This window comes from Enhydra lutris, unplaced genomic scaffold (assembly GCF_002288905.1).
Source record: "Enhydra lutris kenyoni isolate GAN:26980312 unplaced genomic scaffold, ASM228890v2 scaffoldscaffold12, whole genome shotgun sequence".
Classification (NCBI taxonomy): domain Eukaryota; kingdom Metazoa; phylum Chordata; class Mammalia; order Carnivora; family Mustelidae; genus Enhydra; species Enhydra lutris.
Genome location: NW_019154096.1, coordinates 45501332 through 45645510, shown reverse-complemented (window position 1 = coordinate 45645510; position 144179 = coordinate 45501332). Strand labels below are relative to the sequence as shown.

Sequence of the window (144179 nt, the reverse complement as noted above, 5' to 3'; positions counted from 1 at the left end):
TATAACACATCACAAATCATCCTCAATCTAGTCCATCTGGGAGCCACAGTTTCAACTGCCTGGTGAGCTTAACTCCAAGGTAACATGATCTTATTGCCAGATTTCTTCCTAAAGCATCTTTTGATCAAATTATTACCTTACTCTAAAACTGTCAATGGCTCATCATTGCCTATCAGATAGTAATCAAAAACAAATAAGTACCTCCCTAACATGGATCTTTATGATTTTCACAATTTCTTCTATACCATTTTCCACTTGGAATGTCTTTTCTTGGCTCAATTCTTCAACTAGCTCCCATCCATCAAGATTTAAAGTCCTTTACCCTCTTGAAACTATCTCAGGTTGCTGTATCATAGAGATTAATTCCTCTTCTGAAATCTACACGAATTCTCATCTTGAATAACCCTTTTGGTATTTGTTATGCTCTTTTGGGGCATCTCTTACACTAATTCATCCCATGATGTCTTATGCTCATGAGGCTTCACTTCCCCCAATGATTCTTTTTCTCTGCCACAATACTTTGCATAGTGCCTCTGCAATGTCTTTGCTCAGTATTAAAACAATTCTTTAGTTGGTATTAAAGTGCAAGTTTTGGGGCGCCTGGGTGGCTCAGTGGGTTAAGCCGCTGCCTTCAGCTCGGGTCATGATCCCAGGTCCTGGGTTCAAGCCCCACGTCGGGCTTTCTGCTCGGCAGGGAGCCTGCTTCCTCCTCTCTCTCTGCCTGCCTCTCTGCCTACTTGTGATTTCTCTCTGTCAAATAAATAAATAAAATCTTTAAAAAAAAAAAAAAGTGCAAGTTTCTTAGGGCCACGTTTATACATCATTTTTAAGTAAAGAAAGTGTGTGCTAAAAAAAAAAAAGTGAGCTATATTAGAATTTTTTTTGCTTCCTTTGAGAAACACCCTTAATTTGTAATAGCTATATTATGTAAAAACAAGTTGTAAAAATAACAGAACTGGGGTACCTGGGTGGTTCAGTCAGTTAGCATCCAGCTCAGGTCATGATCTCAGGATCATGAGATCAGGCTCTGCCCTGGGCTCCACACTTAGCAGGGAGTCTACTTGTGATTCTCTCTCCCCCTCTGCACCCACCCCTGCTCACATGAGCTCTGTCTCTCTCTCATAAATAAATCTTAAAAAAAGAAAAACAAAAAATAAACAGAACTGATGCTAAGGTAATGTTCCAGTAAATGATAAGATCAGCCCAGCAGTATTCCAGCATTCAGAACATCAAGGCAGTTATACCTGCTCCAAAGAGCAAGATGAGAAAGAGACCATGAAGTAGGCACTGTATTCCTTCAAAAATCTCCACCCTTCCTAAACTTTCCTTTAGTCCCCTGCTACCCAGCTTCATTAGAGCCACACTCCTGGCCTTTTGACTCCTCTCTAACATAATGCTGATCCTGTCTCATAACAACGCAGTTCCTCGTCTCTCCTTTATACAAAGCCTTTTATTCCAATGTCGTGTCATGTAACCTCTGCTCCTCCAGCAGCCAACTGTCATGGGGTAACAGATCAGTCCACTCTCTCACCTAATCCAGGCCTATTTATCCTCACATCTTCCACATTGGTGGTAACCAAACTTGCCTCCTTAAATAGAGGAATGGGGATATAAGAATACATCTTTGGTTTTTTGAAGATCTCCCATCCTCTATCCAGAATAGCAGAATAAACACCACATAAAAGGAAGAACAAAGGGATGAGCAAACCAGGATCTGACAAGAGGGCAATCTGACCTGTTACCCCAAGGTAGCCAGCTATAAGGCAAGCATCACGGCCAGGACACAATACCAGGAAAGGGCTGGTATGGCAAACTGGTGGGGGGGAAGGGCAAGGGCATGAGACAGGGTCAGAATTATGTTGGAGGGCAGGTAGGGCCCTTGGTGAAGGAGAGTGTGACAGAAGTTAGGTGATCAGAAGAGAAAGGAAGTTGAAAGAAGGGCTAACTGAGGAAACAGTACTTACCACAATACTTCTTTTGGCTAAAACTTCTCTTGCATAACAGCTAGTAGGAAAAAAATGCCATTCTTCATTCTTTGAAGGATAGATAGATGGAGGAGAAAGAGGGAATAGATGTCAAGCTGTATGAAAGGTACCAAAGACTGGAAGAATAATTTAAATAGAATATAAGGCAATTATATTTGACAATATCTACTGGTTACGAATTTACTAAGAAATCTGGCCCATTTTCAATCTGGACTTTAATTCAGAGAGAATTATACAAGACATGATTCACATTTTGTTTACCAAACTATGACTTCAGGCAATTGCTCTAAAGACTGACTAGAAAAAGGAAAGAGAACATGAAAGTTTGCAGAGGTTATGCTGGCAGCTGCAATCTAACCCTTCTTCTCTTCAGCTGTTTGCATTATGATAATTCATGAAATAAACATATAAAAAGATACGAAAAGAAATCATAGGCATTTTGAACTATGTCCTAGGTTACTACTTCATCATTAACAAACAAGTACATGCTGCATTTCCATTCCTAAGCCATTTGAAAATTAAAAAAAAAAGTATAGGGGTGCCTGGCTGGCTCAGTCACTAGAACATGCAACTCATGATCTCAGCGTCATGAGTTTAAGCCCACATTGGGGAGCAGAGATTTTTTTAAAAAGTATAAGTATAATTTCTTTGATCTACTTCTGACCTCCATATTCTTAGAATAAATTTAAACTTAATCTCTTTGAAAAACAGTGTAAGGTCAACTAGTAGAACACTTCACAAGGAAAGCTATGTAACCTTAACTAAGAATTATCAGTCAAGTTTGTCCATTTTATAATGCCTTTTTTTTTTACATTTAACAAAAGTACAGTAAAATTTAAAACAAACTATTTGAATTTTTTTACTTTTCTGTGTGACTTAGGGAATAAGAAAGTAAATATCTAATATAAACACTGTAGTAAGTTCCACATATTATCATTAAGTAAGAAAGTTATGGTCAAAATAAACGACTTCAAAGAAATTCTCTAGACTGATATTTTTAAATGTATACCTTCTCATTTATATTGTGGGTAATTTGAAACTATGCTAATGTTATATTCTTTCAACAAGGAAGAGAAAGACCCCACACAGTACACTGAGAATCAATATGAAGATGCGAAACCACATGAAAGCCAGGTGCAAAGCCAGGTGCATGCCAGACTAAACTGTATTCCCTCACTTCCACACTAGAACGTTAATTCCTTAAAATAGGGACTCTAGGGGCACCTGGGTGGCTCAGTCAGTTAAGTGTCTGCCTCCAGCTGAGGTCATGATCCCAGGACCTTGTTATCAATGCCAGCACTGGGCTCCCTGGTCAGCAGGAAGTCTGCTTCTCCCTCCTCCCATCACGCTTGCACTCACACTCTCTGAAACAAATAAAATCTTTAATTTTTTTTTTTTTTAAATGGGGACTCTGTCTTTGTTCTCTGCTGTATCTCTAGTACCTAGAACATAGAAAGCATTCTATAACTAGTCATTAAATCAATGCTGAAATAGTACAACCGAACAGTTATTTCTTTTAGGACATTTTTTTCTAACCTCTACTCTTGATCCACCCATCAAGCTACAGCCTTTTGCATGACTTTATCTTAAAGATAAAATCTAGGTTCTTCAGAAGAAATATCTGTTATTTTAAAAGTTCATACAAAACTGCGCACTTTAAAACGGTTAAAATGGGGGGCGCCTGGGTGGCTCAGTGGGTTAAAGCCTCTGCCTTCGGCTCGGGTCGTGGTTCCAGGATCCTGGGATCAAGCCCCGCATCGGGCTCTCTGCTCGGCAGGGAGCCTGCTTCCTCCTCTCTCTCTCTCTCTCTCTCTCTCTCTCTCTGCTTCTCTGCCTATTTGTGATCTCTGTCTGTCAAAATAAATCAATAAAAAAAATCTTTAAAAAAAAAAAAAAGGTTAAAATGGTGAATTTTATGTTCTGTGTATTTTACCGTAATTTAAAAACCAAGCAACAAAATGCTTTATGTAAGTACCCTGAGGAATAAAGCAAAGAAACAGGGAGGCATTTGCCATACAGACTGAAATGTAAAAGCTTCCATATACCTCTTCTACCTTTCCTGGCTTTTAATTATAAAATATTTGACATATTAATATTTGTAACAGTTCTGTCAATCCTGTAATTGATTGAAATTAGCAGTAATGGAGGAAGAGGCCTAACAAACACAAGAAACCTGAGCTGTCCTAGAGATCATCAAGATCATTTGATCGTTTCGCCGTCAGCAGGAAGGATCCACTGGAACCTCCCCAGCAAGAAACTTCCTTGTGTTTGGAAGAACAGGACTACTGAAACAATGTTTCTCTAAAGTATCAGCAATACAAAAAGAATTAACAAAACTGAGCAAAGTTCTGATCAAATGTAGCAATTTGTTTCTTCCATAAGAGGGTGTGCTCCCTTTTTTCCAGAAAAGTTTCTGAACATTGCATTATTTTCAAATGCAAAAACGTCACAGACCTGAGAAACAGTTTCTAATAATGCATAACTACTGTCTAGACATTTTAGACATGGCCTCTATAGCTTAGATCACTGAGGAAGAATATTTTTAAATTTGTATGATCAAAGGAAAACTATGTTCCTATTAGCTAATCAATGTACAAAAGTCACCTTAACTAGTTATGGCATAATCTGGCAAAGGTATGAAAAACAATCTTAAACACACACACACAAACAAACGTGTAGTAAGTCATGGTACTCAACACTGTCACAAATTCACCATCTTCTGTAATAAACATATCTTAACAGTTCCTCTAAGGCTGTCTTTATTGTTGATGGCCCAACCCCAACTGGAGAAAGGCTCACAAAGCAAAACAGCATTATTCAAAGATTTAACAGTGGGGCACCTGGGTGGCTCAGTTGATTAAGCATCTGCCTTCAGTTCAGGTCATGATCCCAGGGTCCTAGGATCAAGCCCCAACTCAGGCTCTCTGGTCAGCGGGAACCTGCTTCTCCCTTTCTCTGCCATTCCCCCTGCTTATGCTTTCTCTCTTAATCTCTGACAAATAAAATCTTAAAAAAAAAGAAAGAAAAAGCTAACGATGTACTATATGTTCGCTAACCATAGTAAAAAAACCAAAAAAATTTAAAAGATATTTAACAATTACTATTTCAATTATTTGCAAGCAACACTGAAAACTGTAATATATATTAATTTATCTTTTTGCTGAGGTTGGTTTTGTGGGAGTAAGTAGCTAGTAAATGAGCTCAGCTGACCTTCCAACATTCATATCTCAAGGGCAACATTGTTCTCTACTCCTACATTTGTATATTTGTCTCTTACTAAGGGTCTAAGGGAGTCATACATTTTTCAGTAGTACTTCACTGCATTTTGCAGAACTTCAAATGCTATAACTATATTTGCAATTTTAAAGAGTTTCAAAGTTTATTTGTTTGCAAGATTTAACTCTCCCAGAAATCAAGAGTTGACCCGTGTATTTGATAATTTTGCCACATTCTTACAATTCAAAGTATGATAAAACTAGACCGTTATAAAACTATAAGCAGGGTCTAAAAAATCTGATCAGGGTCTAAAAAATTTGAGTGCAAAGTTGTATTATATCTAATTTGGATTATAAAAGGCCACACTATCACAGAATTCAATATGCTATAGACTTTTTAAAAATAGTTCTGATAAAATTGTGTTTTTTAAAATTATAATCCTGGCTAATATTCAAAGGTATAGCAAAAGTTTGTCTTCCTAAGGAAAAACTATAGCTGACTATTAAGGACTCACTGAAAAAACACTGGGAATATTCTACTACATTCATAAACTATGGTAAAATTAAGACAGCTACTAAAACAAGAAACAAAATCACTCATTCGTTTAAAAAAGTGTGTAGAGCACCTACTAGGACCCAAGCACTCTCCTGGGAAGAGAAAGATCAGACATACTCCCTTCTCTCCAGAGTGTACCTAAATCCAAGCAGGGAGAACAATTACGCAATTATGAAATATATAAGGACTGACAGAAGTACATATTGGTGCAAGTAACTCAGTTGAAGTAAAACCAGAGAAAGCTTCCCAAAGTGACATATAAACTCATACTCCAAAACTAAGGTTACCCAGACTTGGGGTGAAAGGTGGGAGGGCAAAAAAGGAATGTTCCAGACGTAAAGAATGGAAGGTGAGAACAGATTCAAAATGAAAGGGAGAAAGATGGAGAGAACCTGACACAAGGTGAAGCTAAAAAGGTGAAGCAGAAACCAGATCACAAAGAACCTAGTAAGATAAGTCTGTTACGGAATTTGGACTATATGCTAAGGCAAAAGAAAACATCTAAAGGTTTTAAGCAAAAAAAAAAAGAAAAAAAAAAGACATTAACATTTGCATATTAGCAAAATATGGCTGAAGTGAGGAAAAATTAGAGATGCCATGCGAGGCAGAAGAACAAGTGGCTGCTGTTGCAGGTGTCTTGGATCAGAGATGATGGGGGTACAGAGCAAGACTGTGGTAACTGGTATGGAAAGAAAGACAACTGGCCAGAGAAAGATTAGAAAAATAGACTAACAGGATTGGGTTTGGTAACTGGCTGGATTGGCGAGAAGAGGAGAGAGGGAAAAATCATTTATTATTCCCAGATTCCTGAACCTGGCAATTAAGGGAATGATGGTACCAACTAACCATTTCCCTTCTGTTGGAAATATTTACAAGGTCCTAAAAATATTACAGTGCAAAAAAATATTTTAGATTTGGACGCCTGGGTGGCTCAGTTGGTTGAGCAGCTGCCTTCGGCTCAGGTCATGATCCCAGTGTCCTGGGATCGAGTCCCACATCGGGCTCCTTGTTCTGTGGGGAGCCTGCTTCTCCCTCTGCCTCTGCCTGCCACTCTGTCTGCCTGTGCTCGCTCTCTCTCTCTCTGACAAATAAATAAATAAAATCTTAAAAAATATATATATATATATATATATTTTAGATTTGATTCTGGCAAATATAATTTTTATCTCTTGAGCTATCTTCTACCTATTCTGCATAAAATATTCAAATGAGTCTGTATTCTACAAGCATACACCAATAAGAAAGGAAATTCAGTTAGTAAAGAAATGCTTAGTGTATGGAAAAGAGCAGCTTGAAATTAAAGTTTGCTATTTGAGGGCGCCTGGGTGGCTCAGTGGGTTAAGCCTCTGCCTTCGGCTCAGGTCATGATCTCAGGGTCCTGGGATCGAGTCCCGCATTGGCTCTCTGCTCTGCGGGGAGCCTGCTTCCTCCTCCCTCTCTCTCTCTCTCTCTCCCTCTCTCTGCCTACTTGTGATCTCTGTCAAATAAATAAATAAAATATTAAAAAAAAAAGTTTGCTATTTGAAGTGAATCTTCTAATAAAAAAAAAATAAGAGCTAGGGCGTGTGGGTGGCTCAGTCGTTAAGCAGCTGCCTTCAGCTCAGGTCATGATCTCTGGGTCTTGGGACTGACCCCTACATCATGGTGCCTACTCAGCGGGAAGCCTGCTTCTTCCTCTCCCACTCCCCCTGCTTGTGTTCCCTCTCTTGTTGTGTCTCTCTCTGTCAAATAAAAAAAAAAAAACTTAAAAAAAAAAAAAAAAAAAAAAAAAAAGGCAACTGACAGTATCCCCAAAACACAGAAGGTGTCTCAAAAGTGTCTTTCTTGGACCATGATATTACTAAATATACACAGGAGTAGCTTTTACCTAAAACCATGACAGATTACAGATTTTGTTTTGTTTTTTCTTAGGATTTAACAGAATTTTGGCAAAAAGAATCTACATAAAAAAGAGTACTACCCTTTGAAATCCAATGTCAAGAACAAAAGGCAGTAGCTTTCAAAACCCACTCATTCATTGAGAAATTTACATGCCTTAAACTTCTGTAAATAGATTAGCATAGGCCAAGCAGATTAGTTTCTCTTTAAATACTTTCACTTTGTCTCTATAAAACCATATCCAATACTGTGAAAACAGTCTGCTCTAAGAGGAACTTCAAGAGCTAATCTTGATTTTTAATATTTTTATTAAGTAAACTCTCCACCCAACATGGGGCTTGAACTGCCACCCCTAGATCAAGAGCCGCATGCTCCACCAAATGGAGTCCAGGAGCTACTCATTCTCTTAAACACTGTATCACCTAATAAACAAATCTCTTATTAAGTTGCTGTATCAATGTATTTATAACATATATATTCATATAGAAGGTAACAAATTAGAGAAGATACACTTTTCAGTATTTACAAAAAGTTAAACCACCACTCCCAAGGTAATTTTATATATCACAAAATAAGACTTTCCTCACAATGACTGGATTCAATTAACGTATGAAATAAAAATTAGATGCTCTCTCCTACAGGTATCTAGCAACCCCCTTAAACCAACTCCCATGGACTTCTCCCACACACTATTTCATCAGTTATCTAGTGAATCTGTGAGGAATGGGTTATCCTTTTGGCTTGCAAAACAGACAGCTTGCTTGAGCACCTACTGTGTCAAGAGAATGAATTTCAACTTACTGTGAAAAATGAATGAAAACTATTTGTATTCTTAACTGTCATTGCTTCCTTTAGTCTATTTGACAGAAAAACCCAGTTCTCATGAAAACTTACCTCATCAACTCTAGCGAACTTGGGGATTCCTGACTGGTAACATCAGAAGGACCATCCCCTACTGACATTTCCAAAATCAAACAAAATCAATCAAAACAAAGTTTTCCCACGATTCTTGTCATATTGGAGGAAAGGACTTTCCTCCCATAGCTACACGTCTTATTGACTTTTCTACAGTTTTCCCAGACGTTTCTGTTGATCGGCAACATTTTTTTAAAATAACAAGATTTATGATATCTTTCACGCCTTAGTTAAGAAAGACGGTGCTAATACAATAAATTGCTAAAAATTACAATGCTGACGACTGAATGTTTACTGCTAAACAAAAGAATTATACTCTAAGAAAAAAGTCCTCAGGAAAGAACATATCCTTAAAGCCATAAGTAATTTCTAAATATAATTAGAAGTTCACTTGGATAATAGTAATTCAAATCTCCCAGACCTCGACAGTTTCTACCAAGTTTTCCCATGAAATGGAGGTTAGGGATCAGCCTTAGAAGCACTAAGAGAGGTAACAGGCTCTAGAACTGAAAGGGGGAAGAGAAACCAGAGAAGAGAAGCATGGTGAGGAAAGAGAAAAACTAGTTCTAACGTGGCACAGAGCACAAGAAAAAGACGTTTTCTGAAGCCCAAACCCTCAGAGACCGAGAAGCGAACTCCGAAGTCTGTGGAAGAAGGCGCCCAAGCCCAGTGACAATGGGAACCGCTTCTTTCTGGGAGTGAGGGCACCAAGAGGAGACCGTGCCTCGCCTGGGCCACCTTCCTGTCTTCTCTTAAGGAGCGAGACCCACCTGGAGACCGCCATGGCCGGGCGCCGGCGGTTCGGATCTCCCCGCGAGCTACGCGCCGCACCGCTGAGGCGCTAGTTTCCAGAGAGCAGAGCGACGAAGGCCCAGGCCCCGGTCAGAGGGGAGGGCCGGTGCGGCGCGGGGCGTCCCGCCGTGAGTCCCTGAACATCTGCCCCGCCGCCTGCCCGAATTCGTCCCCGCCGCGGCCGGGCAGCAAGGGTCTGAGGCGGCGGCGGAGGCGGCAGTCCTCCGACCCGCACGACTTCAAACCGGGGGCCCCCAGCCCCGCTCTTTGCTGACGCAGGCGTCGGCACGCTGGACTGAGCGTCAGCGCGCCGGAAGTGACGTCAGCTCCCCTCCACGGCCTCCGCTGTGCGAGTGAGGCGAAGGCGTGACGGTAGTTTCTGTTTGGCTGCGTGCACCCGAAAGAAAAAGTTTGTGGCTATCTGTCGTTAACGAGACAGGAAGGATAAATAAGGGTACCCTTATTTCCTAGAGAAGGAAAAAAAAGCGATTTAGCCAAGGCTCTGGAAATTCAAAAACTTGGTATCTAATTCCTTACTGCCCTGGTCCTTATCCAACCAGACTGCTAGAGAAAACACGATCCCGAAGACCTTAGGTGCTCTATTCGAGGGGGGCGATGCCAGTGGGAGGGGTGAAAGCAGGGAAGATCTGCTGGGGCACTTAGGACACGGTTCCGATGTTAGCCATATTCGCCAGAAGTTCTGCATAGCTATCGTAGGGAAGGTCTTATGCCAGCTATTTTGCCAAACCCAGTTTGTTTTCTCAGCTGTCGATGTTGTAGATAAAAAACGGTGATTTTCTCAGTCCTGTGTAAAAATTCCCAGCCCCCAACCACCTGTGTGTGTGTGTGTGTGTGTGTGTGTGTGTGTGTGTGTGTGTGTGGCTTATCTAGCTATTGAGTTGCTTAACTCATTAGTCTTTTAATTAAACATTCTTCTGTCACTTAGTGCAAGTCCTTACCATCTTAAACTTGATTTTTATGATAGTAGCTAAGGTATTGTTTCTCCAGCTTCTAAAGTCAAGTCCATCTTGAGGCCGCTAACAGATCCGTATAAAAAAAGAAAAACCTGCTTTGGGGGCGCCTGGTTAAGCGGCTGCCTTCTGCTGGGGTCATGACCCCAGCGTCCTGGGATTGAGCCCCACCTCGGGCTCCTATTCAGCTGAGAGCCTGCTTCTCTCCCTGTCTGCCGCTCTCTCTGCTTGTGCTCTCTGTCTAACAAATAAATAAATAAAATCTTTAAAACACACACACAAAACCACTGCTTTTATCATGTCACTCTGCGTATAAAATTTGCCCACTGGCTTCTTATTACCTGAAGAGTCTATGCCTCAACACCTGAGTCTGCTTTTCATCTATAAAATGAAGCTAGTGAGAAGTACTATAGAAGGTTATGGGAATAAAATGATGTCATGTATCTAGGAAAGCTTACAAGAGCTTTGTAAACCATAAAGTAGTATATAAATGTAAGGGAAAAGAAACAAACAAGCTCCTGCTATGTGGTAAGCATTTGGCACAATTTATCTCCTATAATTCCTAGGCTGACCGGTAAAGTAAGTTTTAACCTTCAATTTTTTTTTTTTTGAGATTTTATATTTAAGTAATCTCTACACCCAACATGGGGCTCAAACTCACAACCCCAAGATCAAGAGTCACATGCCCTACCAACAGAGCAATCCAGGCACCATATTAATCTTTAATTTAGAGGTAAGGAAACTAAGCTCAGAAAGTTTTTCTTTTTTTTCAGAATGTTTAATTTGCCCACAATCCAAGTTAGTAATATTTACTGTTGTTCATTCATTCAGTAAATATTTATTTGGCACCCGCTCTGTGTCCAGCACTTCACTAGGCACTGTTTGTACTGTTAAACAAAATCCAATTAAGCTGATATTCAAGTATCTTCACATTTCACAGTCTTCTCACACCCACCTTCTCAATATATTTCCCACCAATGAAACGAAAAAGCAGGTACTACTTAACTGATTGTGTACTACATTCATTTATTCAACCAAAATTAATACCTACCATTTGCTGAACTCTACTAGAGATTGGAACTTTGGGGTACTCATTTGGTTGAACTTACATCCTAATGGAAGGAAAAAGAGTAAACAGGTAAACAAGAAAATGTCATGTTTATATTTCATGTAAAGCAGAATCATGGGGTAAATAGGATGATTAGAGACTCTAGACTGGGTAATTAGGAAAAAACCAAGGAGGCACTTAACCTGAGGCCTGAAAGACAGGGGGGAGCCAGCTGTGTGAAGATCTGGGGAGAATTCCAGGTAGAGGAAGTGTAAAAGCCTAAGGGAAGTCTGCTGTGTGGAGAGATGAACTAGAAGATAGAGGCCATTGTAAGGAATTTGGATTTTACTCTAGATGCAGTAGGAAGTCATAGGAGAGCTTTAACATGTGAATAAGATAATCTGATTAAAAATCTTTCTCTTTAATATTCAGAGGTAAGTAGATATATAGTTCAAAATGACATTTAGAAGACAGGAAATGGTTAGTATCATAGGTTTGCAAGGGATAGTGTAATAATCAAATATATTGATGTCAGTCTATCTTGTTTTTAAATCCTTCCTCACCACATTTAACACAGCTGTTAAGGGAGTTGTACCCTTCTAAGCTGCAGTTCCTTCATCTGTGAAATGGGGATAATAATAGCACCTCCTGGGGCACCTGGGTGGCTCAGTGGGTTAAGCCTCTGCCTTCGGCTCGGGTCATGATCTCAAGGTCCTGGGATGGAGTCCCGAATCAGGCTCTCTGCTTGGTGGGAAGCCTGCTTCCCCTCTCTCTCTGCCTGCCTCTCTGCCTGCTTGTGATCTCTCTCTCTCTCTGTGTCAAATAAATAAATAAAATCTTAAAAAATAAAATAATAGGACCTCCTATTGTGGTAATGAGTATTAAATGAGATAATGAATTAAAGGCATTTAACCAAGTGACTGTCACAATAAGCATGCAAAAATACTATTAACTACATTGATTTTTCTTTTGGTTCACTATATGATCTTGAGTTAGTGACTTAACTTCTGTGTCTCATCTGTAAAATGGTGATGATCATCAGTTGGTCCACAATGCATATTTGAAATGCCTGCCAGGTGGTTTTCTGAATTTAGAATTCTTTTAGATTTCAATTTCAATTTTAGGTTTTGATTGGATTTAGTAATCCAGTTCATATACCTTGTATTACATCATACCCCAACAGCTTCTAGGGTAGCATCCTATAATCAAATACATTTATAGCTCTGCAGCAAAAGGTATGAATAGTCAGCCATACTAAGAGGAATAAATCAAAGACTGTAAATAGTTGCAAGCCAGTTCAGGTCAGGTTTGCTTCCAAATGAATTTTTTTTAAAATATGGTTTTTAGACCCTTTCCAGTTTCAGAATTGTCAATAATGGATTATGAACCTGTACTCTGTAAAGTGATGGTAAGGATTAAATGAGCAAGATATGATACACTTAAAAAACACTAACAGCTAAATAAATATTAGCTATTATACTTTATCACCAGAAAAGTGGTTTCAAAAAATCAATGGCAGGCCTTCCTGGTCCTGTGTCTGAGTGTCCACCGCTGCAGCCCTGCTCAGATACTGAAGATCTAACTGCAGCCATGAGCAGTAATGAGTGTTTCCAGTGTGGACGATCTGACTATGAGGCCCAGGAATGCCCTACTGGTGGAGCCTGTGGTCTTGGAATAAGAAGCCATGGCAGAGGTGGAAACCTTGGTAGAGGTTTCCAGTTTGGTTTCTTATCTCTTCCAGACACCTGTTATCACTGTGGTGAGTCTGGTTATCTTGCAGATGATTGTGGTCTTCAAGAGGACACCTGGCTATAATAGCAGTAGACGTGGCCACATAAACAAGGACTGCCAGGATCCTCAGAGAGAGAGAGCAATTCTGCTACAGCTGTAGCAGACCAGGCCATCTGGCTCATGACCCTGACCATAAGGATGAGCAGAAGTGCTATTCTTGTGGACAGTTTGGACACATTCAAAAAGACTGTCCCAAAGTGAGTGCGATAGGTGTGGTGAGACTGGTTACATAGCCATCAACTGCAGGAGAACAAGTGAAGTTGACTGTGACCACTGTGGTGAGTGAGGAGACCTTGCATGGGAATGCATGGCTGTAACCACAGCTTAATTATTTTTCTTTGTTGCTTCTCCTTTTTCTGATTGATGGTCATACTATTTTCTCTGAATCCTCTTCACTGGCCAAAGGTTGGCAGAGTCTACTCCCAGGCCAGTGAGTTTTACTTGCCATGTAAAAGGAGAGAAAGGATGGCGAAAAAACCAACTTCTGCATTTAACTACCAAAGACAAAAAAAAAAAAAAAAAAAAAAAAAAAAAAGTTTATGTTTAGTTTGCTAGAGGTGTTATGTATAATTCTTTGTTAAAGAACCCCTCTCCGCCCCACTGGTGAATAGGGATTGATGAATGGGAAGAGTTGAGTCAGACCAGTAAGCCTGTTTTTGGTTTCTTGGATATGTTCCCATGTAGGAAGTAAAACCAATTCTGGAGTACCTATGAGTTTTCATAAATAACTTGAACTTCAGCATAACAATGGCCTTGGATTGTCTGACCTCGGTAGTTATTAAATAATATCAAGTAACATCTGTATCAGGCCCTACATAGAACATACAGTTGAGTGGGAGTAAACAAAATAAAAAGACAAATGTGTGTTAATGGCTGTGTGAGAAAAATCGGGGTAAAGGCTTAAACAGGAACAACTTCATCACAGTATTAGACTGGATAGACATAAAGTGATGGCAAAGGTTTAGAACACATTTTTTCAAAGACTATATCTAAAACCCAGAGTAAACATTTATGCTCAGAGTTAGCATAAGTTGGAGTTATTCAGGAATTGCAGAGAAATGAATCTTCACGGAAATCAAGCTGTTATTTTTGTATACTATATCACTTAGACAACTGTGTTTCAGTTTTTAAAAGTCAGATGGAAAAAAGCAACTGAAGTCCTAGAAAATAGAAATGTAATTTTAAACTATCCAATAAAGCTGGAGGAGGAAGAGAGTTTGACTAAAGTTCTTTTTGTTTCAAAATTTCCTTAATGTATATGGTGCAAAATGCCATAATACCATTCTCCTCCCTACCTTCCCAGATACAACTTACAAAGTTTGTGTATATGCTTCCTGTCCCATGTTTTTATCATTTTGCTAACATATGTGTATCCGTAAAGAACAAAAAGTTGGGTTGCCTGAGTGGCTCAGTGGGTTAAAGCCTCTGCCTTTGGCTCAGGTCAGGCTCCCAGGGTCCTGGGATTGAGCCCCACATCGGGCTCTCTGCTCAGTGGGAAGCCTGCTTCCCTCCCTCTCTCTCTCTGCCTGCCTCTCTCTGCCTACTTGTGATCTCTGCCTGTCAAATGAATAAGTAAAATCTTTTTTTTTTTTTAAAGATTTTTTATTTATTTATTTGTCAGAGAGAGAGAGAGGGAGAGAGAGCAAGCACAGGCAGACAGAATGGCAGGTAGAGGCAGAGGGAGAAGCAGGCTCCCTGCTGAGCAAGGAGCCCGATGTGGGACTCGATCCCAGGACACTGGGATCATGACCTGAGCCGAAGGCAGCTGCTTAACCAACTGAGCCACCCAGGCGTCCCTGAATAAGTAAAATCTTTAAAAAAGAACAAAAAGTGTCATTTATAAGCTCATAGTTAATTAACATTATGTTTCCAAGATCTAGTCCATTATATGAAAATCCATAATTTATTCATTCTTTACTGACTGATACTTAGGTTTTTCCAATTTTACATTATTATAAATGAAGTTAAATGAGTATACTTTTTTTAAAGATTTTATTTTTAAGCAATCTCCACACCCAATGTGGGGCTTGAACTTACAACCCACCCCAAGATCAAGAGTTTGCACACTCTACAGACTGAACCCAGCCAAGTGCCCCTGCAATGAGTATGTTTGACATGAGCTTTACATATATGTGCATAAACCAATCTAAAAATACAAGTGTATTGAAAGAATAAGCCCCAAACTTATGATAAAATGCAGGTTATCCTGGCTGGGAGTGGGGCAGGAGGAAAATGGGATTTGATAGGGGTAATGAAAATGAAAAAGTTACGTGACATTTTTTTCCTTAAAAAAATGTGGAACACAAATATAACAAGATTTTAATATATGTTAATTCTTAATTGTAGGAATATAATTTTTAAAATTGTTTCTGTTATTTTCTATTTTTTACATTTATTGTAAAATATTTCAAAAATACAAAAGAGTTGAAAAAATTATGCAGTGAACACCCATATGCCAATGACCTAGATTCTAGAATTAATATTTTACTCTATTAGCTTTATAACATAACTACTACTTATTTCCCTCTATTCATATTGTCCAGATTTTTTATACATTTAAAAACAAGTTGCAAGCATCAATACACTTCAGCCCTAAACACTCAACACTGATATCATTAACTTGGGTTGAATAATTATTTATTTGACTTCTTTTTTAGGTAAAATTGACATACAATAAAATGTATAAATCTTAGGTGTAACCTAAACCTCTATCAAAATAAAATATACAGAAAATTTAGAATATAGATATATAATATATAGACATATATAACCCCTAGAAAGTTCCTTTATATCCCTTCCTGGGTAACACAAGGCAGCACTCATCCCTCAGGGGCACCTCTATTCTAATTTTTTTCCACCGTTCATTAGTTTCATTTGCTCTAGAACTTCATATAAATTCAGTCATACAATATGGGCTCTTTTGTGCCTGGCTTCATTTGAGCAACACTGTGGTTTTGAAATTAATTCACACTCTTACCTGCTGCAGCAGTTCATTCCTTTTTATTGCTAAGTAAAAAACATATTTTTATTATAATTTGTTTATCCACCCACTTGTTGATGGATAATTAAGTTGTTTCCACTTTGGGGCTATTACAATAAATAAAGTGCTATAAATCCTTTTACCTGTCTGGCTGTTGTCATAAGTTTTCATTTGCATTGGGTAAATACCTAGAAGAAGGATGGTTGGATCACAGTTGTACGTAACTCCGTAAGAGAATGTCAAACAGTTTCCTAAAGTGATTGCACCACTTTACGCTCCTACCAGCAGTGTGCGAGAGTTTCAGCAACCAGCTTTTTGCCTTGAGCATTGTATTAGGTACCGAAGAACTAAAAAAGAACTAAAAGAGTTCTTTTAGTTACAAAAGAACTAAAAAAGTTATCTTTGCCTAAAAAACTTACATTATAATTTGCACGATTAGGCAAATACTGATGAAACAAGGAAAATTTGACTCTTGAACTATGCAAAGCTGATTTTACATGCAGAAAGAATTATGTAGTCTTAAGAAACCTGGGGCACCTGGGTGGCTCAGTCAGTAGAGCACGCAACTCTCGATCTCAGAGTGAGTTCAAACTCCACACTGGGTGCAGAGATAGAGATAGAAAGAAAGGAAAGAAAGGAAGGAAGAAAGAAAGGGAAAGAAAGAAAGACCAAGAGGCAGGAGGCCTATTCACCATAGAAGTTTGTGGGTCGGGACGCCTGGGTGGTTCAGTTAGTTAAGCAGCTGCCTTCGGCTCAGGTCATGATCCCAGCGTCCTGGGATCGAGTCCTGCATCAGGCTCCTTGCTCGTCAGGGAGCCTGCTTCTCCCTCTGCCTCTGCCTGCCATTCTGTCTGCCTGTGCTCACTCTCTCTCCCTCTCTCTCTGACAAATAAATAAATAAAAAATCTTAAAAAAAAAAAAGAAGTTTGTGGGTCACGTGCTGCAGCTAACCTTCTCTAGAAGAAGGGAAGGAGGTGCAACATAGTTGTTATGGTAATATATTTCCTTCCTATTATTCACAGGGCAGGACTAAGAAATTAATCACTGAAATTATCACGAAATTCACCTCATTGTAAACTATTAAGTAGCATATGGTATGAATCCAAACAGATCTGTTGGATCGTTGGTGCAAACGAGATTTTTTTAAAACAATTTTTGAGTTCTTTTAAAAGATTTTATTTATTTATTTGTCAGAGAGAGAGCGAGAATGAGAGAGTGAGTAAGCACAAGCAGGGGGACCAGCAGGCAGAGGGAGAAGCAGGCTCTCCAATGAGCAGGAAGCCCAATGCAGGACTCAATCCCAGGACCCTGGGATCATGACCTGAGCCGAAGACAGATGCTTAACCCAGGCATCCCAGGATTAATTTTTAAGTCAATATTAAAATATTTATTTCATGCTTTCTTACATATCTCACATCATAATATTTTTTAAAATGTCTCCCCTGGGGCGCCTGGGTGGCTCAGTGGGTTAAGGCCTCTGCCTTCGCCTCGGGTCATGATCCCAGGGTCCTGGGATAGAGCCCCACGTTGGGCTCTCTGCTCAGCGGGGAGCCTGCTTCCTCCTCTGTCTCTGTCTGCCTCTCTGCATACTTGTGATCTCTGTCAAATAAATAAATAAAATTTTAAAAAATAATAAAAATAAAAATAAAAATAAATAAAATGTCTCCCCTTGGACTACATCAAAATTTAAAACTCTTATATATCAAGGGACATTGTCAACAGAATGAAAGACAACCTACAGAATAGGAGAAAATATTGCAAATCATATATCCATAAGAGGTTAATATTTAGGGACGCTTATCTGACTCGGTAGAGCATGCAACTCTTGGTCTCAGGGTTGGGAGTTTGAGCCCCATGTTGGCTGTAGAGATTACTTAAAAATGAAGTCTTTAAAAAAATTTTTAAAGGGATTAATATCTAGAATATATATGAACTCCTATAACTCAACAAAAACAAAAATAAAACAATCTGATTGAAAAATGGGCAAAGGACTTCAACAGACATATTACAAAGAAGAGATAAAAATGACTAATAAGCAGATAAAAAACATGCTCAACATCAGTAATCATTAGAGAAATGCCAATGAAACCCACAATGAGATATCAGGTTACACCCATCAGGATGGCTATTATGAAAACAAAACCAAGCAAGCAAGCAAGTAAACAAACAGTAACAAGTATTGGCAAGGATCTGGAGAAATTGGGACACTTGTGCACTGTTGGCAGGAAGGTAAAATGGTTCAGGCATTATGGAAAACAGTATAGGGGTTCCTCAAAAGGTTAAAAATAGGGGCTCCTGGGTGGCTCAGTCAGTTAAGCATCTGCCTTCAGCTAAGGTCATGATCGCAGGGTCGGGGGATCTAGCCCCACAGCATCAGGCTCCTTTTTCAGCAGGGAGTCTGCTTCTCTCTCTCCCTCCGCCCCTCTACCCCCATGCTTGCTCTCTCTCTCGCTCACTAGCTCTCACACTCTTCTGTGCACTCTGTCTTAAAAATAAATAAATAAAATCCTTACTTTAAAAAGTTAAAAAGAAAATTACCATATGAACCATTAATTCCACTCTGTGTAAATACCTAAAAGAATTGAAAGCAGGAACTCAAACGGGTTTTGGTACAGCCATATTCAGAGCAGCATTATTCACAAGAGCCAAAAGTCAGAAGCAACTGGAGAGCCCATTGGTAGATTCACAGAGAAACGACATGTGGTGTATACATACAGTGAAATACTACTCAGCCTTAAATAGGAAGATAATTCTGACAAACATTACAACATGCAATAACCTTGAAGACATTATGCTGAGTGCAATAAGCTGGTCATGAAGGGACAAAAACTGTATGATTCCACTTCTGTGAGGTGCCTAGAGCAGTTAAATTCGCAGAAACAGAATGTTGAATGATGGTTACCAGGAGGTAGAGGAAGCAAGGCATGAGCAGTTACTGTTTAACGGCTACATTTGGAAGATAAAAGATGTTCTGGAGCTGGATGGTGGTAATGGTTGCACAGCAGTGTGAATGTACTTATGTCACTGAACTGTACACTGAAGAATGGTTAAAATGGCAAATTTTGTGATATATATTTTTTAACCACAGTTTTCAAAAAGTAACTTGGAGGGGTATGCCTTGGTGGCTCCATGGGTTGAGTGCTGGACTCTTGGTTTCAGCTCAGCTCATGATCTCAGGGTGGTGAGATTGAGCCCGCGTTGGACTCTGTCCTCAGCAGAAAGTCTGCTTGGTATTCTCTCTCTCCTTCTGTCCCTGCCCTCCACCCTGGATTGCACTCGCAAGCTCTTTCTCAAAATAAATAAGTAAAATCTTAAAATGAAATGTACCTTGTGGTAAGACATACCACTTTCTGATGTGGCAAAGCACATCTTTGTGTCCCTTTTCTTCAGAGAACAATGTTTCTGACAGAAAACTTGGTCTCTGTAATTTCCCTCTTGATGATGACTTTCCAGATGAAGAACTTTTTCATTGTAATTAACATGCAATGTCACAAGATGTCACTCTTTAGCTGGAAAACTCTTCCAATTCAGTTGGTTAGCTATCACAGTTAAGTAAAGCCAAAGCAGCAGACAAAAGCCTCTAACTCTCCTCATCAGTGCTTTACTCCCACAGATGCAGTTTTCTGGGAAGGAGAAGGTTTGCATCTTTGAAGAACATTAGTGAACTACCCTTGTTTATGACACTTACATTACTATTTATTAACCTAATACGTACTAATTGCTTTTCATTATAAATCAGTTTGATGTAACAAAAACATATCATTTGAAAATGATAGCGATGTAATAATACAAAGCTGAAATGTAAAGTTTTTTTTTTTAAGATTTTGTTTATCTGAGAGATATAGAGAGAGTGAGAAACAGAGAGAGAGAGAGAGAGAGAGAGAGAGTGCTTGATGGGAGAGAGGGAGAAGCAGACTCCCTGCTAAGCAGGGAGCCCAATGCAGGGCTCCATCCCAGGCCCTGCTATCATGACCTAAGCCAGAGGCAGACGCTTAACCCACTGAGCAACCCAGGCACCCCTGAAATGTAAAGATTATTGATAACTGAAAGTCAGGCAGCATATGGCTTTATCACTAAATGATGTGTGACCTTGGTAAGTCATTTAATCTTTCTAATCTCACAAGAGTAGTAAAATTTCCTTTCTTAGGTCAATATACACTACTATATATTTAATATATGCTTATATTTAAATATGTTCTTCTAATTCTGAAATATTTTGTTTTTTATAGTAGTACTCAAATTGTAACTGTTCAAATACAATATTAAAAGTGAGTTCAGGGACGCCTGGGTGGCTCAGTTGGTTAAGCGGCTGCCTTCGGCTCGGGTCATGATCCCAGGGTTCTGGGATCGAGTCCCACATCGGGCTCCTTGCTCAGCAGGGAGCCTGCTTCTCCCTCTGCCTCTGCCTGCCTCTCTGTCTGCCTGTGCTCACTCTCTCTGACAAATAAATAAATAAAATCTTTAAAAAAAAAAGTGAGTTCAGTAATAGAAAATACAGTCTGCAAGAAAACATTGGGAAATAATATAATGAGACTTCTTGACATCTTGAGTAATTAGTTTAGGAAATTACATGTATAAAACAATTGTAAAGCAGTATAAAAACTCTTGAAATGAAAAAAAACATTTGTTACTGAGAACATTTTTTAAAAAGATGATGGAATATTTTATGCTTTGCTTAAATATAAAATTCTCAAGATTCAAGAACACAGTAACTCTTAAAGATTACACCGCTTGAATTGATAATGTTACCTTGTAACTACAATCTAAATAAATTATTTTTTAAACTTCTAATTTTTGCAACTAGTTTATAATTGATTTATAATATCTAAAAATAATCCAAAACCCAAATGCCCACCCCTGGATGAACTGAGGGACACTATAGTATGTTAATAAATTAGGGTATATTTTTATTAGTAGTTAGCAGTTATTAGGATTAAGATTACATTATTAGGATAAGAAGGACTATCAACGTGCTGGCTGAGAACACAGAACTCAGAATGATATGAAGAGAGTGTAGTGCCTGGCTGAGAATATTGACAGTTGTTTTGTTTCTAATATGAAATTTTTTGTTTAACTCTTAAAAATTTAGATCTTTCTGTTTAACTTCATGTTTGTATGATTAAATATGTAACAGGAAAGAAAAGAAATGACCTGTTAAAATGTGCATGATTCTTTTAAACACTAGAAGCCAAATACAAGATTTATATTTCATGTCACAGTGTCACTTCTCTCACACATTTGGGGCGTGTGTGTATGCGTGTGGTGGCGGTGGGAAATCTCCCAGTGGGAGACAAGTCTGGGAGGGGCAGAGTGGGGGAGGCCCCTCCTGTCCCATTCATAACACGTTCATTCACTGGGAGCCGGCAAAAACGGACTAATCTCTAATGCAGTCATTCCCTCTACCCTGGTAGGACTCCACCACCTCTCCTAGAACTTGGTAAGTTCAGAGTGCAGTAAAAATGCATGTTTCCAAAAAACAATCTGAAATGATTTTGTAGTTTATTGGAGGGTGAAGAAGGGAGGGGGTGAAGGTGGTAATTTTCAGGCCTCGCTTTGTTTTCGTCTTTGCACCGGGTTTCAAAAAGATATTAAACGTTTATTTAGACAGTAAGCGATTTTCTCAGAGTTTCTTCGCAGGCTGCTGCTGCCTACTGGAAACCAGCGTGTGGGAATGGTAGACGGTGTGGGAAGACGCATTTGCAGCAGCAGTCTCTGCCTCTGTCCCCAGGTGCGAGGGATGTGGCTCTGCCGGCCCAGCCACCACTGAATCGCCCAGGCGTCCCGAAGACCCGACCTGAGCACAGACCATGAGTCCTCTGAGGCCGCTGCTGCTGCTGCTGGGTAGCTGCCTCCTCGTGGCCGCCCGGAGAGCCAAGGGGGCGGCTGGCAGCGCGGCAGAGCTGGCCTCGGGTCCCACCGGCGGCTCTTCCGGCCGCTTCTTCAGCCCCGAGCGGCACGCGTGCAGCTGGGAGCTCCAGCCGCGCGCCCCAGGGCCCGCGGCGGGGAGCGAGCTGGCGCTGAGCTGCCGGGACCCGGCCGGGGCGCTCCAGCAGTGCGCCTACCGCGGGGAGCCGGAGCGCTGCGCCGCCTACGCCGCCCGCGGCCCCCACTACTGGAAGCAGGTGCTGGGCGGGCTGCGCAAGAAGAGGCGGCCGTGCCAGGACCCCGCTCCGCTCAAGGCTCGCCTGTGCGCAGGCAAGAAGGGCCACGGCGCCGAGCTGCGCCTGGTGCCCCACGGGTCCTCACCTGTGCGCCCCACTGCGGCAGTCTTCCCCCGGGATCCCGAGCCCCCCGCAAGGAGCCGGGGGCGGCTCCGGGAGCCCGCTCCCGGTCCCGCAGGAGGGTCCCGACTTCCCGCGAGCAAGTCTCCCAGAGGGAAGCCCTCTGAGAAGACCAAAGCGGGCAAGAGGAAGGCAACCTCGGACCCAGAAAAGGAGCGACCCCTGGGGACGCGACCTGATCCGGACGGGCTGGGCGAGAACGCGAAGCTCACGGAGACCTACTGTGCTGAGAAGTGGCACTCCCTTTGCAACTTCTTTGTCAATTTCTGGAATGGCTGAGGCTGCCAGCCTGGGGAAAAACGTGGGTCAGGGAAGGTACGCAGCCGGGCAGGAGACTTGAAGGGCATTTTAGGCCAAGAGATAAGGGATGGAGCGTTGGGAAGAATCCAGGTTCTAGAATGGGGCTGGGAGCTGGGGGGTGGGGGCTGGGGGGCGGGGGGTGGGAGGGCATGGGCCTTGGGATGGGAGTGTAAGGGGTATGGAGAATCTCTGAGATAGCAAAGACATTTAACTTTTTGAAAAGTCCGATCCTGATGAAGAGCAGAAGAAATGGTGGAAACAGAAGTAGGCATACCTTAAATATACAAAAACTGTAGACTGGGAGAGAGGCGAGTACAGAGAAAGGCTGGGAAAAAAAAAATAAGAGGGGAAAAAGTGACGACGTAAGCTATGTTGTCTCATGTGGGAAGCAGGATACAATGTATATTGTTTAACACACTTATATTAAAATGTAATCACGAGCAATTGGTAACCTGAGCCAGACTGAATTGTTTAGTGACTTCCCACCCAGTCAGATGACAAGATTCCGACCTCCCCCCCCACCCCCTTTTGGCATTAGTATGAACTTGGGTACTGCTTGGTGTCATAGATGACCTCTATTGGGATAGAAGCCATTCAGAGGTCAAAATTACCTCCAATTAGAAGATTTTCAGGTTGGCTGCCCTTGGATTTTTTTAGAAGTGTTACTTTTAAATACCGGGATGCTTTATGTTCTGAAACTTTCCCATTGACCTCTTAAGAATGGTAGTGCTCTGGTCTGTTTCTAAAAAGAATTCTTTGTGTTTGATCATATTTTTTTTTAAATCTTCTTTTTTTTCTTATTTTTTTTAATCTTTTTTTTTAATAGCTGACATTAAGTATGTATTTCTGAGTCATTTGGACCATTATGGAAGTTATATCTGTTTTATGTAATTATTAACATTTCATTTTAAGTAAGATTTAATGATAACTTAGCACATGTTAGGTGCTCAATAAAAAACTTTATGAATAGATTTAAAGAACTGGCAGGGGAATGGAAATTCTGGCTGCATATGATAAAGTTCTGAATATACCTTAAAGTAAATGTTTAAACATCTCCCAAAGTGTTAGGAAAAGACAAGAATTCTGCATTAAAGCAAGAGGGACAAACTGGCAAACCCTGGGTTGTATCATTGTTCTGCTTGGCCTACATGTGTTTCTCTCTCATTTTTCCTCTTTGTCTTCCCTCCCAATTTGGATTTGTTGCCAACATTTAAAAATTAAATAATTTCAGGGGCGCCTGGGTGGCTCAGTCGTTAAGCATCTGCCTTCGGTTCAGGTCATGATCCCGGGGTCCTGGGATTGAGCCCAGCATCGGCATCAGGCTCCCTGCTCAGCAGGAAGCCTGCTTCTCCCTCTCCCACTCCCCCTGCTTGTGTTCCCTCTCTCGCTGTGTCTTCTATCAAATAAATAAATAAAATCTTTTAAAAAATTAAATAATTTCATATAAAATTCAGATTTCTGAATTCTTTTGAAAAATGCGATCTATAAACATTTGGACCTTCCTTCCCATATGGCAACAATTGGCTGACACTGACTACTGGCTGCCCCCTTTAGATTAGGCATGTTTTCTAGAGTTCTCCACTATTCCTACAAATCTTACCAGTAAACTTTATTCATTTCTATTACAGGCCTGAGCCCAGAAGACATTTAAGCCAGTGGGAGATATAAGGCTTTTACCTTTTTGCTGACCATCTGTTCTCACACCCTCCCCTTCTAAATAATGGTAAATGCAACAATCTTGCAGATAGTAAACATCTCCTGAACTCTTTCCTCTTTGACCAGTTGCTAGGTAATGTTAACTATCTCTTACCAGTCTGTACATTCTTGTATTCATACAATTGGTAAAATATTTAGATTGCATGTAGTTCCAGGCTAGGTTTATGAGGTCGCATTCTGAGTAATATTGACTATTAGATAATATTCATATTGGCCAAGGAGAGGAAGTCCAGAGTAGCTAGAGACCACTCTTTTTTTTTTTTTTTTTTTTTTTTTAAAAGATTTTATTTATTTATTTGACAGAGAGAAATCACAAGCAGGCAGAGAGGCAGGCAGAGAGAGAGGAGGAAGCAGGCCCTGCTGAGCAGAGAGCCCGATGCGGGGCTCGATCCCAGGACCCTGAGATCATGACCTGAGCCGAAGGCAGCGGCTTAACCCACTGAGCCACCCAGGCGCCCCTAGAGACCACTCTTTTAAGATAGGGACCAACGGGGCGCCTGGGTGGCTCAGTGGGTTAAAGCCTCTGACTTCAGCTCAGGTTATGATCTCGGGGTCCTGGGATCGAGCCCTGCGTCGAGCCCTGCGTCGAGCTCTCTGCTTGGTGGGGAGCCTGCTTCCCCCACCTCTCTCTCTGCCTGCCTCTCTGCCTGCTTGTGATCCCTCTCTCTGTCAAATAAATAAACGAAATCTTAAAAAAAAAAAAAAAAAGATAGGGACCAACATACACTTTCTCTAAAAAGTTTGGCAAAATTTGAGTGTCATCAAAGAAGGGTATTAGAAATGAAACAACACTGTCTAGAAACATAGCTAGAATGATAGTTTTACCTCTTCATACATGACAAATGCCAATCCTTCTTGTATGCCCTGTGACAGTGCAATGAACTTACCTCGACAAAAGAAGGAAAAGCTAACACCTTGACAAAAGAAGGAAAAGCTAAACTCCGGGCCTAAGGACACAGTGCAGATTGCTACTGTTCTTGCTCCTTTCCTCTTTAAGAACCATACCAGGACTTCATCTCCAGAACAGAACACTGACTGATAGGGGCCAACTGCTTGCAGTGAAAGAGAAATCAACAGATCCTGCCATCAGCTTCTGGAATGACTTTGACTAAGTCCCAATGGCTCCAATGTGTTCAGTGAGGAGAGTTAGACTCGGTTAAATCTGAGGTCCCTACCACACACTATTGGCACTCCAGAACCCTACACATAATTTTGCATAGTGTTTATAGCACTTGAGAATCAACAACTACTCTGTGTATGGTAGTACATGTTATACCCCAAGAAAGGTTACAGAGTTGGAAAAGCTCCAGAGAAAGACAACTGAAGTAGCCAGGGAAATAGAGAAGGCTTCTTTATCTGGAGCATCTAGAAAGATTTGGAAGGTTGGGCCAGAAGGACAAATCTGTCAGTGGGAGAAGACAGGATCAAAATGTCTAAAATAATGAGGAGGATAGACAGGGCGAATTTGAGTAATCTCCCACCACCCCCACCCCCCACCCCCACCCTGCCCTGCAGGTGCCGGCAAGATGGGGAGGGGCACCTGGCTGGCTCAGTTAGAGTGGAATGTGTGGCTCTTGATCTCAGGGTCTTCAGTTAGGGCCCCACACGGGGTATAGAGATTACTTAAAAATATATATTTTTTAAGTGACAGGAAAGTTGCCAGGGCACCCCCAAGTTTACTGTCAGAGCTGGGATCAGCATGGGCATCAGAAGTAGCAAGACATCTGTCACTCAGTTTATTGGAGACAGAGAATTTATTTAAAGTGCTAAACCATCTTATTCTCTTATACTTCCCAAATTAGTTAGCACAGAGATAGCAGGGAAAAGTGGAATTACACCCATGTACTCTCTACCCAGTTTGCTTTTCTTTATTTTTAAAGATTTCATTTATTTATTTGAGAGAGAGCATGAGTATGGGAAGTGCAAAGGGAGAGGGAGAAGCAGACTCCCTGAGTGAGGAGGCTGATTCGGGTCTCTATCCCAGAACCCCGAGATCATGACCCAAGCCCAAAGTCAGATGCTTAACAGACTGAGCCACCCAGGTGCCCCTCTTTTCTTTCTTTTTTATTTATTTGAGAGAGAGAGGGAGGGAGAGAATGAGCGAGCTGGGAGGCAGAAGGAGCAGAGGGAGGGGGCAAGCAGACTTGGCACTGAGTCTGGTGTGGAAATCAATCCCATGACCCTGACATCATGACTAAGTTGAAATTAAGAGTTGGATGCTTAACTGGCTGAGCCACCCAGGTGCCTCTCCCAGTTTGCTTTTCTGAACTCCTCTCTACTAGGCAAAATCTTTTCTTTTTTAATTTCTTTATTATCATTACTATTATTATTAATTCTAAGTAGGCTCCACACCCAATGTGGGGCTTGACTTTGGGACCCTGAGACTAAGAGTCACATGTTCTACCACCTGAGCCAGCCAGGTGACCCTAGGCAAGTCTTTTCAACCTTCAAAATCCTTTAGTCTCTCTCTGTTTCAGTTTGCCTGGACATCAACGTTTTAATCCTTTACAACAATATTTTCATCCAATGACTTAGCTATGGTGTTTATTTGTTTTAAGATTTTATTTTTAAGTAATCTCTACACCCAATATAGGGCTCAAACTCGTGAACTTAATCACAAGATTAAGAGTCACATGTTCTAGTGACTGAGCCAGCCATGCACCCCACTTATTATTTTAAATAAAAACAGGAGCAGTAACAGTACCTTGGGAAGCTATATTGGAGCCTGAAGGGGAAGGAAAATCAGTGAAGAATGGTACTGTTTTTATTGAAAATTTTGATGTTTTGTTTATCAGGGATTGTTTTGTATTAATTTTGATTTTTTAAAACTATTGCTTTAAAACATAATTTATCTTGACTACTGAGTTTGCTGGTACTCCACTTTTATTTTGCACCCAGGACAAAGAGCCTCACCAGTCCCACCTGCCTCTTAGTCCTGGCCCCAGGAGGCAGCTCCCGTGATGTGGGTGAGCACTGCTATTGGATTCAGGGATGACTGGTTTGAATACTAGTTCTGCCCACCTCTTACTCTGGGTTACTTTGAGAAGGTTCTTTAATCTCTTCACTTTTTTTCTTTTCTCTTGTTGAAGATGGCTTACCTACTTCCAGGGTTACCATGAAGAATAAATTATGGGACGTCCTGCATACTGCCTAGCACCCCACAATAACTTACATTGTAATAGGTACCCAATAAATATTATTACATCTTCTTCCATTAGAGAATGATACATTTAAAAATGGCTTAATTAATAATAAAGAAATAATTGTTGATACTGGGCCAGGTGTCCGGGATTTTGGGGCTGAGGAATCGGGGTGTGGGTGTTATGCCCAAGTTTTCGCATCCGAGAGACCACCAAGGAGCCAACACCAATGCAATCACACAAGGGTTTATTTGACAAGCTTAAGCTTGGGCCCAAGTATACCCAACACTGCGGAGAAGGGACTTGGACCCAGAGCTTAGTTAAGGCAGGGGTATTTATGGGTTCCTGTTACTAAAGCAGGGTGGGGGTCTTTAGAACTAAAGTCAAGTAGGGGAAAGTTCAGTCCTTGGGCACAGGGGTCTGAGATGGCTGCTGGAGCTAAGATGGCTGTACTTATGCTAAGGCTAAACCTGAGGTGGGATGGCCTTAGTTTTTCCTCGGCCTCCACAGTGGGTACCCTGACAGAGTAGTAGCCTTCAACAAGCTGGGATTTGGGATTACCCCATGAAACCCTTAAAAACTAATGAGAACAACCAAAGAAATTAGGCTTTTACATGTAAGAGAATAGAAAGATGCAAGGTGAGTGTAGGTCTGGTTATCTGGGAAGCCCACCTGGAAGATGTTAGCTTGAGGTAAACTTTGATGTAACTCAAAAAACAGGTGTAGAAAATGTGTGAAACCCTAAATGAAATGATGAAAAGAAATGATATTAATCTGAAATGCTTGAGCCAACTCCCAGCTCTGCCTCTAGATCTCATTCTGGGCAAATCATAAAAATGTCTGTGCCTAAATATGGCATAAGGAAAAAATGTATACTACACAGTAGAAGGCTCCAGAAAACAGGAACTCTCAGGTAACACTTGTGGGAGTATAAATTGGTATAACCTTAATGGAAGAGAAGTTGGCAGTTCATTTTAGCAAAATTTTAAACATCCATACTCTTTAACTTGGGAGTTCTCTATTTTTATCCTAAGGCTTATTAGTACAAGGACACATCGAAACATATACAAAGTTATTAATAGAAACACTGTTTATATTGGCAAAAAATTAGAAACAACTGCAACCAATTGGAAATTAAGTAAGTTGCAATTCATTTATGTTAGATTGAACCATATTGTGTGAACCAAACTAAGGCCATTTTGGACAAATCCACCATAATGACTGTGCTGTGACCTGAAAACTCCATGAGCATAGGTCCCTTCCCTCCCACATTCTTTCCTTTTGTTTAACCACACCCTTAAGCACACCCTAGGAGCATAACATCCTTGCTTTGCCCTGGAGATATGACTTGTGACACACACCTATTCTTAAAGTATTTTCCCCCTGGGTGGTCCCTCACATGTACTCCCAGCCTCCAGGGCTATAAGAGTAGGTGTTAAGGGAGGTGGGGTCAAGGAGATCTACTGGTTTGCAAAGCCCAAGACTTGGTTCTGTTAAGTTCCCCTAATAAGCCATTCGTTGTCAAGCTGGACTTCTTGGGCTTTTTCTTCCCTCTTACGGTCTTTCACCCACTGGAGGTCATTTTGCATACACTTCACTTCCCAGAATACATATGAAACTATTATTGGACCACTTTGACCTATAAAAAATGACAATTTTATATGGTTCAACTTAATACAATACTATGGGGTCACTTAAAAAAACAAAAGATTTGGGGCACCTGGGTGGCTCAGTCGTTAAGTGTCTGCCTTCGGCTCAAGTCATGATCCCAGGGTCCTGGGATCAAGCCCCACATCGAGCTCTCTGCTCGGCGGGAAGCCTGCTTCTCCCTCTCCCACTCCCTCTGCTTGTGTTCCCTCTGTTGCTGTGTCTCTGTCAAATAATAAATAAAATCTTTTAAAGAAATAAATAAAATAAATATTTCTCCATAAACCATAAATGATATTCAACACTAGCATAGGTATACTGTTAAATAAAGCAAAATGAATAACAACAAATATATATATTGTTGTTATATATATATCTGTATATAAGTAAATATAATCAGGCTAAGGGTGGGGAGTCAGAATACCGGTTGGTGTTAGTAAAAACTTCTTGGCAGAATGCAAGGATCCCATGTGACAACTATTTACTCCCAAGCTTGAAGTTCAGTTTTCATTTTCTTTTTAACAAGGTGGGATAGTTTTATCCTGAACATTTTGGTCCTCCATTTGGAACATAAAGTTGCATGTTACATTAAAACAACAAGTTCTTAAAAAACAAAACAAAACAAACAATAAGTTCTTGGTGTCTGGGTGTCAGTCATTAAGCCTCTGCCTTTAGCTCAGGTCATGATCCCAGGATCCTGGCATCGAGAACCGCATCCAGCCCCCTGCTCAGCGGGAAGCCTGCTTCTCCCTCTCCCACTCACCCTGCTTGTGTTCCCTCTCTCACTGTGTCTCTTTGTCAAATAAATAAAATCTTTTAAAAAACAACAACAACTAAGTTCTTGGTCTTTGCAATCTAAACACCTATGACCACAATCAACAAACAAAATAAAATCTATCTAAAAGAAATCAAAGTGAAATCCAAATCCTTTAAATAGGAATAAATGTTTATATTACTTTTTTATCTACTCTATGAGTTATATACTGTGGCAGACTGCGTATAAGCATATAAATATATATAATTACTTACATTTATCCCACCTCCTGGGATTCACATCCGTGTGTCATCCTTTCTCCTTGAGCGCAGGCAGGACGTGTGGCTTGCTTCCAGCCTCAATAGAATGCAACAAAGGACATGTAGTTACTTCCATAACTACATCACATAATACTGAAACTTCTTTCTGGCTAGCAGACTCTCTATTGATTCTCTTTTGCTGAATTTGATGAAGTAAGCCACCTGAAGAAAGAGCCCACATGGCAAGGAACTGAAAACAGACTCTAGCTGAGAGCCGGCAGGGAGCTGAAGCCCTCAATCTGCCACCTGCAGGAAACGAAATCCTGCTAACCACTCTGAACTGGGAAGCACATTCTGCCCCAGCTGAGCCTCAGCTGAGACTCCGGCCCAGGCTGGCACTTCCACTGCAGCCTCGTGAAAGATTCTGAAGCCAAAGAGCTGTCTCTGACCCCCAGAGTGTGAGATAATGAATGTGTGTTATTTAAGCCACTAAGTCTGTGGCAATTTGTTACGCAGCAATAGATAACGAATACAAATACATAAAAATGACTTTGAAATTATTTTATTGTGCACCTGTGCAATTGTATCTGCAAGATAAATTCTTTTTTTTTTTTTTTTAAGATTTTATTTGACAGAGAGAGAGAGAGTGAGAGTGAGAGAAGAAACACAAGCAGGGGAAGTCGGGGAGAGGGAGAAGCAGGCCTCCCACTGAGCAGGGAGCCCGAAGCAGGGCTTGATCCCAGGAACTTGGGATCGTGACCTGAGCTGAAGGCAAACGCCCAAAGACTGAGCCACCCAGGCACCCCTGCAAGATAAATTCTTATACATGGAATCTGTGGCTTTAAGGACATGAGGACATGAGCCCTTAGGGCTTTAATTTTTTTAAAGATTTGTTTATTTATTTATTTATTTAGCATGTGAGCATGGGGAGGGGCAGAAGGAGAGGACAGAGAATCCCAAGTGGACTCTGCATTGAGCACAGACTACAGAACTGGGCGTGACCCGGAGACCACGACCTGAGCCTAAAGCAAGAGTTAGAGGCTCAGCTAATTGAGCCACCCAGGAACCCCGCCCTCAGGACTTTAAAAGGTATTGAGGCCTTTCAAAGGCCTTCCATAACTTTGTACCAACAAAATTCTGATAAAGACATTTTCATTGAAATGTTCTAAACTACAAATGTGTAGGGGTACCTGGTTGGCTCAGTTGGTGGAACAGGCAACTCCTGATCTCAGGGTTGTGAGTTCAAGCCTCACATTGGGCAGGGAGCCTACTTAAAAAAATAATAATAATTTAAAAATAAAATATAGATGTATAAAGAGTAAAATGGGAAAATCTCTATTCAGCTTCTCTCTCTCCTCCCTTTTCTCTTCATAGCAGTAACCACCAACTGCTATAATTTGGTGGGAACCGCTAGGGTTTTGCTTTTCCCCTCTGGATGTGATAGATATTTAGACCACTGAGAAGTGGTCCTGGGTTCTTAACCTAGGGTATGTGTAAAGTATCAGAAATTGTTCAGTATCAGTGCATATATGTTTGTACAAATATACTGGTTTCTTCCTTACATAAATGGACTCATGCTATATGTAGTATACTACAATTTCCTTTTCACTTAATATTATTTTCAAGATGTTTCTAAATTAGCACATGTGAATATAATTATACCTCAGGCTTTTTCACTGGTACATAGTACAAAGTATGAATATAAAATAAGTATAGTTGTACTTAATACTCCCCTCCCTTTTTATTGGAGTACTGTTGACACAATGTTACATTGGTTTTCAGCATACAACATAGTGATTCAACAACTTTGTTATGCTATGCTCACCACAAGTGTAGCTACCATGTGTCACCATACAGTTCTATTACAATATCACTGACTACATTCCCTATGTTGTACTTTTTATTCCTGTGACTTATTCATTTTATAACTGCGAGCCTGTGTCTGCCATGCTCCTTCGCCCATTTTTGCCCATACCCCCACACTTCCGCTGAGGCAACCACCAGTTTGTTTTCTGTATTTATAGGTCTGTTTCTGCTTTGTTCTTCTGTTTTATTTTTTTAGATTCTACATATAAATGAAATCATATGGTATTGATCTTTTTCTGTCTGACTTATTTCACTTAGCATTAAACCCTCTAGGTCCATCCAAGTTCTCATAGATGTCAAGATCTCATTCTTTTTATGGCTGAGTAATATTTAATTGTATAAACACATCACATCTTCTTTATCCATTCACCGATAGATATCTTGGCTTCCATATCTTGGTTTTTATAAATAATGCTGCAATAAACATAGGGGTGTATAGATCTTCTTAAATCAGTGTTGCTTTCTTTGGGTAAATATCCAGTAACAAAATTACTGGATTGTATAATATTTCTATTTTTAATTTTTTGAGGAATCTCCATACTGTTTTCCATAGTAACCACTTCCCTCTTGATGAACAAAACTAAATCTCTTGAGGCCCTGGCTGGCTCAGTCAGTGGAGTGTGCAACCCCAGATCTTCAGATTATGGGTTCAAGCCCCACCGTAGGTATAGAGATTACTTAAAAGAAAAAGAAAAGCTGTTAAAAAATTGTTATTTAAATAAACAAACAAAAACTAAATCTCTTCAGCTGCATAGGAAATGATCCCAAAGTTGAAATCACCTGAGTACTTCCATAAAGTTATATTCTACACTTACATTTCTTTAAATAGTAATTACATTCATTTTCTTGGGGGAGCTATAACAGAGTACCACAAACTGGGTAGCTTAAACAATAGAAATTTATTGTCTCATAATTCTGGAGTCTAGAAGTCCAGATTAAGGTATCAGCAAGTTTGGTCCCTCTGAAGACTGTAAGACCTAATCTGTTCCATCTTTCTCTCCTAGCTTCTGGTCATTTTGTTGGTAGTATTTGACATTCCTTTGCTTTTAGATTCCTACCTTCTTCACCTGGCATTTTCCCTGTAAGTGTCTGTCTCTAAATGTACTCCCCTTTTTTAAATGTCTACTTTTTTTTTTTTTTGACAGACAGAGATCACAAGTAGGCAGAGAGGCAGGCAGAGAGAGAGGAGGAAGCAGGCTCCCTGATGAGCAGAGAGCCCGATGCAGGGCTCCATCCCAGGCACCTGGAATCATGACCTGAGCCGAAGGCAGAGGCTTAACCCACTGAGCCACTCAGGCGCCCCTAAATGTCCCCTTTTATAAGGATACCAGAGCTTACTAAAGGACACCAGATAAGAAGCCCATTCCCCTGTACTAGGACCTCATCTTAATTGCAACTGCTATGATTCTATTTCTAATAAGGTCACATTCTGAGGCACTGGGGATGAGGACTTTAACTGAATGGGGGGGCACAATTCAACCCATTATATATAGTGATAAACCTCTCTGCCCCCTCAATTGCCACAAAAAAATCAGTCCTTTGTTATTATACACAAACATATTCCCTTTTCCTATGGATATAGTTTTGATTAATTTTTTTCCTCTCTCAATTTTATTTAACTAGAAGGAGATATTTAGAGATGTAATTTTGCTTGGCACCCATGGGAAATGGTTAGTCATGTTATACTTGGCATACCGTTGGTCTGCCCTGCATTTTCTTTTCCTTTTCCTTTTTTTTTTTTTAAGATTTTATTTATTTATTTGACAGATCATAAGTAGGCAGAGAGGCAGGCAGAGAGAGAGAGAGAGGAGGAAGCAGGCTCTCTGCCGAGCAGAGAGCCCGATGTGGGGCTCGATCCCAGGACCCTGGGATCATGACCAGAGCTGAAGGCAGAGGCTTTAACCCACTGAGCCACCCAGGTGCCCCTGCCCTGCATTTTCAATACAGAAAGCAAATATGTACAGGAATATTATTGGGCCCACCAAATGCCAACTTTCAACCATATCTCATTACCTGGGCAGATTGTCACCTGAAAAATCTGTCTTAATTTTCAGCATTCTGATGACAGAAAGAAAATTCTAAGGGTAAACTTCAACAGGACAAGGCTCAAAGACAAAACAAGATTCCTTGAAAAAAGGTCAAGGTAGAAGCAGCAGGCAGTCAGGCCAACCCAAGAAAAAAGAAACAATGGCAAATCCATGTCCTTGGCCTTTCCAGTTTCTGGGGACTGCCCATATGCCTTGGCTCATGGCTGCCTTCCATCTTCAAAGTCAGCCATCACCTCACTCTGACCTCTGCTTTCGTTAACACATCTCCTGCTCTCTCACTTTCCAGCCTCCCTCTCTGACAAAAAAAGGACCGTTGCAGCTGTGTGGGGCCTGCCCAAATAGGCCAGGATAGTCACCTCATCTCAAGGCCAGTTGATTCGCAGCCTCAATTCTGTCTGCAACCTTAATTCCCTAGAGCTGTTGAACGCAACTCATTCACAAATTCTGGGGATTAAGACATGGACATCTTTGGGGGCCATGATTCTGCCTACCCCAAGGGGCTAGGTTACTATCCAACAAAGTAAACTCCAACACAAAGAAAAAGGGGGAAAGAGTGACATTACACTCTGGCTGTCTCAGTCAGTAGAACGTGCTACTCTTGATCTCTGAGGAGGTGAGTTTGAGCTTCATGCTGGGGAGAATCTCTGAATCCTAGGCAGGGAGAGTGGAAGGAAAGAGGATTGGATAGGAAGAGCCTTGGCTCTTGCAGCTCTGAGGAGACCTCAGCCAGGCCAGAGCAGGGCCCCAACACAGAGACTGGAGGAGCCCCACAGTGGATAGGAATGGCCTGGTTCTAGCTCTCCTGCAGGCACCGCCACCAGCCAGGAGTGGTCTGGGAGGAGCACGCTCTCAGTGTAAACACGTGGTAGATTCTGAAGGCAGTGCTGCTGGACATGGCCAGCTAACTACCCTGCTCACACCGGGCTATCACTTAAGGGGAGATCTGAGCAGTGTTCCCCACGGCTGCCGCACAAGTTTAATAAAAGAAACAATTTCCGTTTGGTTGAGGCATAATTTACGTCTTTTTTCTTCCACTACCACAAAAGGTGATTAGGTGACAGAGACCAATATGCATGGGTCCAAATCTTGGGGTTCCCACTTACCAACTGTGTGACCTTCGACAATGTATCTGGTCATCTCTCTGAGCATCAGTTTTCTCTCATTTAGAGTAGGGAGGAAAATACTAGTAATTTCCCATAGGGTTGTTTGGGGAATTAAATGAGATGCTCATGGAAAACAGAGCTCCTGGCACTTTGCAAACATGCCCCCATTAGTGCCCCCATTTCCTTCGGCGTACCAGTGTAAGCATCGGAGGCGCACCTACAGCCTTCAAGGGCACTTACACAAGAGGGATCAGCAGCAACCCTTCACCTTAGCTAAGAACAGGATAAAAAGAAATATGCAAGAAACGTGTAGCTGTAGAAGAGAGAAGTATCTGATGATTACGATATCCAGTGCTCACACCACCGGTGTGGAAGCAAAGGGGTATGTGAGATCTCCTATCATGAGGAAGACCTGAAAAGAGAGAAGAACGGTTGTGGCCTTGGAGGCTTGGGGAATCACAGCTGACCTCCCAGCCACACAGCTTCCTTACAACTTCAAAGAGCCACTGTCCTTACTTCTTGACCGATGCTTACAGCTGCAGGGCCCTGATGGACTTAACCCAAGTGTGTCCCTCCTGTGACCTCTAGCTCACTATATTCAAACTCTTCCTGTTTCAATTTTTAAAAGCAGGCACAAAAGCCGAGCAAAGCCCTCCTCTCTCCTTTAAAGCAAGAAGGCCGTTTCAGCAATATTATTGGGTGGTCATCTTCTATAGACAACAGCAGTTAGAAAAGATCATGGAAAGTGCCATTAATAACAGCAATACAAGGTAAAATTCTTTTTTTTTTTTTAAGATTTTATTTATTTATTTGACAGACAGAGGTCACAAGTTGGCAGAAAGGCAGGCGGGGAGCGGGGGGAAGCAGGCTCCCTGCTGAGCAGAGAGCCCAATGTAGGGCTTGATCCCAGGCACCCTGGAATCATGACCCCAGCTGAAGGCAGAGGCTTTAACCCACTGAGCCACCCAGGCACCCAAACAAGGTAAAATTCTTAAGAACAAACTCAGGACTTTCGTAAGAGCCATATGAGGAACACAGAAACACTTCCCAGGCCAGAGAAGAAAGATCTGAATAAAGGAAGATGTAGATGGATTTAGTGTATTATTAGATAAGAAGTCCTAAGATTAAAAAAAAAGTCAACCTGTAAATAATCTATTCATTTAAAAAAATATTTCCATTTAGATCCTGTAAAATATTTACTCATGTGAAAATGATGACACTAAAACCACAAACAGGATTTGGGAGCATGAAGCCACTGATTCGAAAGTTCTCAAGGAAACCCAAAATTAATTTGGGGGCTGGAGGGATGCAGGACTGTATGCTTCAGAGAGATCAAAAAAGAAAATAAAAGGGTGCTTTCATTAAGCATACAACTTGAAATGGCTAAATACAGAGTCTTTCCAAGGACTGTTAGCAGCACAGTGTAGAACAATGTAAATGACTTGAGGGGACTGTTTCTAGGTAACCACGGGGACTCTCCGTGAAAAGCCAGAAGCTTCTGACCAATACTTCAGTTGACAGTTGCCTCCTTTGAGCTGGGTGATCATGTGATCGTGGTGGGGCTGAAGACCCTAAACCTTTGATCCATATGTTCTTTTGTTCCCACACACAATGATCACAATGAGAAGGATTCTTCTCCTAATGGAGACAGGGATAGGGCCCCTGTGCTTTGATTTGATGACGTGGGGCGAGGGGTGAAGGGAAGATGGCCAGTGTGGGATCCCCAGAAGGGGGAGATGCCACAGTTTATGTTCCACCACGAAGAAGTATTCTTTCTCAGTGCCCCAGGATGAAATATTTACCAGCGTTTACGGGACTTATTTACCCTCCTATTGTCTTATTCCTTCCATTCCCTGCCCCAAGGCTTGGGAATGCTCTCAATTTAAACAAAAAAGGGGGTGGGGAGTGGTGCCTGGGTGGCTCAGTGGGTTAAGTCTCTGCCTTCGGCTCAGGTCATGGTCTCAGGGATTGAGCCCCAAATCAGGGGTCTCTGCTCAGCAGAGAGCCTGCTTCTGCCTGTCTCTCTGCCTACTAGTGATCTCTCTGTCAAATAAATAAATAAAATCTTAAAGAAAAAAGACAAAAAAAGGCAAAACAATACATAACACAACAGCGCGTGCAAACACACACACACACACACACACACACACACACACACACACACAGAGGATAGGAGTATGCTGAAAACTTACCAGCAGCAGTGTGTCTAGAGGAAAGATAATGAGGACAGTCCTATCTTTAATTTCTTAGCTCACCCCAGCAGCCTCAACCTGTGGGTATGCAAGCCTTTCCTTAGATGGGTTTGGATGTTCCTGCAAAGCCCTGTGAAGTCAGCAACATAAACCCTTGGGAAAATGTGGAGGGTGAAACCACTTTGAGTAACTGTGAATGGCTGGCACCTACAGTGTTATAAAAACTTCGAGTGAGTCACCCAGAATGACGGGGGACCTCGTTGCAAGCATGCATGCTCGCACTTGTGCCTGAAAGCAAGCCGGGGGGCCTGGGGAAGGCAGGGGGTGGGGACGGGGTGAGGGGGGGGGGGAGGGGGGGGGGGGGGGGGGGGGGGGGTGGGGGGCGGGGGCTGTGCCTCGCGAAGGCTTCGCGCCTGGTTGTGAGGATGTCCAAGGGGAGGGGCCGAAATGGCCGGCAGGGGCATTTGGCTGCAGTCTTAAGCTCCTAGCAGTCTCAAGATTTGACAACTACTGGGCGCCTTGGTGGCTCAGTGGTTAAAGCCTCTGCCTTGGGCTCAGGTCATGATCTCAGGGTCCTGGGATCGAGTCCCGCATCAGGCTCCCGAGAGCCTGTCTCTGTCTGCCTGCCTCTATGCCTACTTGTGATCTGTCAAAAAAAAAAAAAAAAAAAAAAAAATTTGACAACTACTTAGTGGTAAATTTGTTTAAAATAGAAGATGGTACGCCTGGGTGGCTCGGTTGGTTAAGCCTCAGCCTTTGGCTCAGGTCATGATCTCAGGGTCCTGGAATCAAGCCCCCACATCAGGCTCCTTGCTCAGCAGGGAGCCTGCTTCTGCCTCTGCTGCTCCCCCTCCTTGTGCTCTCTTGCTCTCTCTGTCCAATAAATAAATAAAATCTTTAAAAAAGTAAAATAAAGGGCGCCTGGGTGGCTCAGTGGGTTAAAGCCTCTGCCTTCAGCTCGGGTCATGATCTCAGGGTCCTGGGATCAAGGCCCGCATCGGGCTCTCTGCTCAACGGGGAGCCTGCTTCCCCCTCTCTCTCTGCCTGCCTCTCTGCCTGCTTGTGATCTCTCTCTCTCTCTCTCTCTGTCAAATAAATAAATAAAATCTTTAAAAAAAAGTAAAATAAAATAAATAAAGTAAAATAAAATAGCAGACGAGGTGGTCTCTTTTAATAGCTATGCAGTTCCATTTGCCACTAGAACCACCATTTGCCACTAGAACCACCACAGACAACTACTGTTTAGAGTTTAAAGCATCTTCTTTGAATTTTGAAAATAGTTTGTTAAACCATTTATGTATGCCCCGTGTGTTATTTTGGTAGTGCAGTTTTACAGAATTCAATATCGATGACCTAAAAGTTCCTTTGTTTATCATTGTATTGTTTATCTCAATGTTTGCCATTAGTTCTGAATTGAAATTCATAGACTTCCCAGTATTTGCTAAATACCGAAAGGAGAGCTCTAAGTGTGGGCGGGGACTTACTGTACTCTGTGAGCTTGTGGCCTGGCCAGGGCCTATTCCCAAATCCCAGCCCTGCACATGGTTGGGCAGCAGCTGCTGTCTATTAACCTCTCATGTAGAAAAACTGGTGGGCGGGGCGGGGGGGGGGTTGCCTGGGTGGCTCAGTGGGCTAAGCCTCTGCCTTTGGCTTAGGTCATGATCTCAGGTCCTGGGATGGAACCCCGCATTGGGCTCTCTGCTCAGCAGGGGGCTGCTTCTCCCTCTCTCTCTCTCTGCCTGCCTATCTGCCTACTTGTCATCTCTCTCTCTCTGGGTCTAATAAATAAATAAAATCTTTAAAAAAAAGAAGAGCTGGTGGGAATCAAAGGCACCTCACACTTTGTGGTGTTGCTCAGACAGACAGGGGTCCAACCCCTCAGTAAGCTGTTCCGGGTCCTGAGGGAGGAGTGGGCTGCATTGAACTGAGGAGTATGTGTCCTAGAAGCTCTGTCCCACTAATGTCTCTTTAGAAACCCAAGAGGGAGAGGGTAAGACACCAGGAAAGGTCATGGAGGCAAGGGTCTCAGAGCTGTGGAAATAGGGGTGGACAATACTGAGGGTTTTTTTTAAAAAAGTATTTATTTATTTTTAGAGAGGGAGACAGAGAGAAAGCACAGGGGGAAGGGCAGAGAGAGAGGGAGAGAATCCCAAGCAGACTCCCCACTGACTGTTCGGCTCAGTCCCATGATGACCTTGAGGTCATGACCTGAGCTGAAATCAAGAGTCAGACGCTTAAACAACTGAGCCGCCCAGGTGCCAGGTGTCACAGCACCAGGCGGAAACCTCACACCAAGTAGCAGTTGCCCCTTTAGGTCTCTCTCCAACATTTGCAGGGCCTGGGGGGAGAGTTCCAATGGAGGGAAGTTCACATATATGTCTACAGATTAAATAATCATAACTAAAGCCTATAATATATTCTATCCTGTCTTCACTCTACCTTTAAATAACAAAATTTTTAAAATGTATATATGAAAACTATGATTTTATATGAGTAAAAGTTGGCAAAATGTCCAAGACAATGGAATTTAATAATTATGGTGCATTGGTGCATGTCTGGTGTACTGTTGTTAGGGCAGTGAATGTAGGATGAGTAAAAGCAAAATAGAATTCACAAGTTATTGTATATTTTTTGTCTTCATTTCAGCAAAATTGCTAATTATGCTGTTAGGATTATAACAGCATAATTTGTGGTCTATTGCCAGAAATGCCAAATTAGAGAATAATTTTTTTTTAAAGATTTTATTTATTTGACAGAGATCACAAGTAGGTAGAGAGGCAGGCAGAGAGGGGAGGAAGCAGGCTCCCTGCTGAGCAGAGAGCCTGATGCAGGGCTTGTTCCCAGGACCCTGGGGTCATGACCTGAGCCCAAGGCAGAGGCCTAACCCACTGAGCTATACAGGCACCCCTAGAGAATAATTTTCGAGTCTGTATAGTTCTTAGATGGTTTTTATTCAATCCGATTTTGAGATACTTCATTCTGCTAAGGCAGTAGCCAGTCCTTCTGCTGGCTGGATTTGTCAATAAGTTTCTTCAATTCAGAAATGAACCCTAAGTTTTGCATAGTATATTCAAGAACTGTATTGGAATTGCATATGATAAATTGACATTGCAGAAAATATTAAATAATTTAATTTCATCATATAAATTGCTATCGCTTATACATAATGCAGTGTTTCATTTCTTTCTTTCTAAAGATTTCCTTTAAAAAAAAATTCGTTTATTTGACACAGAGAGAGAGAGTACATGAACACAAACAGGGAGAGCATGCTGGAAAGGGAGAGGGAGAAACAGGCTCCCCACTGAGCAGGGAGCCTGACATGGGGCTTGATCCCAGGACCCTGGGATTATGACCTGAGCCAAAGGCAGATGCTCAACTGACTGAGACACCCAAGTATCCTTATTTATTTTATTTTTTAAAAAGATTTTATTTATTTATCTGTCAGAGAGAGTGTGCAAGCAGTGGGAGTGGCAGGCAGAGAGAGAAGCAGGGAGCTCAGCAGGGAGCCTGAACTCAATCCCAGGACCCTGGGATCAGGACCTGAGCTGAAGGCAGATGCTTAACCGACTGAGCCACCCAGGCATCCCCAATGTTTCATTTCTTAAAGCAGTATCTAGAATCATACAATATTTCTCTTTTTTTAGTATTTTTTTAAAAGATTTTTATTTATTTATTTGACAGACAGAGATCACAAGCAGGCAGGGGGGTGGGGGCGGCGGGGAGCATGCTCCCTGCCGAGCAGAGAGCCCAATTCAGGGCTCAATCCCAGGACCCTGGGATCATGACCTGAGCCAAAGGCAGAGGCTTTAACCCATTGAGACACCCATGTGCCCCTAAAGTATTTTTTAAATAAGGAAACTTTTTCTTTCTTATTTTTTAGTAATCTCTATATCCAACATGGGGCTCAAACTTATAACCCAGAGATCAGGAGTTGAATGTTTTTTTTAAAATCTTTATTTATTTACTTATTTTTTACAAAATTTTATTAGAGAGAGAATGAGAGAGTGAATGAGAGAGAGTGCAAGTTGGGGGAGCTGAGGGACAGAGGGAAAGGGAAAGAATCTTAAGGAGGCTCCCCTGAGCCCCGAGTCCAGCTCGGGCTCAATCTCATGACCCTGAGATCCATGACCTGAATTGAAATCAAAAGTCAAATATTCAGTGGGCTATGCCACCAAGGCACCCCTTCATTTTTAAAAGATATATATTTTTTTTTTCTTTTTTTTTTAAAGTAATCTCTACACCCAATATGGGGCTCTAACCCACAACCTTGAGATCAAGAGTCACATGCTCCACGAACTAAGCCAACCAGGCACCCCACACATCTTCTATCTTGTCTAAATGAAGTCTTATTGCTCTAGGATCTTTTTTTGAAAAGAATTTATTTATTTATTTATTTATGAGAGAGAGAGAGCGAGCGAGAGAGAGAGCGGGGGGGGGAGGGGCAGAGGGAGAGAGAAAATCTCAAGCAGACTCCCAGGTGAGCTCAGAACCCAAAGTGGGGCTTGATGTCAAGACTCATGGTTTGAGCCGAAATCATGAGTTGGTCACTTAACCGACTGAGCCAGCCAGGCACCCCCACACCCCTTAGGAAAAAGAAATGGAAGGCACCTGGCTGGCTCAGTCCACTGAGCATGTAACTCTTAATCTCAGGGTTGTGAGTTCAAGCCCCATGTTGGGTATAGAGACTACTTAAAAATAAAATCTTTGGGGGCACCTGGCTGTCTCAGTCAGTTAAGTGTCTGACTCTTGATTTCGGCTCAGGTGGTGATCTCAGGTTGGTGAGCTGGAGCCCCATGCCAGGCTTGGAGCTGAATGCGGAGCCTGCTTAGGATTCTCTCTCTCTTTCCCTCTGCCCCCTTCCCCTGCTTGCCCTCTCTCTCTCTCTCTCTCTCAAAATAAATAAATAACCCCTCAAATGTAATAATAACAAAATAAATGTAGTAATACTCAGTGACTGCAAAATTTTTTGTAGGGGTGGAGGGGAATATGTTTAAAATGACCGTTCTTTTAAGGCCACCTGGGTGACTCAGTGGTTTAAGCCTCTGCCTTCGGCTCAGGTCATGATCTCAGGGCAGGGTCCTGGGATGGAGCCCCGCATCAAGCTCTCTGCTCAGCAGAGGTTTGCTCCCCCTCCCCCTCTGCCTGCCTCTCTGCCTACTTGTGATGTCTCTCTCTCTCTGCCAAATAAATAAATAAAATCTTTTACAAAAATAAATAAAATGACCATTCTTTTATAAAACGGTGATACTAGTATCATAGATGGTAATTAAAAAAAAATTAATGTCCTCACTTGGCAAAGTAATGAAGTGGCAATCTTATGTCTTTCCCCAGAAGGTGTTAGGCTGTTTTAATGGTCTTTGAATTCCAGAAATTGGTAAATCACTGACTTAGGCAGTGATCTAACACTCTCTGACCCCAGGAGCATCACAGTGGTGTTCTATGGCCTCAGTGAGCCAAAATCTAGCTGATAAGAACTCTCTAAATGTCATTTGCTAAAATGTTAGCCTTATGTTCAACATAGAGCTCTGGTACATGAGTATCACCAATTTCTACCAAACGACTTATGAAAATAGTGACACAGCAAAGTGACCTGGTGACTGAATTATATGCGCTATTTACATGTCGAATAAAAGGAGGGTTCCAGACATGCTAATGTCTTTCAGGTTGTAGGTAGCATTGGGAACATGGAGTCAGGAATTAGATAGCCAAGGGTTGAGTCCCCGCTTTGCATCTTCCCATATCACACCCACTAGACAAATTACTGATCTTAAGACTTATCTTTAAAATGGGGGTAACAGGGGTATCTGGGTGGCTCAGTCTGCTAAGCATATGACTCTTGATTTCGGCTCAGGTCTTGATCTCCGGGGTGTGAATTCAAACCCCATGTTGGGCTCCTCCATGCCGGGCCATGGAGCCTATTTCAAACATACATACATACATACATACATACATACATAAATAAATACAAAGTGGAGGTAACATTGGGGCACCTGGCTGGCTCAGTCAGTAGAGCACAAGAGTCTTGGTCTCAGGGTGGTGAGTTCAAGCTCCAAGTTGGGCATTAAGCTTACTTAAAATATATATATATATTAAGACGATGGAGGTGACATTAATGATGCCAACTTTCTAAGACTGGTCTGAAGATTAAGTGAGGTACAGATAAAGCCCTTAAATAGTATCTACCATATAGCAAGCACTCAATACACATGCATTGTATCTAAGCCAAGAGAGAAAGGCAATACAGACTGTAGGAAAAGAATTCTGAGGTCCACACATGGGACAAGAGTGACAGGATGGGACAAGAGTGACAGGACTTTAGGGAAGTTCAAAAAAATTTTTTTTCCTAAAGATTTTTTTATTTATTTACTTGACAGACAGAGATCACAAGTAGGCAGAGAGGCAGGCAGAAAGAGAGAGAGAGGAAGAAGCAGTCTCCCTGCTGAGCAGACAGCCCGACACGGGGCTCGATCCCAGGATCCTGAGATCATGACCTGAGCGGAAGGCAGAGGCTTTAACCCACTGAGCCACCCAGGTGCCCCTCAAAAATGTTTTTAAAGGTCAATGTAAAAAGAGAAAACAGAATGGTTTAATTTGGGTTTAATTAGAATTGTTGTAAAGCGGCAAGTAAATCATTGGGATCCAAAGGATAAGTAAGAGAAAATGGGAAGACTAAGAGCAAGCAGGGGACACTTGGCTCTGGAGAAAATGGTCTCTGAAAGGGAGAGTTATCGAGTAAGCATTGGGTGAGACCGCAGGGCAGAGAGGCCCACTGGTCTGCATATGACACCCAAGATTTGTACCAGAAGCTTAGTAACAAGGTATTTTATTTATTTGTCAGAGAGACAGCACACAAACAAGGGGAGCAGCTGAGGGAGAAGCAGGCTCCCAGCCACGCAAGGAGCCAGATGTGGGACTCGATCTCAGGACCCTGATCATGACCTCAGTGGAAGGCAGAGTCTTAACTCAGTGAGCCACCCAGGAATCCCTAGATTCTGGATTTTTTAAAAGTTAGTTAAAAGTTATTTTTTTTTAACTGAGAAAATTTAAATGTGGCCCATATTTTAAGTGATACTATTTAACTAGGGTTAATTTTCTTAAGTGTGATAATTGTGGTTATGATGGAGACCGTCATTATTCCTAGTTGCTGCATGGAAATTACTTCAGGGCAAAATGTCATGCGATCAGCCATTTACTTTCAAAAGATGCAGGGGGAAGAGATCTCTCTGTAGAGATGGATGATAAAGGCAATAAGGCAAAATGCTACCAAGCAGTGAATCTAGATGGATAGAGGAATGTTCATTTATATTATAGCACTATACTGTGAACTTTTTCTGTAAATGTGAATATTTCCTAAATAAAAAGTTTGGAAAAAAAAAAAAAACTGGAAAATGAACACTCCTTTACTTAGCAAAATAATTAAGTTACAGAGAAGGGGGAAAAGAAAGAGACCGGGCTTCTCCCTCCGTGCTGCTCCCAGGTACGAAGTGTGGAGGAGGCAGCATTTTAAGAGAGGTCCGGGCCACCGGCTCCCCTTCGGGGCGCTTGTGCCAGGACTTCCAGTAAAGAGAAGCCACCAACGTTGCACTGGCTTCCAGCGCCCCCAATTACCTTAAAATGCTTTCCAAATTATTTGAACTGCAACGAGAATATATGGTGGTGGGGGAAGTGATCAAAACCCAAAAAGACAACCCAGAAAGAGCCGCGCGCCCACGTGGGGACGAGTACACCCGGCCGGGGCTCCGGGCGCGGGCGGGGCTCAGCCTGGGGCGACCACAGGGTTAACCGCAGGCGGAGGGGCCCGCGCCCCCCGCCCTCCGACATTCCGATGTTGAATGGAGGCGATGGCCTGATGCCGGTGGGGTGATGTCGCCGCTTCGCGTCCGATCTTCCCACTGGCCGGGCCCGGCCCCCTCCCGGGGCGACCCCGCGCGGCGCCGTCACGTTACCTTGGCTGCCATTCACGCGGCCCGGCGGGGTGACAAAGCGGGGCATTAAGGAGTCTGCGGGCGTCCCAGAATCTGGAAATGCGGGGCCAGAAACGTGGAGACAATTACGGGGGCTGCTGAGGGGCCCCGCCGGCCCGCCGTGTAATCTGACCCCTTCCGTAATGTTACAGGGGGCCTGTGTTTGCAGATCTGTGTCTTTGTCTGATTTTGGAAATAAAGCGTGGTTCAACTTCTGAAGTGTGTGTGTGTGTGTGTGTGTGTGTGTGTGCACGCCCTTTCATTAAATCCATATGGACTGAGCAAAATGGACATTTTTACTGATTTGCCTTTGCCCAATTTTGTAAAGCGTAACTTATGAACTTTTTTTTTTTTTAATAAAAGGGAAAAGCCAAATTTCAGGTCTACAAAAACCTAAATGAAAATACGTATTTTCGTATGTAACTCTCCTGAATCAATTCTAATCATTTAACCTTCTTCTGTGAAAAACCACATTTGGGGGTCTTTAAAAAAATTTTTTATTTATTTATTTATTTAAGAGAGTGCTCATGAGAAGGGGAAGGGTCAGAGGGAGAAGCAGACTCCCTACGGAGCACGGAGCCCACGAGGGATTCGATCCCAATCCAGGATCATGACATCAACCAAAGGCAGTCGCTTAACCTACTGAGCCACCCAGGTGCCCAACATTATTTGATCTTTTATTTGATAGCTTGAGCAGGCAGTATTTCCTCAAATGATTTATAAAATACCTTAAGGAGAAAACACTGTAAACACTTCATTTTTATTACAAGATCTAATAACCATGAAAATTGGAGAAAGTGTGATTAAGTGGGCAATACACAATTACATGTGTTATCTATGACCACAGAAAGTAAATCGGCATGGTTACAATGAGTGAAATGACATGTCCCAATAGAAAATTAATTCACACACACGGAAGATTAATTCACTCCTTCAACTGGAATTTAGAGAGCTCAAGATGTACCCAGCTGTGGGAATTCACACTTGTCCTGCCCTCAAGGATCTCCCAGTATTCCCAAGGACGAGCCTTGAGTAAAGTGACCAGTATTATGAAAGGCTAAGTAGCAGGTCTCACAGGAACCCATGGAAGGGCTACCCCACAGGGTCAGGGTCATGAATGTGTGTCATGATAAGAGAGGGGGAAAATCAGGGCAGTTTTCCTGAAGGAAGAGATAGAAGTTAGGCTAGTGGTTCCCTAACTCTGTGGACATTAGAATCACCTGGGGAGGGGCCCTGGGTGGGGTCCATCTGCATTCGGCTCAGGTCTTGATCCCACGATCCTGGGAATTAGCCCCACACTGGGCTCCCTGCTCAGCGTGAAGCCTGCTTCTCTCTCTCCCACTCCCCCTGCTTGTTTGTGTTCTTTCTCTCACTGTCTCTCTCACTGTTATAAATAAATAAAGTCTTTTTTTTTTTAAGATTTTATTTATTTATTTGACAGAGAGAGATCACAAGCAGGCAGAGAGAGAGGAGAGGAAGCAGGCTCCCTGCTGAGAAGAGAGCCCGATGCGGGGCTCGATCCCAGGACCCTGAGATCATGACCTGAGCCGAAGGCAGCGGCTTAACCCACTGAGCCAGCCAGGCGCCCCTAAATAAATAAAGTCTTAAAACAACAACAACAACAACAACAACAAAAACCCGGGTCTTCCGGGGGGGGGGGGAAGCCCTTTCACACTCACTGTGGATTAATACAGGTGTAAATCTTGCATTGGCAGGTCCTCACCTAAAGAGAAGGTAAAATGCAGCATTTTGACAACCGGAGAAAATGTACTCTTCTCTCGGTTTTCCTGCTTCATCTTCAGCTGTGTGCTGTAACTGTCCATCTGTACCATCTGTAGACAACAGCTGATGAACATGGCTTCCCCTTTTCTGTTAAAAAAAATCACAAGACCTGCCAAAATGATGAGCACATTAGTCATGAAAGGTCAAGAACAGCCAGCCTAAGGAGGAGGCCACAGGAAGGAATAGTCCTTCATGCCAGTTGAGGCCAGCTGTGTAGGTGGGAATCCAGGGCTCTCCCTGCCCAGGGCCACTTTTTGTTTTGTTTTGTTTTTTTTTCCTTAAAGATTTTTATTTCACAGAGAGATAGATAGCACAAGTAGGCTGAGAGGCAGGCAGAGAGAAAGAGAGAGAGAGAGAGAGAGAGAGAAGCAGACTCGCCGCCTAGCAGAGACCCCCAATGCAGGCTCCATCCCAGGACCCTGAGATCATGACCTGAGCCGAAAGCAGAGGCTTAACCCACTGAGCCACCTAGGCACATCCCCCACCACCCGGCAGGGCCACTTTCTATGCCTGCGGGAGGGGAAGCATTTGCCCATCCCTCTCTCCTAGCTAACCTTTTCTGAGATTCTGCTATACCTCGGCATGAAATGGCCTCCCGCAATTTATCTCTTGTTTTAAATGGTAGTTCCAAGCCTACAGACTCTTTAAAAGGGAGAGAGAAAAGAAAGTCTCTTTTAATCCAGGATGGGGCAGGCTGCATTTTCATTAGATGGGAGACCACAGAGTAGGAACTCGGGTTTTTTTGGCGGGGGGTGGGGGTAGGCTATTATCTGACATTCTGAGAGACCCACTGAAGGCCTCGCTAAACAATCTGTGAATCAACATCCCGGCCCTCAGAGAGAGGCCCGGGGAGCCAACCTCACGCCGGCTCTATCCGATGAACCTTTAGGCACCTGAGCATCTCTCCGTCGGGGAGCTGGGAGGCAAATGTCAGGCGTTTATTCCGTTTCGGCGGCCCCTGACGCACTGGGAGCAACCGTGACCCCGTGCGATCCCCAAGGGCGATCCTGGGGCCTAGATTGAAGCCACAAAGTCGCTCCTAAATCCAGGGTACACTGAGGGGCAGGGCCGGGAATGGGTCTGCGGGGAGAGACCTGTTCTTTGCCCCACACCTGACGCCAGAAGCCGTCTAAGCCTCTGAAACCAACCAACCCGCGAAGACCCTAAAGGGCGAAGCGGATCTAAAATGAAGTCCCGGGGCGCCTGGGTGACTCAGTGGGTTAAAGCCTCTGCTTTCGGCTCAGGTCATGAGCCCGGGGTCCAGGAATCGAGCCCCGCATCGGGCTTTCTACTCCGCGGGGAGCCTGCTTCCTCCTCTCTCTTTGCCTGCCTCTCTGCCTACTTGTGATCTCTGTCTGTCAAATAAATAAAATAAAAATAAAAAGTAAAATGAAGTCCCAAGCACGGCCCGCCGACCCAGGAAGGAGAGGACGCTCGTGGGGGGGAAAGAAGCGTGGATTTGCACGCCGACTTCCAAGGATAACTGGGAGCTGCCGCCGAGCTCTGAAAATAATCCAGGCTCTTCCAAATAGCTTCCTCTCGGGCACAGGGAGGTAGCGCCTCCCCACATTTGTATGCGGCGTATAATTTGCCAAATATTTTCGCAGACATGACCTCATCGGAACCTCACAGCCAGCCTGCGAGGCATGCTCTCTCTCTCTCTCTCTCTCCATTTAACATTGGGAGAAACTGAGGCTCGGGGCAGCTGTCTTGAGGGAAAGAGCTGCCCCCGAGCCCGGATCCGACTCCAGAGTGCTCTTTCTAGTCCCTGTATTTCCTCCCCTCGCGGCCGAGCACTCATTAGCTCTGGGGAACCGCTCAGGGAGCCCGGAAACAGTCAGAGCTCCGGAGCGCGCGCGGGTCTCCCAACAGCGATCCCGTGCGGCCCACCTGGGGAGCGAGTTTCAACCGGCGCATTGCCCAGGCGCTTCTGCTGAGAGCACCGCGATCGGTTAACCACCCCGCAGCCCGTCGGGACGAGGCCCAGGGGCGTCTCGTGGTGCTTCCCAGTTCTTGTGAGCTCTTGGATCTGGCGTTTCTTTGGCCCTGCGCGGATTAGACTCGGGTGCTGCGGGCGGGACAGGACATCTGCCTACGGCCTTCTTCCCTTGTCCTTGGAGTGCTGCTGGGACGCCCAGGACGTCGCCGGGCAAGCAGTTATTTTGGCTCAGGTGGTGTGTGATGACACGCGCACATGCCATCTGGAAGAGCTGGTTAAACGCCCTGCGGCATGCCAACTGAGGACGCAATCTGCCCTGAGAAGGTGGCTGAGGATCCTGGCATGGGGAGAGGAGAAGGATGTAGGCATTGCTTGGGAGACCCAGGTTCCGGTCCTGCTTCTACCAGCGGGGTGACCTTGAATAGGTTGCACCATCTCGCTTGGCTTCATTATCCTCTTCCGAAATCCATGATTTAAAGTGATTAAAGTACAAAAAGGTATTCAATAAAGTCTCTCTCCTATCCTCGTTCCTCGTTGTATCAGACACAAATCCTTGCTTTGAACAAAATCGTATGCTGAACACCAATGCGTAAAGCAGGGCAAGGCTGAGCGGGACGGGAGACTTGCGGGAGCTTGAAGTGACAGATTCCAGGAGTGCCCCGGACTGGGCAAGTCCCACACTACAGAGCATCCATGAGGCTTCATTTCAGGTTTGCCCTCCTGAAACCTTCTTCCCACATTAGGGCTCAGAGACGGAAATGCAAATAGGATATTTAAGTAATACCCCCCCCCCCATCACACACATCTTAAAAACAGATGTAACGTCTAAAAGTGTTTCCAACTCTCTGAGGATCTCAGGCTTGAGCTAATTTGCTTTTTAGCTGGAATGAGAAACACAGTGAAAAGGAACATGTGCAACTGCCTCACACCGAGTATGGCTAGAAAATCCCCCTTTGCACGGAGGTGACATTATACCGACATGGAAATGTCTTGAAGATTTAGTGTACATAAGAAAAAAAAGCAAGGTGTCTTGTGTACTACTATTTGGGTTAAAAGATTAAGAATAAAAGAAGAAATACACACACACACACACACACACACACATATATATGTGTATGTATATATATTTGATTATGCACAAAATCTCTTGGGAAATACGCAGGAAATGAATGATTCTGGCTGTTTCTATGAAGGGAACTGAGTAGCAGGGGATGGTGTGGGAGGGAGACTTGCTTTTCCCTCTATACTCTTTTATGCCTTTTGAATTTTGCATTATATGCATTTTATTTTTTAAAATTGCACTTTGGTTTCTCCCATCACTCCCTCTGACCCTTTGATGGGCAATTCCACTTCTGGGAATTGATCCCACAGATATACTCATACAGGGAAAATGTGATCATATAGTTGTTCTGAAGCGTTCTTTTTTCTTTTTTTAAAGATTATTTGAGAGAGAGAGAGAGCAAGAGCATGGGGTGGGGGAAGGGTAGAGGGAGAGGGAGAGAAAATCTCAAGCGGACTCTCTGCTGAGCGCAGAGCCGGAAGAGGGGCTCCATCCTAGGACCCTGAGATCATGATGGAGGCTTTATCGAGTGAGCCACCCAGGCACCCGCACAAGTCTTTTTTTTCTTTCTTTCTTCCTCGCCTCCTTCCTTCCCTCTTTCTTTCCTTCCCTTCCTTCCTTCCTTCCTTCCTTCCTTCCTTCCTTCCTTCCTTTCTTTCTTTCTTCCTCTTTCTTTCTTTCTTAATGACAAATATTTGAAACTTTGTCACTGTCTAGCAATACAAGACTTGTAACATGGATTGTGGCAGATCCACAAAAGGGAATGTTATGCATTTGTAAAGAAGCTGTGGGTGCTGTCCATATACTAATGTGGGAAGATCCACGAGACAGTCATTGAGTGAAAACAGGAAAAAGCAGAATAGTGTGTATAATACGAATTTTAAAGGGGGGGTTAAAACACATTCATAGATAGACATTCATATTTGCTTGTGTATGCATTAAAATCTCTGGTAGGGTACACTAGAACCATAATAGCATTTATCAAATGTGGGAGATGGGGTGAGTGCAGAACGAGGATAGGAGAGAGACTTTATTGAATACCTTTTTGTACTTTAATAATTTTGAATCAGGGTAAATATAACATCTATTTGCTCAAAGAGCTGATGAGAATCCTACTCTATCTCAGGATCATTTAAGAGAGGCTTTCTGTAAGTATGGGAACCTGGACCCTTCTACACCTGAGGGAATAATTATTGTATTTTTTTTAATTATTTATTTTAACTAATCTCTATAGCCAATGTGGGGCTCAAACTCACGACCCTGAGAGTAAGCGTCCAACACTGCTCCAACCAAGCCAGGCTTGGGGAATAACTATTTTAAACATGCGTTCTATGAATCAGTTGGCACCTGACGTCAGCTGAAAATTAATTAAAATGGCTTAAGGCCCTCAAACTCCCACCCAATACTTCCTGGAGGTGCCTACAGCATCTTTAATTACACAGACATGATAATAAGATGGGAAAAGACAGAAGGGCTTAGTTACAGGGTAAGATATAGGCTGGAGTATTGGGTGCCCCTATTGTGGATCCCCCCCCCCCCACCCCCACCACCAGACTGAGCAGGGGCAACGGCCAATTGCAGAGGAGAAGTCCGGTAAGATCCCATGTTTCAGATAGACCAGAAAATGTCCTGACAAGGGTTCTCTTCCTGGGCCATGTCCTGCGTGTAAACAAGAAGGACATTGGAAGAGAGAGACTGTCCTTGTCTCCAGAGAGAGACAGGAGGTCAGGCACCCACTTCCCTACCTGAGAGCAGGAACAAAGGATCTGGCATGATGGGCTCCTGAGGCTGGTCTGGGTCCCTTTGACAGCAAAATGACTGAGCCCCAGGTTACCCTGGAGCGGGAGGTAAATTCATTCATTTTCTCACTGATGCAGGAGCACTTACTCCATCCTTGTTCAGCATTCCTGGTCCTACTTGTCTTTCTAACCGTAAAACTGTTGACATAGCATAAGAAACTAAACTGTGTCATCAGACAATGCCTTTGACTTGTAAACACAAAAGTCGATTGGTTACTCATGTGTTTCTGGTCCTTCCGTCTTGTCCCGCTCCAATACTTGGATGAGACCTGATGTATAAACTAGGGAGCAGATTTGTACTTATTAAAGAAAAGGACAGCTTGTTCTCTTTAACTGGGGAACCAAGACCTTACTCTGATATTCCTTCTAATGTCTGGAGGGAAGTAAATCCACAGGTCTAGAATTGTGATGTCCCAGGATGGGCTTTTAAAGTCCACCCAGGGGGCACCTGGGTGGCTCAGTGGGTTAAGCCTCTGCCTTCCACTCAGGTCATGATCTCAGGGTCGTGGGACGGAGCCCTGCATTGGGCTCTCTGCTCAGCGAGGAGCCTGCTTCCCTCCCTCTCTCTCTGCCTGCCTCTCTGCCTACTTTTAATGTCTCTCTCTCTGTCAAATAAATAAATAAAATCTTAAAAAAAAAATAAAGTCCACCTAGTTAAAGTGACCTTAAAGGACCCAACTACTATACCTCGTAAAAGACAATACCCTTAGGGCACCTGGGTGGCTCAGTGGGTTGGGCCTCTGCCTTCGGCTCAGATCATGATCTCAGGGTCTTGGGATAGAGCCCCGCATCAGGCTCTCTGCTCAGGGGGGAGCCTGCTTCCCCCCCCTCTCTCTGCCTGCCTCTCTACCTGCTTGTGATCTCTCTCTCTCTCTGTCAAATAAATAAATAAAATCTTAAAAAAAAAAAAAAAGACAATACCCTTTAAAATTCGTGGCAAAGCCTGGGGTACAACTACACATTGATGAGTTTCTTAAACATGGTATTTTAAGGCCTTGTTAATCTCCTTATAACACTCCAGCTGTAGAAGAGCCAAATGGAGAGCGGTGCACAGTACAAGATATAAGAGCTATAGATGAGGCAGCGGGCCTGTTCGTCCCAGAACACCAAGTCCATACACTCTTCTCACCCAGGTCATGCTAACTGGTTTACAGCACTTGATTTAAAAGACCCTTTCTTGGGGCACCTGGGTGGCTCAGTGGGTTAAAGCCTCTGCCTTCGGCTCGGATCATGGTCTCAGGGTCCTGGGATCAAGCCCCGCATTGGGCTCTCTGCTCGGCAGAGAGCCTGCTTCCTCCTCTCTCTCTGCCTGCCTCTCTGCCTGCTTGTGATCTCTCTCTCTCTCTCTGTCAAATAAATAAATAGATGTCTTTAAATTAAAATATATATATATATTTAAAAAAAAAAGACCCTTTCTTTTGTATCCCTCCAGGTGAAGAGATGCAGCCACTGTTTGCCTTTGAATGGACGTCACCTTCAAGCCCACAGGCTGCTCAACTAACCTGGACCATCTTGCCCCAGGGATTTAGAGACAGTCCTCACCTTTTTGCGACTACACTTAGTAAGGACCTGACATATCCTTGCCTCAAGGGACTATCATTTAATATGTGGATGATATTTTATTTATTTTTTTAAAGATTTTATTTGGGCACTTGGGTGGCTCAGTGGGTTAAGCCTCTGGTTAATGCTCAGGTTAAGGCTCAGGTTATGATCTTAGGGTCCTGGGATTGAGCCCTGCATCGGGCTCTCTGCTCAGCAGGGAGCCTGCTTCCCCCCCACCCACTCTCTCTGCCTGCCTCTCTGCCTACTTGTGATCTCTCTCTCTGTCAAATAAATAAATAAAATCTTCAAAAAGAGAAAGATTTTATTTATTTATTTGACAGAGAGAGAGTGCACACACAAGCGGGGGTAGGGATAGAGGGAGAAACAGACTCCCCAGTCTGCTAGGAGCAGGGAGTCTGATAAGGGACTCAATCCCAAGACCCTGGGATCATGACCTGAGCTGAAGGCAGACACTTAATGACTGACCACCCAGGCGCCCTGTGGATGATATTTTAATCTGTAGTCCCACCAAGGAAATGTCTGGCAGCAATGCTATAACTTTGATTTCTTTGCAGACAGAGTGTATTGCATCTCCCCTAAAAAGTCACAAATATCTATACTAGATCTTGAGCCCCCAGCTACAAAGAAGCAACTCTACACTTTCTGAGGCATGGCTTCTGCCACCTGGGATTCCTGGATTTGGCCTCTTAGCCAAGCCACACTATGATTCAACTGAAGGCCCCAATGAAGAAGCTTTACTCTGGACTAAAGACCGGCGGGTGGCCTTCAAAGAGTAAGAACTCAGCTTTTATTAGCCCAGCCTTGGCTCTGTCAAATTTAGAAAAGCCTTTCATTTTATATGTAGCCGAGAAACAGGGTCAAGCTTTGGGAGTTCTTACTGAGAAATCAGAAAATGAAACAAGACCAGCTCTTTCTCAAAGCCACTTGGCAATGTAGCACAAGGGTGGCTGGCTTGTCTTTGAGCAGTGGCTGCAACAGCCCTCTGGCTGGAGGAAGCCTCTGGAACTTTCTATGGGACAGTCCCTGACTGATGACGTCACGTCCGGTTGCAAGTGTTTTAAAGACTAAAGGGCACCAATGGAAGAAGGGGTCGTGGGGCTGATTAAATCCCAGGCTGTGGGGGGCCTGGGTGGCTCAGTGGGTTAAAGCCTCTGCCTTCGGCTCAGGTCGGGGTCCCAGGGCTCTGGGATTGAGCCCCGCATCGGGCTCTCTGCTCAGCAGGGGGCCTGGCTCCCCCTCTCTGCCTGCTTGCGATCTCTCTCTCTGTCAAATAAATAAATAAAATATTAAAAAAAAAAAAAAATCCCAGGCTGTGCTCTTAGACACGCCTGAGGTGGTCTTAAAGATCTGTCAGACTTTAAACCCAGCTGCTCTTATGCCGGGACCTGACCATCGTACTTCCAAAGAGCATAACTGTCTCGAAGTTACTGGTGTTGTTTATGCTAGCATATCAGGCTTGAAAGACTCTCCTATTGATAATGCACATGAAAATTGGTTTATTGCTGGCAGTGGTTTAATGGAAAAGGGGATAAGAAAAGTTGGGTATGCTTTAGTCAGTCTAACCCACTCTTTTTTTTTTTTTTTTTTTAAGATTTTATTTATTTGAGAGAGAGAGAAAGAGATGGGAGAGAGAGCAGGAGATGAGAGCAGAGGGAGAAGTAGGCTCCCCCCACCCAGAGCAGAAAGCCTGATGTGGGGCTCGATCCTAGGACCTTGAGATCATGACCTGAGCTGAAGGCAGATGCTTAACCAACTGGGCCACCCAGACGCCCCTCTAACCCAGACTCTTGAGGCCAAAACCCTCCAGGCAAATACATGTGTCCAGAAAGTGAAGTTAACAGCACTCCCTCGTGCTTTACAATTGATAGAAGGCCTCAGGATTAATATTTAGACTGATTCTAAATATGTTTTCCTAGTCCTACATGCACATGGGGCGATTTGGAAAGAGGGTTATTAACAAGTTGTGACTGTCCCATTAAATATGGACCTGGAATAAGAGCCCTTTTAGAGGCTGGACACAACCCCAAGGAGGTGGCTGGAAGTCACACATCAAAAGTACGTGTCTTTGGAGTCATAAAGAAATAACTTGGCAGACCATGCAGCCAAGCGAGCCGCACAAGGCCTGCAAAAGTCCTGTGTCTCACACTAGTCCCGATACCAGCACAAGATGCAGCCCTGGTCTACAGGAACTCCGAGGAGCCCAGGAACAGGTATTTTTTTAAAAATGCCCAAGACTGGTTTATAAATGATACAGGAAAAGCCTTTATACTCGGCATCGAGACTCAAGAAAATTGGTTTACTCTTTACCAGTACGGTTTCTCTGAATGAGAATTGCTCAAAACCACCAATACGGCTAAGCCCCTTTGAATTATTATATGGGAAGCCTTTTCTCACTGTAGACCTACCAGTAGATGAAGACCACAATGCTCTGATAAATTACTCATTTGAGGCTGGGCTAATTCATTAATCTCTACATGAATACAGACCATGTTTCCCCACACCTGATTTAAACAGTTACTAACAACCTACCTCATGTAAACCCAGGAGACATGGTTTACTTAAAGGATTGGAAGTCTAATACAGCAGAGGATTTGACTCCAAAATGGAAGAGACCCTACTGGGTTGTTTTATGTTCTCCCATAGCCATAAAATTAGGACATTCCTCATGGATTCACATATCAAGCATTAAACCTGTATCTTCCTCACAGGGATCCACTGGGCCAGCGAACATGCCTTCTCATTTCTGTGAACCTGTGGAAGACCTCAAACTTCTCTTCAACTGACAATGAAGGCTGTACCTCTCTATCTCATTCTCTTTTCCCCAACTGATACTGATAATTCCTTCTTTTTTTTTTTAAAGATTTATTTATTTATTTGACAGACAGAAATCACAAGGAGGCAGAGAGGCAGGCAGAGAGAGAGGAGGAAGCAGGCTCCCCGCTGAGCAGAGAGCCCGATGCGGGGCTCGATCCCAGGACCCTGGGATCATGACCTGAGCCGAAGGCAGAAGCTTTAATCCACTAAGCCACCCAGGCACCCCTGATAATTCCTTCTTACAATGGACACAACATTGTGCTGAACTTCAAAATCAAACAGCTTGCTGGGTATGTGGGATTCTGCCTGTATCGAGCACATCTGGTCTGCCTTCGTGGGTCTCCTTGTTTCAGGGCACGGACTGACATTCCTTTTATAACTAGGTCTTGGATATGACCTAGGACTTAAAACACCTCATGACTGCTCTGTAACAAGGTGAAGTGTTATTCTCTGGCCTATGGTCGATACCACAGAGAATCTCCCAGGTCACAACCAGACCTCCTCATACTCTCCAGCTGTTTGCTAACCCACAAATGCATAAAGCAGTGTTACAAAATAGAATGGCATTCGCTATTTTAACCGCTATACAATCTGGAAATCCTCAAATAGCATTTCCCAGCCCTCCTTTTTAGATACTAAAAGAAACAGTAACAAATATCATCTACTGGGTGGTGTTAAATATAACAGATTGATCTCCAGAGGGCTTCCACCAATTTACACTCCCACCTGCAGTATGAGAGGACCCATTTTTTAGCACAATCACTACAGACTATTATTCTTTTTAAAAAAATGCCATATGGGGTGTCTGGGTAGCTCAGTGGGTTAAGCATCTGCCTTGCTCTCTTGTCCTGGGGTCCTGGCATCAACCTTCACATCAGCCTCCCTGCTCAGTGGGGCGCCTGCTTCTCCCTCTGCCCGCCACTCCCCTTGCTTGTGCTCTTCGTCAAATAAATAAATAAATCTTTAAAAAGAATATTTGACTTTTAATCTACTTGGGATTTATTTTTATTTATTTTTTAAAAAGATTTTATTTATTTATTTGACAGAGACAGTGAGAGAGGGAATACAAGCAGGAGTGGGGGAGGGAGAAGCAGGCTTCCTGCTGAGCAGGGAGCCTGATGGGGGCCTCAATCCCAGGACCCTGGGATCATGACCTGAGCTGAACGCAGAGGCTTAACAACTGAGCCCTCAGGCGCCCAATTTTATTTTTATTTATTTGTATTTTACTTTTCAAGTAATCTCTACACCCAGTGTCGGGCTCGAACTCATAACCCCGAGATCAAATTGCACACTCCACTTACTGAGCCAGCCAGGCATCCCAAGATTTTATTTCCTTTTATTTTCTTTGCGGGAGATGAGGGGTAGAGGGAAGGGAGGGTATTTTTTTTTCTTTTAAAGATTTTATTTTTACTTATTTATTTTTTAAGTTTTAAAAAGATTTATTTATTTATTTATTTATTTATTTAAAGATTTCATCCATTTATTTGACAGAGAGAGATCACAAGTAGGCAGAGAGGGGGAAGCAGGCTCCCAAGCAGGGAGCCCGATGCGGGGCCCGACCCCAGGACCCAGGCACCATGACTCAAGCCGAAGGCAGAGGCCTCAACCCACTGAGCCACCCAGGTGCCCCAAAAGATTTTTTTATTTGAGAGAGAGAGGGAGAGAGAGAGAAAGAGAGAGAATGAGTGGGAGGAAGAGAGAATCTCAAGCTGAGCATAGAGCCTGCCATGGGGCTCGATCCCACAACCACAAGATCATGACCTAAGATGAAATCAAGAGTTGGGTGCTTAACCAACTGAACCACCCAGGGGCCCCTTGTTTATTTTACAGAGAGAGCCCAACGACCCTCAGATCATGACCCTGAGATTATGACCTGAGCCGAAATCGAGTCAGATACTTAACCGGCTGAGCCACCTAGGTGCCCTGTAAGGTTTTATTTTTTTAAGTAATCTCTACACACAGTGTGGTTGGGGCTCGAACTCACACCCGGAGGCTGAGTCACATACTCTTCCAACTGAGCCACAGGCGCCCCACTTGGAACTTATTTTGTTTTATTTTATTTATTTATTTTTAAATATTTTATTTTATTTATTTGTCAGGGACAGAGGGAGAGAGAGTGAACGAGCACAGGCAGACAGAGAGGCAGGCAGAAGCAGAGGGAGAAGCAGGCTCCCTGCCGAGCAAGGAGCCCGATGTGGGACTCGATCCCAGGACACTGGGATCATGACCTGAGCCGAAGGCAGCCGCTTAACCAACTGAGCTACCCAGGCATCCCATGGAACTTATTTTAGAATATGATATGAAGTAAGCATTTAATTTAAATTTTCCCCTAATTACTTGTATTAGAACTGGTATATAATTAATTCTTCCCCCATTGATTTGAAATTTCATTTTTTATTGTTTCAATAATTTTCAGTCGTCTCTTCTTGCAATGATAGCTCATATTTTAATTATTATAGACTTAGAATATCCTTTAGCCTAATATAATTACCTATAGCCTTCTTTTTTTTAAAGTTTTTATTTACCCATTTGAGATAGAGAGAGCAGGAGCAGGGGAGCAGAGGGAGAGGGAGAAGCAGGCCCCCCGCTGAGTAGGGAACCCATCCTGGGACTCCATCCCAGGACTCTGGGATCATGACCAGAGCCAAAGGCAGATGCTTAACAACTGAGCCAGCCAGGCCCCCTTTCCTAAAGCCTTTTAGTGTCAGGCTAAATTCAGGGGGAGAGTCTTAATAGTTCATCTTCTTTGTGTGGCACATTGTCCCCAGAAGTAAAACACACTGCTTGGGCTAATGCAACCTAGGCTGAGATATTTTATTCTTATTTTATTCAATAAAATATCATTTTATTGATATTTTATTCCTAAATAAAATATCAGTAAGATATTTTATTCACTAAAATTTATTTTATGAAAATAAAATATTTTATTCACTATGCAGTCATTAAAAATAAGCTTTCCTCTTAAAGAGATATTTAGGGACATGGGAAAATGCTTTGGATATAATACTAAAAGAAAAGATTGTTGAACAATAAGATCCAGCTTTGTTAAAACAAAAACATCCAATTACTTGCCTACTTGCATAGAAAGCAGGTTGTAAATACATATAAACGAAATGGTGATGGTTAGCTATTTGGGATGATTTTCACTTTGCTGTATTTTTCAGCCTTTTCCCAATTTTCTACAATGAATATGCTTTACTGCTACCATCAGAACAATCGGTAATTAGTATGATGTAAATAGGTGTTTTTAAGGTCCAGCCTCTGGGCTTGTCTGGGCAGTTGGAAGAGTCAATCCCACCCCAGAGAAGAGAGGATCTTTCTCTCCGTGGGGAGTCCTGGCGGGGTAGCCAGCCCTGAAAGGGGATGCATTTACCACTTCAGTTCAGTCCTTTTGATTGGGAGATGCTGCCATTAGAAGATGTTAAATGCCAAATAACATCATCTGGAGTCTCCTGGTGACCCTTTGTGTTGCCAGCTGCGAGAGGAGAGCACCTCCCCTGCCCCCCGCCCCCGCACCCCTCCCAGAAGGGCGGGGGAGGCACAAAGAAGATGTGGCCTGTATCGGGGCGGTATGCAAATGCAGGCATGTCTCCAACCCTCTAATCCTATCAGGAATGCTTAGGGTGTTAATTTGGCCATCTTTCACAGCTCATAAATCTACTTGGGGGCAAAGCCAAGCTGCCAGACGCCATCAAGTAAAACTCCTTCTGAGGCTGGCAGCTTCCGTAAAGCCGTGGGGATCATGCCTCAATAAAGTCCAATAAAGAGCTTTGTCTGTGGGGGACTGGAAAGCAGCTTCTCACATTTGGATACAATAGAACAAAACAGTGGGAAATGTGAATGTCTGATTACCCAGACTGGTGGTCTCCTCTAGGCTCCGCCTGCCCACTGAGCCGTGGATCCTCATTCATTCACGAGTCTTTGCACGCAGATGGATCTATCTTGCTCCCGAACAATTGCCTGCAAAGACTCCTGTCGGATTAGTTTATTTAATCCCTGTCTATAAATACAAATTGACTATATTCGCTTCCACTGGAATCTGGTAGCCTTTTTATATTAAAATCTATTAAGCTTCAGCGAGGTCATTTCTGCCTAGATTCATTCTCCCTTCATTCGGTGGTCAGAACAGAAAACATTCTTTTCTTTCTGGGACAGAACATTCCCCCAGAAAGAGTTCCCACTCTTCCCTCCTGACAAATAGGGTTGAAACTGCCAACAGAAATCAGTTTCAACCTCCGGATTACAGCTTCATCCAGAATCCCATCTGTTCTTCCAATTGGTCGATTTAAAATTCCATTGATTAGAGATCCTAAGTAAAAACATCCGTCCCAGCAGCTGAATGAAGAGGGGAGGCACCGAAGGCGCGTTGGAGTAGTTTTCTGCTTCAGGGACATAAAGCTCATCTGACCGAATCCGCAAGCTGAGGTGGAGAAGTGCTGGTTCCTGGAGAGAAACGCAGTCCCGACCCATGATCTTAAGACAGGAAGCACCAGAAAACTCTGAGACTGACCCATCCTGCACCTCTGTGTGGTTCAGGCAGCAAAGGGCATCCCCGAGGAGTCATGAGAAAAGACTGTGGCTTGCCAAGAGCACTTACAAGGTTGAGGAACACAGAAGAAGGGGAATTTGAAAAGATTTATCAGCCTTGGCCATGGGCATTAGGTTTAACTCTTGGCTCTAGTTCCCTATCTGAAAGATGATTGATGTGGGATTATCCGGCTCATGGTGTAAGGATTTAATACATGGTGACTGGGATTACTGCTATTATTGTTACTGGCAGTGAACTTTAAAAATAACTATAAGTATTGATGGTACATTGTTGCTGGCAGTGAATTAGATAAATGACTTAGATAAATTAGATAAATGAATTAGATAAATTAGATAAATGACTGTTGTTACGATTGTTACTACTGGTAATGCCACTATTAGCTATTACTTTCTACGTATAATGGTTAAGTAGACCTTAAAAGAACTGAGTGAAGAACAGATAAGCCCACTCACTCACCAAGTATTTACGGAGTATCATCTCTGTGCCAGGCACTGTTGTAGACACCGGGCTCTATCACCATAATCCACCCTTGCAAAGTTTCTCTTTTAGTGGGGGGAGATGGGGAATAAATATAATAAATACACTATATGGAATTTAGAACCTATTTCGTTTTATAGGAAAGGTAGAGCAGGTTAAGGAAGACTGGAGTGAGCTGGGGAAGAGGGAAGAAACAATGAAATTTAAAACAAGGTGACTGTCAGAATGGCTAAAATTAACAAGTCAGGAAATGACAGATGCTGGCGAGGATGCGGAGAAAGGGGAACCCTCCTACACTGCTGGTGGGAATGCAAGCTGGTGCAACCACTCTGGAAAACAGCATGGAGATTCCTCAAAATGTTGAAAATAGAACTACCCTATGACCCAGCAATTGCACTGCTGGGTATTTACCCTAAAGATACAAACGTAGTGATCCGAAGGGACACGTGCACCCGAATGTTTATAGCAGCAATGTCTACAATAGCCAAACTATGGAAAGAACCTAGATGTCCATCAACAGACGAATGGTAAAGAAGATGTGGTATATATACACAATGGAATACTATGCAGCCATCAAAAGAAATGAAATCTTGCCATTTGCGACGACGTGGATGGAACTAGAGGGTATCATGCTTAGCGAAATAAGTCAATTGGAGAAAGACAACTATCATATGATCTCCCTGATATGAGGGAGAGGAGATGCAACATGGGGGGGTTAAGGGGGTAGGAGAAGAGTAAATGAAACAAGATGGGATTGGGAGGGAGACAAACCATAAGTGACTCTTAATCTCACAAAACAAACAGAGGGTTGATGGGGGGAGGGGAGTTGGGAGGGGGGGTGGGATTATGGACATTGGGGAGGGTATGTGCTATGGTGAGTGCTGTGAAGTGTGTAAACCTGGCGATTCACAGACCTGTACCCCTGGGGATAAAAATATATGTTTATAAAAAATAAAAAAATAAATAAATAAAAAAACAAGGTGACTGTGGAAAGGCTTTCCTGAGAAGGTGACATCTGAACAATATGGAAACGGCGGAGTAAGTCATGGGGAATGCATGGGGGAAGAAAGCCTGCCTGCTCAGAAGGCCGAAGTGGCCGGGGATTGGGTGGGAAGTGGTGACACAGGGATGGCACAGGCAGGTCATGCATCTCAAGCCATGCATTTGAAAGACTTCATCTTTTTTTTTTTTTTTTTTAAAGATTTTATTTATTTGACAGAGAGAGAGAGATCACAAGCAGGCAGAGAGGCAGGCAGAGAGAGAGGGAAGCAGGCTCCCTGTTGAGCAGAGAGCCCGACGTGGGGCTCGATCCCAGGACCCTGAGATCACGACCCGAGCCGAAGGCAGAGGCTTTAACCCACTGAGCCACCCAGGCGCCCCAAGACTTCATCTTTTTAAGTGAAGTGAGGAGTCACTGCAGAACTCTGAGCCAGAGGTGGGACATAGTTTGACTTATGCTCCAACAGGATTACTCTGGTTCCTGAGTTGAAAGTAGACTCGAGTTCGATTTAAAAAAAAGAAGAGGAGGAGGACTATGGGATCTAAGAGTGGGGGGGGGGGTGGTGGACAAGGGTGATTGTGGGCCATGTGGGAAAGATGATGATGACTCCAAGGTTTCTGTTTGGAACAACTGGAAGAATGGAGAGGCCATGAACCAGAAAGAGGAAGACTGAAGACAGAGCGGGCTTGGGATTTCTGAGTTCAGTTTTGATTACCCTTTCTGAAGATTTAGAGTTTAAGAGAACCCTTAGATATTACCTAACTTAATCTCATCTTAGAACCAAAAAATGTATGTATTTTGTTTTTTAAATATTCTAAAGTAGGGGCGCCTGGGTGGCTCAGTTGGTTGAGCTCCTGCCTTTGGCTCAGGTTGTGATTCCAGGGTCCTGGGATCCAGTCCCACATTGGGCTCCCTACTTAGCAGAGAGCCTGCTTCTCTCTCTCCCTCTGTCTGCCACTCTGCTTACTTGTGCTATTTCTCTGTCAAATAAATAAATAAAATCTTAAAAAATATTTACTTTAAAGTAATCTTTACACCCAATGTGGGGCTCGACCTTAGAACCCTGAGATCAAGAGTCTCACACTCTATCAACTGAACCAACCAGGCGCCCCTAAACAAATTATTATTATTTTTTAAATGAGTCCACACAGGGGCATCTGAATGGCTCAGTCGGTTAAGCGTTTGCCTTCGGCTCAGGTCATGATCTCAGTGTCTTGGGATGGAGGCCTATGTTGTGCTCCCTGCTCAGTAGGGAGTCTGCTTCTCCCTCTCCCTCTGCCCCCCTACCCCCATGCTCTCTCCCTCTCTCAAAGAAATGAAACACTTAAAAAAAAAATACATGAATCCACATAGTACAAAATTCTAAGTACAATGAATACAGAATGAAAATTTGGCTTTCATTTCCATCTATAGGTCTCCTGCCACCCAGATCTCCTCCTCAGATTACTGTACCATATATTTGCCATATATTCCACCCCCCCCCCCGAGACAGCCTATGGGAGGACAAGTCCGTATGTTGATCTTTCCCCTCCCTTTTTTTTTTTTTTTTTTTACAATGGTAACTCATTATACATACTTCTGCATCTTGCTTTGCTCCCCACTCCCTTCTCTAATATCTGTCTTGATCAGTACACATAGCACTGGCTCAATCTTTTCATAACTCCAGACTTTCCGGTACATGAATGCGCTATAATTTATTTAACCAGTTTCCTATTGATAGATAGATGCACTACTTATAACTTTGTCTTTTCAAGTAAGGCTGTGATGTATTTTATAATAGGTCCTTTCACTCAAAGGACCCATTTAAAATTTGGGCAATTACTACTGTTTTCCTTTTCGAGGCTGATTTTCAACAATGCACACCTCCACAAGGTGTGACAGGTAGCTGTACCATACTGGTATTGTGCTGGTGGGATTGTACTGGTAGTTAAGTATCAGCATACTTCCATAGGCACTGGCAATAGCGGCTGCCCTCAACCCCGAGTGCTCCACTCCAGTATCTCAGAAGCTCTAGTTCCCCCACCCTCTCCCACAATCTACCAACTAAAGGATTGACACCAGGCAGAAGAAGGAGACTTCAGAGTCTGCTCTGATTGACCAGTACCAGGGTGTTAAATATCTTGAATACCACTCTTTGATCTTTGCTAACAGAGGTGGAAAATGGTTTCATGGTATCTGCATAGGTTGCATTTCTCTTCTTTAAATGCCATTTTAATTTCCTTTTCTGTATATTCATTTTCTTTTGGGTTGTGTTGCTTCTTGATTTTCAGGAGCTTTTTATTTTTTTTTTTAATTTTTTAAATTTTTATATTTTTTAAAGATTTTATTTATTTGTCAGGGACAGAGGGAGAGAGAGCGAGCGAGCACAGGCAGACAGAGAGGCAGGCAGAGGCAGAGGGAGAAGCAGGTTCCCTGCCGAGCAAGGAGCCTGATGTGGGACTCGATCCCAGGATACTGGGATCATGACCTGAGCTGAAGGCAGCTGCTTAACCAACTGAGCCACCCAGGCGTCCCAGGAGCTTTTTATATTAAAGAGAATCAACTCCCTGTCTGTTGTTCATGTTGCAAATATTCGTGAGTCTGCCGTTTACCTTTTTGTTTGTAGACGTAACATTTTTCTGAAGTTGCATTTATCGATCTTTCATTCATAGCTTCTGGGTTTCATTCATAGCTTCTGGGTTTTGTGGTACATCTGAAAGATCTTCACTATGTCTAGATGAGTAACATTGTTCTTTTTTCCTATAATTTTGTCTTTTCATTTTCTTATTACACATTTGACTCACCTGAAATATTCTGATGTAAGGCTTGGGTCCAACTTTATTCTTCCCAGATGAATGCTCAGTTGTTGCAAGACCATTATGTTTCCCACAGTTTCATAATATCCTACACCTTTATCACATACCATGGATTTGAGACCACTTCTGGGCTCCTTCTTTCATTTCATTGATGACCTCATTGATGTGTCAGGATTACTGTTTTTTGTTTTTTTTTTTAAGATTTTAATTTATTTGACAGAGAGAGACACAGTGAGAGAGGGAACACAAGCAGGGGACTGGGAGAGGGAGAAGCAGGCTTCCCACCAAGCAGGGAGCCCAATGTGGGGCTTGATTCCAGGGCCCTGGGATCATGACCTGAGCCAGAGGCAGATGCTTAACGACTGAGCCACCCAGGAGCCCCAGGATTACTGTTTTAATAATAGCTTAAAAATATTTTTAATACATGATATGGTTAGTAGTCCTTCACTACTTTTTTCTTAGACTAGAAAAAAAATTATTTATTCATTCATTCATTCATTTGCGGGGTGGGGGGAGAGAAGGAAACAGACTCCACCCAGAGCCTGATGGGTGGGGAGGGTTTGGGGGTGACTTGATCTCCTGAAATCATGACCTGAACCAAATTCAGGAATCAGATGCTCAACCATTGAGCCACCCAGATGCCCCATAGGTAATTTTTTAAAATTATTATTATTTTAAAAAAAGATTTTATTTATTTATTTGACAGAGATCATAAGTAGGCAGAGAGGCAGGCAGAGAGAGAGGATGAAGCAGGCTCTCCCTGGAGCACAGAGCCCGATGTGGGGCTCGATCCCAGGACCCTGGGATTATGACCTGACCTGATGGCAGAGGCTTTAACCAACTGAGCCACCCAGGTGCCCCGAAAATTATTATTAACATACACTGTATTATTTGCCCCAGGGGTACAGGTCTGTGAATTGTCAGGCTAACACACTTCACAGCACTTGCCATAGCACATACCCTCCCCAATGTCCATCACCCAACCACCCTCTCCATACCCCCCTACCCCCTGGCAACCCTCAGTTTGTTTTGTGAGATTAAGAGTCTCTTACGGTTTGTCTCCCTCCTGATCCCATCTTGTTTCATTTTTTCCTTCCCTACCCACCATGACCCCACACTCTGCCTCTCAAATTTCTCGTATCAGGGAGATCATATGAAAATTGTCTTTTTCTGATTGTCTTATCTTGCTCAGCATAATACCCTCTAGTTCCATCCATGCCGTTGCAAATGGCAAGATTTCTCTTGATGGCTCCCATAGGTATTTTTTTTTTTTTAAGATTTTATTTATTTATTTGTCAGAGAGAGAGAGGGAGAGAGAGCGAGCACAGGCAGACAGAATGGCAGGCAGAGGCAGAGGGAGAAGCAGGCTGCCTGACGAGCAAGGAGCCCGATGTGGGACTCGATCCCAGGACGCTGGGATCATGACCTGAGCCGAAGGCAGCTGCTTAACCAACTGAGCCACCCAGGCGTCCCTCCCATAGGTAATTTTTAATAAGATCCTTGTATATTCATTTTTCCATGGTAGCTTTAGAGTCAGTTTGGTATTCCACTCCTTCCATCAAAAAGGCTGACACGTGGACCAAAACAAGTACTGTTATTTCACTTATACAGGGAATCTAAAAAACAAGTGAATAAACAAACAAAAAGCAGAAACAGGTCCACAGAGGACAAACTGATGGTTGTAGGAGGAGATGGGGGGGTGGGCAAAAAGGGTGAAGGGGAGTGGGAGACACAGGCTCCAGTGACAGGAGGAATAAGTCACAGGATCAAAGGTGCAGCTCGGGAAAGCAGTCAGTCGTACTGTAACAGTGTTGTACAGTGACGGACGGGAGCTACACAGACTTGTGGAATTACTGCTGTACAGCTGAAACGAATTTAGTTAACATTGCGTGTCAACGACATTTCAATTAATAGAAAGGCTAAATATGTTATTACGTCATGGCAAATTTATATATTAATCTAGAGAGAAACAAAATCTTTACCTTACTGAATCTAAGAATAGCACATACAGTATTCTGCTTGTGCTGTCCTTTTTTTTTTTAATAGATTTTATTTATTTATTTGACAGGCAGAGATCACAAGTAGGCAGAGAGGCAGGCAGATAGAGAGAGAGAAGGAAGCAGGCTCCCCGCTGAGCAGAGAGCCCTACGCAGGGCTCAATCCCAGGACCCTGAGATCATGACCCGAGCCAAGGCAGAGGCTTTAACCCACTGAGCCACCCAGGTGCTCCTGCTTGTGCTGTCTTATCTTCTGTAAATAGCATTACATAGTTTTTAGTATTATGTATATTTTGTTATTATGAATGGGATCTTTCCTTCCGTTTCATCTCACAACTGCTTTTGCTGTGTAAATAGGAAGTCTATTACTTTCTACTTATTTTGTACTTTTTCATCTTACTGAATTTTCTTACTGTAAATTTTTCAGTTTTCTTGCTTTTTTTCAGATACTATCAACTGTGAGTAAACAACTTTACTGTCTCCTTTATCATTTTTAATGTTTTCTCTCTCAACGTTTTCTCTCTCTTGACTAACAGTATCAGCTAGAAGAGTGCTAAGTAGTGATAATAGACAGCCCTCATCTGGTTCTTACGTTTCTTCCATAAGCAGGAGGCTGGCTTTTGGCTACATATATATTGGTCTACATACATATTATTTATTATATGCAGTTTTTAATATAGTCTGCCCTTTATATATGTTGCAAATGTTTTCTCCCACTTTGTGACTTGTCTCTTTACTTCCTTTACAGAGCTTATTAGATGAACAGATGTTCTTAATTTTAATATAGTTAAATTTATCAGTTTTTTCTTTTAGGGCTACCATTCTCTAAAACTTAGTTCACAGTTTTCTTGTCTCTCCAAATCGGAAAGTCTTCCATAGTTTCTCCTCAACATTAACATATTTTGCTTTTCATACTACATAAAATACACTTACAATTTTGTGTATGCATCCAAACAGATTTTTTCATGTGGGTAACGAGTTGTTCCATAAATATTTGTTGAAAATGTCCTCCTTTCCACATTATCTGTAATGCTATCTCTGGTGTATATAACAATCCCTTATATTCTGTTCAGTTGGTTAAATGAGCATATTCCTGCATCAGTAATACACTTAGTTCCTAGAGCATTACTTCTATTCTTGATCTCTGGTCCACCCCCCACCCTCAGCAGGAGTGTCTAGCCTATTCTTAGCCATTTACAGGTATTTCCCACTTACCCTAGGTTCTTTTATGGGAAAAAAGTGCAAGAGTTATCTGTTATTTCCATTTCTATGGGAGTGTTCACTTTTTTTTTCTTTTTCACTCTTTTTCACCTCTAATTCTATTTCCACTCTTAGAGTGATTATCCTTAAAAATTTAATATGCACACTTAGCAAACTCTGAAGTTCATCATTTTAAAATTTCTCCCACCTTCCATATTATGGTCAAGTAGTACATTCTACCTTGTCTTTAAATTTTTTTTTAATTTTTTTGGGGCGCCTGGGTGGCTCAGTGGTTAAGCCGCTGCCTTCAGCTCAGGTCATGATCTCAGGGTCCTGGGATCGAGCCCCGCATCGGGCTCTCTGCTCGGCAGGGAGCCTGCTTCCTCCTCTCTTTCTGCCTGCTTGTGATCTCTGTCAAATAAATAAATAAAATCTTAAAAAAATTTTTTTTTAAATTTTTTAAAGATTTTATTTATTTGTTTGACAGACAAAGATCACAAGTAGGCAGAGAGGCAGGCAGGGAGAGAGGAGGAAGCAGGCTCCCTACCAAGCAGAGAGCCTGAAGCGGGGCTCGATCCCAGGACCCTGGGACCATGACCTGAGCCAAAGGCATAGGCTTTAACCCACTGAGCCACCCAGACGACCCTCTACCTTGTCTTTTAAAACATCAAATCTGGGCGCCTCAGTGACTCAGTTGGTTGGTCAACTGCTTTCGGCTCAGGTCATGATCCTGGAGTCCCTGGCTTTGGTCCTGCATCCGATTTCCTGCTCAGAGGGGAGTCTGCTTCTCCCTCTGACCCTCTACCCTCTCATGCACTCTCTCTCTCAAATAAATAAAATCTTAAAAAATCATTATTTTTTACTTCTACAGTATTTTTGTAGGTAACAGTTATTACATTGTTTCATTTAAATAGATAAAATAGCTCCGATACACAATTCAAAAGGAATAAAAGGATATACAGTGAAAGGGTGCCTGGGTGGCTCAGTTAAGCATCTGTCTTTGGCTCAGATCACCTCAGGGTCCTGGCATCCAGCCCTATGTTGGGCTCCCTGCTCAGCCCTGCTCAGTGGTGACCCTGCTTCTCCCTCTCCCTGGGAGCCCCTCCCTGCTTCATGCTTGCTCTGTCTCAAATAAAATCTTTAAAAAAAAAAAAAAAGGATATACAGTGAAGTCTTTAACACCTCTGTCCCCCTGGTGCCTCAGATGTCCTCCCCAACAGTTCATGTGTATCCTGCAGGTATTTTTTTTTTTTAAAGATTTTATTTATTTATTTGTCAGAGAGAGAGAGGGAGAGAGAGCAAGCACAGGCAGACAGAATGGAAGGCAGAGGCAGAGGGAGAAGCAGGCTCCCCGATGAGCAAGGAGCCCGATGTGGGACTCGATCCCAGGACGCCGGGATCATGACCTGAGCCGAAGGCAGCTGCTCAACCAACTGAGCCACCCAGGCGTCCCTCCTGCAGGTATTTTATGCATAAAGAAGTAAATGCATATTGTATATTTCCCTTTTACAAAACGGTAGCAAATTATATTGGTCAACCTCTTGCTTTTTTCTTCTTTCCACGCCTTTTTCATGTTATGTTTTGAAGATTATTCCCTACCAATTAATAAAACACTTACTCTGTTTTTACACAAGTATTTCTGTTTACCAACTTCTTCGTTCACCCTGCTTCCATCTAACTCCTTCCTTCTGGACTCAATTGCTTGCTTTCCTAGAGAACAATTCTATGTTCTCTCAGCAAAAATTCAAAAATGTTTTCTTCATCCTCCCTTTTATTTTTAAAATTATTTTATTTATTTATTTATTTAGAAAGCACAAGCAGGGGGAGTGGCAGGCAGAGGAAGAGGGAGAAGCAGGCTCCCCACAGAGCAAGGAGCCCAGTGTGGGGGCTCTATCCCAGGACCCTGGGGTCATGCCCTGAGCTGAAGGAAGATGCTTAACCAACTGAGCCACCCAGGTGTCCCCCATCCTCCCTTCTAGTATATGCTGCCGAAGTGAGCACCCCCATCCTCCATTCTAATTTATCTGTATGTAGAATTCATAGCCAACATCAATTTTTCTTCCTCAGCACTTTATTATTTTATTGTCTCCTGGCCTATATTGCTGCCATTGGAAAGCTTGCTGTTAGTATAATTATTTCTTTGCAGGTGATGTCTTTTCTCTTTGGTTGCTTTTAGATTTTTCTCCTGTCTTTTGCAATTCTGCTACCTGTCTAGAAGAATTGTTTTCATTCAACCTCCTAGATATTTGTCTTTTTTTTAAAACAACAACAAAAAAGTCCTTAAATTGTGGAAAAATCTTCAAATATTTTCTACACTCTTTCTCTTAGCCCTTTTCTATTTCCCATCTCTTCCTCTGTTACAGTGCAGGTATTTTCCTGATTTATCTTCTAGCTCACCAATTCCCTCCAGATATGCCCAATCTGTGGCTTAATCTGTCCACTGCGTTAATTTCACTAATTATACTTTTTAGTTCCAAAAGACTTAGCTTTTCATATGTATTTTGCCTTTTTCATAGTGTCTTTTCTAATGGGTTTTATGCTTTCTTCCCTTGCTCCAATCATTGTAACCATTTTTATTCCATAGTTATTCTACTATTTTAAGTTTGTGGGGGTGCTAATCCTCCAAGATTATGTTCTGCTGACTTGTGCTCACAATGGATGGTTTTTGATTTTTGACCATGAGTCCATTTGTTTTTTTTGTATTGCAGGAATGTGATTCGGCTTGGCCTATGGGTTCCCCAACAAGGTTGCCAGAAGTGTCTGGGTGCTTTCATCAGTAATTTTCAAACTGAGATTCTTGAGCATCTGAAGATGTATATGCTTAACATTTATTTATTTATTTATTTATTTTTAATTTTTAAAAATTTATATTCAGTGTAACAGTATTCATTTTGTACCACAACCAGTGCTGCATGCAATCCGTGCCCTCTCCATTACCCACCACCTGGTTCCCCCAATATGCTTAACATTTTGAGCTTTTAAAGATTTTTATCTGAACCTTGAAGGATCAATGGTTAGTAATTCTTGCTGTTTTAAAATTCTACGTTCCATATTTGCATGACAACTGAGGACATTCAACCCCTAGTCCTGGAGCATCCTAGGAAACAGTAATATTAGTTACAATAACCAGTCATTATCAACTACATAACTTAGTGGCACACACAGAACATCATTCAGTTTTCTAAACAATCCTAGGAGAGGAGTACTATAAAGGTTATATAATTTAAGGTTGCATAGTTGGTGAGGGACAGGGTATCTATCCGACCCTAGAGCCCAATCACTTGATGACTATTAATTTAGTCACACAACAAAAATTTACTAAGGAACTACTTACTATGTGCCAGGATGTGCTAAGTGATAGGTATGGGGTTCACGAAACATATTTTTCCTATTTCAAATTCTCTGTGAAGGGTCAGTTTTTTCTTCCTCCTAACTTCCAATTTGCTGCAGACCAGTATTTTTGTTTAAGAAATTAAAAACATTGTAGCAATGTCAAATTGTTACAAAATTGTCCTGTCAGTTTTGTTTTCATCTCTCCATGGGTTGGTACCAAAGAGTATGCAGACCAGCTCCTCCTGCAGAACTCTGTGGCACTGCTCTACTGGCAGACCGTATGAGGGGACACTGGTGAGGACAACTGTGGGTGGATGATGAAGTAGAACGATACTTCTGACAATGGTGGCTTCTCTGTGGGGAGCAAGAACCTCCTAAAAGGGTGTAATTGAAGCCAATACTATACTATATGTTAACTAACTAGAACTGAAATAAAAACGGGAAAAAAAAAAAAAGGTATAGTTAAGTATTTTAGGTCACAGTCTGCCTAAGGAGTACGCATGAAAAAGAGGTGGCAGAATGGGGGCTGCAGATTGAGCAGAGAGTGAGAAGGTCACATTATGGTCTAACTTTATAAAAATCTGACCATTTTCCTGGTGAAGATTGGGTACTACTACTTGCTTCCTCTGTAACTCTAGTTGGAATACTAATTATAAAAGCTTATGGAAATTTATTTACATGTTTTCTTTCCTCACCACCCAGCAAACAACTGGATTGTATCAGGCAGTGGGATGCTTAAGACCTAGCAAGCACTTTAATAGTATCCTAACTGATACAGTAACATAGAGCTGCTGAAAATTCTTTCAAAGCAAATGACTCATGGGTTATCTGCACCATTATTTTATCATGGAAAGCAGAGAACTGATCACATACACAAAAACACTTACTGAAATCTAAAATACATTACTATACTTTCTTTTAAGAGTAATAAATACCACTAACTTTAAGATTAAAAAAAAATTTTTTTTTGAAGATTTTATATGCCTGAGATAGAGTGAGAGTGAGCGAGAGAGTGCACAAGCAGTGGGGAGTGTCAGGCAGCTGGAGCAGGCTCCTTGCTGAGCAAGAAGCCAATGTGGGACTCTATCCCAGGACCCTGGGATCATGAATTGAGCTGAAGGCAGACACTTAACCTACTGAGCAACTCAAGTGCTCCGAGATTTTAAAATTTATGAAGTTTTTTTTTAGGGGTCCCTGGCTGGCTCATCACTAGAGCATACAACTCTTGATCTTGGAGTCATAAGTTCAAGACCCCACTGGGTCAAGACCTACTTGAAGCAAAAACAAACAAACAAAAAAATACATTCCTTTTTAGAAGACAGATTACCCAGCAATAAGCTTTGAGGTTTGCCAAAACTTGTATTGGATTGATTAAATTTCTGAAAGCATCTTATAGCTACTTCCATCTTAAAGCATCTGAATAGGTTATGGTCACAACATTCAAAATTTTAAACTTTAAACTGCACTCTATCACTGTTAGACGCAGAACTACATTGTTTTCCTGAAATTGTGGTTTATTGTAATCTTAATCCATTTTCTCAAAGACCATTCAGCACATTTATACTATTCCAGTAATTACCATGCTACCCAGAAAAACAAATAAACACTTTATTAAGAATTAAATGAGGGTATGGAATGTGATACAGTACAAGTAAGACACCCAAGATGGATATAATAGTACTACTCACACAAAGTTAAATCTCACTTCAAAAAAAAAAAAAAAAAGAAAAAAAAGAAAAAAAAGAAAAATCACAAGACAAAAGAAAAAGCAATTCCATCATTATAAAGTAAGATATTCATGCAAAAACTCCAAAAAAAATCCTCCAAACCACCCCCAACCCCCCGATACAGCCAACAAACAAAAAGCTATCTGAAAATATTGCCATGCTAACATATTAACCACAATGTAATCATTCATAGGAAAACAACACAGTAATTAAGCAATGGATTAGATGAAACAACACAGGCTACAGTCATAAACTCAGATACTTGATGACTTTACATGATAAGCAATTCCAGATTCACTTACAAGGGGAGTGTTATGGGGTCAAAGTTGGGAGATATGGTCATGTAAATATAAACTCCATTAACTCATCTCATTATCTTCTAATTATAAAACCTGGATGATTCCAGAATCTGAAAAATTATATAAAATTTGGCATACTCCATTTGTGTTCCAAGAAATTACTTCAGGATCATAATTGCAATTATTAGAGAGCTGTATAAAAGCACTTCAAGGTCAGGAATATGATCACAATTTACATCATAGAAACAACTCCAGATATGCATTTAGTCTGATTAACTCTTACTTAGGACAAGAAACATGATTTTCTAGCACTTTATGTACAAGTTACTGCAAAGAGCCAGGTAATTTAGAGATGGAATAAAATGTAAAACAAAGGTGAACTGGTACAGAGAGTAAAGGGGAACACTGTCACTTACAGAGACTTAAGTCGGTAAAAACCTGCCTTGCCTCTTGAGGCAGCTAGAGTCAACAAATACACTGCTCTAATTCATGTCTCTGGGCCAAGAAGCTTTAGCTGATTTCATGGAAAACACAGTTTTCCTTTAGAAAACAGGAATGGCATTTTATGGGACAGCACTTCCCTCCACAGCTGCCCAACAGGCCTGTCACCATATAGTGCACACACACAGCGTATTTCCAAGTGACTGTGAATGTCACAATGAAGCTATCCAGGACCAGGAAGCACCGTGTTACAGCACCTGCCCATGAAGATGACCTGGAGAGAACTGAGACACTTATATTTGTTTCATGGTTCTGGGTTCAGCTTACCTATGGTGTACAGATTGACTGTAATAGTGAGGCCAAGGAAGAAGAACAAGAAAAAAATATTTAGAACAAAAAAATGACCCCCTCTCATTTCCTTTTTTTCCCCTTTCAATTTAGGGTAATTAGAACAGAAATTATTCAGGATTCCTCTTCCTACCTCTGAAATGTAACTTCCTATTTACACTCGACAAAAAGAATCCTGTAATTAATTGCTCAGTGGCAGGATGCAGCCTCTGAAATAAAAAAGCACTTGCTCTTTCACAAAATGAAATGAGAAAATTTTCCAATGTGAAACCCAGAGTTTGAGGCCAGTAAAGAAGTGTCTTTAATAATCAGGACGTTCACTGAGCTCTTTGGAATGTGTCTTATACATAAAAGGTAATCACAAATTAAATCCCCAGAGTCTTCATGAAGTAAGTTCTTCAATGGGAAAGATTTCTAATGAGAGATAAATGCTTCCATCAGCTAATTAAATCTGATAAATCAATCTTTCCCAACTGACAAAGTCTTTGCTAACAGCTCAACCATAGCCTCTGGAATCAGATGTTAAGTTCACTCAGTCATGATGATGCAAGATGAAATACAGATGTGCAGTACGTATGAAAAAATGTGTAAACCGCTGCAGTTCTGAAACAGTAGATTTATATTACAAAGCAATGTAAATAAATACTGGGCTAGTACAAAAGCTCTTATTTACAGTTTTACAAATGAAATTGTATTCAGTGTAAATGCTGTGTTTTAAAGAACACAGTGCTGTATTAGTAAAATGAGTTCTGTGGAGGGGATTACAGTTTCTGTTAGAATCAATGCATAACCTATAAAAGATTCAAGTTAACTTTGTTTATAATTTAGTACAGACAAACCCAGTTTAACCTGGAATGGCATCTGTTAAAGTGCTGAAAAACAGAAATATTTAGAAAACACTGTACATTATTAAAGCTTTATCAAGTCAGAATGTTAAACTTCTTTCACATTTTTTATCCTTCTGTCACAGGCTTGTGGACAAGATGGTATTTCTCAGCGAAGGAGTAGAACTTAAGAGGCCACCAGCTGCTTAGATGATTTTATTAGGTTCAGTGGATTTAGCTTCCTAAAACAACTATTTATCCATCAACCATACCTTCAGGCCTCATAATCTGGTAAGTAATTAAATATTCAGGATAAGCCTGGAAGAGAAAGATTAATTTAAATGTTGGTAAACAAATTTTTTGAAAGGCGATTTTACCATAAGAATTCCTAATCTTTAGAGAAGAGGTTCTAAATTAATGTGTGGATCAGACTCCTCTTTGGGCATTTTCTTAAAACATCCTTATCTTGATTCCAAACCCTCTTAGGTTCCGAATCAGCAGGTCTAGGATGAATCCTAAGCATGTGGTTTTTTAAATTTCTTTTCTTTTTTTTAAAAGACATTATTTATTTGACAGACAGAGATCACAAGTAGGCAGGCAGGGAGGCAGAGAGAGAGGGGGAAGCAGGCTCCCTGCTGAGCAGAGAGCCCAATGCAGGACTCGACCCCAGGACCCTGAGATCATGACCTGAGCCGAAGGCAGAGGCTTTAACCCACTGAGCCATCCAGGTATCCATGTTTGTTTTTAGTAACTGAGGAGATCCTGGTACGTATCCTCAGTTCAGAACACTGCTCTAGAGATGCTTCTGACTGCATCTGTGTCACTAAGAGCAGGAGAGAATTGTATGTTTCTCTGCTACGGACAGGTTAACTACTAAATACAAGATTCTGATTAATTATATTTTATGGAAGGTTAAAAAACAGAAAAAAGATCCACCAAAATTGGCAAAATCTGAATAAAGTCTATAAGATAATATTCTATCAATGTTATCTTCCCAATGTTGATAATTTTAAAAGAGAATGCCCTTGTTTTTGGGAAATACACATTGAACCATTTAAGGTTACACAGCAAGCCTACAATGTCCTCTCAAGCAGGTCAGGAGAAAAATCTGTATTCATACAAATGAGGGAGAATGATAAAATATTAACATTGGGAAAATCGGGGCAAAGGGTATATGGGAATTCTCTATTATTTTTGCTACTTTTCCATGAATCTGAAATTATTTCCAAATAGAAGTTAAAAAAAAACCCAGCCCAGTTCTTAAGGCAATATGCCTTGTCAATTTAAGAGAGTAGTAAGAAGAGTTTATTAAAGTATGGCTCTAAATCATTCTGAAGATGAACAAATAAAACTGAATTACCTGTTCTCCTCTGTAAATAACATACTCAGCTAATGCTAGACCGTTCACGCTGGGTCGACCAGTGACTGAGTGATGCCCTGGAGGAGAATGTGCCATTTTCATTGCACTGAACTGCAGGAAAGACTTTCCCAAGGTTACCCGGCAAAAGAGTAGCTGCCTGTAACATGAAAAGATCTCCCTGACAACAAGGTAGTACATGGCAGTTTTATTTCTGCACAGTGCGTAAGCTTTTTAGTGTATTTATACAGAGTTGTTGGTTATTTCATCCTTAAAAGAACTTTGCAGGAATGTCTTCTACTCTCATTAATGAATTTGCCACTTTAATTCTTATTTTAACTATATAAACTGAAAATGTAACAACCTCATAGAGATGGAAACTCTGCTCTCGTCAGTACCCAGAGGAAAAGCACAAACCATAGCCCAAGTGGGAAGAAGGGGATTTAGGAAGCTCCCACAAAGTAGCTTGCAAAGATGGACATCTATCCAACTAATCAAGTCTAATTGATTTTACCTTCAAAATGCATTTGAAATTCATTTTCTTAATTCTATTGCTACTGTTAAATTCAAATCACCAAAATTTTTATTTGGACTGGGAATAATGGCCTCTGAACTTCTATTTCTCCTCTAATTCCTAGCTAAACTATTTTCCATCCAAGCAACCAGTTATCTAAAAAAACAACAACCCAACACCTGAAACATTAATCAAATCACATCATTTTACTGCTTGAAACTTTGTAGAGGCTACTTAGTGTACTTGGAAGAAAACCCAAATTGCTTACAATGGCTCTAAATTCTCAAATCTTACTTCGTGTTCATTGTGCACCAGGAGCATTAATTTCCTTTCTTCACACAGGCCAACTTTCTGAACCTCACGGGCATCATACACACCACTTCCTTTACCACAGAGAATGGTACCTATTTCTGCCACTCTTAACTACCACTCATTTTTTTAGGTTTCAGCTAAAATGTTAATTCTTCAAATAGTTTTCCCTTATCAGAAATTTGAGGAGATTACTCTCCCAATCCCTTCAGGCGTATGACTGACCTTCCTTATTTCCAATGAACCCTTTTTTTTTTTTTTTAAAGATTTTATTTATTTATTTGACAGATAGAGATCACAAGTAGGCAGAGGCAGGCAGAGAGAGAGAGGAGGAAGGAGGCTCCCCGCTGAGCAGAGAGCCCGATGTGGGGCTCGATCCCAGGACCCTGGGATCATGACCCGAGCCGAAGGCAGAGGCTTTAACCCACTAAGCCACCCAGGCGCCCCTGAACCCTTTTTTAAAAAATTACTTAATGGTTTCTCTTCTTTGTTTTTCAGAGGAGAAAAGATTTTGGTGAGCCGGTTGATTCTGTTCTCCAAAGAAGAGAGGCTACCTATACTTTTTATTCTAAATATGCTTGTTGGAAGCCTTAGCATTTCTAGTAGATTTCTATTATAGTTACGATCAGCCCTGTGATAACCCAAATACCAAAGTCTTAAGTTAATAAATTATTTGTAGAGAACCAACCTTTCTGTTCCAAAGACAGTTTGCAAGACTGTAAAACACTACTTATTATAATCAGAACTATTTTAACTATGAGTTAAAGAGAAAGTACTCAGAACTTTCACCTCCAGATAATGTGACAGCAGAGTTCAATTTATAGACTCTCAAGAAATTATAAGCCTTTTAACCTCTCCAATTAATTTATGATCTAAAACAGAAGAGGATGGGAGTTCATGCCCAGAAGGGCTGACTTCAGGCGCCTACACAAGTCTAAATTTAAGGGGAAAACAAGAGTAATATAAAAAAAGACCTTGTTTTCCTCCAAGATTGCAGTTCTTTACTTGGCAACCTTTCACAATCAGCTGGGAAGACTTAAAAAAAAAAAAAAAAAAAAAAAAAAAAAAATCCCAATGCCCAGAAATTGTGAGAGATTCTCTGAGGGTGGGACATCGGCATCAGTAGTTTTTAAAGCTCCCCAGGTGATACCAATGTGTCACCAAGGCTGAGAACTAGTGCTCCAGGGCTTTCTTCTAGATCATTGATCAGAAAACATCACCACCCCGGAGCTCAGCAGAAATTCAAGTTCTTGTGCTTCATCCCAGACCTACTAAATCAGCAACTGAGCAGGCAGGACTTAGGAATCTGTGTTTTAGCAAGCCCTCTAAATGATTCTCTTGTCTGCTAATGTTTGATGAAGATTGTTCTAGGTTTTTTTAAAATTTTTAAAAAGATTTTATTTATTTATTTGACAGACAGAGATCACAAGTAGGCAGAGAGGAAGGCAGAGAGGGAGGGAAGCAGGCTCCCTGCTGAGCAAAGAGCCCGATGCGGGGGCCCGAGCCTAGGACCCTGAGATCATTACCTGAGCCGAAGGCAGAGGCTTTAACCCGCTGAGCCACCCAGGCGCCCCGTTCTAGATTTGTATAGAAACGCCCTAACTATAGAATAAACTGCAATAATTAATTTTACTCAGTTTTTCCAATGGCAAAAGATAATTTGTGCTTACCTATGAGGAGTTTATTAACAGGGGCAAGTTATCTAAATGATTTTAACAACTGAGTTATTAGACCAGGGTAACTAAAAGTGGAGAAAGAAAGTACAAAGTAATTTGATATTAATGTACTTTTTAAAAGGGATTGATGTGTTTTGTGATAACTTTTCAAGTTGTAATATCGTAAATTGAAGATTCTAGGATCCTATCACAGCAGAAGAGAGACTCCCTCATGCATTGCTATGAAATAAGTAGGCTTGGCAAGTAATGCCATTTTAGCATTTGAGTTCTATTTAAATAGGAGGAGCAGGGGCCTGGGGGGCTTGGTTGGTTAAGGGTCTGCCTTTGGCTCAGAGTCCTGCGACTGAGCTCCACATCAGGCTCCCTCATCAGCTGTGGGTCTGCTTCTCCCTCTCCCTATGTGATCTTTCTCACATGTGCTCTCTCTTATTAAAAAAACAACCCCCCCAAAACTTTAAATGGGAGTGGGAGGGGCAGAGGGAGAGGGAGAGAATCTTAAGCAGCTCCACACCCAGCAATGGAGTCTAACATGGGGCTTGAGGATCATGATTTGGGCCAGAATCAAGAGTCAGACACTTAACTGACTGAGCCATCCAGGTGCTTCTTGAATAACGTATTTTGAAAAAATCTACATTCCTATAATATTTAAGAGACACAATAAAATCTCTCAAGTCCAAAGATACTGTCTATTCCAAATTCTTTAAAACACTAGGTGTTCCAATGATTAAATGATTTAAATAGGTCAACTGCTCAGAACTGTGCTTATCCTATACAGATTATTTAATAAATACTAGCTATAATTACAACTGGTGAGAGGGCCAAAAACAACCTGAAACATTCCTAGCTTGGATTTCTAAAGTTGTCCAACATGATGCCCTTCTCTCCAAATTTCTCAAATATGAAACCAGTTCTTACCAAATAAATGAGAATTTAAGAAATAAGAGAGAGGATCACAGGGGAAGAGAGGAAAAAATGAAACAAGACAAAACCAGAGGGGGAGACAAACTATAAGAGACTCTTAATCATAGGAAGCAAACTGAGGATTACTGGAAGGGAAGGGGGTGAGGGATGGGGTAACCGGGTCATGGACGCTGGGAAGGGTATGTGCTGTAATGAGCACTGGGTATTATATAAGATTTATGAATCACAGACCTATACCCCTGAAACAAATAATACATTATATTTAATTAATTGAATTTAAATAAACAAAATGAGAACAAGTAATCTCTTACCTGTGGCAAACATAACAAGATCTGTCTTTGTGAACTGGACACCCAGTACCTCCTCCAATTCCATAAACATACTGATTGCTTTTTGAAGAGTTTTCAGCAAAATAAATCCCAGCTCCAAACATGCCACCTATGTAGGCATGCCTTTCATCGAAGCCTTTATGGATAATTGCATTCACAAAGGGAGATCCTAAAATACAGGTAGGTAAGTAACAATTTAAAATTATCTTAGAAGAAAAATAAAATGAAACGTTCTTTGAAGTTAAATTCCTAAACAGACATACCTGAATACCACAATAAAGAATATAAAAAAACAAGTATAACAAGTTAACTGTCAGCTAGTTTATGCTGTTAGAATAAATAACTATTTTAGAAGACTTGCTAATACCAACTGCTGTTTCTAGTAAGGTGGTGGATGAGATGTCAAAAAAAAAAAAAAAAAAAAGACACGCACAGATTTAACTAGAAAAAGGAAAGATTACTTGAAATACCAATGTTAAAGTTGTTAAATTCCAGACCCCAAATCCATATAAATCCAGAACCAAGAGTTTCACACAATTTACCTAATATAGCAGTGGTGAGTGCAATTAAGTCTTACACTGACACATCTGTGTACATTTTTTAGGTATCAAAAGTGGCCAAAGTGGTCTTTTTTTTTTTTTTTTTTTTGAAGATGTTATTTGTTTGACAGAGAGAGAGACAGTGTGAGCACAAGCAGGGGGAGTGGCAGGCAGAGGGAGAGGGGAAAAGCACCTCCCCGCTAAGCAGGGAGCCCAATGTGGGACTTGGTCCCAGGACGCCGGGATCATGACCTGAGCCGAAGGCAGATGCTTAACTTACTGAGCCACCCAGGTGCCCCTTTATTTTTTTTAAAAGGATTTATTTGCCAGAGAGAGAGAGAGAAAGCACAAGAAGGGGGAGTGGCAGGCAGAGGGAAAAGCACCCAGAAAGAGAATCAGGCTCCCTGCTGAGCAAGAAGCCCAATATGGGACTCTATCCAAGTATCCTGGGATCATGGCCTGAGCCAAAGGCAGACACTTAACTGACTGAGCTGCCCAGGCATCCCCAATGTGGTTTTGTCATGTTCATTCACTTCTTCTTCTTCTTTTTTTTTTTTAAGGATTTACTTACTTGAGAGGGAGAGAGAAAGAGACCGAGCAAGTGAGCATGAGCGCATGCAGGTGTATGTGTGTGTGTGTGGGGGGGGGTAATGGGGAGAGGAAGAGATAGTGTTAAGCAGACTCTGCATGAAGCTCTACATGGGGCTTGATCTCATGACCCTGAGATTATGACCTGAGCCAAAACCCAGAATTGGAGGCTTAACTGACTGCTCCACTCAGGCGCCCCTGTTCTCTTCTTTATAACTCTTCTCTCCCATCCTTCCACTTCTCTGCCTGTCATCCCATTATACCAAATTCTATCTGCAAATGTGGTGTGTTCTTTGTTCTCTGCATACTGACTACTTTCTTCCTGTTCCTTGCATGTGTGCCAAGAAGAGCTTAGCCAAAGGGAAGGAGGTAGTCATGGGAACCAGGCCAGAGAGTAGGGTGAGGGGTGGGTGTTGGGGAAAGCCAATATAACAGTTCACTGATTCATCAAGATTAGTGTCCCTGTTCATAAGGAGATGGGAAAATATGCTGAATTCCACTCTGTAGATATACTGAAGGACAGAATCACTTATGTGAATTAATTTGGAAAAACCAAAATCATTTATACTATAAAATAGATAAATCATTCATTTTATCAAGTCAGTACATAAATAAATCATACTCTGTGACAAGGGATTATCATAATGATTTTTAGGATTTCAGAATGAGAAATGTTATTTAGATATTATGTACCAATTCAGTTTGCTATAGCCACTCTTCCAAAGGACTGTGAAATTAAAATGCTGTGTTCTATAGAACTTTATAGGTCTATAAAAAATCTTCTGTAATCAAAGCCAAATAAAAAAACAGATGGGACTACTATGTGCTTGAAGACTTGATAAACACTGTATTACTATCTACATTCATCTTTGCTATAAATTTGAAAGACTGGGGTGCCTGGGTGGCTCAGTAAGTTGGACGTCTGACCCTTGATCTCAGCTCGGGTCTTGGTCTCAGGGTTGTGGGTTCAGGCCCCACGTTGGGCTCCACACTGCTTAGAAAAAAAGAAAGACCAACCAAAATCTGTTAGTTTGCAACATAAAAAAACTCAGGAAATTTCAAAAATAAAGTTGCTCTCAATTCTACGTTAAGTTCTCTGAAAATTCCCTAAGTTCAATTATAAAAATGGCTTAAAAAAAAAAAAAAGATTTATTTATTTTTTAAAGTAATCTCCATCCCTAAAATGGCGCTTGAACTCAGGAAACCAAGATTAAGAAATCACTTGCTATACGGACTGAGCCAGCCAGGCACCCTTGACTGATAATGGCTCTTTTAACACAATGAAGTTAAATGTAGTTCTTTGTTTGTTTTTTAAAGATTTTACTTATTTATTTGAGAGAGCACAAGCAGGGTGAAGGGCAGAGGGAGAAGCAGACTCCCTGCTGAGCAGGGAGCCTGATTTGGGGCTCAATTCCTGGACTCCAGGATCATGACTTGAGCTGAAGGTAGCAGCTTAACGACCCCCCCCACCTTTTTAAAAAGGATTCTATTTACTTATTTGTAGTTTTGATACTTAGAATCAAAGGCAGAACAGGATGTGTATGGTCTTCTGAGGCGATTTTCAGACCTTGTTTCATTTTACTTTTATTTTTGTGAGAGTGAGAGAGCGAGAGAGACTCTTAGGTAATCTCCACACTCAGTGGAGACAGAGCCCAACTGGGGCTTGGCCTCCTGAGATCATGACCTGAGCCAAAGTCAAGAGTCCAATGCTTAATGACTGAGCCACCCAGGGGCACCTCAGACCTTGTTTTAATTTTAAGGCAATCAATTAGTTAAAAGTAAAATACACCATTTCTCAGAGTGATCGTAATATGCAGTTTTGATATAAAGAGAAGAGGAAAATATGAATAGTCAACATTTCCATTTCTATATTTTGTCCTTATGTGACCTATTTATAAACAATACATTATAAAATATACTTCAAAAAAGGTTGGGAATACAAATATAAATCTAGTATTTAGAGAAATAGTATTTATTTTTAAAAAGTGGCATGAGAGGGGCACCTGGGTGGCTCAGTGTGTTAAGCCTCTGCTTTCGGCTCAGGTCATGATCTCAGGGTCCTGGGATCGAGTCCCACATCGGGCTCTCTGCTCCACAGGGAGTCTGTTTCCTCCTCTCTTTCTCTCTGCCTGACTCTCTGTCCACTTGTGATCTCTCTCTGTCAAATAAATAAAATCTTAAAAAAAAAAAAAAAAAGTGGCATGAGAGAGTGGGGGCACCTGGGTGGCTCAGTGGGTTAAAGCCTCTGCCTTCAGCTCAGGTCATGATCCCAGGGTCCTGGATTGAGCCCCACATCGGGCTCTCTGCTCAGCAGGGAGCCTGCTTCCCCCTCTCTCTCTGCCTACTTGTGATCTTGGTCTGTCAAATAAATAAATAAAATCTTAAAAAAAAAAAAAAAAAGTGGCATGAGAAAAATAGGCTCATTTCATACATGATTAAAAAATAATGTAGGGGGGCGCCTGGGTGGCTCAGTGGGTTAAGCCTCTGCCTTCGGCTCAGGTCATGATCTCAGGGTCCTGAGATTGAGCCCCGCATCAGACTCTCTGCTCGGCGGGGAGCCTGCTTCCCCCTCTCTCTCTGCCTGACTGTCTGCCTACTTGTGATCTCTGTCAAATAAATAAATAAAATCTTTAAAAAAAAAAAATGTAGAAGAGGATGGTAGTAGGATAGGGGAAGAAAACACTTTTAAAAAAATTTTTTTAAAGTAAGGTTTGAACTCACAACCCTGAGATGAAGAGTTGCATGCTCTCCCTACTGAGCCAGCCAGGTACCTCGGAGAAGAGGAATCTTACCATGAAACAGCATTCTTTCATTTGCATGGTTGTGGTTTTCTTCAGAAACTTCTTTTCTCCTGTGAGTGTATCTTTCCCATAATTTCTTGTTACAAACTTTCTGAATCTATAAAAAAGAAATCAGAAAAATAAAAATCTTAGTTCATAATTACTTACCTACTTGTTCATCTTAACTAAAATGGTCCACACAGCCAGTAGAGAGGCAAAAGTTTTTTCTGAAATGTAAACTATGTTTTATTTCAGTCAACTAAAAATACTTGGTCTCAAACATAAAGACAAAAATATAGCTACATTTTGGAAATCAAAAACTTCAAAGGGAAAAAAAGCTACATATAGCCTTATGTGAAGGTCAGGAATACTGTTGACTAAAATACTTCCATTCTAATTTAGAATTATTACTAAAACATCTCCCAATCAGGTATGTGGAGTTCTATATATAAATATTAAAAAGAGACAGTTTCTTTCAACCTCCTCCTGCTTTATCTGGCTCGAAGTATCATCTTTATCTGTTATTAATTAAAAATATTTGAAATAGCCACACCAAACACCATTTTTAAGACATGTACAGAAACACAGAGACATACCCTCTACTCTTCCCTATCCTTCCAATTCCTAAAAGTTTTGTTTGGAGAACCATTAAAGATGGTCTCATTTGGAGTATTTATTTTTATTTTTATTATTATTATTATTTTTTAAAAGATTATTTATTTATTTGACAGACAGAGATCACAAGTAGGCAGAGAGAGAGGAAGGGAAGCAGGCTCCCTGCTGAGCAGAGAGCCCGATGTGGGGCTCGATCCCAGGACCCTGGGATCATGACCTGAGCTGAAGGCAGAGGCTTTAACCCACTGAGCCACCCAGGCGCCCATATTTTTATTTTTTTTTTTAAGATTTTATTTATTTATTTGACAGAGACCGAGAAATCACAAGTAGGGAGAGCAGCAGGCAGAGAGAGGGAAAAGCAGGCTCCCACCGAGCAGAGAGCCTGATGCAGGGCTCGACCCCAGGACCCTGAGATCATGACCTGAGCCAGAGGCAGAGGCTTAACCCAATGAGCCACCCAGGCACCCCTCATTTGAGTATTTCTAGGCTTAAACATCATAATCCTAGAGCTGTTTCTTGGCTGTGTTTAAAGGTGTTACAGCCCCTTGCTGGTCCCAGAGCACATCTGGGTGGTGGTGGTTTTAGCCTTGGCTCAAAAAACTCAAAATACCACTACAGATGTAATCAATGAACACAATTGACACAGAGATCTCATTTATGTAAAAAAACAAAAAACAAAAAACAAAAAAAACAAACAAACCAAAAACCCCTCCCCAAAAAACAAAAATGAAGTTTTGTCATTGAAAAATTCATTAAATATTGCATTAAAATATCTTTTTTTTTTTTTAAGATTTTATTTATTTATTTGACAGAGAGAGATCACAAGTAGACAGAGAGGCAGGCAGAGAGAGAGAGAGAGAGAGAGAGAGAGAGGGAAGCAGGCTCCCTGCCGAGCAGAGAGCCCGATGTGGGACTCGATCCCAGGACCCTGAGATCATGACCCGAGCCGAAGGCAGCGGCTTAACCCACTGAGCCACCCAGGCGCCCCTAAAATATCTTCTTTAAAATATTTTATTTATTTATTTGACAGAGATCACAAGTAGGCAGAGAGGCAGGCAGAGAGAGAGAGAGGAGGAAGCAGGCTCCCTGCTGAGCAGAGAGCCCGATGCGGGGCTCGATCCCAGGACCCTAGGATCATGACCAGAGCCGAAAGCAGAGGCTTTAACCCACTGAGCCACCCAGGCGCCCCTGCATTAAAATATCTTTACAGAGGAAGAAAACAGCATACCTTTTCTCAACTTTTAACTACTTTGAAAATCAAAGACATATCCTCTCTCCTGCGCTACCCTTAACAAATCTCTATACATTTTGTTACTACTTGCAGATAATGCAGACTTGACTGAAATTTGCCTGTTATATGCACAATTGTGTCTTATTAAAAATTATTATATATGTTCATGAATAGAAATCTCAAGGTGTCACTCTTGTCCTACTATGATATAAACTAATAAAACGGAGCTTCCAGAAGTAGGATTCCTTTACCTGAATAATGTGTGCTTTTGTTTTAAATCATCTAACGGGGGGGGGGGGGGCGCCTGGGTGGCTCAGTGGGTTAAAGCCTCTGCTTTCAGCTCCGGTCATGGTCTCAGGGTCCTGGGATCGAGCCCCGCATTGGGCTCTCTGCTCAGCAGGGAGCCTGTTTCCCCCTCTCTTTCTCTGTCTGCTTCTCTGCCTACTTGTGAACTCTCTCTGTGTCAAATAAATAAATAAATAAAATCTTTAAAAAAAATAAAATAAAATAAACCATCTAACGGTATGAACAAAGCAATCTCAATAGTTTCAGTATTCACTAACTCTAAAATATGACATCTAATATTATACTCATAATAGTTTATTATTCTTGAAACAATAATATAAAACAGATTAAAGATTTGATACTATTCACTTTTGAGTTTAAAATTCAGGTATTAGGGGCACCTGGGTGGCTCAGTGGGTTGGGGCCTCTGCCTTCGGCTCGGGTCATGGTCCCAGTGTCCTGGGATCGAGCCCCGCATCGGGCTCTGTGCTCTGCAGGGAGCCTGCTTCCACCTCTCTCTATCTGTCTGCTTCTCTGCCTACTTGTGATCTCTGTCTGTCAAATAAATAAATAAAATCTAAAAAAAAAAAAAAAAAAAAAAAAAAAAAATTCAGGTATTATAGGGGCACCTGGGTGGCTCAGTTGTTAAGCATCTGCCTTTGGCTCAGGTCATGATCCCAGGGTCCTGGTATCCAGCCCCATGTTGGGCTCTCTGCTCAGTGGGAAGCCTGCTTCTCCCTCCCCCTGCTTGTATTCCCTCTCTCACTGTCTCTCTCTATCAAATAAATAAATGAAATCCTTAAAAAAAATAAAGTAAAATTTAGGTATTACAAAAACATTTGCCACATTTAATTGTCTTTAGAATTATTAAGATATATGAGCATAGCTCACAAAAATATTTATGCATCTCAAGTAGAGTGTGCATTTTTGCTTGCTGTAGTTCAAGAAAAACACAGCAAAGCTGGAAAAGGCCCTGAGAAAGTCAAGAAAAAGGACTCTCATGTGAATGACTCACAACATTTTTTAAAGACTGTTTTTGGAAAAGATGAAGATATAGAAGGAGTACTACTGAAATTACAGAAAAGTGACATGTAGGGGGACTCAGAGAAACCTGGAGTAGTCTCAGGACAAATAAAAGGAAGCATGCTATAAGATGGAGACCTCCACTGAGCCACACAAAAAAATTCGGCTTTGTTATATAACAGAGTACCTTAATAGTAATTTTTATATTTAAAGTCCTAAACCTACAGGATTTATCGTTATTCCAAGATAAGGCATATATGCTAACTTTAGTATGTTCAAGAGGGGCTGAATTATTCATTATGAAAACAGCACCACCACCACCAACAAAACAAAACAAAACAGAACAAAACAAAACAAAACAACAGTACAGGGATTTCTGAGACTCTCAACCTTCCAAGGATATCATCTTTCTCAAAATATCCCGATGTTATGTCAAAGACTTACTAGGCTAGAAAGATCATTATAGTCTTATGAAAGTTAATTATCATTTCAAGCTTTGAAAAACCACGGTCTCTGAAAACTTTATTTTCACTAACTTCTTACCTTGAGAATATTGTATCTGTTGAAGATCCCACCTGCATGACCTCCATCTCTGTGCTCTCGGACTGTACTTTGCATCTGGTGGAAAAAATATGTCAAATACATGTGTATTAACTTTTGTTTTTTCTGATATGGGCAACATGGTTCTTGACTCCTATGATTCTGTTTTTGAGAATACAAAATGAGATTTTGATGTATTTGTTGTTTAAGGAATAGGAGTCCTATAAATTCACAAGGACTGTTTTCTAGAGATAATTAGCTAGTCAATATGAAAACTATTTACAAGTGAAAATTATATAATGCAAACTAAAGGAAGAAAAAAAGAAACTGATGCACAGGTGAGTTAAACACACAAAGCTAATCACCTGACATGCTAAAAAACAAAGCAATCACTTATTTGTTCCAATTCATGTCGCCCTTATTAATAAAGCACAATTTGTACTTCATCGAGAATTGGAGTTTCTTGAATTTTAGAACTCAGTCCTACTTAACTTTTTATCTCTGTGTTCCTCACACACATGTTCTTCAAAAGTGTAAGGCACTATTCAGAGATTTCAGTGGATCCAAGAGTTTTGTGGAAAGATATCTAGAAGAAAAATTTCCTGGATAAGTAGCATCCACATACTCTGGGTTTTGTCTGAGATACTGGGCTTTGTAATTGTCTTCATGAAGGGAGGGAATATTGGCATTTTCTTTTTTTTTTTCCCCCCTAACGACAGTAAACTCTTTTCCAACAGAATTCTGCGTTAGTATTAATTGTAGTCTGAACCAAGTTACTGGAATTAAAGTTTATTGAGGGAGTGTACCTTAAATACTAAATTTGAATGTTTTCCAGTTGGTAAAAGAGTTAAGGACAATTAAAAAACCCTACAATATTTTTAAGATCTGGAAACCTCTAGGAAGTTTAGCTACTGAACCAACATTCATTTAAGGTATATGAACATACCTCTTCCTCCACAGACTGAAACTCTTTATCATCAGGAGATAGATCTATGAGAATTGTTCCACTTCCAGAGGTGTTCAGAGTTAAGTATGGGTTAAGACCTAGCAAATGAAATTTGAAGGTAAAAAGATATATGCCAAAAAACGCCCCCAAGTTAACATCAACCAAAAACAGCTGCTTGATTTATGATGTTTACTACTGATTTTTAAAAACTTTTAATTTTGGATGAATTTAGATTTTCAGGAAGGCTGAGAGCCTATTGAGAGTTCCTGTGTACCCTTCACTAAACTTCCTAATGTTACCATTAAGAACATTAATGCTCCCTCAGTGTTACCATTTTATATAGCCACAGTGCACCTGTCACACTAAGTAAGTAAATTATAGACTTTATTTGGATTTCACTAGTTTTTCCCACTAATGTCCTCCTTTTTCTGTTCTAGGATCCAAACCAGAACACCACACTGCATTTAGACTACTAATTTTGACACAAGCTATAAGGGTTTTCTGGGAATAGTTCAGAAAATCTTTTTTTTCTTTATCTCTTTTCTTAAGTTTGTCACACATTTTTTTCTTCAGTTATTTCCTTCACTAACTATACAGCCCTTTCAGCACTTAGCCTTTAATTTTTGTAAATATGAGGAAGAATTATGACAAACTTGTCTAGCCTCAGGTAATTCTGAATCATCTCAGAATGATTAACTTGACAAAGTTTACTAACTACTGAATTGTTTCTTCTAACCACTAACAGTTTTTAATTCAGCAATGAATGTTGTGTTTTCTTGAATGTCAGTAGTTAAGATAACTGTTAAGTTTTTAAATGGAGTGTTGAACAGAATTTTCTAATTTCTTTGGTGTATCTGGAACACACACCTCTCCCTCAGTCCCTACAACAAGATCCCTAATGCTCTGCTGTTTTCCCAGGTAGGGATCAAATTCATTATTGCTGGCTCAACTCATGGCAGTTTGCTCCTGGAGAGTTAGAGCACTGTTCTAGTCGGAATAACAAGACTACCATCAACATGCTAAACTCTGATAAAGACTTACAGATATAGCTGAATTACAATATCTACAAGAAGTGTGGAGACTTACAAAAGGGAATAGTTCAACGAATAAAGACTTAATAAAATAAAGAGTATGACACATGCTTGAACCTGTGTACCATCCTAAGATGTTTCAGCAGTGCTCAAAGATGAGGACAAGTCATCTATTGACTTGATGCACTGATGGATAGCTAGGGCTAATCCAGCAAAACGATAGACTGTCAGAAGACTACTGCGGTTCCACTCTGCAAAATGTATAGAATCATGGCTTCAAACGAAGACAAGAAAGGTAGTAACTTTATGCAGGCAAGTGACCCTGATCTGCTAGAGCAGATACAGTTATTCTGTGCCGTAAAAATTCTCCTTCATGTAGGAATGAATGTTCCTTTGCAAATGCAGCTGGATGTTATCAGAGTGACTACAGACCAGAGGTGGCATGCAGTTACATACCTCTGCCATGTGGAGGCAGTGTATCTGTTTCTGCCATCGTTTCCTGAGCCTTTAAATGTAGTTTTTAAAAAAAATTTTTTTTAAACATCTTAATTTTTTCAGTGCCCAAGATTCATTGTTTATGCACCACTCCCAGTGCTCCATGCAATACGTGCCCTCCTTAATACCCACCACCAGGTTCACACATCCCCTCACCCCCTCCCCTTCAAAACCCTGTTTGTTTCTCAAGAGTCCACTCTCATGCTGGTCTCCCCCTCTGATTTACCCCAATACACTTTCCCTTTCCTTCTCCTAATGTCCTCCATGTTACTCATCATGCTCCACAAGTAAGTGAAATCATATGATAATTGACTTTCTCGGCTTGACTTATTTCACTCAGCATAATCTCCTTCAGTCTTGTCCATGTTGTTACAAAAGCCGGGTATTCATCCTTTCTGATGGAGGTGTAATATTCCATTGTACATATGTACCACATCTTCTTTATCCATTTATCTGTTGAAGGGCATCTTGGCTCTTTCCACAGTTTGGCGACTGTGGCCATTGGTGCTATGAACATTAGGGTACATATAGCCCTGTCTTAATAACTGTATCCCAGACACTGTATGTTTAATAAACAAACACTGCCTGATTCCTTTTTTAACCTGCCTCTTCCCTAAATGATCCTTGTTAGTCTAGTACTCCACTGGAATTTCTATCCTACCAGATCTACCTACTATTATTCTAGTAGAGTCATGATGGCCATCCACCCACAACTAACTGAGAGTTCTAGTTTCTCTTCATTTTTGGTGTTTTTTATATTGTATACTAACATTCCAGGGAGCCATGGGTCTTCCCTCCTTTTTATCTTATACAATTTTGTGATCTATAAGACATATTCCAGACTACCTCACATTTTAAACATTTTTGCCTTAGACCCTGCCAGGCAAGTAAAGTGCATCTACCTTTAGTTGGTCCTATTCCAGAATTCCAGTTTAAAGTATTCCTTAACTTCAATCACCTAACTTTTAGAGGTATTTTTTCAAGAGATGGACCCTATCCTGCCTATCATACATCCTCCCCTGAAAATGTCTTCGTTTTTGTTAGTCTAGGTTTTTCTTGGACTCTAGTTGTATAGCCAGGACTTCAATGACAGGAAGTATCTAACCCCAGAGACAGTGAATCATGCCCTCAGTTTAACTATGGGTCTTGATACTTAGAACACTTCACCTTTCTACCCAGGACCTGGTACACAGGAAATGTTAACGTAACAAATGCAATCTGCATTTTTTTTAAAGTACTAACATTCAGAAGAATTAAAGATATTACTCAATGCTGTTTTCCCAGATTTCCTCATTACAACAGGAAAACAAGTTTTCCCAGTACTTCCACTACAAGTGTTTAGAATGTAGCCATTTACAACAAAAGAGATTTACATTATTTTATGGGCAGGCCTGAATGTCTAGGCATTGCCTATTATATTACCCTAAGAAAGGAAATATTCAAGTTTCTGATCTTTTAGAATCATAAAATTTTAAGAGCTAGAATAATTTCAGAGCAAAGGAAATTCCCAAACTTCTGAATGGCCCAGAAATCTTACTTAGGTTCACATAATTACTGGCAGAAGCTCAGGAAACGTAACAGTAGCAGTGTTATGACTTGTACCAGGATTCTCAAATTCTAGTGTTCTTCATATTGAATGGACTCACTCTCACAGATTTATTAATTATCATTTAGTAAGCTGAGGGTTGTCTGATGCCAACTGTTAAACTGATGACAGCATTAATTTAAAATGAAATACCTTGTTGTCCAGAGATAAGTCTTTCAACTCCTTTAATTAGTTTGTGCCTATGTCCATAAGCGTTGATTCCAATCTCCTTCAGCTCCTTGTGCCCCATCTCAACTAATACATCCAAAGTGATCTGACAAAAGAGGATGAAATTGTTTAGGAGACTTATATTTGGTGGACATTCACATACCGGTGTTCTATTAATGTATTAGATTTATACATTTACTTCAGCTTTTGTGAACAGCTTAGAAATGAAAACAAACCACTTATTAAATTGAACCTGAAAAGTTACAGCTAATTAAATTTCAGATATGAACTACCAAAAATATCTCAATGAATATAACTATAGTCATTTAAATATAACTATTTTAAATATAAATATAGTTGTTTTCATTTAGCCTAAGAACCGGAGCTGACTTAAACTGCAAAACAAAAATGCACATATCCACCATCACTCTACAACCAACCCATTTATACGATTCATTTACTGCTTCCTCCAGACTCTGGACTATGCTAACTGGTACTTCTGCCTCAGGGTTCAAACTATTCCTTTTCCCTCAAATATATTATTCCCACTTTATGAAACCGAAGACATTCAGAAATCCTGTTTTATTTATGTATCTTCCATGAAGCTTTCCCTGAATAGTCCAGAGAGCAGTAACTTTTCTTTGAATTTCTAAAATCTATGCCAAAACTTATTTCTTCATACACTGTTAGAGTTCCATTAAGTAGATCAAAAATTCCTTAGGGATTTAAGTCTATAACTACCATATTTTCCGTACCAAAAAAAATCAGTAAATATATCCTGACAGTGTACTTTAAAGTAGGACTGTTCTAGAAAAGCCCAGATATATACCCAGTATTCCTATTACCTTCCCATAGTGGCTAGTGAAGTATCAGACTTAGAGTACGTAGTGACTGACACAACTGAACTGACCAGAGCTCAAAGATAACCTACTTTGGGGCTAAATAAGTGATGCTTTCCATTAGAGAAAACTACTTTACTATTACTACATGAGAGTCCATTATTCCATGTATTTTTAAATTTCTTCTTTGATTTCTTGTTGACCCATTCATTGTTTAATAGCAAGCTGTATAACCTCCATGTATTTATGGTCTTTCCAGACTTTTTCCTGTGGTTGACTTCAAATTTCATAGCATTGTGGTCAGAAAATACGCATGGTATGATCTCAATCTTTTTGTATTTGTTGAGGTCTGATCTGTGACTTAATATGTGATCTATTCTGGAGAATGTCTCATATGCACTTAAAAAGAATGCGTACTTTAATGTGTTTCCATGTATTTTTTTAAAAATTCCATCAGAGTCCATCTTTTTGTGCTAATAAACTAAACAGAAATTCCAAGATAGCCAAATTAGAAGACTGACTGATTTCCAGTCTCTTAAAAAACCATTCTCCTCTTCCTACAAACAGGTTGAATGGTCCAAGGCATTTCAAGTATGTCCTAATTTTTCCTTGAGGTCTTACAGAAAATCAAACCAAGCAAAACAATTCATCTACTCACCTGTTCCCTCTCAAATATATCCATCAGGTGCTCAAGTCCAAGATTTCTTACAAACTGAGTTATGCTAAAATCTACTGCTGGAACTGGAAAATAAAAAATCCAGAACAAATGAACAAAGTAATGTATATCAACATTGTAACATCAGAGTTTTGTGGTTTACTATTCACATGAAAAATGTAAAGATGAAGGAAAATATTCATTGGCATTTGGGATATAATACTGAGTATCTGAACACAGCATTAAAAATTGCAAAAAGAGAAAGCTAAAAAATTTCAACATCATTAGAAGAAAACAACCAGTGGGGCACACACAGATTAAAAAAAACATCTTTTCATAAAAAAAAAATTATTTTTAACTGTATCTTTAAAGTAAGTTTCCATACTGAAGCTAATATGTCAATTTTATTTACACTAAAAAAAAATTCCTTATCTTTGAGAATGTAAGCAACTTCACAAAAAAGTTTATGCAAACAATTTCCACAATGTTGCATAAGGTGAGAGGAGGTAAAAGGTAAAGAGAACAGTTTTATAGACTAAGTATGTGCGTCTTTTTCTTTCTCTTAAAAAAGATGATCTTCACAATTGGGTAGTTTGACATGGAGTAAAGGTATTTCATAACTGTAATAATACACTGGAAGAGGTATATCAAGGCATATTGATATGCCTTCTAAACCTTTCAAAAAGCGTATTTACATCTAAAGAATAGGTCAGCAGCATAAGACTCATTAAGCCTCAACTCCGAGGGAGAAGTGTCATTAGGAATTCTACTAACATTTAAAGAAAACAAGAAAAGACTAAAACGTAAAGGCTATGTTAATTAATCTGATACTAACAGTTGTATTTAAGTTTGAAAAATGACTTGTTAGCATTCTAGACGACAAACATGTGGCTACATTACAAGATAGAAAGTTATTTTTACAGAATGTCTCACCCTCCTTTTTCTCCAAACTAGAGGCACCCTCTGTTCCACTTGAACTAACTACTGAAGACAGCTCAGAAAAACTCCCAGATAAGTTGTCAAGACTGCTGGCTGCAGAAAGACTTGATGGGCTGGATGGACCTGAAGACAGAGAATCTCCAGTAGCTCCTGAGCTTCTCACGCCATTGAGCACTTGAGGTTTGTAACATGAAGGCAGAGCAGAAGGGGGCATGGCTGCGGTCAGGAGAGCGCTAACATCATCTGCCTAGGGTGTGTGTCAGAGAGAGATTAAATCTGTGATAAGTAAGTTTTAAAATTCTCCTACACCAATAGAATACATTTAAAAATATGACAAATACTCAGCAGATGTGCAAGAGAATTGCTATTACATAAAAACAATTAAAAGTAAAACAAGTGATATCGCCAAACTGTTATTAAATATAAAACAATTCAGAACATGTTTCAAGACACAGAAAATTAAAAAGAAACTGCTACAGTGACAGAGCATAAAAAAAAAATCTAACTTTGATACTATGATTTCCTGAAAAACACCAAAATGAGTTATAGTAGTATCAATTTTATTTATTTTAAAGATTTTACTTATTTGAGACAGAGAAAGAGAGAGAGAGAGAATGAGCAGGGGTGAGGGGCAGAGGGAGAAGCAGACTCCCTGTTGAGCAGGGAGCCCGATGCAGGGCTTGATCCCAGGACCCCAGGATCACAACCTGAACCGAAGGCAAACACTTAGACTGAGCCACCGAGGCACCCTCAAACATCTTACATGTTTTAAGTAATTAAGTAATCTTAAGTAATCTCTACATCTCACGTGGAGCCCAAACTCAGAAGCCCAAGATCAAGAGTAGTATGCTCTTCTGAGCCAGCAGGTGTCCCTTAACCAGACATATTTTGCCCCCATTTATAGATGACATGACTGACGCTTAGAGATCACACAAGATGAAAGCTGTACAACTTTAAGTGGTAGAGCTGGAATTCTATGGCAGGTCCATTTGACTCTGAAGTCCACACCTGTCCTCTAGAGCACTTTGTTTCACATCACTTATGTCTGGTGGACTAACAAATGGATGGAATGAACTAGAAAAGTGCACTCTCAGGGTAGTTTGGAACTAGAAAGACATTTCCCTGAAGAAATACTGCAAACACTGTTGGGCGGTTAGCCTGCTGAGAAAAATCTATTTAAGTTCCAATGCAGTGGAACTAAATCAGCTTCTCAGGGCAACTTGTAACAGTGGAATCTCTCCCAGTAGAAAGCAATCTGTAGGGAAGACTGCCGTTCCATCTCAACTAGAATTTCTTCTCCCTTTCCCTCCATGGCCCTGGTCAATTTCCTCAGTGGTCGAGGCAAGAGAGGCACCTGTGTCACAGTGGCCAAAGCAGAGGTCGAGGCTACAATGGAAATACCTATACGAGTTCCCTTGGGAGATGGAATGAAAAAAAAACCAAAACCAAACTAAATGAACAAAAACTTCATAGAGAATTGGGGGAATAAGCTTGTTTCATGAACACTACTGGTGAGGTAAGCAATAGGAACTTTGGGAAGAGGCCATGTGGGAGGGAAGGGAATCCCTACTAGAAGCTTTGTGGCTACACCCTGAGGGCAATGTCTCTGGCTGGGAAAGTTCATCAAGACCTCTATGTCCTTTATGACTCTGCACAGTATGCACCTTTACTGTTAACAGTCTTTACTGAGGGCCTGCACCTGTTTTGTTTCCCAACAACTAACTTAAGCAGCTATACCATGTACTTTTTTCCTAAAGATTTTATTTTTAAGTAATCTCTACCCCCCAAATGGGGCCTTTTTTCCTATTTTCAAAAGCACTCGGGATACAATAACTGATTGATAATCCTATTATTTACATATTATATTTTAACACTAAAGAAGTCCTAAGTTTAAAATGGGCTAAAAAAATAGATTTAGCCACATTCACCAGGAAGACTTTTTTTTTTTTTTAAGATTTTATTTATTTATTTGACAGAGAGAAAGAGATCACAAGTAGGCAGAGAGGCAGGCAGAGAGAGAGTGGGGAAGCAGGCTCCCTGCTGAGCAGAGAGCCTGATGCAGGGCTTGATCCCAGGACCCTGGGATCATGACCTGAGCCGAAGGCAGAGGCTTAAACCACTGAGCCACCCAGGCACCCCAAGGAAGACATTTTATACATACCAAGTGAACTTTAAAAAATCAGAAAAGCACTGAGATTTTTCAAAAGTCCATCACTTACTGAAACTAAATCTAAAGGTGTTTGTCCTTCCTGATTTTTAAGAGTAGGGTCAGCTCCATGGGCCAACAATAAAGCACAAAGCTGTGTTCGTCCCTTTTGTGCTGCTTCATGCAAAGGTGTGAAAGCCCATTTGTCCGTGGCATTGACACATGCGTTATACTTTATTAGTAAAGCTGCTACATCTACATGCTGTAAAAGAAAACACTCCTGTTACAGTCTAAAATATTATCACATTTTAGTTCCTAAAAAGAAACTAGCTATATACCTATTTTCCATATTTTCAAACCTATTCTCTGGAAAGGAGAAGAAAAACTGTTTCTCCCCAACATCATAATTTATGGATAGTTGATTGAAAATTACAGTAGGCGTTTCAATAAACGTGAGAAATCAGAAAATATTTAAGAATTCTACATAGGATGGGAACCAAATAAATACAAACAACTTAAACAATTTCTCATTTATTCAAGTGTTATAACTGCTGAACATCAATTTATAAACCAGCAACCTTTCTCAGTTATTCCAACTATACTACTGAAGATGGGCAATACTGATTAGAACATTCAAGGCTGTTATGAACTCAGGAACAATGCATCTGAATCTCTACAGACTCCTAGGAGTGCTAGTGGTTTCCTGGCACCAACAAATAAACAAAACCATCAACATCTCACTGAAAATAGGAGGTGCTAAAGAAGGTAATACAATGAATGATAAATGTGCTGCATGTCACACAACTCGCTTACAACAGATTCAGAATTGAGACTTGGACATTATTTAATCTCTTTAGTCCTCATATTTACTCCTCTATAAAATGAGAAAGTCAAACTAAATGCCCTTTGAACTGCAATACTGATTTCCACTTAAAAAATTTCAGAGATTTTAAAAGGTAATGTGAAAGAACTTACCCCGTAAGATGCCGCATTATGTAAAGGAATAAGTCCTCCTTTGTCCTGGGCATTCACATCAGCTCCATGTTGCAACAAATACTCTGCAACCTCTAAATTATTGTAACCAGCTAATTTAGAAAAGAAGTAAAATTACTTTCACTTGTTATTATAGACAATGACATCTATATATCTGTATAAAAAGCACATATATTCTTAAAAAAAAAAAGAGAGAGAGAGATTTTATAGAAATCTGATTATTCCCCAATAGAGTCTATTAAAAATTTAGCTTATGGAAAAAACTGTCTACTGGTCTCAAGCTGGAAGCTTTCAGTGATGCCACTCACTCATTTCACAAACTCTCAAAAGTTAAAACTGATTGATTTGCTTGTATCTTTCCTTCTAAAGTCTTCTACCAAAGTCCCTGGCTTTATTGTTGTTATATGCAACTTCCTAAACTCAGGTACGTGGTCTCAAGGACTACAAGTAAAAGGCATTCAAGTATATAAAAACCAAGTTAGGAACACAAGTGGCCGGCAGAGTAGGAGGCAGCACACCAGCATGGGTCTCAGGACCCCATTTTCCCAGAAGGACACAAAGACATGCTTTTTGTAGAGAGAGCTCTTAGGGATATACATCTCTGCAAGTATGGCAGCAAAATCTAATATTGTTAAAGCCATGAAATAAAACTTGGTATACTATAAATATGCCATAATCTCTTAGCTGTCATCTTGGGAATTGTCAGCTATCTTAGTACAGTCTTATGATAAAGTATATTTTATCTGACGCGTAATCACAGATTGAGAGCAAATCTAGAACTTAACTTTGTCAACATAAAACCAGCTACCACGTGAAACTTTAAAACAGTTCAAAATATTTTTCACATTTATTTTCTTGTAGTTTTTATTCTTATGCTAAAGGATTTAAAGCCAAAAAATCTAAAGATCAAGGAGGGAAAACAAAACCAAAGAACTACCATAACCTAGTATTACAATGAATCCCAAAGTCCTTCCAGGTCTCAAGGTATAATACTGCACAAGTGGGCAGAAATGTTTTGTACATACAACCTATTTACCACTTACAAAGACAACATGGATTTATACATATGTATTTTTCAAGATTTTTACTTATTTGAGAGGAAGAGAGAGCATGATAGAGAGGAAGCAGGGAAGGAGCAGAGGAGAGGGAGAGGGAGAAGGAGGCTCCATGTTGCATGGAGTCCAACATGGGGCTCGATCCCAGGACCCTGGGCTGAAGACAAACGCTTAACCAACTGAGCCACCCAGGCACCCGACAACATGGGTTTAAATAGTAATTATTAAATGTTCTAGAGAAGCTACCATAAAGATACAGAAAAGCTACTGTAAATGAATATACACAGCATAATTCAAATATACACAGGTCATATCCTGTCTGCATAGATGAGAAACTCCTGATTGCCAGTAGAAGTAAAAGCCTTTTTTTACCATGTTAATGTGTGGTTACCACTTTCAAAATTCTCTAAAAGACATATAGAGTAATTCTTTTCCTTGGACAGTGGGTGAAAATTCAAAAATACAAATCACACATAACCAAAATTATCTTTTAAATACTAGGAACATACTCAGTTATTCACACTATAAGACTAAAATAAACAGAGAAAAAAAAAGAGAAGGATAGACTTCCATCTCCCATATTACACAAAGCGGCAGAAACACCTGCATCACTTTTTTCTCTATTTACTTTTTTCTTTTTAAACTATATGTATTTAAACTTGTATGAGTCAAATTATGTCTACAATGTAACACCACTGAAGTATTAGCTGTAAGCTCAGTGATTTTAATGGCCCATTCCCTAGCATTTTCAATGCAGCTAAAGAAACTGAACTGAAATGCTGTGCATTTGCACTGGAAAAAAATAAAAAAGTGCACTGTGTCAATTTCATGAGTGAAACTTATAAAAATGTTATCTACTCAACTGTTTCCCAAATTCTTGTATTGGCTGTCATTATTTTAGCATGTGACTTTGTATTAGGAGATAAAATCTTTAAAGAGGTAATAAAGTTAAAATGAGGCTGTTAGTGAAGGCCCTAATCGCATCTGACTGGTGTCTTATAAAAGATTAGGACAAACAGTGAGAGACACCAGACACGTGCATACAACTCCGACGAAAGGCCAAGTCATGATACAGTTAGAAGGTGGCCATCTGCAGGCCGAAAAGAGAGGCATCAGGAGAAACCAACGCTGCCAATGCCTTGATCTCCAAAACTGGGAGAAAAGAATCTTCTGTTAAGTCACCCGGTCTGTGGTACCTTGTTACAGCAAACCTAATGAATTAATATAACAACTCTGGCAATAGGTTTATGTGATCTTTGAAAGCCTTAAGATTTTTTTTTCTGCTTGTGCTTAATGGCTGTCATCAGAAGAGTGGAAAGCTTTAACTTCCCATGAGGAAGGCTCGCCCAAGCACGCTGATTTTTCAAGTTTCTATAGCCAAAACTCACTCAAGGAAAAAGGATTTAAAACTACGGTGACTGGAATAGAGATTCCAAAGCACTACAGTGACTGGCAGATTCTCCTTCCATTGTTCTCACTGCGGTAATGCACCAGGACTAAAGTGAACACGGAACATAGTTGGTCTGTACGAACACACTCAGGTGTAATGGCAGCATTAGCAAATATCTGAACTGCATCTTCTCAGTTTACTTTCAGGAAATATTTTACTCTGGTAAAATGAACCTCAGACATTGAGCTTAAACCTGTGAAACTTCGATCACTTACCTGCTAAATGTAAAGGGGTTGAGTGTCGGCCTTGGGTATCACGGCAATTTACATTATCAGGAGAAGACAACTTCTTTACTCTGGCTAAACAACCCTTCTTGGCAGCATCTAACAAAGCTGCATCTCCCCTAAGTAGATCTTGGATATCCGTATCTCCATCTTTAACAAGATCCAAAGGGGTATTTCCATCCCTGTTTTTCTTGGTAGGGTCTGCACCATGCTGAGCATGTGAAAAACAAAGAGGAACTGGCTTAAGATTGCCCTTAGTCTATGAGAAAATAGTTAATGGAACGACAGCAAAAACCCCTATTTTATACTGGGAAACTCTACCTTAAAGGTTAACATGTTTGTTATATTTAATATAGTACACAGAAAATTATAATAAAAAGAATACAGAGGCAGTTAAACATATTGAGCTTTTATAATGTAACTTATTTATTATCATTATTATTCTTTTATCTTAAAGTAAGCTCCATTCCAGTGTGAGCTTTGAACTCATGACCCCGAGATCAAGCACTGCATGTTATACCCACCGAGCCAGCCAGGAGCCCCTATAATGCAATTCAGTAAAAATTTAAACTACATTCAAAATAAGGCAGAATTTCATGAACAACTTAATTTTCATAAACCCTGAAATAAAGTATAAATTTAACGTATTTCTTTTTTAAAAAAAATTTAATGTATTTCTTATTAAGAAAGCACTATGCCCAATGCTGGCTTGAACTCATGACCCCAAGATCAAGAGTTGCATGAGCTACTGACTAAGCGAGCCAAGCACCCTAACTTTTGTTTTTACTGTAAAATATCTACACGGATACCTGTATTAAACCAGTACTATCAATTTTATCGGTGCCAAATTAAATCTGGCTTATAAATTACATAATCTATCAAATATTTTGAGGTTAAAGAAGTATATAGGAAAAACTGGGATAATAATCAGGTAACTGTTACTTGATGATAGCTGGCTTTATACAATAATAAATCTATGTGTGGTAAACATCCCCATAGAGTAAAATACAGTGTTCATGGCATTTATTCTGAAATCTAGATTGAGAATTATATAGCTTTGCTTCATACCCCTTTACCAGTTTAAGTTTATATTGAAAGTTATTAGAAATATAATAAACATCTAGTAATAAATCAGGTCCACAGTAAGTACATAAATATACCTGGAGCAGGAGTTTGCAAATTTCGTATTTTCCTTTTGCTGCAGCTTCATGTAAAGGTGTAAATTTCCATAAATCAGCTACATTAACTACTGCTCCATGCTTAACAAGAAGTTCTGCAACTTCATAATGTCCATAAGAACATGCATTGTGCAAAGGTACAAGTCCTCTGAAATGAAAAATTACATAAGCAATGCAACACAAAGATATGTTTAATTTAGATAATTGCATATAGCTGATAAATTTCTTCAACTGCATAAGGGATCACACTGCTTCTATTTTATAGAACCTAAATTTACTGAAACAGAAATGGAATTATTTTTGGAGGGTGTGGGGAGGAAATTTTAAAAACATAAACATTTTTCTTTTTTTCTTTTTGGTGGGAGCAATAGTAAAGTGATAGTACAAAGCTCCCGAAGGAGGAGGGGACCTGAGAGGGCTGCCTGAAAAATATTTTAAATTGTAGAGAACATAACAAACACCTATAGACTCGATCTAGAATTGAGGTGTGTGAGTATATTTTAAAGATTTTATTTATTTATTTAGAGAGCAAGCACATACAGGAGCCGGAGGGGTGGTGGGGTAGGGGGTTAGAGAGGGAGGTTGTAGGGAGAGAGAAAAACCTCAAGCAGACTCTGAGTGGAGCTTGATTCCCCGACCCCCAGATCATGACCTGAGCTGAAACCAAGAGTCAGCTGCTTAACCAACTAAGCCACCCAGGGACCCCAAGAATTGTCTATCTTTAAAGAAAAATAATTTTAAGATAAACTGGAAGAATTCAAATCTCCTCAGTGCAAACTGAAAAAATTTATTATATTGAAAATCAATCACACTCATCTCCTTAGTCATTATAAGATTATAAGGCATGATGCAGTACGTCTATATAAAGGCTAATCATCATAAAATGTTAACTGAAACTAAGAAGCTACATTTAAGCCAGTGTTAGGTAACAGACCTGCCCAAAAACAGAAGAGCCACAACTACCATAAAATTATTAAAAACAAGTTTTCCCAGATTTTCCTAAGAAGGTCAGATGAAGGAAAAGGGGCCATGGCAATCGCTGGTACTTGCCCTTTGTCTTTGGCATGCACGTCGGCTCCGTGCTGCAGCAGGTACTCCACCACAGACACCCTGTTATAGCCAGCTGCGAAATGCAGCGGCGTAGACTGGCGCCCTTCAATGTCTCTGCAGTTGACACTCTGAACAGTACACAGTTTCTGCAGGATGGAACACAGTACACACGTGACACTATGTATTCTGAGAGGTTTTCATTCATTTAGTAGACATTTCAAACGTCTGACTGAATTTCTTGTCTCATTAAATCAGTATTCTCAGAAACGACTTTTTCTTAGTTCACCCTGTCGTTTATTGGGAATCCCTGTGGTCCTCTTACCTATGTATCATCTTCTGCTAAAGCTAGTGGGTAAATTTTACCATTATTACTATTTACATAAAGGTAATCTAGAACACTGATTATTGGCAATCCTAACTTCCATTTTTGTGACAAATACAAGTAGAGGTAAGCTGGATCCTGGGGTTTGTTAAGAATGCAGAATCTCAGACTCCCATCTACTGAGTCAGAATCTGCATTTTAACAAGGTTCCTAGATGATCTGTAAGCACCTTAAAGTTTAAAAAGTTCTGCTCTACACCAGCAGTTCTCAAATTGTTTCTGTGCACTGGGTCCTGCCTCCAGATTTTCCAATTTAGTGTGTCTGGGGTGGGGCCTGAGAACTTGCATTTCTTTTCTTCTTCTTTTTTTTTTTTTGAAAACCTGCATTTCTAACAAGTTCCTAGGTAATGCTCGTAATCAAGAACTACATTTACGATCCTTGGGAAAACTAAGAAAATAGTAAAATACTTCTTTGTGTTCTTTGGTCTAGATGAGGAAGACTGGCTGAGAAAAGCTTTAAGAGTAACACTTTTATTCATGCTTGTATGAAAAGTACAAATGTTTGGGGAAGAAAAGAAACATAAATAATAAATCATGGTGCTCAATAAAAGTTTAAGGACTATCCATATTAGTAAGACTTTTTACTATTCTACCATACCCTATTCCTTAGGGATACCCTAAGCCTAATAAATCAATGGAGGATGGTATCTGTGGGTTTAACCTCAAGGGTTTTAATTACTGGACTGATAAAGCTTTCTTATGCTTCCCAAACAAGAGGCTGTTAGGCATATGGACTCAGGGTCCCATTTCAGACAGTATTTTATGGCTTTGAAGAAGGGCTCTAGGTAGGAATGAGGTTTTTTTTTTAAGATTTTATTTGAGAGAAAGAATGAGAGAGAGCGCATGCACACATGAAAGGGGGTAGGGTCAGAAGGAGCAGCAGACTCCCTGATGAGCAGGGAGGCCAATCTGGGACTCAATCTGATCACCGAACTCTAGGATCATGACCTGAGCTGACGGCAGTCACTTAACCTACTGAGCCACCCAGGCGCCCTAGGAATGAATATTTTTCATACATGTGCCAAGTGCTACTAGGTTTGGTAGTTTTCACTACTCACTTTACTCCCCACTTCTCAATTTAGTTCTGTTGACTCAGAGACAAGTTTTCTAATATTTAGTAAGAAGTATCTAGCCTGATGGATTGCCACTAAACAACACATAATTAAGTGTTCATTGGGTAATACGCAGATGTTATTGTCCCAGTAATTCACACCAAGCCTCCTGTCTATAGATAGGTAACAGCTACAAAGGTTGTGGAGATAAACTACTATCAAGTGAAATTTTAAGATTTTATTTTTGGGTAATCACACCCAAGGTGGGGCTTGAAACCACAACCCTGAAATCAAGAGTTACCTGCCCCACCAACTGAGCCAGCCAGGTGCCCCGCCACCAAGTGATTTTAAAAGTAGGGTAAGGGAAGATGGCCAGATACTTACTCACAGAGAATGAAGAGAGAAAGGATAGGCTTCTTCAATCCATTACTGGGCATTATTTTGTTCCGTAAGTCCCAATTCCTGCCCCCAGCTCTTCTCTTTATCTATTTCTTCCTCTAGACTCCTTTTATCTTTTTTTTTTTTTTTTAAAGATTCTATTTATTTATTTGACAGACAGAGATCACAAGTAGGCAGAGAGAGAGGAAGGGAAGCAGGCTCCCTGCTGAGCAGAGAACCTGACGTGGGCTCGACATGACCTGAGCCGAAGGCAAAGGCTTTAACCCACTGAGCACGCAGGCGCCCCTGGACTCCTTTTATCTTTATGAAAACAAAGTCTAGCCAATATTATATATACTGAATATAGCTTTATGCTCTTTAACATATGTAAGCACATGAACATTTCAAAATTTTACCCCCTCAACAAAAAAATCAGCTAGTTGACCTTTAACTAATTGCCTTTAATTTTTAAATCAATTTTCCAGAAAAAAAAAATCAACTCAATTCTTTTAACTTAAATGACTTGTTTTTCCACAAGTCAGTAATACTTAGTAATAGAAACCAAATTCTCCTTCCAATATCTTATTAACCTTCCACTTAAGGGAATGAAAATGTAAATATAAAACATGTCAAACAATAACATTCCATTATAATGGTGTTTTTTTTGAAAAATGAAATTATTAAAAAATAAAATCTTAAATTACTTGGAGATGACTGTACTATTACAGAGATAAAGCAGAAAAGATCACACTGACTTTTAAATCAACTTCCTGAAATCTCTTTATTTAAAAGGACAGTGATGTGTTTCCTCAAAGCTCAAGTTCAGATGAGACCAACATATTTCGTTCTCTGAAAATCTAAAATTGACTTTATGTCGTTTGTCTGTTCAGGACTGAGGACACCAAATAAAAATACAGTGAAACTGCTTCATGTAGCTACTTCCATCACAAATTTATAAATTTAGATTTTTACAAAACTTATTGCATGTCACTATTCCCTTAAATAGGACGAGCACTGTTTTTAAAAAAGTCTAGGAGCAAGGGGGGCAGGGTTGGGGGAATGTAACAAAGATTTTTTCTCTCTGATAGCTTTGGGAATTAAAAATAACATTAGAATAAAGTGGAAAAAAACCCAAAACCCCAGTGCATTACTCAAGAATTATTTCATTCATAAAACATGTTAATTTTTTAATCTATATTAGTTTAATGGAAAAGTAGTCTTGCTCTTTCAAAATGTAAGGCTTCTGAGTTATTTACTGGGATATACAACTTCTGTAGGTAACAAATATCTGGTACAGGCATTAAGACACTACATATGACTCTATGGTAAAAAGTAAAGGAAAATCTGAGCAAGGGTTATTCTATGGAGGACAACCACGGGAGATGGGCCATGTAAGAGCTGAAGTTGGCTAGATGAACTGAAGATTATTAGGAGACACTGGCTCTGAAAAATGGCAACACAGTGGTAGAGAGGGCAAAGAAATGAAACCAGAAGAAATACACTGACACAGTGACACACCATTTAGTAGTTCTTGGTCCCTTTCCTATTGTATGTGTCATAAGTAAATAAATGACAATAATTTGATATCTTATTCTTTTAAAGGGACAAAGAGGTTCTTTAAATGAAATTTATTTCCATAAACATGCACTTTATTTAAATCTGTGATTGTCAGGTATTTACTGAGATGCATGTGAAAAGTTTCTTTGCTAACAAAGATTCTCACTTGTGGAGAACTAGAGTATCATTATTAACCTTTTAAAACAAGGCACATATAAATAACTAGGCTCTTCATTACAACAATACAGATTCATTAAACACTGCAAATAAAAATCCAAAGTTAACAAAAACGCAAGATCATATCTTACTTTTACAGTTTCTACATCGCCAGCCTTTGCAGCTTCCAGCAATTGTCTGTCTGCTTCTGAATTACCTAATGGGATGCCTTCTAAAAAGAGAGAAGGAAAGAGTGATTAAAACTCCCATAGAGAAGGCAGGACTAAGCTTTAAGAGAGGCATCTTATCTTAAAGTAAAGTTCTCTTACAGTTTGGTAGATTATATAGTAAATCTCCATGGTAGTAGAGGAAAACCAGAAAGACTTAAAAATTTTTGTGAGACAAAAAGTTTTTTTTCTGGGAGGAAACATTTCATGTATATACATATAAATAAACAAAATGTATGGAAATGTGAATAACAAATATGATTATAACAGTATAATGGAATATAAAACAGATGAAAGAAAAAAAAAAGGATCCATTACTTCAAATTGGCATGTACTACAACCAAGGCCACTGGACGGTGGAAAAGCTTTAAATTAGGAGACCAACAGCTAGAGACCTAACCATGGTTCTGCCCTTAACTAGCTATGTGAACTGGGTCAAGGGGCCTCAGATTTTTTCAGTTCTAAAAAGAGAAAAGATGGACTAGAAGATAACTAAAGTCATTTTCAGGTCTGAAATTCTGTTTCATAGTTCATTTAAAATTTCACAGGAAAGGAAGAAAACATGTACCTTTGTATCTTGGAACAAAATAAACTCCAATGGATTAAAGACTTAAGGGTAAAAAAATTAAAATTTAAAAATACTAAAAGAAAATGTAAGTGAGTATTTTTATATACTTGGAATAAAAAAGCATCTCAGAGTAAGTACACTGAAGGCAGAACCAATACTGATTTGGAAGAATATGTCAGGCAATAACATAACATTAAACAAAGTTATAAGGCAAATAAAAAATGGAAAAAATATTGCAACATGCATCTTAAAAATGCAAATTAAAATAATGAGATCCTGGGTTTTTCTTTTGCATCCATTAGTGGCCAAAGAGGAAATGGGGGAGCTACACGGACAGTATTTCTATACTTCATGTTTAAAAAAAAAAAGGCATCTATTACTTCTCAAGTTCATACATATACATTCACCCAACGAAAAGATTAAGAAATCAGAATACCCGGTTCTGACAAACAGGTCTTGTCATATGCTGTTAGCAGGAGTATAAAATGGTACTTAACAACCTTTCTAAAAGATGATTTAACAATTACATGTTATCCGTTGACCTGGAAATTCTACTTCGACAATTTACTCTAAGAAACTAGGTGGAGGGGATGCTTGGGTGGCTCAGACGGTTAAGAGTCTGCCTTCAGCTCAGGTCATAATCCCAGGGTCCTGGGATCAAGTCCTGTTTTGGGCTCTGCTCAGTGGAGAGCCTGCTTCTCCCTCTCCCTCTGCTGCTCCCCCTGCTTGTGCTCTATCTAATAAATAAATAAAATCTTCAAAAAAACCCCACAAAAAACTAGAGGAAAGGTAAGAAATCACACTTAGCACAAACTAGTAAATGTTCATCACAAGGCAACTGAATAGGATTAACACTGACATCCCAAAACTGACACTGAAACAAATGTGCAGTATATGAGGAACTAAAGGGAATCCTGAGTCTTGTAGTTTAGTTCAGTTTTGGCAGTTTCCGGGTTGTTTTGTCAACCTGCCTCCACCTATTCAGTGTTTTTCTCAAAAGGTAGTTTCTAGATCATAGGCATAATGACCATCAAAGATGACTGTTAAAGATACAAGCGGCTTGATCTGTTGTATTTCTTCTCATTTGAGCTTTCAGGTGTCAAAGTCACTTTAAAATTAGACCAGATTTCTAGGGTGAAATGTATAACCTATGCAAAATGTACAGATACTTGATCTAAAATATTTAAAAATATAATAAATATGCACGTATTCAATAGTTAAATGTTTTTCTAAGTCAAATAGTGGATTACCTTGTACAAAAACTCTACATGCCTCATAATATAAAGGACCTAAAGAAACCGTGAAGAGGCAGGGCCAGTCTTTATCGAGTATTACTTATCATTATGGATGCTCAACTCAGGTACCTACCTTTTTATGTTTTCCTGTCTTAAAAAAAAAATAGCAACTACTACATCTTAAACACTTTCTAGATACAAACTTAAGAGCCAGCTATTAAGAGAAATTGAGCAGATAATGCTTCTGGAACAAAATCACAGTAAGACTTAATGACATTTGGAACACTGAGTATAATGAATTAAGAATATCCAAGTACTCCACATTTTCTTTTTATTACCAACTTCTACATAGTATGTGACAAAATTTATTTTTATTTTTGAAGTTTTATGTATTTAAGCATCTCTACACCCAAAGTGGGGCTCAAACTCACAACCCTGAAATCAAGAGTTGCATGCTCTTCTGGCTGAGCCGGCCAGGCACCCCTGTGTGAAAAAACTGAAAGGTTAATTCTGAAAAGCTGACTTCATGAAAGCATTGACTACCTTGAAGAAGCTGCTGCACGTTTTCATTTCCCATCTGTAAGGCAGTAAAGCCCTGAAGGGATATGATGCTGGGATCGCACCCATAGCTCAGGAGTAGGCGGCAGGTTTGCAGATGACCACAGTGTGCAGCTCTGTGCAGAGAAGTCTGACCGAGGTTATCCAGAGCATTCACCTTTATAATGCAGAAAAAGCTAAAATTAGCTTGTTGCCTCAAAATGTAAAACCATCTAATCATGTATTTAATGCTTGCTACTCATTTAAAAATCCCAATTATTTTCTCATGAAGTCTATTTTCCAGTGCCAAAACAAGTGTTTTTGCTTCAATCTAGAACATAAATTCACAAGCTCATGAAAGCTGGTATCAGAAGAGATCCTTTTTTGAGTTAAAAGCAGGAAATGCTGAGTAACAGTTGTGTCTGGCATTACAGTATTAGTATATTTACTGCATTTAGAGGTAGACATTGCGTAAGAAAGTTTAATCCATGTTTTTATGGATCTCTAAGGTCCAGAAATGTGGAGACTAACCCCAAGACAGGCAACAGTAACAAAGCCGGAGACTAAATTAGTATTAAAACATTTATTCCTACTGGCTTAATCTCCAATTTTTATCATGTAAAATATAATCCATATAGATAAATACATCATGGTCTACACACACAACAAAATACTTTTGAGCAATAAAAAGGAACAAATGATTGGTACATGGACGAATCTCCAAAATATACAGAGGAGAAAGCCTTACAGAAGAGTATGCATTGTACAGTTTCATAGACATGAAAGCCTAGAACAGGCAAATTAATCTACACAGGAAATAAATGAAATGGCTGTTGCATCTAGGGGTGGCAATTGCCTTGGATGGGGTCCTTCTGTAACTTCTATACGTTGATGAGTTTTGGTAACACACGTGTATACATTAGGCAAACTTCAGGACATGTACATTTAAGATTTGTGCATTTCACTGCATGCAAGTTCTGCACTCCCAAAAAACCTGTAAATAAATTCTGACCTCTAGATGATGCTTACATGGAAATATTTAGGGAGAAGTGTATAGCAATTTGCAAATACTTTGAAATGTGTAACATGTATGTATACATTTATGGGTTGATAAAGGAGAAACTGATGGATGTGTAATAAAGTACAGTAAAAAGAAGGGTCCCTGGGTAGCTCAGTTGGCTAAGCGACTGCCTTCAGCTCAGGTCATGATCTGGGAGTCCTGGGATCGAGCCCCACATTAGGCTCTCAGCTCCATGGAAAGTCTGTTTCTCCCTCTGACCTCCCCTCTCATGCTCTCTTACCGTCTGTCTGTTTTTTCTCTCTCTCAAATAAATAAATAAAATCTTAAAAAAAAAATAGTAAAATGTTAACTCCCCCATCTCATCTTCACCTGCACCCTTCCCCACCAGGTAAATAATTTTTTAAAACATAAGTGAAAAATCAAGTTCCTCAGTAATCAACCCTGTGTCCACCAGTGTAATCTGAGACATAGTCCAATTCATATTCATGGAACTGGAGAATATTTGAACAGGAATGTAGTAAGACTTTCTCAGAGAAACCAAAACTGGATTATAAATTGCTTATCTCCATGCTTATGGAACTTGAAAACGGATTTAAAACGATGAGAACAATTAATCTACTTATTCACATACCAAAACTCACTGAAATGTGAAATATATCCATTTGAAAACTTTATTTGGGTACCACTTTGTGTTAAGATCAGGGTGACAAACTTCTTCTGGTTTGCCTGGGACTTTCCTGGTTTTAGTACTAATAGTTCTGTGTTTCTGGAAGTCCCTCTGTTCCTGGACAAACCTGAATGGTTGGCCCCACTAGTCAGGACTATCTGAGGGAGTTTCATGACTCACATTTAATATGTATTCAGATATTCTAGTAATGCACCACATGTATGAGAAAAGCAATCAATGAAAAGTTATAGAACAGACAGACAAGATAGGCCAAGCAGTCGAGCAGAATAAACTTTATTTTATTCAATAATTTACAATAGGAAAGATTGAGATTACACATTATCAAGAAATCCCCCCGTATCAAAAAGAAATTAGGACACTGAGAGGAAACACAGAAAAAGCTGTAGAAAGAATTCTAAGTGCTTCCTTGAGTGGCATACCAAGGAAGGACAGATCAGAAAACTATTCTGCAAAGCATATTTAGGGAAGAGCCTTGGTGTCACCCATGGGCTAAGGGTCTTACTCCTTTCTTTTCCCTTCATTCACAGCAGCTCCATTCTTTGTTATGTAATGAATTTCTACTAAAGATTTTGTTTGGAAAAGGCAAGGATTCGTGGCTAAAAACTGTGAGAACTGTTGAATTTGGTGACTGTCATCTCTTCCAATGTGGGATGCCATGTGTATTTTTTACTGAGTGGTATTTTTCAAAAAGTTCCTGGGTAAGAAATGATGACTTCTAGCCTGATGAAAACACAATTCGGGGCTGCTGGGTGGCTCAGTGGGTCAAAGCCTCTGCCTTCAGCTCAGGTCATGATCCCAAGGTCCTGGGATCAAGCCCCGCATTGGGCTCTCTGCTTCCCTTCCTCGCTCTCTGCCTGCCTCTCTGCCTACTTGTGATCTCTGTCTGTCAAATAAATAAATAAAATCTTAGGAAAAAAACAAAACATAATTATTCCAAGAATAAAATGCTTTGTACAAATGCCAACTAAAGAACACTGACTTCACAGTATGGGGAACTGTTTTCAGTCAAATTATTTAAATAATTTATTTCCTTCTGTTCCAAGTCCTTTGGTTTAGTCATAGAAATAACAGAGTAAGAAAGACTGTGGCCGAGGTAAACAACAAGAGTTACCACAGTAGCCAAGGAACAGAAGATATGAGTGAGAGAAGATTGGAGATGATTGGTCATAACCGGTGTGTCTCTAGCTGAGGATATTCTGAAGAGTATTCTGTTAGAAAAAGAACTTAAGGATAACTTGACTGGTGGGGTGTGGGTAAAAGAAATGGAGAAGGAAGGATATATAGGAAGCATGTATTTTTTTTTTTTTTTTTTTTTTTGGAGTAAATCCTTCCTTAGGCTTTCTAGCAAAAAATCAGATAAAGAAAAGCATCTGCTAGACTATTTTTAAGTAAAAGTTAAGAAGAAAAAAGTAATACTTATGAGTAAGCAGTTTAGGAAGCCAGGAGTTTCATCTGCTGAACAGAAAATAACTCATTGGATTACCAAAGATTACCAAAAAGGAAGTATACCTTTGCTTCATGTTTCACCACTACTTCGACAACATCATTATGAGCTTTCTCAGATGCCACGTGGAGAGGAGTCAAGAATCTTAAAATGAAAAAGTAGAAAGTCAGCCAATCAATGTATTTTCCAAAAAAAAAAAAAATTTCACTTTTTAATTACTAAAAGTAGACTTACTCTTTAGTCTTTTCATTGATGTTTGCTCCTTTTCTTAGCAACAGTTCACATATTTGCTTTCTTTTGGGGTATGGAGATGCGGCAGCACAATGCTAGATAATTTAAATTGCAGCATTAATCAAAGACTATACGTAACTAATTTTTACTTAAGAACATTTGTGTTTCTAATCAAGGACTAAGAAGTTATTTAACCTCTTTGTTTTTTTGACCTGACTTTGCTACTCAAAGACTTTCTACTGGATAGAATGTACAACAATTACCAAATTCTGGCCCAGCCTGCAAATCCTATTTACCAGATATGTTAACTAAATATTCTGATCAAGTTTTATAGTTGCCCTGTATCTTTGAAAAAGCCACTACTGATGTAATGAAAATTTAAATTAACATCATGAACACTCCTTTAAATGCTATTCCCACATAGCATGGTGTCTATGTTCTTTTTAAAAGTTTAATTAATAAAACACTCCTAAGGCTGGAGTTTCTTCACATCAAGTAATAAGCCATTCATCAGCTCTAGATGCTGCCTCGTAACAGCACAGGTCAAACAGCTGACAAGATCAGTATTTACTTCCTTCTCAACTAGCTGCTCAAACAGAATAAGGAGCTTGGATAACCTGTTTGTCAAAATCAATGGGAGAAGATGATACACTCTAAGCTGGAGTCTATAGCATCTATATCTATATCTATGATATATCAAAGAGGAAAGGAGATAGGAGGTAGGGATTTGCTAGTTATAACCCTAGAATGTATCTCATGATCATGTCCCAAATCTTTGCTCCCTAATATTGAGGATGATAATAATTTACAACAGGTGTTCAATAAATGTCTGGATGCATGAATGACTAGATCAATGTAAAAATACGAAGTTAAATCGAAAGCTTGAGAATTCATGGGATAAAAGTTCTGGATAACTGCCAAACTAAGTTGTTCTATACATCTAAATATACAGTACATATGAAACCTGTTCTTATTTTAACCTATTGTTAACTATAAAGCTTATCTGATCTTCATGACTTTGCCTCAGATTCATTCTTCGTTGTGGCTGCTGTCACCAAAATCATTCCTTTGCCCTCAATAAAACCATTTCTAACAGGTAAACATAGCTACTTTGGTATGTTGTGAGTAATCATCCCAGGACATCTATCAGGATAGCACACAGAACGTAAATGGTTTATTTCCAAGATTTCTTGATCATGTCCATTTCAAAACTGCACTTTTACTCCTCTGTGCCCCATCGTGGGGCAGGGCCCATGATCTCTGGAAACCTGAAGACACTGCCCCTGCACCACAACTATCCACCAATACTTAACTCCTAGTATATTTTAAGATTAATAACAAAAATAAGTTGTTTAATAGCAGAATATTTAAGGGGAGATAATATGCAGTATTAGCTTTTCAGACCAGAACATTTTCTTCTCAGTATTTCTTAATTTCTCTGCACCATCTTGATAATGTTATGATTTTAAATTTGCACTAGCATTTCTTATTAATCTGAAGCTTTGCTTTTTTTTTTTTTTTACAACTTAAATTAGCAAAAAGGCTTAGTATGTTTTATAGATAGTTTTGACATAACCTCCACATAGTTCACATCCTGGCATAAGAAAGAAAATTAACCAATGACCAAGAAAATGAATTACCTACAAAATATTAGGTAACTAAGACTGTGAGTTAAATTTGCCCTGAAACACACTGGTTTATTTAGGGTCCTCTTCCCTCACCCAAAGCACATTTTGCAATTCATACAGGAGAACTGATTTTGTTCCTTTTAAACTGCTATTTGGGACACCTGCGTGGCTCAACTGGTTAAGTGTTGCCTTTGGTTCAGGTCATGATCCTGGGATCCCGAGACTGAGCCCTGCATTGGGTTCCCTGCTCAGTGGGAAGCCTGCCTCTCCCCCCACCCTCTACCCCTCATGCTCACCTGCTTTCTCTGTCTCATAAATAAATAAAAATCTTTCTAAAAAATTGGTGTTTCTAATGTAGTCTCTGATTACACCATTGCCTTCCCACCTTCCATCACTTTATCCCTATTAGCTCTCATTCTTTTCTCACTGCTTTTCCATAGACTGTCCAATTTTCATCTACTTTGTTACAGCTTTGTTACAGTAACATAAGTGTCATTACCTCTAATGGGGAAGTAGCCTCAAATCACACAGCAACTTTATTTACACAGTACAGAGGGGGATATATACAGACTTCAGACTAATTTTGAAAAAAATTATAATACTGGAAGGAAAACCAAGTTGTTTTTTAGATGGATGACAGGATTTTTCATTACTTTCAGTGGGTTTGAAATTCTCAATCACAAGCATTTATAATTTTTATAAGGAAATAATATGTACTATTACAATAATTAAAAAGCTACACATAACATACACCAGTATATGAATAAAGTTTTTTTTTCTGGAAGGACACTCAAATGAGTAACAGTATTGTCTTTTGGGGGGGGTGAGGTTGTCTATTTTTCGGTACTGTTTGACCTTTTTTAAAAAATGTATGTTCAGGCATTAATTTTTTAAAAAACAGATTTTCAAAAACAATTCTATTACTAGAAGGAGGACATTATGTTACTGTGTATCATCAATAGAAGTAGGATGTTATGATTAGTTCAACATGTTTTTGGTTACTGCATCTTCAAAACTTTAATCTGAAACATTACCAATGCTGTTTCATGTGTTTGAGGATGCTTAAAATTCACCATCTCCAGAGAGAGATGTTTTTTGATTCGTGTTACGTCAGCTTCCCGTGCAGCCTGCAGCAATGAGTGGCCTTTAAACTCATCTAGATGAAAAAAAAAAAAGCATATATATCTGCGTGAGAATTATCAAATTGATGGGACTTACCTAATAAAAGATAACTTAGTGTTTTTGAAAGTATTTTCAAAATTATCTACCAAAATTATTCAGATAGAAGCTCTAAAGATATTCTCCAAATATAACCCCCCAGAAGAGAGACAGTGCTATATCAGTTTCCCCTTCAGTTATGACATAATTCATCCCTAAATGTATACATAGATTTAGCCCATGGCCAACTCAGGGTCTATTTTGGTCTGTAGGAATCTGGAATATTGCAATGTTTTACCAGACCAGAGAGCTCTGAGATGGTTCATGCTCTAACATCATGGTGGTAGATGAGCCAAAAACTGAGTACTTTCAAGAGCCACCTACTACTGATGAACAAATGAGAGAGTATTTTCTCAAGATTTCTCTTTAATTCACCAGATTTGTGAAACCACCCATTTTCCTTTATTGTTCCAGAGTTAACACAAATTTAATACAAGTTTCCTATTTATGTACAGTAATATTACATCTGAACTAGGTGGCTGTTTCTTACTACATTTACTTCAGTTATAGACAGAAAACCATAGAACTGCCAAATATCAAAGAATATTAGATGGTTAGGATCTGGGGTCCATGTTTAAAAGACAGCAATCCTACAAACGACAAGGCAGATTAATAAGAAACTCACACCAAAGACAGGAACAAAACCCAAATTCACTCTTTTCAAAAGCATACAATCTCATTGAACTTCACTTGAAAAATCAAGTACAAATATATTTTCTTTTCATAGCATCTTAAGAGTAGAATGAGTAGAAACCTCCAGATGACTAAATATGCTAGTAAGAACAACGATACCCATGTGTAAGGAAAATTTTCCATTACTTAAAAATTTCTAAAAACAAATGAGAACAAATTTTTAGTTTGCTGCCATCTTAATATCTTAGTTGAACATTCATCATTTTATACTCACATGATAATCTTTCTTTTAACTGCGGTGTGGGAGCCAAGTCTATAGCACTTTTATTATGACAATTCAGCAGTGTTGGATCTGCACCATAACTTAGGAGAAGAGAACATACTTCAACCCTGTTTTTTGAAGCTGCCTCATGAAGAGGAGTAAATTGCCACAAGTCCATTGCATTTACACAGGCACCATGCTGAGGGGTTGTGGGGGGGGAGGGTAAAGCATATAGTTAGTGTTCAACTTTTTAAGAGAATTCAGTATTAGTACTGTGTAATTTAACATCATGCAAGCTTAACCAGGCTATATCCTCAAAGTCCACTTTTTAAATCTATTATTTCAGAAATACATTTTTTTCCCATGGAAAACCAGTAGCTGGTTGCTAGGCTTATGCATAAGGCCTTTACTTAACTCTTTTATTGTTAAAAATAGCTAAGAATGAAGCTTTAGATTTAACTTGCATCTTTTCTAATTTCTAAGTTTTTCCCTTTTTTGAGGTATAATTTACATACAGTAAAACAGTTCTTCAAAGTGAATAGTTTGAAGAGTTGACAAATATATATCTTTATCTATCTATATCTCCATGATACCATCACCCAATTCAAGATAGAGCACGCTTTCATTACCCTAGAACGTTCCCTCACAGGTAATCATGCCCCCATTCTGACTGTTAGCACCATATATTAGATTTATATGCTCTTGAACTTTACAAAAATAGAATAACTCAGTATGTACTTTTTTGTCTACCTTCATTCACACACAATGTTTTTGAGATTCATTCATGCTGTTGTATCAATCTTTTTATTACTGAGTAGCATTCCATTGTATTGATGGACCATAACTTACTTATCCACCATCCTCTTGATGGGCATTTGGATTATTGCTTATTTTTTACTATTCTATTTACTATTTACTATTATTTAGTATTTTACTATTTACTAATAAGGTGTTATGAACATTCATCCATAAGTCTCTTTATGGATACATGCTATGTCCCTACGAATGGAATTGCTGGATGGATGATACAGTAGATAACAGGTTTACTTTTATTAGAAACTGACAAATAGTCTTTTTTTTTTTTTTTTTAAGATTTTATTTATTTATTTGACAGGGAGAGATCACAAGAGGCAGGCAGAGAGAGAGGGGGAAGCAGGCTCTCCGCTGAGCAGAGAGCCTGATGCAGGGCTTGGTCCCAGAACTCTGAGATCATGACCTGAGCTGAAGGCAGAGGCTTAACCCAATGAGCCACGCAGGCGCCCCTAAATATGTATGTTAAACTTCGATCTACTGCTCTTCTTTGGAGCAAAAGAGATCAATATTCTTGGCAATACTTGAAAGCAACTCTTACGTTTTTCTTTCTGAGTTTTAACACCTTCAGCTCCTTCACTCTTTTTTTTCATCAGATGGTTTCTAGATTTCCTTTGACCTTCATGGCCCTCAGCTAAATATACTTCAGCTTCAAAGCTCCATTAAAGGAATTACTGAGTGCCTAGAATAATAGTCTCGATGCAGTCTGACTGAGAAAAGTACACTGCATCTGTTGTTACGTTTGCTTTTGACACTATACTTCTACTACTGGCATAAAATCATGTTAGCTTTTTAAGCAAGCACATCACAATTCCTACAGTGTCCAGGTCATGAAAAGCAGTTAAGAGAATGTTTGCAGGTAAATGCCAGCTTCTGCTAGCCAACTGTTTAGCAAGGGCTGCCAAGTAACTTAGTGTTCCCTACACCTTCTGCCTGTATTCTGTCTCTATCTCCTTGGCTAATCTAGACACTCCTGAGCTTGAGTGCTCTGGTAACTGCAACTTCACCTCAGCTAACTTCTATACATATGACCTCTAGTCAGCCTGCCATTCTTATTTATGGAACATCAGGTCTTAGGAAAACATCATTGTCTGTAGGTCCCAATGCAATCTGCCTCATGTTTCACTTTTACCTACAATAATATTCCAAATGTTCTGTTGAATTCAAGATTCAGTTTTACAGTAAGAAAAGCATTACTGCTCTAGATGTGTAACGTTGCAGCTTATACATTTAAGAAGGCTTAGGGGCTACTTAGAGTATCTAATCGTTAAAGTTGTTTCTGTGGGGAAGTATCCTGTGGTAGCACAGGCCCAAAATCAAGCATGGAGGCATTGGGAACAAATATCCTACCATGATGGCTGCTGCTAGAATGAGGACAAGTATTAAAAGGGGCAGAATGGTGCAGAGTAAGAGATGCCTAAGGAATGTGGTCAAATATATGTATAGGGACTGGGGGACAAAAGGAAATAGCTATGGGTAACATCCTTCTATCTTCTCCGAAGAAGAATATGTATCTTCTATTTTTAACCAACAGGGAGCAAAAAAAAGTTTGTTTTCAGTCCTGGGAAGCTGCTGGTTAAACAAGAGCCTCCCAGCATCCTGGGGGAAGTGCAGCTGACCAAATGAGCCTGCTGCAACCTAGTATCTGAATCACTACAAACTGCTTCCTGATATTTTCAAGAATTTTGAAACTTCACTGTTAGCCACAAATTACAGATTCATTTAAGGTGGTATTCACAAGATGACAGTGTTATTTTTATACTTAAAATCTTAAGGTATCTTAAAAATCTCAAAGCAGTTGAATGTTGATCCATCAATCACCTACATCTTAGAATGATTATACATATTCCTCTATAACCTCCAAGCACTAAAAACACACGGTCAATAGGTATATAATATATTTCAAGTGATTTTATATAATTCTGAGAAAAACAGAAGAGAACTAACCTTGACCAGAAGCTCAGTTACTTCATAATGACCATAAGAACAGGCATTGTGTAAGGGTACCAGATCACTACAATATGAGGGAGGGGGTGGGGGGTGAGAAGACGCTTACGTTATTATAGATTCCCTACAGGTTTAGTTCATTTAATTTTAATTAACTTTAAATTTACACTGAGATTTAAATAACAAATGGCTTTTATGATCCTCCAGTAGAAATGCACAAAATTTAACAGTTCTAAAAATTCTAACTTCCACATCCATCTTTTTTTTCTCCAAGGCTACCGCAATGCCTTTATTATTTCTTCCTGTACTACTCAAACAGCCCCTATTTCAATTTTTCTTCCAAACTGTAGCCAGATTTTTCTAAAAGTAAATCTGATGTAGAATTTTTTTTTAAGAGAGGTAGACAGACAGAGGGTGAGGGGCAGAAAAATAATCTCAAGCAGACTCCATGCCTAGTGTGGAGCCCCATGTGGGGCTTGATCCCACGACTGTGAGCCAAAATCAAGAGCTGGACACTTAACCGACTGAACCACCCAGGCGCCCCTATTGTAGTTACTCCTTGTTTTAATGTCCTTCACTGATTCTTCGTTGCTTCTGAAAACTGGTTCCAACTGCTTAGCTTGGCATGCAATGGTGTGACCCTCTGGAGCCTTACCCTTCAATAATGGTATGTTCAACCACATGTAGCTCCCTCTATGCCTCTGGGCATACAGATTTCCCTCCCTCCTGGCTTGCTTCTACAATCTTTTCGTAACTCACTAGGAATCAGTCATTCAGCTTCAGAATCTGAAATGTAGTTATCTTTTTATTCCTTTCTCTCTCCTCACATCCAGTCAACAGATCTTACCCATTCTTACACTATAATATCTTTTACACCTGTGTCTTCATTTCCATTCCTCTGCAACATTATATATCTTCATTATGCCTGAACCCCTACAGTAATTACTCTCACTGCTCTTTGATCTCTGGTCCTTCTCTCCAAACTACCTTACACACTGCTGCCAGAATGTGTTCCCTAGAACTCCTCTTAAAAAAAACTTTCCCCTTGCTTAAGATCTTTCAATAGCTACTGTGGCTCATACTGTGAATTCCTTAGACTAGAATACCAAGTCTTCTAAAACCTGGTTCTTACCTACTTCTCCAATCCTAACCTTCATTCCTCCCCTGTGTAAAGCATCTGCTTCAGCCACACTGGTCCAGTCATTGTTTCTTAAATATGCTGTAATATCTGCTTTAGCACATCCCCTCACACAACTTCTCTTGCATGATGTTTCCTAAACTCTCTGCTTTCCTGAGCTGAGTCCAGGTCAAGTATCACCTCCTCTTGAAGGATTTTCTACCTGTACTGCCATCACTGAGAGTTTCCTCCTGGGAACTCCTACCCTACTATCTCTATTATCACCTCATATTTAGTAGAGAACTTATATTGTTAGGTATCTTTTCACGCTTCCTAAAGTGTAGTTTAAGCCCTATGAGTTGTGGCTTTAAGGTTTTATAATTCTCTGTATCCTCAGAGCAATCTGCATATTGTAAAAGCTCCATAATGTTTATGCTGCTTAGCAAGAAGATTTTTATAAGGTTACAGAGATGATTATAAAGACTGTAACATTTAAGATATCCTCACTTGTTTCCAATGCTTACTTACCCTTTATCTTTAGCATGGACATCAGCTCCATGTTGAAGTAATAGCTGTACAATTTTTACTCTGTTGTATCCTGCTGCCAAATGCAATGGAGTTGACTGAAATATTAATCAGACAAATGAATGAAATTACAATAATAGCTTAAAAAAACCCCATATAACACCAGAAATTAAAAAAAAAAAAAAAAAACCCTTTACATCTTCATAGTTATCAACTGGTTTTACAAAATCCAACATATTTATACTGAAGGCATATTATAGAAGTTTTTAAGTTCATTACTGTAAATAGGAAGCAAACTAAATGTTTATTACCAATAAAGTTTTACTAAGTTTAAGAATTAATCCAAATTACTACTTAAAAGAAAGTATCAGCATTCTCACCAAAATGTTTTAGTTTTTAGTAAGACAAATATATTTTCATGTTACCAGGAGGACGAACGCAAGCTTAGCTGCAAAAGTACCTTTCTGCCATCACTTGCATGGCAGTTGACATTTAATGGTGTCAGCAGAGCCATCATTTTTTCTTCATTGCCACTCCTAGCACACACAAAAAAAAGGGTTAGTAATTTATATTCTTCATCAGATCCTATCTGGAGACATATATGAGATCGAACAAAAATTCATTCTCTCTTAAAAGTTTGCTTGTTACTTAAAAAAATTAATGATAAAGTTATTCATGACACTTATTTATAATACTAGTACACACCTGGCACTTTCCAAAAGTTCATCTTTCTTATATTCACCTGTGAATTAGGGGGAAAAAATGAAAAAAAAAAAAAAAAAATTTTTAATCACAAAAGCATTAACAGCTTCATGCATAAAGCTCCTCATGAACTATATTTAAAGTAGATAAATCTGGAAATAGGTTTTCAATGAACAGAAACTGATTAACAGAATACTGTGCAGTTTAAAAATATTTATATGAACATGGAATATATTTGTTATGAAAGTAAAAAAAAAAAGTGGGCGGGGGGTGCCTGGGTGGCTCAGTGGTTTAAGCCTCTGCCTCCGGCTCAGGTCATGGTGTCAGGATCTTGGGATCATCGAGTCCCGAGGCATGGAGCCTGCTTCCCCTTCTCCCTGCCTGCCTCTCTGCCTACTTGTGATCTCTCTCTCTCTCTCTCTGTCAAATAAATAAATAAAATCTTTAAAAGAAAAAATAAAAGTTAAAATAAAAAAAAGAAAAATCTAGTATTACATCATGAAGCTATCTGAAAACAGTATGTTCCAAAAAGGAAAGCCAAGAAGAAAATATACCAAAATTTCAACAAAGTTTGTCTTAGGTAGTAGGTTACTGGTGAGCTTTTCCTTTTCTTTTTACTCCTCAAATTTTCTAAAACTGGTATGTTATTTGTGCAACGGACAAAATGCACCCACAACTTCATTCCAAAGTAACACAAAACAAAATCCAATATGCCAACATCATAGACATAACAGAAGATAATCTATGGGATTACAAACTGGACATAATCATTAATACTTTTATGAATGCAGAAGATTTTCCAACACTAAAACTATATTACAGTACTACTTTAAATATATAAAAACAGGATTAAATATAAACTTCTTTTTTTAAGATTTTATTTATTACTTGACAGAGATCACAAGTAGGCAGAGAGGCAGGCAGAGAGAGGGAGGGAAGCAGGCTTTCTGCTGAGCAGAGGGCCTGATGCGAGGCTCCATCCCAGGACCCAAGGACCATGACCTGAGCCGAAGGCAGAGGCTTTAACCCACTGAGCCACCCAGGCCCCCCAAATATAAATTCTTTATGCCGATAGCTTCCATACTTACAAATGCATACAAACAAAACTTTAAAAAAATACAACTTAAATTAACATAATTTAACATAATGGAAGTGTATTGATTTGCTGAAATAAAATATAAACTGATGTTCACAATAAAAATATATACTGACTGCTAATGCAAGGATTCTTTGAGCCCCAAGATTTTTTAAAAAGAGAAAAGCAGGGAATAGCATGGAAAAGTGAGGGGGGAAATGGAAGTGATAGTTACAGTAACAGCTTGCTTTTCTAGAGCCTCTTTGGAGTACTGGACTAAATTTTGCCGGTAATACCAGAAGAAGTATCACAAAGTCCAAGCACACGAGCTCACAGCAGAACCCCTCAGGCTCTTGACTATTAGATCAGATGTGATTCTAATGGTGCTCACACAGGTAAGAATCCAGAAAATAATATGGCAGAGAGTTTTTCAAGAGGAAACACTCTGATGAAGAAGAAACATGTGAAATGGATACTACCACTCAAAAAGTTTAAAATGAACCTAGGGTGCCTGGGTAGATCAGTTGTTAAGCATCTGCCTTCAGCTCAGATCATGATCCCAGCATCCTAGGATCAAGTCCCACATTGGGCTCCCTGCTAGGCCGGAAGCCTGCTTCTCCTTCTCCCACTCCCCCTGCTTGTGTTCCCTCTCTGTGTCTCTCTGTCAAATAAATAAATAAAATCTTTAAAAGAAAATAGGATAAAATGAACCTAGAGACTAAGCCTTATACGTGTTAACAGGTTCCAAAGACATGAATATGTTAAGAGAAAACAGTAACTGACATTCTTCAAGGTACTGAAATTGGTATGACCAGAATCCTCTGCTTTAGAAAAGACAACAGAGCTTTCTGAAAGGTTTTCTTTTTTTTTTTTCTTTAAAGATTTTATTTATTTATTTGACAGACAGAGATCACAAGTAGGCAAAGAGGCAGGCAGAGAGAGAGAGGAGGAAGCAGGCTCCCTGCGGAGCAGAGAGCCCGATGTGGGGCTCGATCCCCAGCACGCTGGGATCATGACCTGAGCCGAAGGCAGAGGCCCCAACCCACTGAGCCACCCAGGCGCCCCTTGAAAGGTTTTCTTAAAAAAAAAAAAAAAAAAAAAAAGTATATTAAAAAAACGCATATAAAGGGGGCAAAACATGTTACCTGGAAAGGTCAGGGACATTTATTTATTTATTTTAGATTTTTAAAATATCTTACTTCCTTTTTTTTTTTTTTAAAGATTTTATCTATTTATTTGACAGACAGAGATCATAAGCAGGCAGAGAAGCAGGCAGAGGGAGAGGAGGAAGCAGGCTCCCTGCTGAGCAGAGCGCCCGATGTGGGGCTCGATCCCAGGACCCTGGGATCACGACCTGAGCTGAAGGCAGAGGCTTCAACCCACTGAGCCACCCAGGCGCCCTAATATCTTACTTCTTAAAAACTGACAGCCTATATAGAATCTTATCATAAAACCATATACATTCACAAAAAATTTTTTGTAAGAACAACTTCAATGTCTAGAAAAGTAGCATTTTTAGGCAGTTCCAGCTTGGAAATACAAATTCTCTGATTTCAAAAGGAGATGTTTCATAAACCTACTCACTTGTCAATAAAATTAATTTCTGAGATTTCAAATATTTTAAGCTACTTTCATTTTTTAAAAGTTTTTATTTTAATCACCAGGTGCTCATCACAGGTGCACTCCTTAATCCCCATCACCTGTTTCACCCATCCTCCTACCCACCTCCCCTCTGGTAACCATCAGTCTGTTCTCTATAGTTAAGAGTCTATTTCTTGGTTTCCCTTTTTTTCCTCTTTGCTTATTTTTTTTGTTTCTTAAATTCTTTACAAGAGTGAAATCACATGATACTTGTCTTTCTCTGACTTATTTCACTTAGCATTATACTCTAGCTCCATCCATGTTGTTGCAAATGGCAAGAATTCATTCTGTTTTATGGCTGAGTAATATTCCATTGTGTATATATACCACATCTTTTTATCCATTTATCTATGGATCCTATCTGGAGACATATATGAGACACTTGGGCTGCCTCTATACCTTGGCTCTTGTAAATAATGCTGCTATAAACATCAGGGTGCACGTGTCCCTCTGAATGAGTGTTTCTGTATTTTTTGAGTAATACCCAGTAGTGCAATTGCTGGATCACTGGGTAGTTCTATTTTTAACTTTTTAAGGAACCTCCATGCTGTTTTCCATAGTGCCTGCACCAGTTTGCATTCCCACCAACAGTGCACAAGAGTTCCTTTTCTCTACATCCCCACCAACACCTATTGTTTCTTATGTTGTTGATTTTTAGCCATTCTGACAGCTATAAATGATGTTGAGTATTTTTTTTTTTTAAGAGAGAGAATGCGTGCGTTTGTGTGCACAGGAGTGGGGTGGGGAGGGGCAGAGGGAAAGACAGAGATAGAATCCATCCTGGGCATGGAGCCTGATGCAGGGCTTGATCTCATGACCCTGAGACCATAACCTGAACCGAAATCAGGAGTTGGAGGCTAACTGACTGAGCCACCCAGGTGCCCCAATACTGAGCATCTTTTCATGTGTCTGCTGGCCAACTGTCTATCTTTTTGGAGAAATGTCTATGCATGTCTTCTGCCCATTCTTAATTCGATTATTTGTTTTTTGGGTGTTGATTTTTCTAAGTTCTTTATATATTTTGGATATTAGTCCTTTATTAGAGATGTTATTTACAAATATCTTCTCCCATTCTGTAAGGTGCTTTTTAGTTTTGCTGACTGTTTCCTTCTCTGTGCAAAAGCTTTTTATTTTGATGTAGCCCCAGTTGTTTATTTTTGCTTGGAAAAGTCAGGGACATTTAAAACATGTCCTGAATACATGATAGTAACACACAATTATCTATTACCCCTGAACGAAATACGACAGGAAGCACAAATTTAAACACCAATTTAAAAAGAAAAAAGAAAAGCTTTACTTTTCTTAGGTAATAATCAAACACCAATTATCCAGATGTAGAAAAGATTAACAACTGAACTGACAGTATTTTGAAAATCTAGTTAAAGTCATTAGCTGGAGGAAACAGACCGTCTACCCAGGAGGCTCAATTCTTTATATTCTTCCCAGAATACCCAAAGTGTGTACATAGACTTACCGGTCAGCACTGCTTTGGCAGACGGGTCTGCTAAATCTAATGCTGTCCTTCCATCTGTATTCCGGATGGTTGGCTCAGCTCCATGCTGTAAGAGCACTGCAACAACACAGCGACAATACCTTTCAAAATGGTAATCATGACAATCGGATCTTCTCAAAATTCTGGTCCAGAAGTCTTTGAGTTATTTAAAGACCTTCCATATCCTGATGGCATGCTAAATGTTGTATTTTAAAGATAAGATTGTATAAAATATTGCATTATTTAATGTATAAGATACAGTAAATAAATGTCCCCTAAGCTCAATGTAAGGTTTCCTTTGCTTTGTGACTAAGGACAGATAAGAGTATATAAAGAAATAAAGGGCTAATTTGCTTAAAAGCTTGTTCTCTAATTCCAAATGAACAACTGCTCATGGTAGACTGTCCTATCATAACAAAATGGAATTTCAAAAGCTATGGATAGTCCAGGAATAGGGATCTGTGGAATTAGAAAAGAAAAATAAAATCACACGGGTAAATTCTTTAAAAAAGAAAAAAATGCCCTCTGTAGGGTTAACAAACCCCAAATCAAAACCGTTTCATTACATCCTAGAACATACACAAAAAAGGCTCGTGCTATATTCTGTATTGTTATCTGTCATATAAAGATATTCTAGCACACTCTGTAAGTAAAGTGCCAAGGAAAGACAGGCTAATACATGCAGAGAGGGGAGCTACCTCCTGTTCTTTGACACAGTTGTATTCATTCCACTCTACTACTCCCTGTAACAATGCTGGCCAATAGAAATAAAATGCGAGCCACACATGTAATTTAGAATATTCTAGTAGCCACATTAAAAAAAAAAAAGGTTAAATTATTTTAAACACATTTTATTTAACCCAATACCCAAAGTACCATTTCAGTATTTTATTTATACTGTGATCAATATAAAATTGAGACTTTTGCATTGCTGTTTTTCCAAAGTCAATCTCTGAAAAACTGGTATGTAAAAAGTGTATCTCAATTCAAATCAGCCATATTACAAGTCCTCAGCTACCATACTGGACAGTGAAGACCTAACTATATTTGGAAAACCCTACATTATTAAAGCTGATTATTTGTACTCTGAGACTCAGGAACTAGAAAAGGACTATGAGCAGAGGGAGTAACAACTTAGATAACACAGGAAAGGAGAATTGGGCAGAGATTAGTGGGTAATGTGTTTTCTATCTTTATAAATGACCTAACTTTAACTAACCTGACCAGTATAAATAGTGATTTGGGGCTTTGAGATGAGGGGAGAACAGTCAGTCCAGCTTAGAGCACCTGGGCTTTTCCTAGTGCACAGAGTTGGTTTTCTATCTGTCTCCAACATTTCAACTGTCCCTGTTTTGCATCAGGAAACAGAGCTAAGGTAAGCAGAGTCCAAAATCCCTGACTGGAAGGCTCAGAAAAGTTAATACCAGATTAATGAAAACTCTCAAATAAGCAACCTTTTCACTGGTAATTTTGTCAGTGATCAACCTGTCAGGCAAATCCTCTATCATTTGTTAAAGAATTCTAAATGACTGATAATTTGTCCTTCAAATGTTTCTGTACTTATCCTGCCATTTTTATTCTACAACAACCCTACTTCATGCCCTCATCATTTGTCATTCCTAGCTGGTCTCTCTGATGACTTCTATTCAACCTAACCCCCTTCAGATCATTCTTTTGAAAATAAGCTACACTTCACGAGACTATTTCCTTAAAAGTCTTCAATGATTCCACACTGCCTACATAACAATAACAAGCTCCCTAACCTGGAATTCAAAGCTCTTTATAAAGAAGTCTATCTACCTTTTCCAATCTTTCTCCCATTACTTCCTGGAAAGACTCCAGGAAGGAGCAACCTGACTCTAACCAAGTCACAGTACTCAGTTCCCTCTAACAATTCCTGTTCACTTCTACCATGACTTTACCTGGTTTTTCATGTGTCTTATTCTCCCAGGAGAATCTAAATTTCTAGAGAACAGGAATTTTGTATTCTCTTCTTTAAAGAACTTAAGTTTAATACCATAGAACAACAGACACTTAGTAAATAATGGTTAGGTTAAATCACAAAGTGTTCTTTAGGAATTTTTTTTTTTTTTAATTTTTTAAATTCAGCCTGGCAGAATTTGATCATATTAACAAATGAATTCAATTTAGACTCAGAATTAGTTACAAACTGTTTCAGGAAGATTCAGAAAGTAAATAGTCTTACCAATGCAAACATCAATCTTTCCTTTAATTGCAGCTTCATGGAGGGGGGTATAATTCCAATTATCACGAGCATTTGGGTCTGCACCATGTCGCAAAAGGAGACTGACTACTTCAGCATGACCAAAAGAACATGCGTTATGAAGAGGAATAAGCCCCCCATCATCACGTGCTTGGACATTTGCACCATTCTGAAGCAAATATTCAACTACATCTTTCCGCCCAAAACCTAGAAGAAAGCAAATTATCCACATTTAAGTTTGCCAAAATGTCTTTGGATGAAGAATAACAAAAGATTTAACAATTCAAAAAATAACTGATGGAAAGGAGATCTGGAATGTATCACTAACTAATCTTAATGAGAAAGCCAAGGGCCTAACGGTTTAGGCAATACAGCTGATCCTCGAACAACATGGGTGTGAACTGCACGGATCCACTTATAAGCAGATTTTTTAGAGTACTGTAAATATGTTTTTTCTTCATTATTATTGTAAGAATACAGTATACAGGACATCATATAATATACAAAATATGCATTACTCGACTGTTTATGTTATCGGTAAGACTTCTATGGTCAACAGTAGGGTGTTGGTGGTTAAATTCTGGGTAGTCAGAAGTTATATGCAGATTTCTGACTGCACAGGGGGTCAAGACCCCAAACCTCATGTTGTTCAAGGGTCAACTGTACCATTAACTTCAGAGAATGGTTATGAAATAGGTGACCGAAAGCCCAATGTTCAAATGTTTTCCACTCTAGACTAGCATTTCTAATAGCAAATACAGAGTTCTGCATATTTAGAGTGCATACATTTTCAGATGTCCTAAGTATATAACTCTTGCTACAGAATCCCTTTCCCACATCTATCTCATAAAATGGTTCCACTAAATTGGGGGACTAAGAGATAGCAACAAGGAATTCTGCTTACAGTTTATATGTGGCTGTGCAGTGAAGATAAAAGTGATCCTTGGGAAAGGTGTGACATCAGGTGTCTTCAAAGGAGCCCCCAATTTGTCACATGCACAACACAAGCAACTTCTTTCTAGGTAGGAGGCCTCCTTTGGAAAACCATGTACCACAGTTCTGCTCTAAGTGCTCCCATATCAAACAACAGAAAAAGTCCTACAACTCATTTTTACTGGTTTATAGCTTTAGTACCAATGAATTCCAATCTCTTACCATGCTCGTTCTCGCATAAAAGCACTTAAAACCTTTCTACAGCTAAAAAAATGAAATGAAAAGAATTTCAGGCATATGTTAAAGCAGATACATGTGTGCTGAGAGAGAAAGCCCTTCTCACTCATCTAAAGTTTCACCCCAATATTTTCTTACTTGATGAGAATATTTTGAAAATTATTTTTATTAACATATAATGTATTATTTGCCCCAGGTCACCCCAATATTCTTAAAACCACCAAGGCTGAATACGGTTCTTCTAAAACCAGAGTGGGAGCTGAATGAGAAAGCAGCAGTAGAATGCTTTTAAGGTGTATGCCTAGGGCTGGCCTAGTTGCAGCCGATGGAGAATTAGATGGCTGTAAAGATTACCTGGATTCCATGTTTTATTTATTTATTTATTTATTTAAAAAAGACTTTTATTTATTTATTTTACATAGGGAGATCACATGTAGGCAGAGAGGCAGGCAGGCAGAGGGAGAAGCAGACTCCCTGCTGAGCAGATCACTCAATGCGAGGCTCAATCCCAGGACCCTGAGATATGGCAGAGGCTCAACCCACTGAGGCACCCAGGAACCCACTATGTTTTGTTTTAATATTGCTAGGCTCCATGTCACAAAGATGAGTATCTTTGTATCTCTGATTCTCCTTATTCTCAAAGAGCTCACAATTTAAGACAGGGAGAAACAAAAAGAGCTAAGAATTTCAATACAATATGACTGCCATACAGAGGTACATATAAAATGCTACAGAGTCCAGAGAAGGAAATACCCAAATTGGGGGAAAGCAGAAAATAAGAAGGACTACCCAAGGAGATTCCAGCAAGGACATCTGAGCTGAAGGCATACAGAAAAATTAAGGGGTCATAAGAGAATGGGGCAAGGAAAGATGAGGGGAAGGATTGGAATAAGGGAAGAGCACTGCAGTCCAAGCAGAAGAGACCAAAAAGTACATAGAAGCATAAAAGAGCAAATCATTCCTAATAGGATACAGAATGCCAATTAGGCAGATGCCAGGTGAGGAAGAACCTTTTATATGTCATGCTAAGGCAGCATCTGGATTTTGTCTTATGGAATAGAGAATAGTGTTGTTTTTTATTTGTTTATTTGACAGAGAGTTAGAGAGAGAGCACAAGTAAGCAGAGCGTCAGGGAGAGGGGGAGAGAGAGAAGCAGGCTCTCTGCTAAACAGGGAGCCTTATGTGGGGCTCGATCCCAGGACCCTGGAATCATGAGCCGAGCTGAAGGCAGCCACTTAACCAACTGAGCCACCCGGGCACCCTGAGAATAGTGTTTTCAAAACTGTTTTCAGGCAGATTTTAATGAATCATTTTCTGTCCTTAAAAAAATTTGAGATATAAACTTAAATAAAGCATATGAGTTTCAGGCATACGATATAATAATTCAGTATTTATATACATTGTCAAATGATCACAATAAGTCTAGTTAACATCCACCGACACACCTAATTACAAATTTTCTTGTGATGAGAACTTTTAAGATCTACTCTCTTAGCAACTTTCAAATATATGTGATTAACTATAGTCACCATACTATACATTATATTTTTTTGTAATGGAAACTTGTATCTTTGGACCACCTGTACCCATGCACCCACCCTACTTCTCCTACTTCTCCCTCCCTTCTTCTTCTACTCATCCCTTACTTCTGGCAACCACCAATCTGTTCTGTGAACTTGGGTTCTTTTGTTTAGTAAGATTCCACATACAAGTGAAATCATACAGTACTTCTTTCTTTTACTTAGCATAACATACTCAAGGTCAATCCATGTCACAAATGGCAATATTTTACTCTTACGGTTAAATAATATTCTATTATATACACATACCACTTTTCCTTCATCCATCAATTGACACTTAGGCTGCTTTAGGTCTTGACTACTGTAAATGACACTGCAATGAACAGGTGTGTGTGTTTATCTTTTTGAGCTAACAATTCCTAATGAAATCTTGTAAAATTCTAATATACAGCGTGATCACTGAAAAAATACCCAATTCCTGGTACGTAACTGGCACTCACAGAGTTGCAACTTAACTGAATTCAGTGTAACAATACAATTCAGCTTGAATCCTCCTTCTTCAAAAGCCCTCACAAAGACCCAAAGGAAATTATCCCTGTATTACTGAGGCATCTCTTAGAAATAGTATGAAAACTACTACTATACGTTTTAAGTCATTACTGAAGGACAAACAAATACCTAGTAATGTTTAAGAACAACAATAAAGGGGCACCTGGGTGGCTCAGTGGGATAAAGCCTCTGCCTTCGGCTTGGGTCATGATCCCAGGATCCTGGGATCGAGCCCCCACATCGGGGTCTCTGCTCAGCAGGGAGCCTGCTTCTCCCTCTCTCTCTCTGCCTGCCTCTCTGCCTACTTGTGATCTCTGTCAAATAAATAAATAAAATCTTTAAAAAAAATAAATAAAAAACGAAACACTGTTCTGCATCTTTCTTTAAAAAAAAAAAAACAAAAAAAATAGTAATATCCCAGAAACCAACTCCTATCAGTACCTATTTTATTTGTTGGAAGTATCATAATTTAACTATAGATCTTCCTCAACTTCTGATGGGTTTATAGCCTGATAAACCCATTAAAATTAAAATACTCTTAAGTCAAAAATGCATTTAATGCACCTGACCCCTAAACATCAATCACAGCTTGGCCTAGCCCACTTTAAATGAGCTCAGAACACTTAGATATTAGTCTACAATTGGGCTAAATCATTTCACACAAAGCCCATTTTATAATATAGTGTTGGGTATCTCCTGCAATTTACTGAATACTGTACAGAAAGAGAGTAACATAACGATTGTACAGAATGGTTTTAAGTGAACTGGCTGTGTACCCTCATGACTGCATAGCTGACTGGAGCTGCAGATCAATGCCCCTGCCCAGCATCATGAGTATCGTACCGCATAGTGCTAGCCCAGGAAAAGATCAAAATTCAAAATCTGAAGTATGGATTCTACTGAATGCATACCACTGTAAAATCATACAATCATAAACCATCATCAGTAGGAGATCTGTAGTTCCTTTCTCATGGATAGTTGTTACTAATTTTTTGCTACTGTACACAATATTGCCAGAAGTAACTAAAAAGAAAATTGACAGCATCTGGTGACTTCTTTAACTTGAGGACAGAGAAGGAATGGGGGTGACTATCAGATCTCTGAGAAACAAGCTTTTGTGGGTTAAGATGATTTAGTTTTGGAAATGCTTAGTGAGGTGTTTGTGAATCAAATACCAAGTAGAAGGTTCTGCAGATCTTGAACTCAGGAGCTAGAGCTAGGACCATCAGGATGACATTTCAAGCCATGCATGAAAATGAGGCTGGCTACAAAGCACTAGTTTTCCATCCGTTTTGTTGAAAGAAGTGTACTTCTATCAAAGACCCTTTACTTTTCATCTTGTACTTTAGTCCCTTCTTACCTTCTCAAGGTCTCTGTTCTCTCCCCACTCCCAACAACCTCTCCCTTTCTACTAGATGATTCTTGATAGTATGTAAACGTGTTCTACATCTTCTATTTTATGAAAAATATCCTCCCTAAACTCAAATTTCCATTTCTCCGCTCCCTTGCATAATCAAATCTCTAAAGGCTGTCACCAATTCTCTCTATTCACACTCTTTCAAATACAATCTGGCTTCTGCTTCTTTTAAATACTTTCATCAAGGTCATTTAAAATCTCCATGTTGCCAAATTCAAGGGCTATATGTCTGTCTTCATTTGATCATACCCCTCAACAACATTTGGCAACTAAGTACTTCCTTCCTTGCTGAAGCACCCTCTCCAAAATTTCCATTTCATCACACACTCCTGGTTTTCCTGTCTCATCCATTCATTTAACAAATGATCAGAGAGTATCTACTACATGACAGACACTTTTTTTTGGTGCCTGGGACATGCTAATGAACAAGAGACCAAATCCCTGCCTTTGAGAACTTTATTCTGTGGAGATGGGGGTAAATGAGCAATAAATGCAAAAAAAAAAAAAAAAATGCTAGAAGGTCACAGGATAAAGAGCAGAATAAGGAGAGATCAGGGTGTGTGTATGGAGGTGGGTTATAAAGTTGAATAGGGAGGTCACCACAGGTGTTGTTGGGATAGTAACATTTGATCAAAGACTTGAAAGACAGGTGGTTAGCCTTCCTGCTGACAGTATGGCCAGAGTGACTGAAGCTGAGTGAGAAAGCAGCAGCAAAGTAGGAGATGAGGTTAGAAGTAATGAGGGCCAGATACATAGGTTCAACGACCACTCCAAGAATCTGGTGGCAGTTGTCAGAATAACGAGTGGCAGATCCTGGATACTCTGAAGGTAGAGCCTGCATAGTTTCTCTTGGATTGGATGAGGGGTGAGGGTAGGGCTGAAAAGGTGAGTGAGAGGAGTCAGGGATGACATTAAAGTTTTTGGACTGAGATAAAGGGGTGGAGCTGGCATCAACTTAGATGGGAAGGCTGCAGACAAAATAGGTCTGTGGCAAAAAAAGGAGGAGTTCAAGTCTGGGCAGTCCTATCTACCTAAGGCCATCTTGCCTCCTCCACCTAATTTCTAAATGTTCACATTCCTCTGGACTCAGTTCTTTATCCATTTTTCCCTTCTTAGATGATCTCACCTACTTCTACGGCATTAAGTACCATTTAGATATACAGCTTCCAAATTTAAATCGCCAGTCTAGCTAGACCTCTCACCTGAATTCCAGACAGTTTACTGGACATATCTCCACCTGGATATTTCAAAGTCATCTCAAACTCAACATGTCCCCAAACTTTTCTTCATTTCCAATGCTCTAGACCCAACCACTACTGTCTCCAGCTTGAACTATTATTTCAACAATCTAATTGGGCCTCACCACTTTTGTCCCCAGTGACCTTTTATTTATTTATTTATTTTAAAAAGATTTTATTTATTTATTTGACAGAGATCACAAGCAGGCAGAGAGGCAGGTAGGGAGAGAGGGGGAAGCAGGTTCCCCGCTGAGCAGAGAGCCCAATTTGGGGCTCAATCCCAGGACCCTGGGATCATGACCTGAGCTGAAGGCAGAGGCTTTAACCCACTGAGCCACCCAGGTGCCCCCAGTGACCTTTTATTTTTATTTTATTTATTTACTTATTTATGTATTTTTAAAAATGATTTTATTTTTTTATTTGACAGACAGAGATCACAAGTAGTCACAGAGGCAGGTAGGGAGAGAGGGGGAAGCAGGCTCCCCGCCGAGCAGAGAGCCCAATGTGGAGCTCGATCCCAGGACCCTGGGATCATGACCTGAGCTGAAAGCAGAGGCTTTAACCACTGAGCCACTGGCCCCCCAGTGACCTTTTAAAAACAACCATCATGGAATGTCTGGGTGGCTCAACTGGTTAAGAGTCTGACTTTTGATCTCAGCTGAGCTCTTGCATCCAGGCTGGGTGTGGAGACTACATAAAAGACAAAAAAACAAACAAAAAACCAAAAAAAACCCCCAACCCCCCCCCCAAAAACAGTCATTATTATTATTTACATTATTTAAACCATGATATAATATGTACTAATATATTATCGTTATATTACCAAGAATATAGTATTTCTTTAAAATAGTTCACTGGCTTCCCAGTGATGCTCACAGAATAAAATTCAATTACTCTTACTGTGTCCTACAAGACCTGCTGCATGAACTAGCTCTTATCTACTTCTCTAACTTTATTTCATACTACTCTTCAGTTTCCAAATATGATCCAGCTTTCTTTCAGTTTATCAAGCATGCCAACGTTGCATGCTGCCCTTCTGCTTGGACTGCTCTTCCCTTTTTCTTTGCATTTCTCACTACTTACCGCAGTCATCCCTCACTATACATTCCTTCTGATTAATTCAATAACTTTGTATCAACAGGATTTCCTAGCCATCAAGGTCACTGAAACCTGTGTGAAGACTGACAGCAGAAACCAGTATCTTTTTATTATTTAATTAATTTATTTTAAAAAATTATTATTATTTTTTAAAGATTTTATCTTATTTGACAGACAGAGATCACAAGTAGGCAGAGAGGCAGGCAGAGAGAGAGGGGGAAGTAGGCTCCCCAGTGAGCAGAGAGCCCGACTTGAGGCTCAATCCCAGGACCCTGAGATCATGACCCGAGCCGAAAGCAGAGGCTTAACCCAGTGAGCCACCCAGGCGCGCCCCCCCCCCAACAAATTATTATTTTTTAAAGATTTTATTTATTTATTTGAGAGACAGAGAAAGACAGAGAGAGAGAGAGAGGGAGAGAGATAGAGAACGAGCAAGGGGAGGGGCAGAGAAAGAAACAGACTCCCCGCTGAGCAGGGAGCCTGATACCGGACTCGATTTCAGAACCCCGAGACCATGACCTGAGCCAAAGGCAGACTGAACAACCCAGACATCCTTGAAATCGGCACTTTTTTTTTCTTCAAAGATTTTATTTATTTATTTGAGAGAGAAAGAGCGAGAGAGAGCATGAGAAGGGGGAGGGTCAAAGGGAGAAGCAGACTCCCACTGAGCAGGAAGCCCAATGTGGGACTCAATCCTGGGACTCCAGGATCATGACCTGAGCTGAAGGCAGTCGCTTAACCAAATGAGCCACCCGGGCGCCCAATATGGCCAGTTTTTAAAGTCGCACTATAAAGACTACAGTATGTGAGCGGAGGTCATGTTGCTATCCTGAAAGAGTAGATGGAAGAGTTGGAGCTCTTGAAGGTCTGAAGCCACTTCTTTGCATGAAAAAAATTATTTAGAGGGGGTCAGCAGGTAGCTATTTCAAATTTTAAAATCTTTTATTGTTGGAAGTTTGGCAAAAGCTTTAGTTTTTTTTTTTTTTTTTAAAGATTTTATTTATTTGAGAGAGAGAGTGAAAAGAGAGCACAAGAGGGAGAAGGAGACTCGTTGCTGAACAGGGAGCCCAATGTGGGGCTTGATCTCAGGACCCTGAGATCATGACATGAGCTGAAGGCAGAAACTTAACCGCGTGAGCCACCCAGACACTCAAAACCTTTAGATTTAAGATGTTTCTCAAACTTGGGGCGCCTGGGTGGCTCAGTGGGTTGAAGCCTCTGCCTTCGGCTCAGGTCATGATCCCAGGGTCCTGGGATTGAGCCCCGCATCGGGCTCTCTGCTCAGCAGGAAGCCTGCTTCTCCCTCTCTCTCTCTCTGCCTGCCTCTCTGCCTACTTGTGATCTCTGTGTGTCAAATAAATAAATAAAATCTTTAAAAAAAAAAAAAAAAAGATGTTTCTCAAACTCCAAGGGTTAATCCTTGATGAAATCCTCATTCTTATAGTCTCAAGAGCAGTTTAAAGTCCTCTGGTAAGTACTCTTTTTAAAAAAAAAAAAAAAAGCTTTGCAGGATATATTCTGATCATGTTCTCACTGGCCAGTTAAAACATGGGAAGGCCTTAGAGTTAATGCCAATCTCTAAATCCTAAGGATCTCTTTACAAAGGTATCAGAAGCCTAAAGTTAGTAGTCATGGCTACTTAGCATACACGGCGGTCTATTTTATAATTATGGAACAGAACTCATCTTCAAATACTGCTCTATGCTTGAAAATACTGATGAAATCATACACTGAGTCTGAATTCACTAAAAAGCACTGACCGGAAAACAAAACAGGCGTATTTGGAAAGTAAATCTGCTGATCAATAAACTGTGTCACTTAATGGTAGGTATTATGTCCTGTTCATTTCTATTCACTGGCCAAGGCCAGTAGCTGGCATATAAGAGGACTTGATAAACATCTGCTTAGTACATTGTTGGAAGAGTAAGCAAATGACCCTCACAAGACTATGCAGTTGCCGATATGTAACCATTAAGGACTCTATTCAATTTTTTTCTTGTCAAATTTCACTACTATGTCAGTGCCATCAGTTTCAGGACTATTGCTAACCATGACTATTAACATCTTATTTTGCTACTATACTAAAACATGATTTAATCTGAATGGCTTCCAAAGAGCAGGGGAAGTCACAACAGAAAAATCAATTTAGACTCTCAGAGAGTTTCACTGAAGGCCACCACCTCCCCTTTTTTTACAGTCCAAATGTGGGATGGGCCACTGATATAAACTGTCCAATATGAAATGATTGATGTCCAGGCTGGTGTCACACAGGGCTTTGTCAGAAGGAAAAGCTCAGAAACAGAAAATGTCAAAAAACACTATAAGACAGAGAAGGTTCTTGTGGTCTGGGAGTTGGGAATGTATAATTAAGAAGCCCTTAGCTTTGACTTACACAGCCAGGACTCTTACCAGATTTTTCTGAGGGATGCTATTTTAAACCTCTCATTTACTATTTAGTTTACCAAGATCCAGGAAAGTTATCCTCCATACGTATTTCTTTAGAATGAGGAATATAAATAACAAGGTTTTGCTCAGTGCAACTTGGGACAGATATACTACCTCTCTGGTCAGACTAGGAGAAATCTGGAAAAGAATGTCATGGCCTCTGGGTTATCAAATCCTGACAATCTGAGTGAAGAGTACTGAAACAAATACTCCAAACTATTTATTATTGAAGTAAATCTCTAAGTCCCACAAGATCCTGAAGAAAGAGGTGTACCTCAAGTGTTGGTAATATACTGGGAGGTCTGGTAAGTTAAGAAATATCCTAAATTCTTAAACAAACTGGTCTTTACTTGATATATACATATTTTTTTTAACTGATGTGGGATTTAATCATTTCCCACAACAAAAACAAATCCTGGAAATAAGATGTAATCCTAGTCCTAGGTAAGGAATATGGATCCATTTTGTGCATCTCCTAGAATTACAGCACTGGCCTATAGCCAAAAGTAGGAAAAGCTACTGAGATGTTTTTGGAGGTCTTAGCACCATTTTGGGAAAAGATATGAATGGCAATCACAAAGGCTATTACATCTTTGGTAGCTGACTTGTTAAAACATTCACTTGGGGTAAACATTCCACTTTCTTATACTAGTTCAGATTCTGACCATTTGGTCCAACTGCCCACTCTTTCTACAACATCTCTGAAAGATGCCAATCCGACCACTGGACATTTCCAGCCAATTTCACAATCGAACAGATTATTAAAGGCAGTCTGACTCCTTGTAACCTTTCACCTACTGGCCTTGGTTTTGACTGCCCAAGCCACACAACTCATATCCAATATCCCTTTCACTTTTTTACTTGTTTTCTATGTATGTGAAGACAATAGCGTTGTCTAACTTTAGTCTTCTTTCATCTCTAAGGTGACTCTAGTTTTCTTATCTGTTGCTTTTATAATAAATTCCTTATGTTCTAATTTCACTTCCCTCCTCTGAATAAAATACCAAACCAGGGGTGCCTGGGTGGTTCATCCAATTGAGCAGCTGGACTCTTCATTTCAGTGCAGGGTCGTGGGATTAAGCCCCGCACTTGGTGCGGAGTCTGCCTGAGATTCTCTCCCTCTCCCCCATTGCCCCTCCCCCAAAAGCACACTTTCCATCCCTCTCTCAAATAAATAAATCTTTAAAAAAAAAAACAACAAAAAAAGACACCAACCCTCCCAAAACGCTCTTACAAGCAACTTACACAACTGAATATAATAACTGGAAATCAATCTTAGTCCAATGTAGATGTCTGAGTAGCATATAAATACAAGTGTTACCTTGTTTAGCTAGAACTCTATAATGCAAGCTCTTTTCAACTGGACATTCTCTAATAACATATAAATATGTACATCTCTTTCCATCATCTCTACATGTGAATATGTGAATTTCTTAAACCTAAAAAGTGTTTTACATATTTCTCCACTGAATGATACCTCTTTGCATGCCGCAAAGACTGAAGCCACGGAATTCTATCACCACCCCCAATCCTATTCTAAGGTTCTAGAGAATGCTATATATTTCCTTCTTTGGCTCTGACAGACAACATGATGTCCTTCCCAAGGTTTTGTCTCTCTTCCTTATTTTTCAGAAATAAATTCAGAGAACCAATCTCCTTTACTGTAATCTGCTGTTTTCTAGGAGATTTTACTGTCAAGAATTTCAGATGGTATTGCTTTTGGCAATATTAGACTTGCAGCTTCCCTATCCATCAACTTGCCTCAACAAGTTTTGTGATTTATTAAAAAAAAAAAAAATCATTCATATCCTCTGTGTGTGGTGGGGGACTGAAGAAGAAACAATTTTTTTCTCCTAAGAAATGGCTTCTGAAGGGGTTCCTGGGTGGCTCAGTCCGTTAAGTGTTCAACTCTTGATTTTGGCTCAGGTCACGATCTCAGGGTCTTGAGATTGAGCCCCCACATTGGGATCCAAGCTCAGCACAGAGTCTGCTTGAGATTCTTTCTCTCCCTCTCCCTCTGCATCCCCCCCTACCCTGAGCTCTCTCACTCTAAAATAAATAAATCTTAAGAAAAAGACCAAAAATAAATGGCTTCTTAAATAATTTATCTAGAAGAAATGCAACCTAGTTTAATAGTAAAAAGCACCCAATAGAAAAAAAGTTCCTATTTATGTTTATTATTTTTCATTAACAGAAGAACTCCACTCCTAGGGAATTAACTGCCTATTGGGAGCAAGTGACTACTCTCTTTATTTAATTACTTTAATTTAATTTATTTAATTTAACTAAATATTTTAGATGAGAAGACAAACCAAATTTTTTCTAAACTGTTCTAACATGATTCATTTCCTTAGTCTGCATAAATCTCATTCCCATTGCTTAGAAATCAAAACAAAGACAAAAACATGTCCCCTCCCCCTGTAAAACCTCCAAACTTTAATTGATTAAAAAAAAAAAGAAAAAAACCCGGCTTACCCTACAATGTACAAACACAAAAACTGCTTGATCAAGCAGTTCCACAGTCCCCACACCTACACTGAGCTTCCAATGGCATGTTTATATGTACACCAACATGACAGCTCAAGGTCTGTAAGAGATTATAAAATGTATTCTCCTCATAAGAGAAAACGTAGCTGGATACATTTATTTAAAAGTTAAACTAGGCTCTCTCATTAATTACTAACTCAGATTGAATTTACAGAGCTAATTTTTTAAAAGTTTCTTATATGACTGGGTTTAGATGCAGGGGTTTTAATGCTCTGGTTTAATGTACACCATTAGCAACTTTTATTACTCTCCTTTTACACCTTAAATTCTTAGTTGTATAACCTGTACCAGATAATTTGGGTAAATATTGAGACACATTGATTCCTAAAACAAATTTTCCATTTCAGTCAAAGCCATATGAAATCTTTTTTTTTTTTTTCCCAAAAGATTTTTATTTATTTATCTGACAGACAGAGATCACAAGTAGGCAGAGAGGGAAGTAGAAAGAGTGGGGGGAAGCAGGCCTCTCCGCTGAGCAGAGAGCCCGATGCGGGCCTCGATCCCAGGACCCTGAGATCATGACCCGAGTGGAAGGCAGAGGCTTTAACCCACTGAGCCACCCAGGCGCCCCAAAGCCATATGAAATCTTAGGTAAAAAAGTACTTTGAAATGTTGGGAAAGAACTGAGGGTGGGATGGTGGAGGAGGAACAAGGTCAGTAAGAAGCTAATCCCATAACCTCTAAATATTACTATTTTCAGATATGAACTCATTAATACACCAAATTCTTGAAAGGTAGCAACTAAGATCTTGCTTGGCTATTTTTATCCCACAGATCAAGTGAACAGAATCTAAGTAACACTACCCTTTGGATTACTTATCAGTTGGTTATGACAATTTGCCAAATTAGTTGTTTAAATGTCAACTACATGGCCAAACAGGGCAATTCAAATTAGCTGAGAAAAGATAGCACTGATCACTAAAATTTTAGGCAAAATGGCAAGCAGGTGAGATTTGACTTTAGTGTTTTTCACCTTTCTCTTTCTGCTGCCCACAGGCTGTTTCTAGTTCTCCCACCAAACCTTCCTCTTAAAAGGCTCCCCAAATAGGAACCCAACAAAGTTGGAACTGATAAAGAAAGCATATTCTTCAGTAGTATTTATATTTTAAAACAGGGACGAGTTAAAGCAAATAACTTAAGTAAAAGCAATGTCTGTGAACATGGCAATTTTTTACACTCTTTCTGTGCTCATCATGCCAACTACAAAAGAAAGGGACCTTTTAAAACATATTGTTTTTTTTTTTTTTAAAGATTTTATTTATTTATTTGACAGAGAGAGATCACAAGCAGGCAGAGAGAGAGAGGAGGAAGCAGGCTCCCCGCTGAGCGGAGAGCCCGATGCGGGGCTCAATCCCAGGACCCTGAGATCATGACCCGAGCCGAAGGCAGCGGCTTAACCCACTGAGCCACCCAGGCGCCCCTAAAACATATTGTTTTTAAAAAAATTATTTTAACCAGACATGTAATACAAAATAAAAAACCAAGAGTATCCTAAGGATGAGAACCTACTCCCATTTTCAATCATGCATAGCTCACCTGAGGATACAGTCATGATCTTTTCTCCAAGTGAAAGGCATAAATGATTTATGGAAATAAACTGAGAAACAGAAATAAACTGAGAACCCCTAGTTCTTTTAAATTCTTCAGTTAAAATTAATACCTTTATATCATAAAGTCAACATAGTAAATACTAAAGGAAAAGTAATTCAAACGATCTAAATCTCAGAAAGAGGCGAGATGCGTCCCAACTTCAATTCTAGATCCCAGCTTAAGTACCTCCACCATCTCTTCATCTCATCCTATCACTTTCCACCCCAACTTGTGTATGTGGCAGCCACTACCCGCCCGCACCCCCTCCCCCCGCAAAGTCAGATCTCAGTTCACCCAAACTTGATTACTCCCAGTTCTAGCCTCTCCAGAAACTTGCTAATGACCTGGCTACCCTGACAAACCCATTAACACTAACGTGTCAATGGCTAATTAAGCTACTCCTCCTAAATTACACTAAATTATTTTACAAAGGCCTCTAAAACCTTAACCCAAAGGATTGATAAGAATTATAGTGGAACTTGCAAGAACGATAAATTTTGGAGATAACTGGCCTTTCAAATCACAGGGTCTACGGCGTCCCCCACCCTTTCTTGTGTATGGAAGGCTCCTAGAGTAGCAAAACCGGAAGTTGGTACAGGTATTGTTGATACAAAACAAAGCAAAAAAAAAAAAAAAAAAAAATCCACTGAGTGGGGCACGCTCGCCCCCTAGCCCCATGTCCTCGCCTTGGTCCCCAATCGATGAGAGCGAGATGACTAGTACCGGAGTCCTAGGGGGGAAAACCGGGGCCAGAGGAGCGCAGCGTTTGGTTTCAGGCCTGAGAGCCACGGTGGGCAGGAGGGGTGTAGGGCGAAGCGAGGCGGCATCGATCGGATTACCTGCGGCAAAGTGCAGTGGGGTCGATTTCCTGCCTGCCGTGTCGCGGCTGTTCACCTTCTCCGGGGTCACTAGCCTCTTGACTCGCTCCACGTCCCCGTTGCGGCACGCCTCGAAGAGCTCGCGGGCGGCTGGCTCCACGGCCTCGGCCGCCGCGCCCGCGCAGGCCGCGCCCCCGCCGGCGCAGCGGCGGCCCGACATGATCCTGGCCGCCGCCGCCGCCAGCAGCAGCGCCAGCAACGGCAGCAGGAGCCCCGGCCCTGCAAGCAAGAGGGCGAGGCCCCCCGGAGCAGACGCGCTCAGGGCCTGGGCCGCTCGGCTCCCTGCTGTCACCGGGGTTGGCGCAGTCCCATGGCCGCGCCGCCGCGCGCCCCTCGCTCGGCCCCGCGACCCCGGGCTGCCCCTCGGCGGCGGAGGCAGCGCGAACCCGCCGTTCGAGCCCCGAAGCGACGCAGCGGCGGAAGCTGGCAAGACCCCTCCTGCCAGCTCCGCTGAGCCCTGGGAGGGCACGTGACGTGGTGCGGCGCGTGCGCAGTGCTGAGAGACCAGCCCTGCAAGTTTTGGCGAGTGGGGACTTGCGGAGGGGCTTGTGGGAAATGTGAGGCGAGAACCTTTGGCCGCGGGAGGAGAAGGGGCTTCGTTCGACCGCCATCTTTGCAGTGGGTTTTGCTGAAGTCGAATGCTTTTGGTTATTGTCTTTTTTTTAATGCATGGATTTTATGAGCTGAATTTCCTTATTGTTATTACACTGAAAAGAGCCATTGAAAGTCCCCCCCTCCATCTTGCATATTATTTTGGAATTCTTAGTGTGGAAATTTTCCATTTTTCAGCTTTCACAATCCCTTTCTCCTGGGGGATTTCTTTTCCGTTTTCTTTACTGTCTCTTCCTTTCCCTTGCAAATGGTATTCTATTGTTTCTTGTGAGTCATATCTCGAAACGAATGAGTTGCTTTCCACTTCATGGGGAGTTTGGATAAGCTGTCCCAAAGAAAGCGATGAAAGTATGTTGCAATTTAAATTAATAATTGAGTGGGATGGCTCTGATTAATTACTTTTCCATTAGTCGTTAGGTAGAAGTTACTAATAGGCCCATAAGGATATCAGCCTTTTACTGACTTGGTTGGGGTGTGGATACACTGGGTATATGCATCACCGACAAAGTTTAATGATATGCCATATATGTACATATATATGGAAGGAAGGAATTGTTCTGCACACAGTTAATTGTCACGCTTAAGGTAGTAATCTAGCTGTTATCATTCCCTACTCCATGCCCTGGCCTCAGGAAACTGCTTGAAAGTAAGGTATGCTTACATGAAATGATACATGTTGACCTTTGGCATGCTGACAAGCATTTTCCCCCTTGTCTTTAACTTCCTAACCTGTATTTCAGGAAAACCAGTTTCTGTTTGGGAATGTTGACTCACTACAGTGCAAGAAGATGAGGATGTTAGGAAGGAACATTTTTATACATATATAAGTTATATAACTATACATGATAATATATTTAGTAATTTAAGTTACATTGCTAGTTAATAAAATGAATATCCATGAATGCATGTAAGAACTAGAGCATCAAAACTATTGCATCTACCCTTTTCTTTCCCTTTTCATCCACTTGACAAATGTGTTCCCAATTTTATTATTCTGTGTATACTAATTTGTCCTTATTAATCCTTTCCCATGTGTGTATCCCTCAACAACATATTGTTCAGTTTACTTGTTTTGGAGCTTTATAAAAATGTCAGTCTTTGTGGTCTTTTTTCACTTAAGGAGATGTTTGTAAGTCTCATGAATTCATTTTCATTGCTTTATAGAGTTGCCTTGTATGAATACACTAAATTTACAATTTTACTGGCCACTTGGTTTGCTTCCAAGTTTTGTTACTATGATAATTTTTTTTATAGACTTTGAGAGACAGAAATGCAATTGGTGTCTTCAACCAGTAAACACACTCATATATATAAAACAAAAGTTTCACAAAATAATAAAATAGTCATTTCTTCAGTGCTTAAGAAATGCTAATTGTGGGGCACCTGGGTGGCTTAGGGGGTGTTGCCTGGGTGGCTCAGTGGGTTAAATCCTCTGCCTTCGGCTCAGGTTATGATCCCAGGGTCCTGGAATCGAGCCCTGCTCTCTGCTCAATGGGGAGTCTGCTTCCCCCCCTCCCCAGCCCCGCTTCTCTCTCTGCCTACTTGTGATTTATGTC

General features: G+C 40.3%; 3 protein-coding genes and 1 pseudogene across 7 annotated transcripts in view; 2 read left to right on the top strand and 2 right to left on the bottom strand.

Annotated features, from left to right (window-relative positions):
- LOC111144755 (B-TFIID TATA-box binding protein associated factor 1) overlaps positions 1 to 9601 on the bottom strand; it is a 111048-nt gene extending 101447 nt beyond the window's left edge. Inside the window, exon 1 of the mRNA XM_022499193.1 lies at positions 9320 to 9601. Within this exon, the coding sequence (XP_022354901.1) occupies positions 9320 to 9333 (14 nt within the window). The 5' untranslated portion in view covers positions 9334 to 9601. The remainder of the gene's footprint in view (positions 1 to 9319) is intronic.
- A 3349-nt stretch (positions 9602 to 12950) lies between these two features.
- Positions 12951 to 13437, top strand: LOC111145014 (annotated as a pseudogene).
- Positions 13438 to 21938: 8501 nt separating this feature from the next.
- On the top strand, positions 21939 to 22691 carry LOC111144668 (fibroblast growth factor binding protein 3). Its single transcript, XM_022499069.1, has one exon. It carries the CDS (start codon positions 21939 to 21941, stop codon positions 22689 to 22691), a length of 753 nt encoding a protein of 250 aa, XP_022354777.1.
- Positions 22692 to 73296: 50605 nt separating this feature from the next.
- Positions 73297 to 142308, bottom strand: LOC111144830 (tankyrase 2). Of its 5 annotated transcripts, none has more exons than XM_022499342.1 (27): positions 141973 to 142308; positions 127542 to 127766; positions 125318 to 125413; positions 121131 to 121167; positions 120886 to 120961; positions 120429 to 120523; positions 118784 to 118850; positions 116039 to 116225; positions 114948 to 115069; positions 112289 to 112380; positions 112120 to 112198; positions 108908 to 109079; positions 106487 to 106566; positions 102811 to 102956; positions 101743 to 101908; positions 100574 to 100793; positions 97836 to 97945; positions 96934 to 97122; positions 94709 to 94961; positions 93779 to 93861; positions 92267 to 92387; positions 89003 to 89100; positions 88060 to 88134; positions 84375 to 84480; positions 80438 to 80624; positions 76710 to 76866; positions 73297 to 75667 (listed from the first exon to the last, which is right to left on the bottom strand). In XM_022499342.1, the coding sequence occupies exons 1-27, from the start codon at positions 142169 to 142171 to the stop codon at positions 75605 to 75607; spliced, it is 3501 nt and encodes a 1166-aa protein (XP_022355050.1). In that variant the 5' UTR covers positions 142172 to 142308; the 3' UTR covers positions 73297 to 75604. The 5 variants fall into 5 exon arrangements, with proteins under 5 accessions (XP_022355050.1, XP_022355047.1, XP_022355049.1 ...); XM_022499339.1 differs by having other exon boundaries at positions 93779 to 93855; positions 94697 to 94961; positions 141973 to 142214; XM_022499340.1 differs by having other exon boundaries at positions 75609 to 75667; positions 76710 to 76786; positions 141973 to 142214.
- Between the last annotated feature and the right edge of the window lie 1871 nt (positions 142309 to 144179).

Bases quoted from the DNA above. Each gene is read 5' to 3' on its own strand.
- LOC111144668 (XM_022499069.1), top strand. From the start codon at position 21,939: ATGAGTCCTCTGAGGCCGCTGCTGCTGCTGCTGGGTAGCTGCCTCCTC.
- LOC111144830 (XM_022499339.1), bottom strand. From the start codon at position 142,171: ATGTCGGGCCGCCGCTGCGCCGGCGGGGGCGCGGCCTGCGCGGGCGCG. The intron at 115,070-116,038 runs GTGAGTATAAAA...TTTTTCATCTAG, and splicing joins GTTAAAAGAAAGATTATCAT to ATGAGTTTAAAGGCCACTCA. The intron at 93,856-94,696 runs GTAAAAATAACT...TTCCAGTTCCAG, and splicing joins AAAGGAGGGTGAGACATTCT to CAGTAGATTTTAGCATAACT.